The 144,179-nt window shown below is 39.5% G+C and overlaps 1 protein-coding gene across 1 annotated transcript; it reads left to right on the plus strand.

Annotated features, from left to right (window-relative positions):
* Positions 1–48,662: 48,662 nt before the first annotated feature.
* On the plus strand, positions 48,663–80,708 carry CPO (carboxypeptidase O). Its single transcript, XM_003253993.2, has 9 exons — positions 48,663–48,812; positions 60,341–60,437; positions 66,178–66,279; positions 68,989–69,093; positions 70,319–70,429; positions 71,535–71,625; positions 73,080–73,282; positions 78,914–78,998; positions 79,830–80,708. Exons 1-9 carry the CDS (start codon positions 48,745–48,747, stop codon positions 80,090–80,092), a joined length of 1,125 nt encoding a protein of 374 aa, XP_003254041.1. The 5' UTR covers positions 48,663–48,744; the 3' UTR covers positions 80,093–80,708.
* Positions 80,709–144,179: the final 63,471 nt, after the last annotated feature.

A 144,179-nucleotide genomic window follows, 5' to 3' on the forward strand; every position in this document is an offset into this window, starting at 1 on the left:
ACGAAGTTCTCATACTGTGGTTTTCAGCTCATCAGGTCATTTAAGCTCTTCTCTACACTGGTTATTCTAGTTAGCCATTCGTCTAACCTTTTTTCAAGGTTTTTGACTTCCTTGCAATGGGTTAGAATATGCTCCTTTAGCTTGGAGAAGTTTGTTATTACTGACCTTCTCAAGCCTACTTCTGTCAATTCGTCAAACTCATTCTCCATTCAGTTTTGTTCCCTTGCTGGTGAGGAGTTGTGTTCCTTTGGAGGAGAAGAGGCATTCTAGTGTTTGGAATTTTCAGCCTTTCTGCTCTGGTTTCTCCCCATCTTTGTGGTTTTATCTACCTTTGGTCTTTGATGTTGGTGACCTAAGGATGGGGTTTTGGTGTGGATGTCCTTTTTGTTGATATTGATGTTATTCTTTTCTGTTTGTTAGTTTTCCTTCTAACATACAGGCCCCTCAGCTGCAGATCTGTTGGAGTTTGCTGGAGGTCCATTCCAGACCCTGGGTATCACCAGCAGATGCTGCAGAACAGCAAATATTGCTGCCTGATCCTTCCTCTGGAAGCTTCATCCCAGAGGAGCAGCCACCTATGAGGTGTCTGTCGGCCCCTACTGGGAGGTGTCTCCCAGTCAGGCTACATGGGGGTCAGGGACCCACTTGAGGAGGCAGTCCGTCTGTTATCAGAGTTCGAATGCTGTACTGGGAGAACCACTGCTCTCTTCAGAGCTGTCAGGCAAGGATGTTTAAGTCTGTAGAAGCTGTCTGCTTCCTTTTGTTCAGGTAGTCATGCCCCCAGAGGTGGAATCTAGAGAGGCAGTAGGCCTTGCTGAGCTGTGGTGGGCTCCACCCAGATAGAGCTTCCCTGCTGCTTTGTTTACACTGTGAGCATAGAACCACCTACTCAAGCCTCAGCAATGGCAGCCACCTCTCCCCCTGCCAAGCTCCAGCATCCCAGGTCGATCTCAGACTGCTGCACTAGCAGTGAGCAAGGCTCCGTGGGTGTGGTACCTGCTGAACCAGGCATGGGAGGGGATTTCCTGGTCTGCCAGTTGTGAAGACCATGGGAAAAACACAGTATTTGGGCAGGAATGTACCGCTCCTCCAGGTACAGTCACTCATGGCTTCCTTCAGCTAGGAAAGGGAAATCCCCCTACCCCTTGCACTTCCCGGGTGAGGCAACACCCTGCCCTGCTTTGGCTCACCCTCCATGGGCTGCACCCACTGTCCAACCAGTCCCAGTGAGATGAATCAGGTACCTCAGTTGGAAATGCAGAAATCATCCATCTTCTACATCGATCTCACTGGGAGCTGTAGACTGGAGCTGTTCCTATTTGGCCATCTTGGGAGGAGGGCCAGCATTACCTTTGCTATTTCTGTGAAAAATGTCATTGGTATTTTGATAGGAATTGCATTGATTCTGTAGATTGCTTTAGGTAGTATAGCCATTTTAACAATATGGATTCTTCCAGTCCATGACCATGGAATTTTTTTTTTTTTTTGGTGTCCTCTTAAATTTCTCGCATCATGTTTTACATTTTCATTGTAGAGATCTTTCACTTCTTTAGTTAAGTTTATTCCTAGTTAAGTTTATTCTTGTTTTATTTGTAGCTACTGTAAATGGGATTACTTTCTTGATTTCTTTTTTCTAATTGTTCACTGTTGGCACATAGAAATATTACTGATTTTTGAATATTGATTTTGTGTCCTGCAACTTTACTAAATTTGTTTATCCATTCTAATAGATTTTCAGGGGACTCTCTAGTTTTTTCCAAAAATAAGACCATATCATCTGAAAACAAGCAAAATTTGACTTCTTCTTTTCTAGTCTGGATGCGCTTTATCTCTTTCTCTTGTCAGATTGCTCTAGTTAGGAGTCCCAGTACAATGTCGAATAACAGTGGTAGAAGCGGGCATCCTTGTCTTGGTCCAGATCTTAGAGGAAAGGCTTTCAGTTTTTCCCCATTCAGTATGGATCTGTTGTATATGGTTTTTTATCACGTTGAGGTATGTTCCTTCTATATATAGTTTTTGGGGGGCTTTTATCATGAAGGAATGTTGAATTTTATCAAATGCTTTTTCAGCACCAGTTGAAATGATCATATGGTTTTGGCCTTTATTCTGTTGATTTGATGTATCACATTGATTTATTTGTGTATATTGAACTATCTTTGCATCCCTGAGATAAAGCCCACTTGATTATGATGAATGTTGTTTTCATGTGTCGTTGAATTGTTTGCTTCTATTTTGTTGAGAATTTTTGCATCAATATTCAACAGGGATATTGGCCTTTAGTTTTCTTTTTATTTTTCAGTGTGTCTTTGTCTGGTTTTGGAGGGTAACACTGTCCTCATAGAATAAGTTTGGTAGTGTTCCCTCCTCTATTTTTTTGGAGTAGTTTGAGTAGAACTGGTATTAGTTCTTCTTTAAATGTTTGATAAAATTCAGTAGAAAAGCCATTGACCCCTGAGCTTTTCTTTGCTGGGAGACTTTTTAGTACAGCTTCAATCTCATTACTTGTTATTGGTCTATTCAGGCTTTGGATTTTGTGATGGCTCAATCTTGATAGGTTGTATGTGTCTAGGAGTTTCTCCATTTCTTGTAGGTTTTCCAATTTATTGGCATATAGTTGCTTATATTAGCCTCTAATGGTCCTTTGAATTTCTGTGGTGTCAGTCGTAATGGCTCCTTTTTTATCTCTGATTTTATTTGAGTCTTCTCTGAAATTTTGTTTAACTTTTCAGAAAACTAACTTTTTGTTTCATTTATGTTTTGTATTTTCTATTTCAATGTCATTTATTTCTGCTCTGATTTGTATCATTTCTTTTCTTATGCTAATTTTGGGCTGGTTTGCTCTAGTTCTTTAAGCTGCATCAATAAGTTGTTTATTTGAAGTTTTTCTACTCTTTTGATCTAGGTGCTTATTGCTATAAACTTTCCTCTTAGTACTGCTTTTGCTGTACCCCATAGGTTTTGGTGTGTTGTGTTTTCATTTTCATTTATTTCAAGACATTTTTTAACTTCCTTCTTAATTTCTTCATTGACCCACTGGTCATTAGGAGTATATTGTTTAAATTCCATATGTTTGTATAGTTTCCAAAGTTCCTTTTGTTGTTGATTTCTAGTTTTATTCCCTTGTGGTCAGAGAAGATACTTACTCTGGTTTCATTTTTTCTTTTTTGAAACTTTTAAGATTTGTTTTGTGGCCTGACATATGGTCTTCTTGAGAATGAGCCATATGATAAGGAGAAGAATGTATATTTTGCAGCCATTGGATGAAATATTCTGTAAATATCTATTAGGTCCATTTGTTCTGTAGTGCACATTAAGTCTGATATTTCTTTGTTGATTTCTGTCTAGATGATATTTTCAATGCTGAAAGTGAGGTGTTAAAGTCATCAGCTATTATTGTATTGGGGTCTATGTCTTTCACTCTAATAATATTTGCTTGATATATCTAGGTACTCCAGTGTTGGGTGCACATATACTTACAATTATTACATCCTCTTGCTGAATTGACCCCTTTATCATTATATAATGACTCTGTCTCTTTTTATAGTTTTTGTCTTGAAATTTATTTTATCTGATGTAAGTATAGCTACTCCTGCTCCCTTTTGGTTTCCATTTGCATGGAATATCTTTTTCCATCCATTTATTTTCAGTTTATTTATGTCTTCATAGGTGAAGTATGTTTCCTGTAAAAAACAGATAGCTGGGGCCAGGTGCAGTGGCTCACTCATGTAATCCCAGGACTTTGGGAGGCTGAGGCAGGAAGATCACGAGGACAAGAGATCAAGACCATCCTGGCTAACACAGTGAAACCCCGTCTCTACTAAAAATACAAAAAACTTAGCCAGGCATGGTGGTGGGCGCCTGTAGTCCCAGCTATTCAGTAGGTTGAGGCAGGAGAATGGCGTGAACCCAGGAGGGTGGAGCTTGCAGTGAGCCGAGATCACGCCACTGCACTCCAGCCTGGGCGACTGAGCAAGACTCATCTCCAAAACAAACAGACAAAAAAAAACCAGATAGCTGGGTCTCGTTTTTTTATTTTTATCCATTCAGCTACTTTATGTTTTTTTTCTTGGAGAGTTTAGCTTATTTACATTAAATGTTATTGTTGATAGGTAAAGACTTCCTTGTGTCATTTTGCTACTTGTTTTCTGGTTGTTTTGTGGTCTTCTCTTCCTTCCTTCTTTCCTTTCTGTCTTCCTTTGTGTGAAGGTGGTTTTCTCTGGTGGCATATTTTAATTTCTTGTTTTTTCATTTTTTGTGTATCTGTCTTAGGTTTTTTTATTTGAGGTTACCATTAAGCTTGCAAATAACATCTTATAACCCATTATGTTAAAGTGATGACAGCACTGACTGTAAAAAAAAAAAAATAAATTAATTAACAAACAACCAAAGAGATAACTAATAATACTACATTTAATTTTATTCCCCTTTTTAACTTTTTATTGTTTTATTTATATATTATTGTGCTATGTCTTGAAAAGTTGTTGTAGTTATTTTTGATAGGTTTATCTTTTTGTCTTTTCTACAGAAGATATGAGTAGTTCACACTACAATTGCAGTGTCATAATATTCTGTGTTTGTCTGTGAGTTTTGTACCTTCAGATAATTTCTTATTGCTCCCTTTTCTTTCAGAATGAAGAACTCCCTTTAGCATTTCTCAAAGCACAGGTCTGGTGTTAATGAGCTCCCTCAGCTTTTTGTTTGCCTGGGAAAATCTTTATTTCTCTTTCATGTTTGAAGTCTATTTTTACTGGATATACTATTCTAGGATCAAAGTCTTTTCCTTCAACTCTTTAAATATGTTATGTCACTTTCTCCTGGCATGTAAGGTTTCCCTGAGAAGTCTGCTGCAAGATGTGTTGGAGCTCATTTGTATGTTATTTGTTTCTTTTCTCTTACTGCCTGCTTTTTAGATTCTTTCTTTATCCTTGACCTTTGGGAGTTTGATTATTAAATGCCTTGAGGTAGCCTTCTTTGGGTTAAATCTGCTTGATATTCTTCTATAACTCTCTTACTTGAATATTGATATGTTTCTCTAGCTTTGGAAAGTTCTTTGTTATTATCCCTTTGAATAAATTTTCTACCCTGATCTCTTCCTCTACCTACTCTATAAGGCCAATAGCTAGGCTATTTTCTAAATCTTGTAGGTGTGCTCCGTTCTTTTTTATTCTTTTTTTTTTTTTTGTCTCCTTGGACTGTATATTTTCAAATACACCATCTTCAAGCTCACTAATTTTTTCTTCTGCTTGATCAATTCTACTGTTGAAAGACTGTGCATTCTTTAGTATGTCAATCGAATTTTTCAGCTCCAAAATTTCTGCTCCATTTTTAAAAATTATTTCAATTTCTCTGTTTAATTTATCTAATAGGATTCTGAATTCCTTCTCTGTGTTATCTTGAATTTCATTGAGCTTCCTCAAGACGGCTATTTATTTTTTATTTTTAATATTTACATTCTAGGGTACATGTGCACAATGTGCAGGTTTCTTACATAGGCATACATGTGCCATGTTGGTGTGCTGCACCCATTAACTCATCATTCACATTAGGTGTATCTCCTGATGCTATCCCTCCCCCAGACCCCCACCCCATGACAGACCCCAGTGTGTGATGTTCCCCATCCTGTGTCCATGTGTTCTCATTGTTCAATTCCAACCTATGAGTGAGAACATTCAGTGTTTGGTTTTCTGTCCTTGCAATAGTATGCTCAGAATGATGATTTCCAGCTTCATCCATGTCCCTACAAAGGACATGAACCATTCATCCTTTTTTATGGCTGCATAGTATTCCATGGTGTATATGTGCCACATTTTCTTTTTTTTCTTTTTTTTTTATTGTACTTTAAGTTTTAGGGTACATGTGCACAATGTGCAGGTTTGTTACATATGTATCCATGTACCATGTTGGTGTGCTGCACTCATTAACTCATCATTTAGCATTAAGTATATCTGCTAATGCTATCCCTCCCCCATCCCCACACCCCACAACAGTCCCCAGAGTGTGATGTTCCCCTTCCTGTGTCCATGTGTTCTCATTGTTCATTTCCCACCTATGAGTGAGAACATGCGGCGTTTGGTTTTTTGGTTTTGAGGATGATGATTTCCAGTTTCATCCATGTCCCTACAAAGGACATGAACTCATCATTTTTCATGGCTGCATAGTATTCCATGGTGTATATGTGCCACATTTTCTTAATCCAGTCTATCGTTATTGGACATTTGGGTTGGTTCCAAGTCTGCTATTGTGAATAGTGCCACAATAAACATATGTGTGCATGTGTCTTTATAGCAGCATGATTTATAGTCCTTTGGGTATATACCCAGTAATGGGATGGCTGGGTCAAATGGTATTTCTAGTTCTAGATCCCTGAGGAATCACCACACTGACTTCCACAATAGTTGAACTAGTTTACAGTCCCACCAACAGTGTAAAAGTGTTCCTATTTCTCCATATCCTCCCCAGCACCTGTTGTTTCCTGACTTCTTAATGATTGCCATTCTAACTGGTGTGAGATGGTATCTCATTGTGGTTTTGATTTGCATTTCTCTGATGGCCAGTGATGATGAGCTTTTTTTCATGTGTTTTTTGGCTGCATAAATGACTTCTTTTGAGAAGTGTCTGTTCACGTCCTTTGCCCACTTTATGATGGGGTTGTTTGTTTTTTTCTTGTAAATTTGTTTGAGTTCATTGTAGATTCTGGATATTAGCCCTTTGTCAGATGAGTAGGTTGCGAAAATTTTCTCCCATTTTGTAGGTTGCCTGTTCACTCTGATGGTAGTTTCTTTTGCTGTGCAGAAGCTCTTTAATTAGATCCCATTTGTCAATTTTGGCTTTTGTTGCCATTGCTTTTGCTGTTGTAGACATGAAGTACTTCCACATGCCTATGTCCTGAATGGCAATGCCTAGGTTTTCTTCTAGGGTTTTTATGGTTTTAGGTCTAAATGTAAGTCTTTAATCCATCTTGAATTAATTTTTGTATAAGGTGTAAGGAAGGGATCCAGTTTCAGCTTTCTACATATTGGTAGCCAGTTTTTCCAGCACCATTTATTAAATAGGGAATCCTTTCCCCATTGCTTGTTTTTGTCAGGTTTGTCAAAGATCAGATAGTTGTAGATATGCGGCGTTATTTCTGAAGGCTCTGTTCTGTTCCATTGATCTATATCTCTGTTTTGGTACCAGTACCATGCTGTTTTGGTTACTGTAGCCTTGTAGTATAGTTTGAAGTCAGATAGCGTGATGCCTCCAGCATTGTTCTTTTAGGTTAGGATTGACTTGGCAATGCGGGCTCTTTTTTGGTTCCATATGAACTTTAAAGTAGTTTTTTCCAATTCTGTGAAGAAAGTCATTGGTAGCTTGATGGGGATGGCATTGAAACTATAAATTACCTTGGGCAGTATGGCCATTTTCATGATATTGTTTCTTCCTACGCATGAGCATGGAATGTTCTTCCATTTGTTTGTATCCTCTTTTATTTCATTGAGCAGTGGTTTGTAGTTCTCCTTGAAGAGGTCCTTCACATCCCTTGTAAGTTGGATTCCTAGGTATTTTATTCTGTTTGAAGCAATTGTGAATGGGAGTTCACTCATAATTTGGCTCTGTTAGTCTGTTATTGGTGTATAAGAATGCTTGTGATTTTTGTACATTGATTTTGTATCCTGAGACTTTGCTGAAGTTGCTTATCAGCTTAAGGAGATTTGGGGCTGAGACAATGGGGTTTTCTAGATATACAATCATCTCATCTGCAAACAGGGACAATTTGACTTCCTCTTTTCCTAATTGAATACCCTTTATTTCCTTCTCCTGCCTAATTGCCCTGGCCAGAACTTCCAACACTATGTTGAATAGGAGTGGTGAGAGAGGGCATCCCTGTCTTGTGCCAGTTTTCAAAGGGAATGCTTCCAGTTTTTGCCAATTCAGCATGATATTGGCTGTGGGTTTGTCATAGATAGCGCTTATTATTTTGAGATATGTCCCATCAATACCTAATTTATTGAGAGTTTTTAACATGAAGGGTTGTTGAATTTTGTCAAAAGCCTTTTCTGTATCTATTGAGATAATCATGTGGTTTTTGTCTTCGGTTCTGTTTACATGCTGGATTACATTTATTGATTTGCATATGTTGAACCAGCCTTGCATCCCAGGGATGAAGCCCACTTGATCATGGTGTATAAGCTTTTTGATGTGCTGCTGGATTTGGTTTGCCAGTATTTTATTGAGGATTTTTGCATCAATGTTCATCAAGGACATTGGTCTAAAATTCTCTTTTTTGGTTGTGTCTCTGCCTCACTTTGGTATCAGGATGACCCTGGCCTGATAAAATGAGTTAGGGAGGATTCCCTCTTTTTCTATTGATTGGAATAGTTTCGGAAGGAATGGTACCAGCTCCTCTTTGTACCTGGTAGAATTTGGCTGTGAATCCATCAGGTCCTGGACTCTTTTTAGTTGGTAAGCTATTGATTATTGCCACAATTTCAGAGCTTGTTATTGATCTATTCAGAGATTCAACTTCTTCCTGGTTTAGTCTTGGTAGGGTGTATGTGTCGAGGAATTTATCCATTTCTTATAGATTTTCTAGTTTATTTTCGTAGAGGTGTTTGTAGTATTCTCTGATGGTAGTTTGTATTTCTGTGGGATCATTGATGATATCCCCTTTATCATTTTTTATTGCATCTATTTGATTCTTCTCTCTTTTCTTCTTTATTAGTCTTGCTAGCAGTCTATCAATTTTGTTGATCTTTTAAAAAAAAAAACAGCTCCTGGATTCATTAACTTTTTGAAGGGTTTTTTGTGTCTCTATTTCCTTCAGTTCTGCTCTGATTTTAGTTATTTCTTGCCTTCTGCTAGCTTTTGAATGTGTTTGCTCTTGCTTTTCTAGTTCATTTAATTGTGATGTTTGGGTGTCAATTTTGGATCTTTCCTGCTTTCTCTTGTGGGCATTTAGTGCTATGAATTTCCCTCTACACATTGCTTTGAATGTGTCCCAGAGATTGTGGTATGTTGTGTCTTTGTTCTTGTTGGTTTCAAAGAACATCTTTATTTCCACCTTCATTTCGTTATGTACCCAGTAGTCATTCAGGAGCAGATTGTTCAGTTTCCATGTAGTTGAGCAGTTTTGAGTGAGTTTCTTAATCCTGAGTTCTAGTTTGATCGCACTGTGGTCTGAGAGACAGTTTGTTATAATTTCTGTTCTTTTACATTTGCTGAGGAGAGCTTTACTTCCAACTATGTGGTCAATTTTGGAATAGGTGTGGTGTCATGCTGAAAAGAATGTATATTCTGTTGATTTGGGGTGGAGAGTTCTGTAGATGTCTATTAGGTCTGCTTGGTGCAGAGCTGAATTCAATTCCTGGGTATCCTTGTTAACTTTCTGTCTCGTTGATCTGTCTAATGTTGACAGTGGGGTGTTAAAATCTCCCATTATTATTGTGTGGGAGTCTAAGTCTCTTTGTAGGTCACTCAGGACTTGCTTTATGAATCTGGGTGCTCCTGTATTGGGTGCATATATATTTAGGATAGTTAGCTCTTCTTGTTGAATTGATCCCTTTACCATTAGGGAATGGCCTTCTTTGTCTCTTTTGATCTTTGTTGGTTTAAAGTCTGTTTTATCAGAGACTAGGATTGCAACCTCTGCCTTTTTTGTTTTCCATTTGCTTGGTAGATCTTCCTCCATCCTTTTATTTTGAGCCTATGTGTGTCTCTGCATGTGAAATGGGTTTCCTGAATACAGCACACTGATGGGTCTTGACTCCTTATCCAATTTGCCAGTCTGTGTCTTTTAATTGGAGCATTTAGCCCATTTACATTTAAAGTTAATATTGTTATGTGTGAATTTGATCCTGTCATTATGATGTTAGCTGGTTATTCTGCTCATTAGTTGATGCAGTTTCTTCCTACTCTGGATGGTCTTTACAATTTGGCATGATTTTGCAGTGGCTGGTACCGGTCGTTCCTTTCCATGTTTAGTGCTTCCTTCAGGAGCTCTTTTAGGGCAGGCCTGGTGGTGACAACATCTCTCAGCATTTGCTTGTCTGTAAAGTATTTTATTCTCCTTCACTTATGAAGCTTAGTTTGGCTGGATATGGAATTCTGGGTTGAAAATTCTTTTCTTTAAGAATGTTGAATATTGGCCCCCACTCTCTTCTGGCTTGTAGAGTTTCTGCCAAGAAATTGCTGTTAGTCTGATGGGCTTCCCTTTGTGGGTAACCCGACCTTTCTCTCTGGCTGCTCTTCACATTTTTTCCTTCATTTCAACTTTGGTGAATCTGACAATTATGTGTCTTGGAGTTGCTCTTCTCAAGGAGTATCTTTGTGGCGTTCTCTGTATTTCCTGAATCTGAATGTTGGCCTGCCTTGCTAGATTGGGGAAGTTCTCCTGGATATTACCCTGCAGAGTGTTTTCCAACTTGGTTCCATTCTCCCCGTCACTTTCAAGTACACCAACCAGACGTAGATTGGTCTTTTCACATAGTCCCATATTTCTTGGAGGCTTTGTTCATTTCTTTTTATTCTTTTTTCTCTAGACTTCCCTTCTCGCTTCATTTGATTCATTTCATCTTCTATGGTGGATACCCTTTCTTCCAGTTGATCGCATCGGCTCCTGAGGCTTCTGCATTCTTCACGTAGTTCTCGAGCCTTGGCTTTCAGCTCCATCAGCTCCTTTAAGCACTTCTCTGTTTTGGTTATTCTAGTTATACATTCGTGTAATTATTTTTCAAAGTTTTTAACTTCTTTGCCTTTGGCTTGATTTTCCTCCTGTAGCTCAGAGTAGTTTGATCATCTGAAGCCTTCTTCTCAACTCATCAAAGTCATTCTCTGTCCACCTTTGTTCCATTGCCGGTGAGGAACTGCATTCCTTTGGAGGAGGAGAGGCGCTCTGCTTTTTAGAGTTTCCAGTTTTTCTGCTCTGTTTTTTCTCCATCTTTGTGGTTTTATCTACTTTCGGTCTTTGATGATGGTGATGTACAGATGGGTTTTTGGTGTGGATGTCCATTCTGTTTGTTAGTTTTCCTTCTAACAGACAGGACCCTCAAGCTGCAGGTCTGTTGGAGTTTGCTAGAGGTCCACTCCAGACCCTGTTTGCCTGGGTGTCAGCAGCGGTGGCTGCAGAGCAGCAGTTTTTCATAAACCACGAATGCTGCTGCCTGATCATTCCTCTGGAAGTTTTGTCTCAGAGGAGTACCCGACCATGTGAGGTGTCAGTCTGCCCCTACTGGGGGGTGCCTCCCAGTTAGGCTGCTCAGGGATCAGGGACCCACTTGAGGAGGCAGTCTGCCTGTTCTCAGATCTCCAGCAGCATGCTGGGAGAACCACTACTCTCTTCAAAGCTGTCAGACAGGGACATTTAAGTCTGCAGAGGTTACTGCTGTCTGTTTGTCTGTGTCCTGCCCCCAGAGGTGGAGCCTACAGAGGCAGGCAGGCCTCCTTGAGCTGTGGTGGGCTTCCACCCAGTTCCGGCTTCCTGGCTGCTTTGTTTACCTAATCAAGCCTGGGCAATGGCGGGCGCCCCTCCCCCAGCCTCACTGCCGCCTTGCAGTTTAATCTCAGACTGCTGTGCTAGCAATGAGCAAGACTCTGTGGGCATAGGCCCCTCTGAGCCAGATGCGGGATATAATCTCCTGGTGTGCTGTTTTTTAAGCCCATCGGAAAAGCGCAGTATGAGGGTGGGAGTGACCTGATTTTCCAGGTGCCCTCTGTCACCCCTTTCTTTGACTAGGAAAGGGAACTCCCTGACCCCTTGCACTTCCTGAGTGAGGCAATGCCTCGCCTTGCTTCGGCTTGCACATGGTGCGCTGCACCCACTGTCCTGTGCCCACTGTCTGGCACTCCCTAGGGAGATGAACCCGGTACCTCAGATGGAAATGCAGAAATCACCGGTCTTCTGTGTTGCTCACACTGGGAGCTGTAGACCAGAGCTGTTCCTATTTGGCCATCTTGGCTCCACTCCACCCACATTTTCTTAATCCAGTCTATCATTGATGGACATTTGGGTTTGTTCCAAGTCTTTGCTATTGTGAATAGTGCCACAATAAACATACATGTGCACGTGTCTTTATAGCAGCATGATTTATAATCCTTTGGGTATATACCCAGTAAGGGGATGGCTGGGTTAAATGGTATTTCTAGTTCTAGATCCTTGAGGAATTGTCACACTGTCTTCCACAATGGTTGAACTAGTTTACAGTCCCACCAACAATGTAAAAATGTTCCTATTTCTCCACATCCTCTCCAGCACCTGTTTTTTCCTGACTTTTTAATGATCGCCATTCTAACTGGTGTGAGATGGTATCTCATTATGGTTTTGATTTGCATTTCTCTGACGGCTGGTGATGATGAGCATTTTTTCATGTGTCTGTTGACTCCATAAATGTCTTCTTTTGAGAAGTGTCTGCTTATATCCTTCACCCGCTTTTTGATGGTGTTGTTTGATTTTTTCTTGTAAATTTGTTTAAGTTCTTTGTAGATTCTGGATATTAGCCCTTTGTCAGATGGGTAGATTGCAAAAATTTTCTCCCATTCTGTAGGTTGCCTAAGACAGCTATTTTGAATTCTCTGTCAGAAAGATTTCTCCAGGATTGGTCACTGATGCCTTATTTAATTTGTTTGGTGATGTCATGTTTTCCTGGATGGTCTTGATGCTTGTGGATCCTTGTCAATGTGTAGGCATTGAAGAATTAGGTATTTATTGCGGTTTTCACAATCTGGCCTTGTTTGTATACCCATCCTTCTTGGGAAGGTTTTCCAAGTATTCAAAGGGAATTGACTGCTATGATCTAAATCTTTGGTCACTGCAGCTGTATCTGCATTAGGAGATACCCCAAGCCCAGTAATACTATGACTCTTGTAGAATCATAGAGGTACCTTGGGTAAGATCTGGGAGAATTCCCTGAACTACCAGGCTGAGACTCTCGTTCTCTTCCCTTACTCTGGCGCAAAAATCAGAGTCCCTCTCTCCGTGCTGAGACGTCTGGAGCTGGGGGAGGGGGTGACACAAGCAACCCTGTGCCCACCAGCAATAGGACTATGCTGGGTCAGACACAAAGCCAGCACAGCACTGGGTCTCATCCAAGGCCCATGGCAACCACTGCCTGGTTACTACCAACTTTCACGCAAGATCCAAGTAATCCATCTCAGATGATTTATTTGGGTAGGGAGTGGGGTAAGGGTCAAGGTTATTATAGATTGAGTTATCCATGAAACAGACTTACATGCAGGAGTATTCACAGCTAAAATACTCTTGAGGGATGAAGAAAGCAGAATTGGGCAGAGGAACTGTAGTGCAACAGGGGCCTCAGTGAATCCTATGAGGAGCCTGATATTTTGTCTAGCTCTTTAGCATCATTCCAAATGATGCGAGAGAGCTGGGCTTTTGAACCTCTGCATCAACCAGTTATGGGATTTGGGCTGCCACCAGGGAGAGATTGTGATATTGGTTGGCCAGAACAATTCCTGGGGAGACAAGTACTCAGTTGTGAGCCATTAGCAGCCACCAACATGCTAGCAAAAGAGAAAATGAATCACAGGGTAGGAGGAGGGGTCAAATGAATGGGGTACGGGTGGGTTGGAGGGATGTAGGGGTGATGAACTATAGAACTCATGACAAGATTCCTTGTTTTATTTTTCTATATGGATATCTAGTTTCCCTCCCACCATTTCTTGAAAGACCTTGAATTGACTTGGTGCCTTGGTCAAAAGTCAATTGTGTGAGTCAATAACTCTAGTCTATATCATGTTTTATTAACTAACTTATTTATCAATTCTTATGGCAATATCAAACAGTCTTGATGACTATAGTTTTACAATGATTGTTGCTATTGTGTAGTGTAAATCCTCCAAATTATTGAACTTGTTCATTTCCAAAATTGTTTTTGCTCTTGTAGATCATTAGCATTTTCAGAAAATTGTTAGGATCAGCTTAAATGTCTTCAAATAACTTTGCTAAATTTGTTTGTATATTAAATCTATGGATAAATTTGGGGAGAATGAACATCTTAATATTAAATTATTCAATTAATGAATTTCATATGTATCTCCCAATGTATTTGTGTTTTCTTTAATATTTTTCAGCAATCTTTTGTAATTTTCAATGTGTAAGTCATATATCTCCCAATGTATTTGTGTTTTCTTTAATTTTTTCAGCAATGTTTGGTAATTTTCAATATGTAGGTCTTGTATGTCTTCCTTTAGTTTAACTTCGTTATTTAGTTTTAAAATGCTATTGTAAATAGCATTTTAAAATAATTTCATTTTCCAATTGCTTAGTGGTAGTATATAGAAATACAATAGATTTGCACATTGAACATATATCATACTACCTTGCAAATTCACTTGTCAGTTCTAGTCGTTTTTGGTAAATTATAATGAGTGTTTTAAATGCACAATCATGCATGCGATCCTGTAGTTTGCATATAGTGACAGTTTTACATTTTCCTCTCCAAACTTTTTGCTTCTTTCTCTTTTCTTATTTCACTAGACTAGATTGCAGTACAATGTTTAATAGACGTGATAAGAGTGTACATTTTCCCATATCATAGAGGAAATGTATCCTTCATTTTGTGATATTTAATATTGGCTATTGGTTTTCCATATATGACCTTTATCACATTGAAAAAGTGCCCTTCTATTCCTCATTTGCTGAGAATTTTTATCATGAATAGACATGGAATTTTGTCAAATACTTTTTTTGCATTTATTCAGATATTCATATTTTTAAGTTATTCTGTTATTGCCAATTGCTGGTTGATTTTTCAAATAATAAACTAACTTTATATTCTGGGAATAAAATGAACTTGATCATGCTTTTTAGGTATTTCTGTATTCAACTTACTAATTTTTTAAAAGTGTATTTAGTATAACCATTATGGAGTACAGTTTGGATGTTCCTCAAGAAACTAAAAATAGAACTACCATAGGATCCAGCAATCCCCCTGTCGGACATATGCCCAAAAGAAAACTCAGTATATCCAAGAGATATTTGCACTCCCACGTTTGTTGCAGCACTGTTCACAATAGCCAAGATTTGGAAACAACCTAAATGTCCATTAGCAGATAAGTGGATAAAGAAAATGTGGTATATATAAAATGGAGTACTATTCAGCCATAAAAAAGAATAAGATTCTGCCCTTTGCAACAACATGGATGGAACTGGAGATCATTATGTTAAGTGAAATAAGCCAGGCACAGAAAGATAAACATTCCACGTTCTCACTTGTTTGTGAGATCTACAAATCAAAACAATTGAACTCATGAACATAGAGAGTAGAAGGATGGTTATCAGAGGCTGAAAAAGATAGCTGGAGGTGAGGAGGAGGTGGGGATTGTTCATGGGTACAAAAAATAGTTAGAAATAATGAATAAGACCTACTATGTGATAGCACAACAGGGTGACTATAGTCAATAATAATTTATTTGTACATTTAAAGATAACTAAGAGAGTGTAATTGAATTGTTTGTAACACAAAGGATAAATGCTTGAGGGAATGGAGACCCCATTCTCCATGATGTGATTTTTATGCACTGCAAGCCTGTACCAAAACATCTCATGTACCCCATAAATATATACATTTACTATGTACCCTCAAAATTAAAATTTAAAAAATTGTTTATTTGAATCTACATTCATATGGGATGTTGGTCTATGCTAAGATCTCACCATTGCACTCCAGCCTGGGCAACAAGAGCGAAACCCCATCTTAAAAAAAAATTTTTTTGTTAAGTATTGTTATTGGGGTTATGCTAGCATCATAAAAAATGGGCAATTTTTATTCCTATTTTCTGAAAGAGTTTTCTTCTATTTTTGATTAAATAAACCCCCAAAATTTGAAATTTCTTCATAGGAATGTTTTGATTGCAAATTCAATTTACTAGATATTGAGTTATTTAGCCTTATATCTTTTGTGTCAGTTTTCATAAGTTGTTTTTCTTCAGAGAGCCTGTCCAATTCACCAATTGGTATTGGGAGACAATTCTCCATGGGTCTGTTGTATTTCTGTACATCTTGAGCCGAGACACCAACAGCTTTTGTTTCAGACTATCTTTTCAAGATGTTTCTATGGAGAGTACTCTAGAACGACACAAATAGTTTCTCTTTCTAGAGTCAAAGGTAGATTTGTTTGCTGTCCAGTAAAATAAAGATAATGTCTCCTTCTGGGGCAAACTTCAGGCAGGTTTGCTTACAGCTTCTTATCTAAGCCTTGAGATTTCTCAGCTCTGACACCAGCTGTGTGCACAACACTCATCTGAACTGCTTATGTCACCCTATGGAAGGGAGGATTAAAGAGGAACTGACTCAAGCATGAAGCTCATGTGGCTTGCTGCGCCATGAGTTATAAAGGCCTTAGTCTGTGACCCAGGAGTCTCATATCTTCTGCCAACATACATAAGCCTGGCAGGCTAACTTGTAAGCTTGCAAATAGAGTGAAATCATCATAGTTCTTGACAATTTAAGATCCTTCACAGTTCCTGACAATTGGCATAGGTTGATTATCATATGCTTTATTCTCTTTTAAATGTCTACAGCTCTGTAGTGAAGTTGCTGCTTTCATTTATGTTATTGTTTATTGGGGTTTTCTCTCTCTCTCTCTCTCTCTTTCTGTGTGCATGTGAGTCCACTGATCAGTCTTCCTAGAGTTTTATCAATTTTATTAGTTTTTAATTTTTTAATTATTACTATTTTTGAGATAAGAGTCTCACTCCATTGCCCAGGCTGGAGTGCAGTGGTAAGATCTTGGGTCATTGCAACCTCTGCCTCCTGGGTTCAAGTGATTCTCCTGCCTCAGTCTCCCCATAGCTGGGATTACAGACGTGTGCCACCATACCTGACTAATTTTTGTATTTTCAGTGGAGATGGGATTTCACCATGTCGGCCAGGCTGGTCTCGAACTCCTGACCTCAAATGATCTGCCCATCTGGCCTCCCAAAATGCTGAGATTACAGGCGTGAGTCACCATGCCCGGTCATCAATTTTATTTTTTTAAATGACATCTTTGACTTAACTTTCTCTATTTTTGTCTGTGTTTTATTTCATTAATTTCTGCTCTAATATTTCCTTTCTTGTATTTATCTTGGGCTTAATTTTCTCTTCTTGTTCTAGCTTAACTGGCAAACTTAGATTATTAATTTGATTATGGCATTCTTATTTTCTAATATAGGCATTTAAAGTAATAAATTGCCCTCTAAAATTGCTTTAATGCATGTCCAAATTTTGATATGTTGGATTTTCAATATCATTCAGTGGAGAATACTTTCTAATTGCCTTTTAAATTCTTATTTTACCCAGGGGTTATTTAGACATGTGTAGCTAACTTTCCAAATATTTGAAGATTTTTGAGATGTCTTATGATGAACAATTGCTAATTTAATATTATTTGGGACAGAGGACATGTGTTGTACATCTACCCTAGCAAATGCTCCTTGTGCATTTGAAAAGAATGTATTTTTGGGGTGTAAGTATTGGGTATTTTTCTAAAATATCAAATAGTAATGGGGCTAATAGCAGTTTTCACACCTTCTATATTCTTATTGATTTGGTCTATTTGTTTTATCTATTACTGAAAGATGGGTGTTAAAATTTACAACTTTGTGGATTTTTCTATTTCTTCCTTTTATTCTCTTAGCTTTTGCTCCACGTATTTGAAACTCTGTTATCAGGCATATGCGCATTTAGAGAATTGTGATGTCTTCTTGAAGACTTAAACGTTTTGTCATTAAGGTCCCTGTTTAATTCTGGTAACATTATTGATCTTGAAATCTACTTTATCTGATATTACTGTAGCCACACAGCTCTTCTTAGTATTTGCATACTTTATCCTATATATGTTTTATCTTATAGTATGTTTTAACTTTTCACCTGTCTTTATATTTAAAGTAGATTTCTTGCAAACAGCATAGAGTTGGGTCTTAAATTTTTAATCGTACCCAGTAATTTTGACTTTTAAGGGAATATTTAGTTAATTTAAAATTAATATAATTAATAGTATGGTGGGGTCTAAGTCTGCCATGTTGCTGTGGTTTCTGATTCTCCTATTTACTCTTTGGATTTTTTTGTTCCCTCTTTGATGACTTTCGTTGGGTGATTGAGTATGATTTTTTATTTAAATTTTTCTCCTCCTCTCCTCAATTGACGTTTTAGTTGTACTTTTTTGAATGTTTGCTTTAGATATTACAATATGCATCCTTAACACAGTGTACTTTCTTTTTTTCATTTTATTATTATTATACTGTAAGTTTTAGGGTACGTGTGCACAATGTGCAGGTTTGTTACATATGTATACATGTACCAGGTTGGTGTGCTGCACTCATTAACTCGTCATTTAGCATTAGGTGTATCTCCTAATGCTATCCCTCCCCCCTCCCCCAACCCCACAACAGTCCCCAGAGTGTGATGTTCCCCTTCCTGTGTCCATGTGTTCTCATTGTTCAATTCCCACCTATGAGTGAGAACAGGCAGTGTTTGGTTTTTTGTCCTTGCGATAGTTTACTGAGAATGATGATTTCCAGTTTCATCCATGTCCCTACAAAGGACATGAACTCATCATTTTTTATGGCTGCATAGTATTCCATGGTGTATATGTGCCACATTTTCTTAATCCACTTTATGGGTGTTGGACATTTAGGTTGGTTCCAAGTCTTTGCTATTGTGAATAGTGCCACAATAAACATACGTGTGCGTGTGTCTTTATAGCAGCATGATTTATAGTCCTTTGGGTATATACCCAGTAATGGGATGGCTAGGTCAAATGGTATTTCTAGTTCTAGATCCCTAAGGAATCACCACACTGACTTCCACAATAGTTGAACTAGTTTACAGTCCCACCAACAGTGTAAAAGTGTTCCTATTTCTCCATATCCTCCCCAGCACCTGTTGTTTCCTGACTTTTTAATGATGGCCATTCTAACTGGTGTGAGACGGTATCTCATTGTGGTTTTGATTTGCATTTCTCTGATGGCCAGTGATGATGAGCTTTTTTTCATATGTTTTTTGGCTGCATAAATGACTTCTTTTGAGAAGTGTCTGTTCATGTCCTTTGCCCACTTTTTGATGGGGTTGTTTTTTTCTTGTAAATTTGTTTGAGTTCATTGTAGATTCTGGATATTAGCCCTTTGTCAGATGAGTAGGTTGCTAAAATTTTCTCCCATTTTGTAGGTTGCCTGTTCACTCTGATGGTAGTTTCTTTTGCTATGCAGAAGCTCTTTAGTTTAATTAGATCCCATTTGTCAATTTTGGCTTTTGTTGCCATTGCTTTTGGTGTTTTAGACATGAAGTCCTTGCCCATGCCTATGTCCTGAATGGTAATGCCTAGATTTTCTTCTAGGGTTTTTATGGTTTTAGGTCCAACATGTAAGTCTTTAATCCATCTTGAATTAATTTTTGTATAAGGTGTAAGGAAGGGATCCAGTTTCAGCTTTCTACATATTGCTAGCCAGTTTTTCCAGCACCATTTATTAAATAGGGAATCCTTTCCCCATTGCTTGTTTTTGTCAGGTTTGTCAAAGATCAGATAGTTGTAGATATGCAGCATTATTTCTGAGGGCTCTGTTCTGTTCCATTGATCTATGTCTCTGTTGTGGTACCAGTACCATGCTGTTTTGGTTACTGTAGCCTTGTAGTATAGTTTGAAGTCAGATAGCGTGATGCCTCCAGCTTTGTTCTTTTAGGTTAGGATTGACTTGGCAATGCGGGCTCTTTTTTGGTTCCATATGAACTTTAAAGTAGTTTTTTCCAATTCTGTGAGGAAAGTCATTGGTAGCTTGATGGGGATGGCATTGAATCTATAAATTACCTTGGGCAGTATGGCCATTTTCACGATATTGTTTCTTCCAACCCATGAGCATGGAATGTTCTTCCATTTGTTTGTATCCTCTTTTATTTCATTGAGCAGTGGTTTGTAATTCTCCTTGAAGAGGTCCTTCACCTCCCTTGTAAGTTGGATTCCTGGGTATTTTATTCTCTTTGAAGCAGTTGTGAATGGGAGTTCACTCATGATTTGGCTCTCTGTCTGTTATTGGTGTAAAAGAATGCTTGTGATATTTGTACATTGATTTTCGTACATTGATTTTCTATCCTGAGACTTTGCTGAAGTTGCTTATCAGCTTAAGGAGATTTTGGGCTGAGACAATGGGGTTTTCTAGATATACAATCATGTCATCTGCAAATAGGGACAATTTGACTTCCTCTTTTCCTAATTGAATGCCCTTTATTTCCTTCTCCTGCCTAACTGCCCTGGCCAGAACTTCCAACACTATGTTGAATAGGAGTGGTGAGAGAGGGCATCCCTGTCTTGTGCCAGCTTTCAAAGGGAATACTTCCAGTTTTTGCTCATTCAGTATGATATTGGCTGTGGGTTTGTCATAGGTAGCTCTTATTATTTTGAGTTACGTCCCATGAATACCTAATTTATTGAGAGTTTTTAGCATGAAGCGTTGTTGAATTTTGTCAAAGGCCTTTTCTGCATCTATTGAGATCATCATGTGGTTTTTGTCTTTGATTCTGTTTATATGCTGGATTACATTTATTGATTTGCATATGTTGAACCAGCCTTGCATCCCAGGGATGAAGCCCACTTGATCATGGTGGATAAGCTTTTTGATGTGCTGCTGGATTCGGTTTGCCAGTATTTTATTGAGGATTTTTGCATCAATGTTCATCAAGGTTATTAGTCTAAAATTCTCTTTTTTGGTTGTGTCTCTGCCCGGCTTTGGCATCAGGATGATGCTGGCCTGATAAAATGAGTTAGGGAGGATTCCCTCTTTTTCTATTGATTGGAATAGTTTCAGAAGGAATGGTACCAGTTCCTCCTTGTAACTCTGGTAGAATTCTGCTGTTAATCCATCTGGTCCTGGACTCTTTTTGGTTGGTAAACTATTGATTGTTGCCACAATTTCAGAGCCAACACAGTCTACTTTCAACAATATTTAATTATATTACACACAGTATAAAGAACCCTACAATGATATAAAGAGGCTTTTCAGCTCCCATCTTACCCTTTGTCTTCTGGTGGTTATAAATTTTTCTTCTACATTTGCTATAAGGCCCAAAACACATTGCTACCTTTTGCTTTAGATAATCTCTCTCTCTCTCTTTCTTTCTCTATATATATATATATATATATATATATATATAGCATATTTACCATTTCAGCTACTCCTCATTCTTCCCTGCAAACCTTCAGAGGTGAATTTTTCTCACTTCTCCTGCTCTGTCCTCAGTCTTCTAAGTATTAACCCAATGAACTTAGTGAAGGACTGTGTGTAAGAGTTCCTAAATTGGTGTAGACTTGCTCTGTGATTAGAGACCCTTGGATTTCAAATTTACTATGTCAGTCTACATGTGACCATTAAAAGTTTGATTTTGCCTTGTTTTCCCATACTCCTGTCTACATCGAATTTTCCTTCTCTCAACACTCTGCCAGGAATGAACACAACCATGCATCTCTTTTCTCCTTGAAAGGGCTTGTGACTTAATTCATTTAGGTTTATTTGTATCCTCAGCTCTCTGACAGATTTAAAAAATAAAAAAAAAATCCAGAACTATGATTTCATAATTTCTTTTGAGTGTCCTTGTTGCTAAGATGAAAGAACAGTATCTTGTGACTTTCCACACCTTTAAAAAAAGTGGAAGTACCCCAACGTCTCTCTCAATTTATTTGTGGAACTCAGTCCCTCAATGAAAGTTAATATAAGCCCCATGGCTTTTCTAATCATTTTCAGTTTAATAAAAAGGTCTTATTGTCAGCTGTTCAAATGTTCGCTCCAGTGCCATCATAAATACTTTAAGTTTCATTTAACTTAACTTTCTCTCTTTTCTCAGGTCCAGCCTATTGCAGGCTGAACACCAGCACTGAGGGAGGAGGGCAACACTGGCTCCCGTCTCACCCCTCCGGTGCTTTTCTCTGTCCTCCTGTCTTTCTAATCTGCTTCCAGATCCCTCTAGGGGGGAATACTGGGAACGGGAAGAAGCAAGGAAGTAGGAAATACCTAACTGACCAACACCTATTCTGGCTGTGGTAGATTTCATTTTTTTTTAACCCACCTCCTTTTGGAGATCTTTCATGGTTTCTTAAAGACCTAGATCTCTCTCCCCCCACTGCCAGGGAATCTCTCACCTGACATTCCCTTCATGAAGATACATCCATCTCTATGACAACTGGCCTTTTATGCATCCTTAGCCGTTATGCATCTGTGCATCTGCTAGTGACTTCAGCTTCAGTTCTGCTGAGACTTTTTTCTCTCAAGTATTCCTCTTAAACAAAACCCAAGACATTTCACACTGCCCTTGCTTGGGGTCTTCATGTAGTCCCAAGGAAATACTTATACATCCTTTGTCCTAATCAACTCTGAGAGCACAGGCTCCCCTGAAGCTGCCTCTCTTTATCCTCCAAGGAACTAGCCAGATATCCCTTACCCTTTAGCTTTTCTAGGTGGATTTAATACATTATCCCCTACTTCTAGGGACCACATATGAAACTCCCTGGGCAATCATCTTGAAGCCTTTTCCTTAGTCATGAAATGCAGGTTAAGAATGTCCAGCGCCCCATCATAGGGAGATAGGATTCAAAACCTATAGAATCTACTCTCCATAATGCTTCCTAACCTCCAACTCCCACCCCATCTCTAGACTCTATAAGTGAGAAACTTAAGAGTCACAAAATCAGTTTTTCATCTTTAGAAATTATATGATGTTCCACCTTACTTTGGAATGTAACATCTTTATGTCTCAATGGAAATTGCATTAAAAAAATCCATGAACCATGTAGGTCCATCTCAAAAAATCCAGCTCTATTTGTAACCACAAAAAATTAAAAACAACCTAAAGTTCAGCAATATGGGACTAGTTAAATAACTTATGGTACAACTATGCAAGAGAATATTCTGCAGCTCCCCCCACCCCAAAAGGACGAGGATGCTCTTCATCTGTTGATATAAAATGATGCCTATAGTGTTAAGGGAAAAAAGGAAGAGTGTGGTGTGTACATACAGGATGGTATTGCTATTTTTAAAAAGGCTTTTGCTTGTGTTTAATAAGACATCTCTGATAGGATACACAGGAAACTGGTTGCATCTGAGGAGGGACATTTGGTAGCCAGGAATAGCTTTTTGTACTTTGTGAATTTTAAACCAAGTGAATATACAACTATATTTTGAAAGAAGATAATATTAAATTTAAAAATGAGTGTACAGTAAGGAAATAAAGATTATAGCTGACTTTCAAGCAAGGGGTTTGGCTGTGAAGGGCAAATGTGAGGAGATGAGCTAGTATGAGCTGTAAGACTGAGAAATGATGTTTCATTTTTTGTAGCAGGGTCATGGCTATTGCATGATTTGCATAAGCCTATTATACTGACTTGCAACATCCTTCTTCCCCCCAGGTAATCAGTTGACACCCATTCCAAGGCCTGTTCTTTTTTTTTTTTTTTTTGAGATGGAGTCTTGCTCTGTCACCCAGGTTGGAGTGCAGTGGTGCAATCTTGGCTCATTGCAACCTCCATCTCTCAACTTCAAGTGATTCTCCTGCCTCAGCCTCCCAAGTAGCTGGGATTACAAGTGCAAACCACCATGTATGGCTAATTTTTGTTTTTTTTTATTAGAGATAGGGTTTCACCATGTTGGCCAGGCGGGTCTCAAACTCCTGACCTGAAATGATCTGTCTGCCTCAGCCTCCTAAACTGCTGGGATTCATAGGATGCTGAGGATCTTCCTGAGAAACCTTGAGCTGTATCCATGATGGAGGTTTAGACACAGCTAGACATGTCTTTTAGGTGGGGTTTAGTTTGAGGCAGGTAAGCAGAGACTAGATTATTAGACAGGACAGCCTCTGAGAGAGAGAAACATGGAGTTGTGTTTGGGGTGTATTGTTCACATAGAAAATAACTGCACAGAGCCCCCTGTGGCAAGGTATCAGGCCTGTTGAGGGCATGCTTGTTGTTGGTCTTCTAATGAAGATTAAGGCAAAGTGATAGGAATCATTACCTTCCCTTCTGTCTGCAAATCCCACTTGTCCAGGCACCACAAGGGTGCAGATCAGTAGATGCTAGCACTGTTACATTGAGAACACTGGTGGCCACAGCCATCAGCAGATTCTGCATTCTAGCTTGAAAGCCTACCTCAGCTGAGGATGAGGCCGGCACTTAGGCATGTTGCTGACTCAGCTGGAATCTTCAGAGGCTGCTGAGCTGGAGGCAGCGGTGCCAGTAGCTCTCTAGTGGTGTGTGATGGAAACTTAACATGGGCGAGCTAAGGGTGGGCTGGGAGAGGCAGGTCACTAGCAAAGCAGCTCAGCAACAAATGAACACAGCTTTTTCATGAACACGTGTGAGACCTCCCTTTCCTTTGGGAACCCTAGGCATACCTGGAGGCAGGAGTGGGTGGAGGTTAGGTTAGAATTATCTGCAAGATGCTAGAGAACATTTGTAAACTGGCAATTTTTTTTTACCCGGTTACAATTCAGATTTAATCTGGGAGCTGGTGAAACCTGAAAATATTTGGGTTGTTCTATTTATCTGTAGTTTACCTTTTGTATAAGAGAGGTTTGTATATGTTTATTAGCTGGGGGTTGAATAGTTAGGAGGAAGAGCTTGAATATAAGGAAATATAAGCAAGGAAGAAAATAAACCAATTTGTCAGGGTCCTGATCTCAAGATGAATTGGGGGGTGATGGTAGAGAGATAGGGTCAAAAGCCGGGCACCTTCTCTTCTAAGTCAGGAGGGGAGGAGTTGAAGTAAAGGCAGATTTTTAAATATGCGTTGGACTTCCTCAATACAGTCAGAGGCTGTGTCATCTGCTGAGAGATGAGTAAGTTAAGAATGGGTGGGGCTCTTGAGAGCAATGAAGGTTTGACCATCCATTGGGGGAATTGAGGTGGAGTTGACGACTAGACAAAGAAAGGATTGCTGAATGGTGCCAAGGATCCCAGTGAAGTTGAAGGCCATGAATTTGAAGTGGCAAAGATTTCTGTGTCCTCCTAAGTCTTCAATTTAGAAGCCCTCCTTTGGGCTTCCAGGGCACTCTGCTCTTCCATCCTGATTATGCTTATCACACTATGGGGTAACTGTTGAACTCCACCCCACCACCCCAACCCATCAGACTATATGCTCTGCGAAGGAAGAGAACCTCCCTCTTATTTTCTGTGTATTACTCTGAGTCTAGCAATTTCTTCTACTGTTTCCAGTGCACAGTGGATGCTCAATAAATACTGGCTGAATAAGCATTAGCACTGTGGTCATCATGAGATTCTTCTATTGCTCCCAGAAGCCTGGGTAGAGAAGCAAAGGAGGCAGATGGTGTAAATGATCCAAGGTGGTTAGAAGGTTTGCAGGGTGGACATGGCACAGGGTGAAGATGTTAAGGGTGCTGGCGAGAGTCTTGCTGACACAATGCACCATGAGGGCTGGGTCGAGTAGGATTTGAGAGGTGGCACACATCCAGATGAAGGAAAGGTTTGGGGTGAGGCCACAGGAGCGGAGTGCTTATGAGAAAAATGAGGGTTGAAGCAGGGTTGGGATAGGACCTTGGCAGTCCAAATGTCTCCTGGTCTCTAAGCTCTACTTTTCAGTGAATTCCTCACAATCCAGTGGGAACCTCCCACCATCAAAGGAAAGGAGGGGAAAAGCATTTAAATAACAAATAGATTCTAGTTGAAAATAGATTTGTGAGTGAGAGAAGAAAACAGATATTAGAACTTTACTTCTAAACCACAATATTGACATTAAGTTTGTACAGATAATTTTTCTTCAAAGTAGATAAAATGAAATTTGCATAATCATGTGGTTAAACTTTGCAACTGTCATAGCTTTTGGTCACTATTATTACCCTGGTTTGCGAAGCACAGACCATTCCCAAGTCATCTTTGTGGACCCTGAACCGAGAACATGGGGTACTGCCCAGCTGGCTGGCACAAACCTGGAAACAGTCTCCAAGTCTTGAGTTCTTTATTTTACTGGTAACTAAAACCTATTTCTACTGACATGTCAGTCAGTTAAATTTACATGTCTGTTTTATGGTCTTTTTTTGAGCTACCAAAGACTTCTGCTTTCCATTTTGCAGATATTCTATTTAGATAACACCAGGCAGGGAAACAAGAGAAGATTTGCACAGATTTGAAAACTCCATAAGTTTTCAAATAAGTGGGGAACACTCACAGGTTCAGGAAGACTGCATTAAGAACTAATTTTTTCTGGGATAATTGAATTTCACATCATTCTAACAAATAGGTACTGAACATGTACTCTGTGAAAGACACTGAACAAATGGAAAATATATACTGTTCCTGCTGTCAAGCAGTTTGCAGTCAGGTAGAGAAGGATTAGAATGACATAAGTGACTACAGAAGAAAGCAGAACTGTGGAGGAGACAGAAGGACAACTGCCTTGGGTAAGAAGAAAATCTTCGAGAGGTCAAGGATCAAGTTTTTTGTGAAAGTTTATAATCACAATCTCTTCATGCCCACAAGATGCCCTGTGGATATTCCCTTGGACAAAAACTGTCATGAACAAGGATACCTTCAGAGACCCTGCTCTTAAATGCAAGGCCAATGGGAGCCAAGGTGAAGTCCAAAGAGAGGTACCAGATGGGCAAGAACAAGTCATTCTCCCAGAAACTGTGGTTTTAGATGTTTTTGTTGTTGTCAGTCTTTACAAATAAAAAAATAAATAATATACATATGAAATCAGTACTCAAAATGTCATGGTTTAAAAGATAAGCATTTATTTGGCACATGAATCCATGGGCTGGACTCACTCAGTGATCCTTCTAATCTGTGCTGGCTTCTTTAGGCCTCTGGGGTCAGTTAGGTGTTTCTGCCTCTAGAAGGTGGCCAGCTATTGGCTAGTGCAATGGGGACACTTGCTCTCATCATCTGAAACTCTAGTCCATGCTTGCTCCTATGTGGCATAAGCACAGCCTGAGGGTAAACCCCAGTGCACATATGCTTTTTCACGCCTCTGCTTGTGTCGCATTGGATACTATTCCATGAGCCAAACAAGTCACAGCGCCAATCTCAGAGTCGGTGCAAGAGAGCACCGCTACAGTGTGTGGAATCAGGGAAGGGGCAGAGTTGTACCCATTTTTGTAATCTACCACTCCTTGCTAATTGATAAAGGAGACAGATAGTAGATCACACAACAAATAGAAGGTCATCACAGTAGGTCATCACAAATTCATAGTAGGTCATAGTAGGGGACTTCCTATTATTACTAGTGATTAAAGAAATATACATTAATATGGGATTCTAGTCTTCATTTTGTAGAAGAGAAAACTGGAGGCCCAAAGCCTTGCTAAGATGATGGGTAGATGACTATGACTATCCAGCCTGCAGACCAAGCAAGATCCCCAGCCCCAAGTTCAGCAGCCAAAGGCAAGTCTCGATTCATACTCTGGCTCTACCATGTCTTAGTAGTATAACTTTGTATAACATTTCTATGACTTAATTTCACCTCTGTAAAATGAGAGCAATAGGTGGGGTGCGGTGGCTCATGCCTGTAATCCCAGCACTTTGGGAGGCCGAGGTGGTGGATCACAAGATCAGGAGATGAGACCATCCTGGCCGAGGTGGAGCCAAGATGGCCGAATAGGAACAGCTCCGGTCTACAGCTCCCAACGTGAGAGACACAGAAGACGGGTGTTTTCTGCATTTCCATCTGAGCCACTGCTGCTGACACCCAGCCAAACAGGTTCTGGAGTGGACCTCTAGCAAACTCCAACAGACCTGCAGCTGAGGGTCCTGTCTGTTAGAAGGAAAACAAACAAACAGAAAGGACACCCACACCAAAACCCATCTGTACATCACCATCATCAAAGAACAAAAGTAGAAAAAACTACAAAGATGGGGAGAAAACAGAGCAGAAAAACTGGAAACTCTAAAAAGCAGAGCGCCTCTTCTCCTCCAAAGGAACGCAGTTCCTCATCAGCAATGGAACAAAGCTGGACGGAGAATGACTTTGACGAGTTGAGAGAAGAAGGCTTCAGACGATCAAACTACTCGGAGCTACAGGAGGAAATTCAAACCAATGGCAAGGAAGTTAAAAGCTTTGAAAAAAATTAGACGAACGTTTAACTAAAATAACCAATGCAGAGAAGTGCTTAAAGGAGCTGATGGGGCTGAAAGCCAAGTTTCGAGAACTACGTGAAGACTGCAGAAGCCTCAGTAGCTGATGAGATCCACTGGAAGAAAGGGTATCAGTGATGGAAGATGAAATGAATGAAATGAAGCGAGAAGTTTAGAGAAAAAAGAATAAAAAGAAACGAACAAAGCCTCCAAGAAATATGGGACTATGTGAAAAGACCAAACCTACGTCTGATTGGTGTACCTGAAAGTGACGGGGAGAATGGAACCAAGTTGGAAAACACTCTGCAAGATATTATCCAGGAAAACTTCCCCAATCTAGCAAGGCAGGCCAACATTCAGATTCAGGAAATACAGAGAACGCCACAAAGATACTCCTCGAGAAGAGCAACTCCGAGACACGTAATTGCCAGATTCACCAAAGTTGAAATGAAGGAAAAAATGTTAAGGGCAGCCAGAGAGAAAGGTCGGGTTACCCACAAAGGGAAGCCCATCAGACTAACAGCTGATCTCTTGGCAGAAACTCTACAAGCCAGAAGAAAGTGGGGGCCAATATTCAACATTCTAAAAGAAAAGAATTTTCAACCCAGAATTTCATATCCAGCCAAACTAAGCTTCATAAGTGAAGGAGAAATAAAATACTTTACAGACAAGCAAATGCTGAGAGATGTTGTCACCACCAGGCCTGCCCTAAAAGAGCTCCTGAAGGAAGCACTAAACATGGGAAGGAACAACCGGTATCAGCCACTGCAAAAACATGCCAAATTGTAAAGACCATCGAAGGTAGGAAAAAACTGCATCAACTAATGAGCAAAATAACCAGCTAACATCATAATGACAGGATCAAATTCACACATAACAATATTAACTTTAAATGTAAATGGGCTAAATGCTCCAATTAAAAGACACAGACTGGCAAATTGGATAAGGAGTCAAGACCCATCAGCGTGCTGTATTCAGGAAACCCATCTCATGTGCAGAGACACACATCGACTCAAAATAAATGGATGGAGGAAGATCTACCAAGCAAATGGAAAACAAAAAAAGGCAGGGGTTGCAATCCTAGTCTCTGATAAAATAGACTTTAAACCAACAAAGATCAAAAGAGACAAAGAAGGCCATTCCCTAATGGTAAAGGGATCAATTCAACAAGAAGAGCTAACTATCCTAAATATATATGCACCCAATACAGGAGCATCCAGATTCATAAAGCAAGTCCTGAGTGACCTACAAAGAGACTTAGGCTCCCACACAATAATAATGGGAGATTTTAACACCCCACTGTCAACATTAGACAGATCAACGAGACAGAAAGTTAACAAGGATACCCAGGAATTGAACTCAGCTCTACACCAAGCAGACCTAATAGACATCTACAGAACTCTCCACCCCAAATCAACAAAATATACATTCTTTTCAGCATGACACCACACCTATTCCAAAATTGACCACATAGTTGGAAGTAAAGCTCTCCTCAGCAAATGTAAAAGAACAGAAATTATAACAAACTGTCTCTCAGACCACAGTGCGATCAAACTAGAACTCAGGATTAAGAACCACTCAACTACATGGAAACTGAACAACCTGCTCCTGAATGACTATTGGGTACATAATGAAATGAAGGCAGAAATAAAGATGTTCTTTGAAACCAACAAGAACAAAGACACAACATACTAGAATCTCTGGGACACATTCAAAGCAGTGTGTAGAGGGAAATTTATAGCACTAAATGCCCACAAGAGAAAGCAGGAAAGATCCAAAATTGACACCCTAACATCACAATTAAAAGAACTAGAAAAGCAAGAGCAAACACATTCAAAAGCTAGCAGAAGGCAAGAAATAACTAAAATCAGAGCAGAACTGAAGGAAATAGGACACAAAAAACCCTTCAAAAAATTAACGAATCCAGGAGCTGGTTTTTTGAAAAGAACAACAAAATTGATAGATTGCTAGCAAGACTAATAAAGAAGAAAAGAGAGAAGAATCAAATAGATGCAATAAAAAATGATAAAGGGGATATCACAACTGATCCCACAGAAATACAATCTACCATCAGAGAATACTGCAAACACCTCTATGCAAATAAACTAGAAAATCTAGAAGAAATGGATAAATTCCTCGACAAATACACCCTCCCAAGACTAAACCAGGAAGAAGTTGAATCTCTGAATAGACCAATAGCAGGCTCTGAAATTGTGGTAATAATCAATAGCTTACCAACCAAAAAGAGTCCAGGACCTGATGGATTCCCAGCCGAATTCTATCAGAGGTATAAGGAGGAACTGGTACCATTCCTTCTGAAACTATTCCAATCAATAGAAAAAGAGGGAATCCTCCCTAACACATTTTATGAGGCCAGCATCATCCTGATACCAAAGCCTGGCAGAGACACAACCAAAAAAGAGAATTTCAGACCAATATCCTTGATGAACATTGATGCAAAAATCCTCAATAAAATACTGGCAAACAGAATCCAGCAGCACATCAAAAAGCTTATCCACCATGATCAAGTGGGCTTCATCCCTGAGATGCAAGGCTGGTTCAACATATGCAAATCGATAAATGTAATCCAGCATATAAACAGAATCAAAGACGAAAACCACATGATGATCTCAATAGATGCAGAAAAGGCCTTTGACAAAATTCAACAACCTTCATGTTAAAAACTCTCAATAAATTAGGTATTGATGGGACGTATCTCAAAATAATAAGAGCTATCTATGACAAACCCACAGCCAATATCATACTGAATGGGCAAAAACTGGAAGCATTTCCTTTGAAAACTGGCACAAGACAGGGGTGCCCTCTCTCAACACTCCTATTCAACATAGTGCTGGAAGTTCTGGCCAGGGCAATCAGGCAGGAGAAGGAAATAAAGGGTATTCAATTAGAAAAAGAGGAAGTCAAACTGTCCCTGTTTGCAGATGACATGATTGTATATCTAGAAAATCCTATTGTCTCAGCCCAAAATCTCCTCAAGCTGATAAGCAACTTCAGCAAAGTCTCAGGATACAAAATCAATGTACAAAAATCATAAGCATTCTTGTACACCAATAACAGACAGAGAGCCAAATCATGAGTGAACTCCCATTCACAATTGCTGCAAAGAGAATAAAATACCTAGGAATCCAACTTACAAGGGAGGTGAAGGACCTCTTCAAGGAGAACTACAAACCACTGCTCAATGAAATAAAAGAGGATACAAACAAATGGAAGAACATTCCATGCTCATGGGTTGGAAGAATCAATATCATGAAAATGGCCATACTGCCCAAGGTAATTTATAGATTCAATGCCATCCCCATCAAGCTACCAATGACTTTCTTCACAGAATTGGAAAAAACTACTTTAAAGTTCATATGGAACCAAAAAAGAGCCCGCATCGCCAAGTCAATCCTAAGCCAAAAGAACAAAGCTGGAGGCATCACGCTACCTGACTTCAAACTATACTACAAGGCTACACTAACCAAAACAGCATGGTACTGGTACCACAACAGAGACATAGATCAATGGAACAGAACAGAGCCCTCAGAAATAATGCCGCATATCTACAACTATCTGATCTTTGACAAACCTGACAAAAACAAGCAATGGGGAAAGGATTCCCTATTTAATAAATGGTGCTGGGAAAACTGGCTACCCATATGTAGAAAGCTGAAACTGGATCCCTTCCTTACACCTTATACAAAAAGTAATTCAAGATGGATTAAAGACTTACATGTTAGACCTAAAACCATAAAAACCCTAGAAGAAAACCTAGGCAATACCATTCAGGACATAGGCATGTGGAAGGACTTCACGTCTAAAACACCAAAAGCAATGGCAACAAAAGCCAAAATTGACAAATGGGATCTAATTAAACTAAAGAGCTTCTGCACAGCAAAAGAAACTACCATCAGAGTGAACAGGCAACCTACAGAATGGGAGAAAATTTTCGCAACCTACTCATCTGACAAAGGGCTAATATCCAGAATCTACAATGAACTCAAACAAATTTACAAGAAAAAAACAACCCCATCAAAATGTGGGTGAAGGACATCAACAGACACTTCTCAAAAGAAGACATTTATGCAGCCAAAAAACACATGAAAAAATGCTCATCATCACTGGCCGTCAGAGAAATGCAAATCAAAACCACAATGAGATACCATCTCACACCAGTTAGAATGGCCATCATTAAAAAGTCAGGAAACAACAGGTGCTGGAGAGGATGTGGAGAAATAGGAACATTTTACACTGTTGGTGGGACTGTAAACTAGTTCAACCATTGTGGAAGTCAGTGTGGCAATTCCTCAGGGATCTACAACTAGAAATACCATTTGAGCCAGCCATCCCATTACTGGGTATATACCCAAAGGACTATAAATCATGCTGCTATAAAGACACATGCACACGTATGTTTATTGCGGCACTATTTACGATAGCAAAGACTTGGAACCAACGCAAATGTCCAACAACAATAGACTGGATTAAGAAAATATGGCACATATACACAATGGAATACTATGCAGCCATAAGAAATGATGAGTTCATGTCCTTTGTAGGGACATGGATGAAACTGGAAACCATCATTCTCAGTAAACTATCGCAAGGACAAAAAACCAAACACCGCATGTTCTCATTCATAGGTGGGAATTGAACAATGAGAACACATGGACACAGGAAGGGGAATATCACACTCCAGGGACTGTTGTGGGGTGGGGGTAGGGGGGAGGGACAGCATTAGGAGATATACCTAATGCTAAATGACGAGTTAATGGGTGCAGCACAACAACATGGCACATGGATACATATGTAACAAACCTGCACATTGTGCACATGTACCCTAAAATTTAAAGTATAATAATAATAAAAAATAAAATAAATATATAAATAAATAAATAAAAGACCATCCTGGCTAACACAGTGAAACCCCATCTCTACTAAAAAATACAAAAAATTAGCTGGGCATGGTGGCCAGCACCTGTAGTCACAGTTACTCGGGAGGCTGAGGCAGGAGAATGGTGTGAACCCAGGAGGCAGAGCTTGTAGTGAGCCGAGATCACGCCACTGCACTCCAGCCTAGGAGACAGAGTGAGACTCTGTCTCAAAAAAAAAAAAAAGAGAGAGAGACAGAAATAATACCTACCTCACAGATTACGAGGACTAAGTGAGATCATGTGAAAACATTCTTTGAAGGTCGTGCTACCTGTTCAGTTCATACCTCCTCTTTTTCTTTCTGATGCAATTTTGTGAAACCAGCTACAAAATAAAGCAAAATCAGAAAAGCTCAGACAAAACAAACTAGCAAATAAATAGATAAAACTATAGGGACTAAGAAGAAAATGCAATTTTTATGTTTAACTGGTGACTGTTCATTCTGTTATTAATTCACCCAGCAATTATTGAGTGCGTCTTCTGGACTTGACACTGTGCTAGGCATTGGGAATGCAGTGGTAAACAGAAAGAGGCAGATTCCTCCCCTCATGAAGCTTAGTATCTAATGTCAAAAACAGACAATAACCAAATGATCACATTAATTAGTGCTGTACAATGCACTTGGTTAATTTTAGTAGGAAACCATATAATTGAAATATGTGACCCAATTAAGAGTAGGAGGGGGCCAGGAAGGGTCTCCTTGATAAATGGATGAGTGAGTTGAGGTATGAAGGGGACAGTGATTATTTCATCCAGACCACGGTGGTGTTATAAGGGGCCAAGCCATTTGGTCTCTGTGGGGAATGACAAGGAGATTATATTAACCCTAGGCAATGGGAAGTCATAGAAGGGTATGAGCAAAATTGAGATTTGGAAAGCTTTCTCTGGGATCAGGGTGGAGAACAGATTAGAGCAGGGAAGAAGTAGATGCAGCTAAATTACCAGAAGATTACTGGAATTACAATTGGAATTCCAATAATTGGAAGATTATTGGAATTACAATTCACCGATTATTTCCATTTTTTAAAAAATAAAGTAATGGTAGACCTGTTAATTCTACTTTGTGAAGCATACATCCTAAGGAAATATACCCCAGATATTTGTACACTGATCAGAAGTGGTCAGTGACTAACATTAGACCACTAATAGTACGTTTTAGAATGAAATTATTGGCTAAATGGGTTTTAGACAGCTAAGTCATTGTAAAATCCATGTGTGTTGGTCCTTAAGAACCAACAGGGTCATATTTATTTTATCGTTACCAATTTTAAAAATCCATGTACCTAGCCAGGTTGTCCCTACCCTAGTGTCACATTGCAGGGAGAAATATTAAGTGGGCTGTGATATTTCAATATGAAGAGATCCTGCACAGCTGCAAAGTACGGCAGGAAAGTGTAGATGATGTGAAGATGTTAAGTGTTAAACAAGCTGAATACGAATTATTAGCAGCACACTGATTATTAGGAAAAACTCATGAGCAAAGTTCAGAAGAGAAACTGAAATATTTCCTCAGGCTTGGGTACTTGGTTTAAAAAGACTTCAGAGTAACACTTGAGTTTAACAGTAGTGTTGGGAGTGGAATCTACTTATTCATCACCGAAGGGGCTCAATCGCATTGCTTCCCAGAGAAAGTTGAGAGACTGTGCTCCTCGCACTGTGTAATTGTAGCTTGATCCACCAGTCACAGATTCTTAGAAATAAGTAAACACAAAGATCTTCAATTGAGACTCTCAACTTCAGCATCTTCATGATAATAACTGTACATTCCAAGTTTTTGGTACTTTATAGCACCTTTTTTTCTACAACTGTAAAGTGCCTGTGGGAAGTGATTGTATTTTAAATATCTCAGCTTAATAAAAAATGCAAGAAGTTAAAGGTAGATGTGAGAAACATTCAGATATCTGCAAAGCCATTTTTAAAATATTAGTGAAATTGGTGACTAAAAATGAAATTTCAAGTTGCTGCTGAATCTCCCAGAGTAAACCTAGACTGCATTGACATGTAATTGTTTTTCTCTTTCAGAGTGACAACTATAGCTTCCATAAGAAAGTTTTGGAGGCTCCTAAAAATGACAGATAAATGAACTAACCTAATCTGCAAAATTAAACTATAGGAAAGAGCATGGACCTTGAAAAGAAGGGTATGGTTCAAATTCCTTCCCTCAGTTGGGAAAATCCCATTACCCTTTGAAATTGCAGCTTCCTTCTAGGAAAAACAGGGATAAAAGTAACTATCTTTCAGGGTTGATAGGAAATTTAAATGAGGTATTGTATATGCAAGCATCTGAGGAACACTCAATTAGAATATTAGAGCCCCTTCCTTATCTTTCAGACTTGAATGAGTTTCTTGGTGCATTTTCTTCCTCTTTTCCAGCTTAGCCAGCTTGACGATTAAAGCAACACCTTTCCAAGTAACATTGGAAATTTGACCTCCTCATCAGAAAAATGTGTATAGACATCTCTGCAGTCGGGCTACCCCATATAAAGCTTGGATTTTGGCTTCACTGTGGCTGCAGGTATTTGAGGATGCAATTAGCTGATCTAATCTCACTCAAATTCCTAAGTGCGACTTCTTACGTGGTTTTCATCTAGCCATTCTATCTATCCCAACAAGAATCTGTTGCTAGACCTCAAAAACCCTGAGTGCTGTCAGGAAAAAATGTGCAAAGGCACCACAAGGATTATGGGGCATCTACTATGGAAAGCCTAGACCTTGTCTAGTGCATTGTTGGTGGTTATCTCTGTCTTTTCATTGCCTTTGATGTATTTTTCAACTCTCCACATTGTAGAAAATGACTGATAATTCAAATGATTCTTTTCCATAAAAATGCAAGTGAACAATCTTCGGTGGAACACAATGGACTAATTTTGTAGGTGTTTGTAAATTTATTTTAACATTTTGTATTACCTATGTATATATGTGATTCTCTGAATTCTCTTTTGAACTGATTGTAACATCTTACTGGATCTCATTAATTAATGCATTAGATAAAGTCTTTGACCCATGTTCATTTTATATGAGAGTCTTGATTTTATATTAAAAAATAATCCTTTGACAGTGGCTAATCCTGACAAGGGTGATTCTCCCAGCACAGTGCACCAGCTCTTCAGCTGATCCTGACAAGAGGGATTCTCCCAGGACAGCGCATCAGCTCTGCTAAGGGACAGACTGCCTCCTCAAGCGAGTCCCCGATTCTGTGCCTTCTGACTGGGTGAGACCTCCCAACAGGGGTCAACAGACACCTCATACAGGAGAGCTCCAGCTGGTATCAGGCCAGTGCCCCTCTGGGGCAAAGCTTCCAGAGGAAGGAGCAGGCTGCAATCTTTGCTGTTCTGCAGCCTCCACTGGTGATACCCAGGTGAACAGGGTCTGGAGTGGACCCCCGGCAAACTGCAGCAGACCTGCAGAAGAGGGCCCTGACTCTTAGAATAAAAACTGACAGAAAGCAACAACATCAACAAAAAAGACCCCCAACACAAAAACTCCATCCCAAGGTCATCAGCCTCAAAGATCAAAGGTAGATAAATCTATGAAGATGAGCAAAAACCAAAAGCAAAAACGCTGAAAATTCCAAAAGCCAGAAAGCCTCTTCTCCTCCACATGATCACAACACTTCTCCAGCAAGGGCACAGAATAGGGCTGAAGCTGAGATGGATGAACTGATAAAAGTAGGCTTCAGAAAGTGGGTAATAACAAATTTCACTGAGCTAAAGGATTGTGTTCTAACCCAATGCAAAGAAGCTAAGAACCATGATAAAAGATTACAGGAGCTGTTAACTGAAATAACCAGTTTAGAGAATGACATGATGGAGCTGAAAAACACAGAATGAGAACTTTGTGATGCAAAGACAACTATCAATAGCTGAACTGACCAAGTGAAAGAGAGAATATCAGAGCTTGAAGATTATCTTCCTGAAATAAGGCAAGCAGACAAGATTAGAGAAAAAAGAATGAAATGGAAAGAACAAAACCTCCAGGAACTATGGGACTATGTGAAAAGACCAAACCTACGACTAACTGGAGTAGCTGAAAGAGATGGGGGGAATGGAACCAAGTTGGAAAACATACTGCAGGATATCATCCAGGAGAAACTCCCCAACCTAGCAAGACAGGCCAATACTCAAATTTGGGAAATCCAGAGAACCCCAGTAAGATACTCCATGAGAAGATCTACCCCAAGACAGATAATCCTCAGATTCTCCAAGGTCAGAATGAAGGAAAAAATGTTATGGGCAGCCAGAGAGAAAGGCCAGGTCACCTACAAAGGGAAGCCCATCAGACTAACAGCTGACTTCTCAGCAGAAACCCTACAAGCCAGAAGACACTGGGGGCCAATATTCAATATTCTTGAAGAAAAGAAATTCCAACCCAGAATTTCATATCTGACCAAACTAAGCTTCATAAGCAAAGGAGAAACAAAATCTTCTCCAGATAAGCAAACGCTGAGGGATTTTGTCACCACCAGGCCTGCCTTGCAAGAGCTCCTGAAAGAAGGACTAAACATGGATAGGAAAATCACTACAAAAACACATTGAACTACACAGACTAGTGACACTATGAAGCAACTACATTAACAAGTCTGCAAAATTAACCAGTCAGCATCATGATGACAGGATCAAATTCACACATAACAATATTAACCTTAAATGTAAATGGACTAAATACTCCAATTAAAAGCACAGAATGTCAAGCTGGATACAAAGACAAGACCCATAATGGTGCTGTATTCAAGAGGCACATCTCATGTGCAAAGACGCACATAGACTCAAAATAAAGGGATGTAGGAAAATTTGCCAAGCAAACAGAAAGCAGAAAAAAGAAGGGGTTGCAATTCTAGTTTCTGACAAAATAGACTTTAAACCAATAAAGGTCAAAAAAAGACAAAGAAGGGCATTACATAACGCTAAAGGGTTCAATTCATCAAGAAGAGCTAACTATCCTAAAGATATATGTACTCAATACAGGAGTACCCAGATTCATAAAACAAGTTCTTAGAGACCTACAAAGAGACTTAGACCCCCACAAAATAATAGTGGAAGACTTTAATACCCCACTGTCAGTATTACACAGATCATCAAGACAGAAAATTAACAAAGATATTCAGGATTTGAACTCAGCTCTAGACCAAGTGGACCTAATAGATATCTACAGAACTCTTCACCCCAAAACAATATAATATACATTTTTTCAGCACCACATGGCACTTACTCTAAAATTGATCACATAATTGGAAGTAAAGCACTCCTCAGCAAATGCAAAAGAACTGAAATAATAACAAACAGTCTCACGGACCACAGTGCAATCAAATTAGAACTCAAGATTAAAACGGCCGCCCCAGAAAACACAACTACATGGAAATTGAACAGCCAGCTCCTGAGTGACTCCTGGGTAAATAATAAAATTAAAGCAGAAATTAAGAAGTTCTTTGAAACCAATGAGAACAAAGAGACAATGTATCAGAATCTCTGGGATGCAGCTAAAGCAGTGTCGAGGGAATTTTATAGCACTAAATGCCCACATCAAAAATGTAGAAAGATCTCAAATCAACACCCTAAGATCACAGCTAAAAGAACTAGAGAACCAAGAACAAACAAACCCCAGAGCTAGCAGAAGACAAGAAATAACTAAGCTCAGAGCAGAACTGAAGGAGACAGAGACACAAAAAACCCTTCAAAAAATCAACGAGTCCAGGAGCTGGTTTTTTGAAAAAAATCAGTAAAATGGACAGACCACTAGTGAGACTAATAATGAAGAAAAGAGAGAAGATTCAAATAAACACAATCAGAAATGATAAGGGGGATACCACTACTGACCCCACAGAAATATAAACAACCATCAGATAATACTATAAACACATCTATGTGAATAAACTGGAAAATCTAGAAGAAATGGATGAATTCCTGGACACATACACCCTCCCAAGACTGAATCCCTATATAGACCAATAACAAGTTCTGAAATTGAGGCAGTAATAAATAGCCTACCAACAAAAAAAAAGAGTCCAGGTCCAGATGGATTTACAGTTGAATTCTACCAGAGGTACAAAGAGGAGCTGGTACCATTTCTTCTGAAACTATTCCAAACAATTGAAAAGGAAGGACTCCTCCCTAACTCTTTTCACGAGGCCAGAATCATCCTGACACCAAAACCTGCCAGAGATACAACAACAACAAAAAAACTTCAGGCCAATATCTCTGATGAATATCGATGCAAAAATCCTCAATAAAATACTGGCAAACCAAATCCAGCAGCACATCAAAACACTTATCAATCACGATCAAGTTGGCTTCATCCCTGGGATGCAAGGCTGGTTCAACATACACAAATCAATAAACATAATTCATCACATAAACAGAACTAAAGACAAAAACCACACGATTATCTCAATACACGGAGAAAAGGCCTTTGATAAAATTCAACATCCATGTTAAAAACTCTCAGTAAACTAGATATTGAAGGAATGTATCTCAAAATAATAAGAGCCATTTATGACAAACCCACAGCCAATATCATACTGAATGGGCAAAACCTGAAAGCATTCCCTGTGAAAACTGGCACAAGACAAGGATTCCCTCTCTCACCACTCCTATTCAACATAGTGTTGGAAGCTTTGACCAGGGCAACTAGGCAAGAGAAAGAAAGAAAGTATATTCAAATAGGAAGAGAGAAAGTCAAAGTGTCTTTTTTGCAGATGGTGTAATCCTATATCTAGAAAACCCCAACATTTCAGCCCAAAAGCTTCTTAAGCTGGTAATCAACTTTAGCAAAGTCTCAGGATACAAAATTAATGTGCAGAAATCCCAAGCATTCCTATACACCAACAACAGACAAGCAGAAACCCAAATCATGAATGAACTCCCATTCACAATTGCCACAAAAAGAATAAAATATCTAGCAATAGAGCTAACAAAGGAAGTGAAGGACGTCTTCAAGGAGAACTATAAAGCACTGCTCAAGGAAATCAAAGAGGGCACAAGTAGATGGAAAAACATTTCATGCTCATGGATAGGAAGAATTAATATCATGAAAATGGCCATAGTGCCCAAAGCAATTTATTGATTCAATGCTATTCCTATTAAACTATCATTGATATTCTTCACAGAATTAGAAAAATACTGGCCGGGCATGGCAGCTCACACATGTAATCCCAGCACTTTGGGAGGCCAAGGTGGGCAGATCACGAGGTCAGGAGATCAAGACCATCCTGGCTAACATGGCGAAAACCCATCTATACTAAAAATACAAAAAATTAGCCAGGCATGGGTGGCAGGCGCCTGTAGTCCCAGCTACTCGGAGGCTGAGGCAGGAGAATGGCGTGAACCCGGGAGGTGGAGCTTGCAGTGAGCTGAGATCGCGCCACTGCACTCCAGTCTGGGTGACAGAGCGAGACTCCATCTCAAAAAAAAAGAAAAAAACCATTTTAAAATTTATATGGAACCAAAAAACAACTCACATAGCCAAGGCAATCCTAAGCAAAAAAAAAAAAAAAAAAAAAAAAAAAAAAAAAAAAAAAAAACAAAGCTGGAGGCCTCATACTACCCAACTTCAAATTATACTACAAGGCCACAGTAACCAAAACAGCATGGTACTGGTACAAAAACAGGCACATAGACAAATGGAACAGATAGAGAACTCAGAAATCAAACTGCACATCTACAACCATCTGATGTTCAACAAACCCAGCAAAAACAAGCAATGGGAATAGGATTCTCTACTTAATAAATGATGCTGGGAGAACTGGCTAGCTATACGCAGAAAATTGAAACTGGATCCCTTCCTTACACCTTATACAAAAATTAACTCAAGATGGATTAAAGACTTAAACATGAAACCCAAAAGTATAAAAACCCTAGAAGAAAATCTAGGCAATACCATTCAGAACATAGTCATGGGCAAACATTTTATGAAGAAATTGCCAAAAGCAATTTCAATGAAAACAAAAATTGACAAATGGGATCTAATTAAACTAAAGAGCTTCTGCACAGCAAATCAAACTATCATCAGAGTGAACAGACAACCTACAGAGTAGGATAAGTTTTTTGCAATCTATTCATCTGACAAAGGGCTAATATCCAGAATCTACAAGGAACTTAAGCAAATTTACAAGATAAAAACAACCCCATTAAAATGTAGGCAAAGTATATGAACAGACACTTCTCAAAAAAAGACATGCAGCCAACAAACATATGAAAAATAGCTCAACATCACTGATCATTAGAGAAATGAAAATCAAAACCACAATGAGATACCATCTCACACCAGTCAGAATGGCAATTATTAAAAGGTCAAGAAACAACAAATGCTGGCAAGGTTGCAGAGAAATAGGAATGCTTTTACACTGTTGATGGGAATGTAAATTAGTTCAACCATTGTGAAGAAGAGTAGGGCAATTCCTCAAAGATTTAGAATTAGAAATACCATTTGACCCAGCAATCCCATTACTGGGTATATACCCAAAGGAATATAAATCATTCTATCTTAAAGATACATGCACGCATAGGTTCATTGCAGCACTATTCACAATAGTAAAGACATGGAATCAACCTAAAGGTCCATCAATGATAGACTGGATAAAGAAAATGTGGTACATATACACCATGGAATACTATGCAGCCATAAAAAGGAACATGTCCTTTGCAGGGACATAGATAAAGCTGGAAACCATCATTCTAAGAAACAGGACCCACAATAAACAAATGAATACAAAGATTTTAAAATGTGAGTCACCTGGGGATCTTGTGAAAATGGAGGCTGAGAATCTACCTTTCTAACAGTGCCTGGGGTCATACTGATGTGGCTGGTCTTGAGCCCACATTTAATTTAATTTTAGATATTAGGTTTTAGATAGTGTCTTAGTCCGTTTGGGCTATGATGACAAAAATACCTTTGTCTGTTCAGGCTACTATAACAAAGTTATAAACAACAGAAATGTATGGCTTACACTTCCAGAGGCTGGGAAGTCCAAGAAAGGTGCAAGCAGATTTGGTGTTTGGTGAGGGCTTTGCTTTACAGCTGTTGCCTTCTGACAGCATCCTCACATGGACATTCTCACATGGAGAAAGGTGCAAACAAGCTCTCTTGGGCTTCTTTTATAAAAGCACAAACCCCCATCCATGAGGGCTCCACCCTTATAACCTAATCACCTCCCAGATGCCCCTCCACCACCACACAACTGCACTGGGGATTAAGTTTCCACAAATGAACTGGGGGAAGACGCAGGTATTTAGACCACAGCAAATAGCATGGTAAATGAAGATCTTTCTGTGACTCAGTCTCCTTTTCTGTAATTGGGGTTATTAATTGATCCTGCTACATAAAGGGTGTTTGTACATTAAAGTACAGTATCTTGGACATAGTAATAATTCTATACCCTTTTTTTATAACTCTATCACTTACTTAATTTTTAAAAGACTTCCCCACAGAACAGCATGGCATCCTTCTAAGGAGTTAAGAAAATTATAATAGAAGCAAGAAGGAGATAGGAAAGTTAAGGTAAAGGACATCCACCCTCCACTGACAATATTATTTCCAGGAATGGTAATAACAAATAGAAATTTTGTGAAATCTGGGAGGTCTCAGTGTATAAATGTGGAATTGGACTTCTGAATATACAGTATTTGGGTTTATTAAACCCCATAATAATTTTAGTAGCAATTACTTCTCTGAGTGTAAAATTAATCTCAATTTATAAAATATAGTAGAAATTTCATGTCTATCCTTTTATAGAAATTATTTTAGAGATATAGGGTAAACCCACAGGAATAGGAATATACAAATTGCATTAAATTATGTATATTTTATTTAAAAAGCCAGTTATGCTGGAAAATGTTATTATTTTATAAACAGAGAGCTAGGATTATGTAGATTATGTAGATTATATACGGTTGGTTTTAGAAGCTAAGATATAGCTTATTTTAAACAGATGCTGTATTTCAGAAATGCACTTCAGAAATCTGTTTTTTCAATATATATAAAGCTGAGAAACTTCACCCACCCCCCTTTTTTAGGAAAATCCTCTGATGAACTTTACATTAAGATATTTCACAGTAAAAGAAAAAAAAACAGCTTGATATTATGCTCTTTGGGGAGTTTGGTTTTTCTCTTTGGTATTGTGTGGTCTTATGTTAGAGTAATCCTGCATAGCACTGTAATCTAGTCACAGATCATTGTTATTAGTGTCAATGATAATTATACCATACATTTTGATGGCATCACAGTCTTCAGAGGGTTTTTCCATACATTACTTCAGTTGATGTGCTCCACAACCTGAGAGGAAGGCAGAACAGGTATAATTTTTTTTTTCTTTTTTTACAACAGAAGACAAGTGAGATTTGTGGAAAATTGCATGGTTGAGAAGTGGAGGAACATGATTCAGAACCCAAGGCTTCTGAATTCTAACTCATTACTCTGCACCCAGACCATCTAACGTTGCACTGAGACTGACAAGGAAGGCAATGATCTGTGATGACCTTGCTGAATATATTAAGCAGAAATGAGAAGATGTAGGACAACAACCTAGGGCAAAATGCAGATAAGGAAAGGAAACCTGTCCTAATTGGGTTGTCTTTCCTTTAAGTACCTGAGCAATGGTTGGAAGCAGAGACTCAGAATCATAGCCCTCTTGATCAAGTGTTTCAGGATGATGATTCAGGGTGATGGTTTGGAAGCATTCTCTTTGAAAACTAGTTGGTAGTCAATGCAGAATGAAATACTTTCCAGCTGAGAAAGAGATAGAAAATTATCCAGTGGCTAATTCCCAAGCTGATGGCCCTACCCTACCTCAGTTCTATCCCCACCTCATGCCCTACAGATTGCTGGGGTTTCTGGTAGAAATCCAACTCCTCTTTAAAACCTCCTCCATTTCCTCACCCTCCACCTCTACTCTTAGCACTCGAGAGCATACATTTCATCTTTGCTCCTCTTCCCTCCCCAGATGATCCAAACAGAAAATACATCAGCACGTGGGAAAGAGCAACGTTGATCATCTTCACGGAAAGGCTGAGGACCCTGCGCCTGCCACACATTAGCCAGGGTGAGCAAGCAGTGAGAGGGAAAACACTTTTTTCAAAAAGCCAACTGGTAAGGAATGTTACTAAGCTACCATGTAATTTTCTGTAGCTTTCTGGCTGTGTGTCACAAGCCTGTTAAGGCCTAGCCACATAGGATTATCCCTGTTACTTCCAAACTTCAGTTTTGTTTCTGAATTTAATTATCCACAAAGTTTCAGAAAGATCCACATAACTCAAGATCAACTACATTCATTTATTTTCATGTTTTCTGGGATCTGGCTGGTGTATTGGCTGGATCATCTGAAAAGCAGATACCAAGATGGAGTTGAAAGTAGAAGAGATTTTAGAGGCGTAATTTTTGTGAAAGATAAAGGGGAGAAAAAGCAAGGAGAGCCTTACACCCAGATCTGACACCTGTGAAAAGATAGAGGGAGGAAAGGAAGATTAGCCAGAAAGGGCCTCAGACTGTGGTACAGCTACAAGAAATTTGCTCCTAGAGGCACCTTGCATTGGTTCAATGGTGAGCACTTATGCCAGTTCTGTGCTCAGTCATTGGTTAGAGGATGTCCAGGTAGCACATAGTCCCAGCTTGAATACAGAGTCGCATTCTGAAGCTACCCATAGCCAGAAATTGACAGCGGTTTCTTTCTTGAAGGTAGAGCTGACTTGCACACTTCCACAGCTGGGCAAAGGAAAGAAGATGGTCGCAGCAAGCTAAGTCCCTACGTGTGTATGTGAGAGGCTACATCTAGTCAGTGGATTTATGCCATCTGACTAGAGCATAGATACAGATTCATCCATGCATCCATGCATCTGTGGACCCATGTATCCATCCATCCATCCACCCATCCATCCACCCATCCATCCATCCATCTGCTCATTTCTTGCTTTAGATGATGGCAGCAATCTGCTGAAGCTTCTATCAGAAGAACCTCTCCTTGGTGCTGCCTCAGAAATCGAATCTAGATTTTGCCTCTTCTGCTAGTAAGGCTGTAAGTTCTGAGTGTCAACCAGCTTATGTCTCCACCCAACCTGCCTCCAGCTCTCCTTGCGACCGTAAGTCAATGTATTATCCATCTGAGACCAAGCCCTTAACCACACCTTAATTGCTGCCAGTCTGATATACCAATTATTTGAATCCCACTGGTACTTTGCTCCACTAGGTGGATTGTAATTCATGTTACAGTCCCTTTGATTCAGAGTTCCAGGCACAAACAATGCCCACCAAGCAAATGATTAAGTTTATTGCAATGTCCTTGGGTTCAGGGTCAGTGAGAGCAACTGACAAGCGGCAGAGGTAGTGAGCTGACTTGGCTGTGTGCCTTCCAGTTCTTAAGTCATTGAAGCTGTTCACCTTCAACATGACCCTGGCTTTTGGTAATAATATTTCATAGCAGCCTCTATCCAACTAATGTGGCAACAAGCCATGCAATTTTGAGCCCAGAGAAATCATGGGCCTTTTGAGAGCACATTATTTTGGAGGATGAAGTTGGTGGAAATGTGTAGGGCTTGGCAGGTAATAAAAAGAGGTTGATTTTTTAAACAAATAATTCTAGCAATTAGAATATAATTCTCTTTGAAATCAGCTATCTCTAAGGTCCTTTCATTTCTTTCATCCCATTACTTACTCTATCAAAGAACGCAAGTTTCACCATAATTGAAACCAATTTCCCCCCTTTTTTTCCCCTGGAACAATGTTCATGTGTTGGCAGGCTTTCTCTCATGTGGCTTAAAGGACCACATGTGTTTGCAGGCATTCTATCAAGTAGTTTAAAGAGCATAAAACTTGCAGTAATATTTTTGGGAGTAAATTTTATTGTTATGGCTTTAAAACACAATCAAATAAAAATAAGAATTCCATTAGTAGTTGAATATTGTAATAATAGAGTTGAGAATAAATTTTACTGTTATAGGAACTATAAAACAGCAATAATAAAACACTATTATTGTGAATAAATTGTGTGGAGATAACTAACTAGAAAGCTATAAAACACAATGATAAGAAATAATCTAATCACCAGGAAAGATGTGATAATAATTCACCCTTGTTAGTGAGGAGCCCATGGTTCCACTTCATTGGCCCTGAGTTCCCTGGGTTACTGCTTGCATTCCATAAGGTGACAGAAAGATAATCTTTGGCCAGGGGGATTGGCAGGAGACCACATGTTACAGGGAAATTGGACGTGGGGATTGAGGAAAATCCAATTATCAGTGACAGTTAAGAAAATCCTGTGTAGTAATACCAAATGTCCTCACAACACATTTAAAAAATTATTTGCAGGTTTTTACTAACAATTTGTATGTACTATTTGACTGCATTTTTTTTTATTATACTTTAGGTTTTAGGGTACATGTGCACAATGTGCAGGTTTGTTACATATGTATCCATGTGCCATGTTGATTTCCTGCACCCATTAACTGCATTTTTATGTGTTTTTAAACTTATATTCTTTTGTTTCAGAATAACTGTATAGAACTACATATTGGTAGTGGGGGAAGCCTTTTGTAGTCTTTCTTTTTATTTAGACTACCCATACATCCCTCTGCCATGAATCCATCTCAGCCCATTCCAATTAGCAAGAATGGAAAGAAGACACCCTTAACTTCCAGGTCCCCCTGTCTTTCTGTGGAACTGACAGCACCATTAGAACCCTTGCTCCAAAATTAGTAGTACCAAGGTTCCTGCCAGTCCCCTCACTTGGGTGAGGAAGAGAGTGGCATGGGTGTTGCATTTTACCCCTCATTCTGAACAGCAAAATTCAAATTCAGGATTTTTGAATTAACTATATCCCGAGGGAAGGATGCAAAATGCTAACAATGCAGTTTTCTTTAAGGTGCCATTATCGTAGGCAAGCTATGCTGAGTTTTCTGTACTCACCGCCTCCACTTTCTCACTTCCCTTTCCTTCTTTAACCAGCTCCAGGCAGGCGTTTGTCCCCACCACGTATCTACTGAAATTGCTCTTTTCAAGGTCTCCAGGAGCCTCTATCCCACTGGTTATGATTGGTTAGTTCTTCGTCCTCGTTTGACCAGTGGGTAACTCCCGTTTTTTTTTTTGTTTTTAATGCTTTCCTCATTTGGCTTCTGGGACACAATAGTCACCCATTTTTTAACTACCTCACTGGCTGTTCTTCACAATTCCCTCGCTGGATTCTTCTCTTCTACCAAGTCCTCTAAATGTTAGGTCAGCCCAGGTCTCAGTCTTTGTCTTTCTCTGTCTATACCCACACCCTAGATGAACTCCTCTAGCCCAGTGGCTTTAAACACCATCGTGATATTGTGATACAATAGGAAATACATATTTTGTCTTTGTCCCTGGTTCCTGACACAGAGCTCCTAAAACCCTTGGAATTTCCTCAGTGATAAGATCAATAAAGGTGAAACGGCCATTTTTGTTATTCTTGACATCCCTTTTAACTATGTCGAAGTTTAAGTGAACAGGTAACTTTTGGAAAGTTTCTAAGGATGGCAGCTGGTTGCCAGGAGAATCAGCCATGTGATTAGAAAGTTGGAACTTTCAGTAATCCCCTTCCATCTCTGGGGAGGAAAGAGGACTGGAGATTTATTTAATCACCAATGACCAATGATATCATCAACCATACCCATGTAATGAAGTCTTCACAAAAACACAAGGAAACAGTTTGTTGAGCCTCTGGGTTGCTAAACATATGGAGGGACTGGGTGGATGGCATGCCTGGAGACAGCATGGAAGTGCATATCTCCTCTATTTTTTTAACTGCATTCTCTTTACTTGAAACTGTGACATTTGTTTGTATAATTGTTTATTTTTCTCTCAACTCTACTGTGAGTTCCATAAAAGAAGGGACTCTGCCTTGTTCACCCTTGTATCTTAAGTATCTAGCATAGTATCTGGTATACAGTGGGACTCATGAGATTTTTGTAGAACGAATACATGAATACAGGACAGAAGATTTAAACTGGGTCCCTAAATGCCAAGGACTCCATTTAAATACTCTACCTGCTCTGCACTAAAGTTTGCCTTGCTCAGTTAGACTATTAGCAGTGGTCTTAACGTGAGTCTTTAATTTTACTGGTCAATGAGACTCAAGCATAACTTGGCTATGTCTGAAAGCATGGTGGAGTATCTGACAGAGTCCTTTATGTAAGAGGGGTGTGGGGTAAAATCCACATGGGAAAGAACTGAAACTGTCTTCACTGCTCAGATTTGAAGAGATCTGGTTTTGTTTAAGAAGCTGGTGATGTGGTTCATCAGAAAAAGAGAAGGCATTTGACCCCAATCAAAGCCTTAGATTGAAGGAGGAAGTGGAGATTCTGAGTAATGACCAAGTTCATTTTGACCAGAGCAGAGTGTTCTTTCTGGTCTCATGAACAGGCTCATGATTCAGAAAGACAAGCCTACTATTCCCATCCAACCTGTGTGAGGGGAACAGCAGGAATGATTCCTCCTGAGTACGAGTGATGGGGGTTCCTAGAAATACTCCGAGGTGACTTTACATAGGAAGGAATTTTATTTCAGGATCTGGTGAAGTTGAGAGCTCACGTAAATTTGGTTTTAGAGAAGAAATGAAATATCAAATGGTACAGCATTTCCCCCATTGGAAAACGTGTTTGAGGACATGAGAGAGTTAATAAAGCAATTGCCCGAGTCTCTTTCTGCTGAGACATCCACTAACTGACTTATCTCATCTTGATTGTGGGAGCCACAGTCTTGATGCACTCATTCTCAAGGACACTTGATCCACTGCCAGAGAGGCCCAGAATTTTCTAACTTACTCTGTGGCAGAATGAAGCCTCTGCTTGAAACCCTTTATCTTTTGGGGATGCTGGTTCCTGGAGGGCTGGGATATGATAGGTGAGTGGAAAGTGGAAAGAGGGACTGATTATTATGATTTAGATTGTCTAAATTGAATGTTTTTTTTTTTTTAAGACCAATGCAGCTGGCTTCTCCTTCCTTACTACTCATATATACCACCATGAGACAAGAATAATAAAGACCACTGAAATTAATCACTGAATAATCATAATCCTCTAATAATCCTTGAATAAGTCAATACATATCTAGCAAACATTTCCTAACACAATGCATGAGATATACCAATAGACATGTCATGTTTTGTGATTGGAAAAAAAATTGTAATACAAATTCTATATCCCTCATTTTCATAGTATCTCAATTGGTAAATCACATTATCCTAATTATTAAGAAAAATGTTAAAATGACCAAATAATTTCACCTAGAGATAAGTACTATTAATGTTTTCAGATAGCTACCTGATTATGTATGCAGCACTATTTCTGAAATATTTCAGTTAAATTGTATTACAGAAATTTTCCTATGGCATTAGCAATTTACTTAAAACATAGTTGAAATTGCTAATAATATTCTGTCATTTAGTCAATTCCTGCTCTTTCATTTTTACAAATAATGCCATAATGAGCAACCAGCTACATAATTTTTTTTGCTTTTTGCAAATCTTTGATTATTTCTCTAAGAAGTGGAATCACTGGGTCAGTAACTGAGGAAAATGTAAGGATCTTGCTACACATTGCCCAATTACCCTCTAGAAAGATTACATCAGTCTACACTTCCAATAACAGTGTATGAAAGCACTTTTTAAGTGTTTGGCAAATTGACAAGTAAAAAATACACATTATTGACTTCCTTTGTATTTTGTTGATTTATAAGAGTAAATATTTTGTCTTGCTTATTACTAATTTTATCATTTTATAAATTGCCCATTAATGTCATTTGCCCATTTCTGTGGTCTCCTCCTATTCTTAATGAATCATAATTTCTCTAAATGCATTCTATTGAAATCTGTGTGTGTATGTGTGTGTGTATACTTTCCATATAAAGTGTGTTTTTCCCTTGTTCATACACAAATCATTATTTTGCTCATTTAGCATATCTCATGAAGTATATGTGGTTATAATTGGTATTTCCACTTTTGCTTCATGGTTAAGGAAATCTTGCAATGAACTTGCTCTCACATAACATAGAAACCCACTCCAATTTTTGTCCCACAATAATTGTGTGACCTCAGCTTGTTACTTATCTTTATAGACAGTTCAATTTCAGATACTTACGGAGTCCAGGATCTCTGTAATATCAAAAACCTGTTTGAATATTTCTTTCTCATTTTTCCATTAGTTTACTTGGTTTCATATACATAAGGCATTTATTTTCCTTTCTGAAATTCCTCATCCATAAATTGGAAATGAAGACTCTTACATATTTTACAGGAAATACAAAAAAAATTATGCTGCTTAAAAATATCAAGAGCCTTAAACATAAATCTTTTGGCCTAGTGTTCCTGCCTCTGGACATCTATACTGAGGAAATAAACTAAAGTCTGAAAGAGTTTTATGCAGCTCTGGGATACAACTTTATTTATAATATATATATTCTAATATTTGGAAACAACTTGAATGTCTATGTTAGGTTATGTAAATGCTGATATGTGATATAGGACAATGGGCTGTTATTCATACAATAGAAAAATAAGTATAAAACTTTTTAATGGCATAGGAAAATGTATCTTTTATGCTCAAGGAAAAAGGCTGTATATAAATCTAATGGGGTACTTTAAAAAATAAAATAAAAATATGTACTAAAATGGTAATTGTTATCTTTGGTTGGTGATATTTTTTCCCTTCCCTCAACTATTATTCATTTTGCAAATATCGTACAATGAATGTGACATAAAACTTTTATTTAAAAAATTAGATTCCGAGCCCAGGTTAAATTATTGAAGTGACTAGGCTCAGGCAGTGGGACTCAGATGAGACAGCTTCCATTGGACGGTTCCTCATGACTGCACTTGACTGTGCTTGTCTTTATTGGCCGTTTTTATTTAAATTATTAGTTATTGATATAAAAAATAATAGTCACTTTTATGTAACTCTCGCCAACTCAAAACATATGTTAGCTGCAATTTTTGATAATCTTTATTCACTACATGTGATAATAGTCTGGAAAATTTAAAATTAATAAAGATTACAAGCTTTGTAATATTTCTCTTGAGCATTTAGGGAGGTAATCTCCCATATGTTATACATTGCATACATCCTGAAAAAGTGTAACTCTGTATAATCATTTGGGATTTAGCAGTATCAATCAAATGGCTTGAAAATGTTCATCCTCTTTGATCTACTAATTCTTCTTTCTGGAATGTAGCTCAAGGAAACAATAGAATATAAGAACGAAGATTTACACAATAAGGTATTATCTCTAGAATTATTTACAATAGTATAAAAACAAAAAGGGACATAGCTTTAATATCCAGCATAGAAGAAAATATTTAAATAAATGATACTATGTAACATATTCTTACTGTCAAATAGCGTGCAACCATTAGAGTTTTCATTGGTTTAAGGAAATGTCTTTGGTAGAATACAGAATACAAAGAAATGAATACGAAATTATATATAGATATAATCTGCACTGCATTTAAGAAAAATAAATGCACAGATAAAAGTCTGGAAGGAAATATGCCAAAATGTCAGTAGTAGTTAACTCAGGGAGGCGGAATTATTGATAATTCTTCCTTCTCTTTTCTATTTTTCTCCCCCTTTTTTACCTCTCCATACTTTGTACGTTTTCCATGTTAGGCATATGTTAATTTTGTAAGCAGAAAAATAAAGTTTGAAAATACAGAACTATCATGAAATATTCATATAACTATTTCTTCACCAAGTATTTAAAATACAAAATTTGCCTCAATATTCATTAGGATTTTTTTGCCTCTTTATACATTCCAGTCAAAATGCTATCAGACCATCATCTTTGATCTGCAGACTTTATTAATAATGTACCCCAAAGGATCATTTTCTCTATTAAACATTTTATGAATTCCTGTTCAAAAAGAATACACAAAGTACAATAATCTTTTCATTTGATCAGTGAGATGAGACTGGTGATAATTTGGGAGATTAGCCAGCTTTTTCCTCCCTTCTCTACATGTATTATGCATCACCCAAGAAATTGCCTAGAAACAGAGAATAGCCTTTTCTAAGTATATGGTTTAAGCATTCATTTGAACAAAGTATTCGAGTTTCTGAGGTTTACGTATTGTGTTTCAGTTTCATATACAAGTGATAAGCATTTTTAATATCAGGGGCTTTCACTTAAATCCCAGACCATTCACTTTTTTTGCATATGAAATGGACCCAGTTGTTCAATGCTGGGTTTAGGAAGTAACAGACTCACACATTTTGTAGACATTGTAGCCAAGAGTAAGGCAAATGCCTGAGGGTGTTGGGTTATCTTTATTTAATTTATTCCCCTCAGTGTTATGGCATTGCCAGGGAATCCCAGCCCAACTGAAACAGGAATTCACCAGGTGCAAACCCCACTTTTTAGTGTACTCCCTTTCCTAGACCACTGAGTAGATAACTGTGATAAAGAAAAACCTAAACATTTGCTAAACTATGTGAAGGAAGGAAGAACAGCCAGCTTCCCTGTTGGGGAAGCATTGTCAATAATCTCATTTCCTGGGAGGACAGGATGGGCCAAACAGCCAGTGTGAGGAATGAGAGACAGGGAGTGGGGGGTTGGGGGGAGTTAAAAGAATATCCTCTTCATTTGCTTCATTCCCTCTCCTCTTTCCATTCTGAGAAAGGGTTAAAATGATTTTCCAGTGACTTTATAATACTTATTTTTATTCTCTTTATAGTCCCAATCAGAGGTAGAAAATTTGGACAATTTTTTAGCCCCTAAAAGTGGACTAATGAATACTTCAGCCATTTTTTCTAGGATGTAATAAAAGAATAGTTAAGCCTACGTAACAAAGTCTTCAGGAAAAAAAAAAAAACTGAGATAATGGTATTTACCTTAAGAATTATTGTTACGATCAAATGAAGATAGATAGATAGGTAGATAGATAGATGATAGATAGATAGATAGATAGATAGATGATAAACAGATAGATGGACAGACATGATATAGATATCAAGTTTTTAGAACAGTTTCTAGCATACATAATTGCTAGTAAAATATTGGTTGTTATTATTGGCTATGCTTGAGTTTGGAATTTTCCATCTCCTGATCTTAACACAGTCTGTGCACCATTTAATTGGTAGTTAATCAGGCACTAGCTTATCATACCTCATGCCTTGTTATTTAATGACTAAATTATTTTGCTTTTGATGTGTTTATGTCTTATTGTCTTAAGTAGATTTTTAATTCTGCAAGAAATAAATCTTCTTTTCAATTACTACTACCTATTACTACTTTTGCATAGAGTAGTAAGAGTATATACCCACTGGGTTGTTGAGTGACTTAAATAAGATAATAATATCAAGTGCTTTGACCAGTGCCTAGCATATAGTGCTCAGTAAGCATTAACTATTGTTAGTATAAAATATACATATTTGCTGATTAGTTTATAAAGACATGAAATGTGCTCCTGAAAATGTATGTTAAAAATGAATTTTTAAAAATCAATATCATGAAAATGGCCATACTGCCCAAGGTAATTTATAGATTCAATGCCATCCCCATCAAGCTACCAATGACTTTCTTCACAGAATTGGAAAAAACTACTTTAAAGTTCATATGGAACCAAAAAAGAGCCCGCATCGCCAAGTCAATCCTAAGCCAAAAGAACAAAGCTGGAGGCATCATGCTACCTGACTTCAAACTATACTACAAGGCTACAGTAACCAAAACAGCATGGTACTGGTACCACAACAGAGACATGGATCAATGGAACAGAACAGAGCCCTCAGAAATAATGCCGCATATCTACAACTATCTGATCTTTGACAAACCTGACAAAAACAAGAAATGGGGAAAGGATTCCCTATTTAATAAATGGTGCTGGGAAAACTGGCTAGCCATATGTAGAAAGCTGAAACCGGATCCCTTCCTTACACCTTATACAAAAATTAATTCAAGATGGATTAAAGACTTACATGTTAGACCTAAAACCATAAAAACCCTAGAAGAAAACCTAGGCAATACCATTCAGGACATAGGCGTGGGCAACGACTTCATGTCTAAAACACCAAAAGCAATGGCAACAAAAGCCAAAATTGACAAATGGGATCTAATTAAACTAAAAAGCTTCTGCACAGCAAAAGAAACTACCATCAGAGTGAACAGGCAACCTACAAAATGGGAGAAAATTTTTGCAACCTACTCATCTGACAAAGGGCTAATATCCAGAATCTACAATGAACTCAAACAAATTTACAAGAAAAAAACAAACAACCCCATCAAAAAGTGGGCGAAGGACATGAACAGACACTCTCAAAAGAAGACATTTATGCAGCCAAAAAATGCATGAAAAAATGCTCATCATCACTGGCCATCAGAGAAATGCAAATCAAAACCACAATGAGATACCATCTCACACCAGTTAGAATGGCAATCATTAAAAAGTCAGGAAACAACAGGTGCTGGAGAGGATGTGGAGAAATAGGAACACTTTTACACTGTTGGTGGGACTGTAAACTAGTTCAACCATTCTGGAATTCAGTGTGGCGATTCCTCAGGGATCTAGAACTAGAAATACCATTTGACCCAGCCATCCCATTACTGGGTATCTACCCAAAGGACTATAAATCATGCTGCTATAAAGACACATGCACACGTATGTTTATTACGGCACTATTCACAATAGCAAAGAGTTGGAACCAACCCAAATGTCCAACAACGATAGACTGGATTAAGAAAATGTGGCACATATACACCATGGAATACTATGCAGCCATAAAAAATGATGAGTTCATGTCCTTTGTAGGGACATGGATGAAACTGGAAAACATCATTCTCAGTAAACTATCGCAAGGACAAAAAACCAAACACTGCATGTTCTCACTCATAGGTGGGAATTGAACAATGAGAACTCATGGACACAGGAAGGGGAACATCACACTCCGGGGACTGTTGTGGAGTGGGGGTAGGGGGGAGGGACAGCATTAGGAGATATACCTAATGCTAAATGACGAGTTAATGGGTGCAGCACACCAACATGGCACATGGATACATATGTAACAAACCTGCACATTGTGCACATGTACCCTAAAACCTAAAGTATAATAATAAAATAAAATTAAAAAGAATGAATTTTTATGAATTTTAAATACACCAGAAAATACATGTATTTTCTTTCCAAAGTGATCATCTTTTGTAAAGCAATCAGCCTCAACATATTACTTGCACCAGTATATATTTTTATATTAGAATTTCTCACTCTGAAGCACCCTTGTTTATTAAAAAATCAAATGAATGGTAAATATTAGAAATAGATTTGTGAATAACATGAAGAAGATGATCGTTTCTCAACTATTACAATGTAAATAACATTTATTTCTTTTAATCTTCTTTTAAAATTCATATTTATTGTTTTAACCAATTATTTAGACAATCCTATCTCATGAAGACATTGAGATTGTCTTTTCATTTGGACAAGCTAATAGGGCAAACTTCATTCAACAATGTAATAAAACATTTTTAATTTTGAGGACAAAGATCTTCTGTTAAGTTTAAATTATTGTTAATATTACTAACAATTAATAATAATAAATCTAACTCTAAGTTTAAAGTAGTGGAATTGTGTGGAGAAATTGATTTCCATTTGAGTAGCTTAATGTGGTACATGATGCTAAGTGAACCAGAAAAAAAAATAAAATTAGGACTTACATAGATATGACTGGAACTTGCATTTTAATTAATTCTATCAAAACATTTTGTAGTTTGGCATTGTTTGAGGATAATACTAGTTGGATGGCTAAATTATTCTTTGTACAATTTTTATTTTTAATATTATGCAGCAAAATAGGACTTTTGCTTTGTTTTGAATTGTATTTTAACACTTACTAGGAATTGACTATATGTCAGAAATTGTGCTTATTGTTAAACACAGATTATCTTATTTAATCCTCATAAAAATCCTTTGGGAAGGTACTATTATTATTCCCATTTTACAAATAAAGAAATGAAGACTCAGAGAAAGAGAAGATACAATACTATTTTGAGCATTTTTTGAATGCTCAAGAAAATGTAGAAGAATAGGTAAAAGTCACAGAAATGTTATCTAATTAGATCTCTAACACACTTCATTGCAACTCAGTATCACTATACAAAAGTTTGTACCTCTGCAGCTCCAAAAGTTCATACTCCAATGCCATTAACATAGTAGTCATTCTGCAGATATTTGCTGGGTAAATGAATTACCGCTTAATATGCCCTGACAATAAAAATATAACCCCATGTCTTGCTTACATAGGGCATTTAAACTAGGAAACTAAGTCAGTCAACAAATATTTGTGCAGCTTAGAGATAGAATATTACCTGTATGACTTACTAGCTCTGTGACTCTTTGCAAATTACCTAATTTCTCTTGCTCTCAGTTTCCTCATTTGTAACATATGGAGAATAACAATTTACAGAGTTATAGTGAGAATAAAATTATATACTGTGCATGAATGTTTCTCTCAGGTGTGAGAAGAATATCTGGCAAAGAGGAGGCACTGCGTAGCTTTATTAAGCTGATTGTTAAAAAATAAACATAAATAGACATTTGGAATAAGCCCATATCTATTAAAAAATTGAATAGATAATTAGCCAGGCATGGTGGTGCATGCCTATAATCCCAGCTACTCGGGAGGCTGAGGCAGGAGGATTGCTTGAACCTGGGAGGCAGAGGTTGCGGTGAGCCAGATCACACTACTGCACCCCAGCCTGGGCAACAAGAGCAAAACTCTGACTCAAAATAAATAAATAAATAAATATTAAAAATTTTTTTAATTAAAAAAAAAAGAGAGTTAATAATATTCTAAAGCAGAAAGCACCAGGCCAAGATAGGTTCACTGGTGAATTCTGCCAAATATTTAAGGAAGAAATTATACCAATTCTCTGCAATCTCTTCTAGAAATAGAAGCAGAGAGAATGCTTCCTAACTCATTTTATGAGATCAGTATTATCTTAATGTCAAAATCAAAGAATTAAAAGAAAAGAAAATTACAGACCAAGATCTCTCATGAACACACATAGAAAAATCTTCAATGAAATAGTAGCAAATCAAATTCGACAATGTATAAAAAGAATTAGACACCACAACCAAGTGGAATTTGTCCCAGGTATGCAAAGCTGGTTCAACATTCAAAAATCAATTAATACTATCTGTTCTACCCACAGGCTGAAGAAGAAACATAACATGATTATATAAATAGATGTAGAAAAAGCATTTGACAAAATCTAACACCCATTTGTGATTAAAAAGGTAGTAGGGAACTTCCTCAACTTGATAAACAACATCTCCAAAAAATCTACAGTTAACATTATACTTAATGATGAGAAACTAGAAGCTTTCCTACTAAGGTCAAGGCAAGGATGTTCCCTCTCAGCACTCTTTTTCGACATTATATTGAAAGTCCTAGCTAATGTAATAAGACAAGAAAATAAAATAAAAAGTGTACAGATAGGGAAGAAAGAAATAATATGTCTTTGAAGATGACATGATTATCAATGTAGAAATCAGAAAGAATCAACAACAAGAAAGTCTCCTGGAATAAGCAATTACAGCGAAGTTGCAGGATACAAAGTTAATATTAGAAAGTCAATTGATTTCCTATGTAACATCAATGGACAAGTAAAATATGAAATTAAAAAGAAGTTACCATTTACATTAGCACCCCTCAAAATAAAATACTTAGGTATAATTCTAACAAAATTTGTACGAGATCTATATGAGGAAAACAAAAAACTCTAATGAAAGAGATCAAAGAAGAACTAAATAAATGGAAAGCCCATGTTCATAGACAGGAAGACTGAATATTGTTAAGATGTCAGTTCTTCCCAACTTGATAGCAAGTTATTTTGTGGTTATTGACAAACTGATTCTAAAGTTTTTATGGAAAAGTGAAAGAACCAAAATATTCAACTCAATATTGAAAGAGAAGAACAAAGTCAAAGGACTGACAGTATCCCACCTCAAGACTTAATATAAAGCTACAGTAATCAAGACAGGTGTTATTGGCAACAAAATTAACAAATAAAGGGAGAAAACAGGGATCCCATAAATAAACCTACATAAATATAGTCAAAAGATCTTTGACAAAGGAACAAAATCTTTTCAGCAAATAGTGCCGGAACAACTAGACATCCAAATGCAAAATAAGTGAATCTAGACACAGACCTTGCACCTTCACAAATATTAACTCAAAATGTATCATAGACCTGAATAGAAAATGCAAAACTATAAAACTCTAGAAGATAACATAAGAGAAAACCTAGACGACTTTGGGTATGGTGATGAGTTTTTAGATACAACACACATGGCACAATCCATGAAAGTAAGAATTGATAAGCTAGGTTTCATTAAAATTGGAAACTTCTACTTTGCAAAAGACAATGTTAGGAAACAAAAAGACAAGCCACAAACTGACAGAGTATATTTGCAAAACACACATCTGATAAAGGACTGTTATCCAAAATATATAAATAAATCTTAAAACTCAACAACAAGAAAAGGAATAACTTAATTAAAAAATTGGCAAATGACTTGAACAGACACCTCACCAAAGAAAATATAGAGATACCAAGTAAACATAAAAAAGATATTCCACATCATATGTCACTAGGGTATCACAAATTAAAACAAGATAATAATACTTGTTAATAAAACAAGAAGATAATACCTCACACCTATTAGAATGGCCAAAATCCAAAACACTGACAACACTAAATGCTGACAAGGATGTGGAGCAACAGGAACTTTCATTCGTTGCTGGTGAGAATTCAAAATGGTACAGCCACTTTGGAAGACACTTTGGCAATTTCTTACAAAACTAAACAAACTCTTACCATATTATCCAACTATTGCACTCTTTAGTATTTATCCAAATGAATTGAAAACATATCAACATAAAAACTTGTACAGGGATGATTATAGCAGCTTTATTCATAATTGCCATATCTTGGAAGCAACCAAGGTGTTGTTCAGTAGATGAGTAAGGGTAAATAAACTGTGGTATATCCAGACAATGGAATATTACACAGCACTAATAAAGAAATTGGCTTATTAAGCCATGACAAGACATGGAGGAAACTTAAATGCATACTCTTCCATGAGAGAAGTCAACCTGAAAAGGCTGCATACTGTATGAGTCCAACTATGTTACATTCCGAAAAGACAAAACTATGGAGAAGTAAACAGAGCAGTAGTTGCCAGGGGTTAGAGAAAGGGAGGGATAAATTGGAAGAATACAGAGGATTTCTAAGGCATTAAAACTATTTTGTGCCTGGCTCAGTGACTCACGCTTATAATCCCAGCACTTTGGGAGGCTGAGGCAGGAGGATTGCTTGAGGCTGGGAGTTTGAGACCAGCCTGAGCAACACAGTGAGATCTTGTCTCTACAAAAATAAAAAATTAGCGGAGTGTAGTGACTTGGACCTGTAATGCCAATTAATTGAGAGGCTGAGGTAGGAGGATATTCTGAGCCCAGAGCCCAAGGCTGCAGTGAGCTATAATCATACCATTGCAGTCCAGCTTGGGTGACAAAGTAAGACCTTGTTTCAAAAACAAAACAAAACAATTTAGTATTATACTATAATGGTAAATATGTGTCACCAAACATTTGTTAGAATCCATTCAATGTACGAAGAGTGAGCCCTAATATAAACAATGGACTCTGGGTGATAATGATGTGTCAAAGTAAGTTCATTGATTCTAATCAATGTACCACTGTGGTGTGGGATGTCTATAGTGGGGAAGATTTTGCATGTGTGAGAATAGCTGGTAAATGGAAACTATCCGCATTTTCTGCTTAATTTTTATGTGAACCTAAAAGTGTGATAAATAATAAAGTTTATTTTTAAAAAGATAAACCATTGCAAAAAAAACATTAGTTATCACCATTATATGGAGTACAGTGGTTAATATTGCAAGGTCTTCAGTCAGACTGTCAGGGTTTAAATCCCTAATAACACTTTCCCTGTGATTCAGTTTCTTCATCTCTGAAATGGAAATAATAAGAGTACCTATCTCAGAGTTTTAGAGAGAAGTAAATGAGATTTAAATTACTTAGAACAGTGCATGTCTCATAAGTTTCACTTCAATAAATCTTAGTTATTATTTCATATACAAATTTTAAAGTATTTTTATCTACAACATTTTATTGAATTATCCTAGCCTCCCTGCAAGGTTGGAATAATTGTTCTCACTCTACAGATGAAGAAACTTCAGCTCTGAGTGGCTCAATGGCTGTCCAAGCTCTCACAATTAGTAAGTCACAGAGCCAAAGACTCCAACACAGGCCTTTGTCCTCCAAATCCTGTGCACGCTGATTCTACTACCTTTTTCAACAACCCGCCAACCCTCAGGATATCCCAGTTTCATCACTGCTTTTCCTCCTACTTTCTTCCCTTTGCAGATCCTTAGCCCAACACAGACAAGAGATTGTGGACAAGTCAGTGAGTCCATGGAGCCTGGAGACGTATTCCTATAACATATACCATCCCATGGGAGAGGTAAGGAAGGACACATGGCAGGAGATTGGTGGTTGTCACAACCTGCTTTACGATGGGCAAAGAATGGTTCACTATTAATATCCATGCATTAGAGAGGCTGAAAATGTGGTGTTAAGATCTGCCGATACATTGAGTTCAAGGGATTCCTGAACATCTCCCTACCCGCCACCACCACTGAAGCTGTAAAAGCTGGTGATATGAAATTTTAAAAAATTAATAACAAAAAGAAAATGGACAAGAACATCCCAGTGAGCCAGTTTTGCTGCTGTGAACATGAACCAGAATTAACTCTTATTTTTGTTTGTCAAGTTCTTAGCAAGTTTAAGCTGAGCAGCATTGCTGTTTATATGGGTGTGAGGTGGAGAAGCCTTCTGATTGAATCATATTTAGCTGAAAATGTATTTATTGTAGGATTTACAGGACACATGCAGTAGTTCTTAAGAGGGGAAAACTTTTTTAAAATTTTTATAATCTATCCATTTGACAAAGTGCTAATATCCAGAATCTACAAAGAACTTAAACAAATTTACAAGAAAAAACAAACAACCCCATCAAAAGTGGGCAAAGGATATGAACAGACACTTCTCAAAAGAAGACATTTATGAAGCCAACAGACATATGCAAAAATGCTCATCATCACTGGTCATCAGAGAAATGCAAATCAAAACCACAATGAGATACCATCTCACGTCAGTTAGAATGGCGATCATTAAAAAGTCAGAAAACAACAGATGTTGGACAGGATGTGGAGAAATAGGCACACTTTTACACTGTTGGTAGGAGTGTAAATTAGTTCAACCATTGTGGAAGACGGTGTGGTGATTCCTCAAGGATCTAGAACTAGAAATACTATTTGACCCAGCAATCCCATTACTGGGCATATACCCAAAGGATTATAAATCATTCTATGATAAAGACACATGCACACATACGTTTATTGTGGCACTATTCACAATAGCAGACTTGGAACCAACCCAAATGTCCATCAATGATAGACTGGATTAAGAAAATGTGGCACATATACACCATGGAATACTATGCAGCCATAAAAAAGGATGAGTTCATGTCCTTTGCAGGGACATGGATGAAGCTGGAAGCCATCATTCTAAGCATACTATCACATGGACAGAAAACCAAAGACCGCATGTTCTCACTCATAAGTGGGAGTTGAATAGTCAGAACACATGGTCACAGGGAGGGGAACATCATACACCGGGGCCAATTGCGGGGTGGAGGTCTGGGGGAGGGATAGCATTAGGAGAAATACCTAATGCAAATGACAAGTTGATGGGTGAAGCAAACATGGCACATGTATACCTACGTAACAAACCTGCATGTTGTGCACGTGTATCCTAGAACTTAAAGTATAATTTTAAAAAAAAAGGGATGGAACCAAAAAAAAATTATCTTGCATGTACTTTTTAAGTATAAATAGACAAGACCACGTAAATTATACCTTACAATTACACCCTCTGTAATCGCTGTACAGTAAAACTGGAAAGGTCAGAATATTATTTAATGTTTTACAATTTATATGAGAATAAACTGAATTGTAGCCTCCCCCCCAAAAAAAGAAATATTTGTATTGCTATTAAGATAAGTTTGGTGGTTTCCAAAATTGGATACAGTGAAAAATTAGCTTCTGCTTATGTACGTGTGTGTTTGTATGTGACATTATGCAAATCTTTTTTGAGGTATAAATTTCTAAAAATAGAGTTGCTGGGTCAAAGAATACACACATCTACATTTTTATATAAATGCACAATTTGCCCTTCAAATGACCTTTACCAATTTATTCTCTCAGCATTTGGGAATATATTCATATTTTCCAGACTTTTTTTCAACAAGTACAAGAAAAGATTTATACTTTCTTATATAGCAGTCACCCCAAAGTACTGAAAGTTCTACAATTTTGAAAAGGTCCAGTATGGCCCATGGACACTTTATGACCTGGTATCAGAGATGTGTTCACACCTGGCTTGACCACTTGCTGGCAGTGTGACTTTCACGAAGACACTTAAACTTTTTAATCCTCAGCTTCCTCATCTGTGAAACAGAAATAGTAGTATCTATCTTGTAGCACTGTTGTGAGAGTAAATGAAATAAACACTACTACTATGTACTGAACAAACAATAAATACAGAATATTTGTTGCTGCTACTGGCTGCTATTTGTAGCTCTCTCAAGACTTAAGGCATCTGCATCTCACCTAGTCCCATCACAGATATAAACACAACTACCCATGTGGTAAGCTGTTATTCTTTTCAGTGAATAGACTGAAATGAAAATACCCTCACTTAAGTATTACTACTGTTATAATACATTTTATCTATACCTAGCCCATGCTAAAATTAATGTCAATTGAGATATAACAATTATCAAATAGGATATTTGTTATCCCTCAATTAACTTTTTTTTTTTTTTGAGATGGAGTCTTGCTCTGTTGCCCAGGCTGGAGTGCAGTGGGCCATCTCGGCTCACTGCAATCTCTACCTCCTGGGTTCAAGCAATTCTCTGCCTCAGCCTCCTGAGTAGCTGAGATTACAGGCACTCGCCACTATGCCCAGCTAATTTTTTTGTATTTTTAGTAGAGACAGGGTTTCACCATCTTGGCCAGGTTGGTCTTGAACTCCTGAGCTCTTGATCCACCCACCTTGGCCTCCCAAAGTGCTGGGATTACAGCCATAAGCCACCATACCCGGCCAATTAACTATTATTTACTATAACTTGGTTGTTGTCGGAGACATCAACTATATAGAAATTGATTGTAAGAGGTGTGAAATGCTGATGATTGTCTGAATATGTCTTATGTTTGTGAATTTTCTTATTGCATTCATTGTTATGGAACCCCAAGTTATGGACTTCCAGACCAAGGTATAAGACTCTTTGTAGCACAACATAAGACTTGTAATTAAATCAGCCACTATTCAGGTCTACTCAATTGAATCCAAACAACTAGCTTAGGACTTGATACAGAAATTTCTGTTGGCACGTGAGAACACGTGAGAAGGCCATACTCAGGTCTTCTCTAATCTTGGAACCATGGTGTATTAGTCCGTTCTCATGCTGCTATAAGGACATACCTGAGACTGGGCAATTTGTAAAGGAAAGAGGTTTAATGGACTCATAGTTCCACATGGCTGGGGAGGCCTCACAATCATGGTGGAATGTGAAGGAGGAACAAAGATATGTCTTACATGGCAGCAGGCAAGAGAGTGTGTGCAAGGGAGCTGCCATTTATAAAATCATCAGGTCTCCTGAGACTTATTCACTATCATGAGAACAGCTCAGGAAAACTTGTCTCCCACCCCATGATTCAATTACCTCCCATCAGCTTCCTCCCATGACTTATGGGGACTATGGAAACTACAATTCATGATGAGTTTTGAGAGGGGACACAACCAAACCATATATTCCACCACTGGCCCTTCCCAAATCTCATGTCATCACATTTCAAAACCAATCATGCCTTCCCAACAGTCCCCCAAAGTCTTAACTCATTTCAGCATTAACTCAAAAGTCCACAGTTGAAAGTCTCATCTGAGATGAGGTAAGCCCCTTCCACCTATGAGCCTGTAAAATCAAAAGCAAGTTAGTTACTTCCTAGATACAATGGAGGTACAGGCATTGGGTAAATATACCCATTCCAAATACAAAAAATTGGCCAAAACAAAAGGGCCACAGGCACAAGCAAGTCCGAAATCCAATAGAGCAGTAATTAAATCTTAAAGCTCCAAAATAATCTCCCTTGACTCCATGTCTCACATCCAGGTCATGCTGATGCAAGAGGTGGGCTCCTACAACCTTGGACATTCGTCCCTGTGCCTTTGCAAAGTACAGCCCCACTCCTCGCTGCTTTCATGGGCTGGCATTGAGTGTCTGCAGTTTTTCCAGGTGCACAGTGCAAGCTGTCAGTGGATCTACCATTCTGGGGTCTGGAGGATGGTGACCGTCTTCTCACAGCTCTACTAGGCAGTGCCCCAGTGGGGACTTTATGTGGAGTTCCAACCCCACATTTCCTTTCTGAACTGCCCTAGCAGTTCTTCACGAGGTTCTTCATGAGGGCTTTGCCCTTGCAGCACACTTCTGCCTGGACATCTAGGCATTTACATACATCATCTGAAATCTAGGTGGAGGTTCCCAAACCTCAGTTATTGACTTCTGTGCACCCGCAGGCTCAACACCATGTGGAAGCTGCCAAGGCTTTGGGCTTCCACCCTCTGAAGCCATGGCCTGAGCTGTACCTTGGCCCCATTTAGCCATGGCTGGAGCAGCTAGGACAGAGCACCAAGTTCCTATGCTGCACAGAACAGGGGGGCCCTGAATCCAGCCCATGAAACCAATTTTTCCTCCTAGGCCTCCAGGCCTGTGATGGGAGGGGCTGCCATGGAGGTCTCTCACATGCCCTGGAGACATTTTCCCATTGTCTTGGTGATTAACAATTGATTCCTCATTACTTATGCAAATTTCTGCAGCAGGCTTGAATTTCTCCCCAGAAAATTAGTTTTTCTTTTCTATTGCATTGTCAGGCTGCAAATTTTCCAAACCTTTATGCTCTGTCACCTCTTGAATGCTTTGCTCCTTAGAAATTTCTTCCTCCAGATACCCTAAATTATCTCTCTGAAGTTCAAAATTCCACAGATCACTAGGGCAGGGACAAAATGCCTCCAATCTCTTTGCTAAAGCACAACAAGAGTCACCTTTGCTTCAGTTCTCAGCAAGTTCCTCATCTCCATCTGAGACCACTTCAGCCTGGACTTCATTGTCCATATCACTATCAGTATTTTGGTCAAAGCCATTTAACAAGTCTAGGAAGTTCCAAACTTTTCCACATTTTCCTTTCTTCTACTGGGCCCTTCAAACTGTTCCAACCTCTGCCTTTTACCCAGTTCCAAAGTCCTGTCCACATTTTCAGGTATCCTTATAGAAGCACCCTACTCTACTAATACCAATATACTGTAGTAGTCCATTTTCACAATGCTATGAAGACATACACAAGACTGGGTAATTCATAAAGGAAAGAGATTTAATTGACTCACAGTTCAGCAGGGCTTGGGAGGCCTCAGGAAACTTACAGTCATGGTGGAAGGGGAAACAAGTCCTTCTTCACATGGCGGCAGCAAGGAGAAGTGCAGAGTGAAAGGGTTGGGGGTAGCACCTTCTAAATCCATCAGATCTTGTGAGACTTATTCACTATCATGAGAACAGCATGGGAAAAGCCCACCCCCATGATTCAATTACCTCCCACAGGATCCCTCCCATGACCTGTGGGGATTATAGAATTCAAGATGAGGTTTGGGTGGAGACCCAGCCAAACCATATCACATGGACATCAGCAAAAGATATCACTGGGATCTATAAAGGGATATCAGATAATAAGCCTCACCTGAAATTTCTGGCATGATTGTGTGCCACATGAAAGCTAAGGCTGGTGGTCAATTGAAGGATGTACTGTTATACAGTGTTTCTGAAGTGTTACTGGTGGGTTATTCAGACTGTTAATTCTTAATAACTTATTTGTAAAGTGCAATGGTAGAACCTAAGACTTGGTGACAGAATAGATTGTTAAAGAAAGGGAAAGATGGGAGGTTCAGTTTTCTGTTTCTTTTACCACACAGTTGTAGCAATCTAGAGCAAAGATAACAGAGTTCAATGTGTCAGTGAAAGAAGCAGTTATCTTAATCAGAGGCATGCAAACAATCTTCCTAATGATAGCCACAGTCCTCCCTTGCTGTTTCAGATCTATCAGTGGATGAGAGAGATCAGTGAGAAGTACAAGGAAGTGGTGACACAGCATTTCCTAGGAGTGACCTATGAGACCCACCCCATGTATTATTTGAAGGTGAGTGAGAAGGCTGAGAATTACCTTAATGGGAGAATTATCCAGTCTGAGGGTATGTGCTTACTATTCAGGGACTCTAATCAGAAATGTGGAAAAGAGGCTATGCAGAATCACTTTGCTTTTTCCATCCCAAACAGGGTTCTTAAAGTTCAAAACTCAAAGATGCTCTTGCCTTAATTATCTGGGTGAAATCAAGTTCAGGAGTGAAGAGAATTTGGGAGAACTGAGTGGAACCATGGGAGTAGGGCTGAAAAACAGCAGGGCCCAGAAGTGCACAATGTCCACTCATGCTTCAACCAGAGCTAGTTCACTTCTCATCTGTATTTTGTTATTTTGTTTATATTTTTAAATTTTAAGGTGTTCTTTTTTAAAAAAGAAAAATGTTTAAAAACCACAGATAATCTTCATTTTTAGCTTCTTCCTTTTATGATTAAGGGAACAAAGATCCAGAGAAGTGAGGTGACTTGTGAAAGGCCACAGAGCCAGATGTCAGCACAGCCGGGGGGATAACCAGGTCTCCAGCATCTCCTACCCCTTTTGCATGCAACATGACCAAAAGTATTTGGGACCAAAAAGCCATTTTTCCACAGGGCCAGGATCCCTGGGCTCCTGGTTCTGCACCAGTGATTTTCAATTCGGGCTGCACATTAAAATCACTTGGGAGCTGCCAATAATCCTTATGCCTAGGCCCCACCTAATTTGGTTAGAGATTTTGACCCAATTGTTTCAGGATGGGACCAGGCATACTTCGAACACTCTCTAGGTGATCCTAATGTGTAGCCGGAGTTGACAATCTCTGCACCAAACAAGTGGTTTTCAAAAGGCAGCACTTACATCATCATCATCATTAGCAGCAGCAGCAGCAGCATCACCACCTGAGGGCTTGTTACAAATGCACACTCTCAGGTCCCTACAAAGGTCTACTAAGTCAGAACCTTGGAGGCTGGAGCCCAACAGTCTATTTTAACAAGGCTTCTTCCAGGTGATTCTGATACACACTCAAGTTTCAGAACCAGAGTGCATTTTTACACTTGATCATAGCCAAAAGGCTGGGAAGCGATACCACAGTGCATTTCTAACAAGTTCCTAGGTGATGCTGATACCATTGGTCCAGAACCACTCTTTAAGAACCACTACTAAAGTAGTATGGCATTAAGAATCAGCATTACTTAGTTTACTGCCCTCTTACTACTTAGTGTAGGTGTGTTAATTTACAAAGTACAGCCCTAAATTTGAGAGTTAACTACAACTCTTAAAAAATTATTGGCTCTGAAATAGAATTTACTCAGGGATTATGTGAGCAACTGGTTGATATATTAAGCATGGGGCACCTGCCTACCTGATTTTCCATAGGCCATCCAAGTCTGCTAAAGCAGCCAAAAAGACATCTAAATATCCTCTGCCTAGGGCATATTAAAAAGAATAGAACATAATAAAGAGTTGCACATAATAAAGAGTTGATAAAGATAAACATGTAAGTAGCATACATGTACTCATAAAAAGGCTAATTATAAGAGGATATTGGCGGGTGCGGTGGCTCATGCCTGTAATCCCAGCACTTTGGGAGGCTGAGGCGGGTGGGTCACGAGATCAGGAGATCAAGACCATCCAAGCTAACATGGTAAAACCCCATCTCTACTAAAAATAAAAAAAATTAGCTGGGCGTGGTGGCATGTGCCTGTAGTCCCAGCTACTTGGAAGACTGAGGCAGAAGAATTGCTTGAACCTGGGAGGTGGAGGTTGCAGTGAGCCAAGATCGCACCACAGCACTCCAGCCTGGGTGACAGAGCGAGACTCTGTCTCAAAAAAAAAAAAAAGAGATCATTAAGGTAAGAGGTGGATTTGAAAAATAGATGAGGCTAAAAGGAGAAGATTCCTTGAATATGATAGATCCAGCCATGTATTTATCTCATTTTGTAAGTTTGTCATAGAGAGGAAGGGGGCCTTCATCACCTCAGCTCCCAATGGTTTTCAACAAATAGCCCTGGTCTAGGCTATTTACAAATCCAAAACAGATGTGACTGTTCCAAGCATGGGAGTGTTAACAGCCTCTTCTCCACCAAAGAGAATCCACAATTAGCAGATTAATTCCCACCCACCCACCGCTCTGAAAGAGGGGAATCTTCCTTAGAGTGAGGCTGCACTGATGTACAAGAATAGCAAATGGGGAGAAGGAAAGAAGATTGGGCTGGCAGGGAGTCAGGGAGTCTCTGAGGGGAAGGGGAATTTGTGTAATTGAATCCATTTGAAATTTCAAGAATTTTGAGTGGAGATTGGGATTCATTTTAAAGCCCTGTGATTCTTGAATATTACCTCTTGTGCACTTCACCACTCTAAGTGAACTCTAAGTGCAAAGGTTTTATAAGGTTTATCCATATTTAGCCTTTTAGCTTGTGGATTAGGGGTTATGCCTCTATCTATAGTTAGGAAGTAATTTAAGGTATACGGAAGATCATTCTTTGGGTGGGTACCATGGGGAGCCAGTGCACAGTCCTGAGAACAACCATCAAGGTAACCGGCAGGAGAACAAGAGTAGCAGAGGAAAGAATCATATTGATGGGTGTCTCATTAGCATCCTTGCCTCCCTCTTGAAAGCACAGAGTGGAGTGAAAAAGGAACCTCTAGGGGAATTAAAAATCTCATAACTTTGCACAGTGGCTTACAATAATCAGCAATTGTTTAGTAATGGAGCATGGATGTCTTCTCCAGATCAGCCAACCATCTGGTAATCCCAAAAAGATCATTTGGATGGACTGTGGAATTCATGCCAGAGAATGGATTGCTCCTGCTTTTTGCCAATGGTTCGTCAAAGAAGTAAGTGTCTTTAGCTTCCTCATACTGGTAAATCACCCCCATAAAATACCTGTCACTTCTTGGCTGCTTACAAACCACGCTTCTTTCACATGTTAGTGATGCAACTCTTTACTGTGCTAATCCTTCACCTCAAGTGAAATAAAATTAATGAGTAACTTCACTGAAAACTGGATATTCTGATCTCTTTCTAGTGCATCCAAAATAATTTTTATTGGAGGGTAAACATATCTAAATGTAGAAGAACATATGTCTATGGAGTCAGAGATGAGTTTGAATCCTGGCTGTGCCTCTTTCTAATAGTATTTGGCAGATTTTCTAGGTTTTTTTTTGTTTTTTGTTTTTTGTTTTTAGACAGAGTTTTGCTCTTGTTGCCCAGGCTGGAGTGTAATGGTGCAATCTCAGCTCACCGTAACCTCCGCCTCCTGGGTACAAGCGATTCTCCTGCCTCAGCCTATTGAATAGCTGGGATTACAGGCATGCACCACCATGCCCAGCTAATTTTGTATTTTTAGTAGAGATGGGGTTTCTCCATGTTGGTCAGGCTGGTCTGGAACCCCCGACCTCAGGTGATCCACCTGCCTTGGCCTCCCAAAGTGCTGGGATTACAGGTGTGAGCCACCATGCCCAGCCAGTTTTCTAGTTTTTCATCTGTAAAAAGAGTATGAAATAACTACTTCATGGGTCTGTAGTGTGGATTAAGAGATTTAGCATGTGGAAAATACCCAGCACAGTGAATTTTTGTGTATTACTTATAATACTCCCTTGAGGGAATAAGAAATCTTTAAAAGTAATATAGAATACTTTCTTGATCAGTTTTTTCAGAAACCCAAACACAGAGAAACTCATAAAGAGTAGTTCTCAGAGTGTTGTCCCAAGATCAACAGTATCAATACCAACTGCAAACTTACTAGAAATACAAAGTCTTGGGCTCCATTTCAAACCTAGTGAATTAGAAATGCGCAGAGACAGGGATGGCAGGAGGTGAATGGGGTAAGGGAGAGTAGAGGCCAGCAAGCTGTGTCTTAACAGGTCCCTCAGTGATTCTGATGTGTGATAAAGTTTGGGAACAACTACCGTAATAAGACACAGAGGAGGACTTGGGGACTGGAGGGTGGAGGTGTGATGTACAGTCACCTCTTATAATTAAGTTGAAATTGGTAGAAAATTAAGAGAGAAAAGATCTCTTCTCAAAATAATTCTGAACATTTCTTTCTTAAATTTCCAGATTCTACAAAACTATAAAGACAACTCGAGGATACGCAAGCTCCTTAGGAACCTGGACTTCTATGTCCTTCCAGTTCTTAACATAGATGGTTATATCTACACTTGGACAATTGTGAGTACACCATGTTTGGTCTTGGGATGAGCTCATGAACTAAAGCTCAATTCAGGTTAATTTTTCCAATGTTAGCCATTCCAGCTCTAAAAATATTTTATACCTATGTAAAGAAAGGAACCACATTTGGGATAAAAATCAGCTTAACATTTTTAATCAAACCATCTACATTAAGTTTAGGCCTGAGGAAACCTAAGGCCTTAGAGTTGAAGTCCATTACAGGTTTTTTCTTTGTTTTTTACTCTCCTCTTCCATCTTCTTAATGTTTGTGGATTGCCTGCCACCCAATTAGGATTATATTGATAAAAATTCATGTACCAACTTGCATCCATGTCAAATCAGTTCTAGAAGCATGAAGGCAATGAATAATGTATAAACACAAAACCAGCCTACATTTTTCAATGCAATCATTCACACAGGGCAAACATCACATAAAGTCTTTTTATGCAGCAGACAACTGTCTCTTTAAAATGTTCCTAAAGTCTATCACTCCTCACATAAGAGCCCCTATTTCTAGAGAGTATGCATTGCCTCCCCTTTTCCATTGCTCCACTAAGGACTTCAGGGGCCCCTTTCTCTGGAACAGCCTGTCTGGCCTGGTGTGTGAATTAAGTCCTCCCTCTGAGCTTGTCTGATGACACTTGTCTTTATTCCCATCTCCACTCATCTGTCTTCAGCTTCCAGAAATGTGCAGAGACCATCTCTGACACACCTGGAACGGCCTTTTTCCATCTGTCAAACTATTTCCCTTTCATCCTGTATCACTTGGATGTAAAAAATGACTCCAAAGCAAACGTTCCCTGAGTAAGCAGATCAGGTCCACAGGCACTGCTAATCTGCTCATGAGGAAAAGGCCAAACTACTTCCTCCAATTTGATTGTTTACATGTATGTATGCTTTTGGTTGTACAGATGTTCCTAGTACTGGGGGCTGCTAGCCCATCTGTAAGACTAAAAATTATACATACAAGCTGCCTAATGTTAAAGGGAAATTCTTCCAGATAATCCTAGGAAACATTTTTCATGTTCAAGGACCACCTATCTTCACTAACACTGTGATTTATGAAACCTTAGAACAGCAACATCCCTATGTTCCTCTGCTACAGGATCGTCTTTGGAGGAAATCCCGTTCACCCCATAATAATGGCACATGTTTTGGGACGGATCTCAATCGAAATTTCAATGCATCTTGGTGTAGTAAGTACATGCTTAGTAGATGAATTATGAACAAATAAAGCTGAGAAGAAAAGAGGTGAATTACTAAATGTATAATTTTTGAAAATAAACATCTAATATGGTACAGCTTTCTGGGCTTCCTAATGAGTTTTATTCCCTCTAACAGGATAATATTATCTACATAGTAAGAGCTATCAGCATTCAAGTACAGGACTCCAAGTGAAGCTGGCTATACAAGAGCAAAGTAGGCCTAGACCAGCGTGAATATATTTCAAATCCATCCCTTTGTTTTTAAATATATGAATTATCATAAAGAAAAGAAAAATCAGAGACTTATCCTTGCAGATTATTTCATAGCAGGGGGCAGGCAGTAAACAAAGCAAACATTTTTCTCTCCTTATGGCATTTTCATGTTTCCAAATCTCAATATGCCCAGTGAATTGGAAGCAAATAAAGAAGGAGGAATGGCTGAGAACGTTGCCATTAACCAGATGGGAAGGGTTAAAATTGAGACTTGGCAGCTGTGTGGTCTTGAAAAAATTGCTTCATCTCTCTGCTTTAGTTTTCCTTTACGTAAAATGTGGGTCACAGTAGCCCTACCTTATCAGTAGGTTGTTGCGGGGATTAAATGGGATGCTACATAGGAAGTGTTGGGCACAGTACCTAGCAGATAGGAGGTGCTCAGCTAACCATTCTTATTATTATTAATGAGGATTACAGACTACTTATGTCCTTGCTAAATAGCTCTAATGAGACTCAAGCTAGTAAGACATGAAGGAGAAACTTAAATCAAAAAGACAATGTCAGAACCTTACCCAGGAACCCAAGAACTGCTTTCCAGGCATTTGTTTCAGGGCCCACCACAGGTTTAAGTAAAAGTACACTGGCTGGGCACGGTGGCTCCCGTCTGTAATCCCAGCATTTTGGGGAGGCCGAGGCAGGCAGATCACAAGGTCAAGAGATCGAGACCATCCTGGCTAACACGGTGAAACCCCATCTCTACTAAAAATACAAAAAAAAAAAAAAAATTAGCCAGACGTGGTGGCAGGTGCCTGTAGTCCCAGCTACTCGGGAGGCTGAAGCAGGAGAATGGCATGAACCCAGGAGGTGGAGCTTGCAGTGAGCAGAGATTGCGCCACTGCACTCCAGCCTGGGCGACAGAGTGAGACTCCGTCCCCCAAAAAAAAAAGTATACTAAAATGCCATTTCATTTTGTATCGCCTTTCCCGGGCTACGGAATCATGGAGTTTGTTTCTAAATCCTAATGTTATCCCTTTCTGCTATCTGAGTTCCTTCTAGAATGGTTATTCTTCAGTGACTATCCAAGTTGACTAATTTAGCCAGGACTAACTCAGACAACCAAGGGCAAGCGCTGATTCTACTCACAGAGGCCCTGAGTATAGATGACTCCTTGCCATTGGTCATTTCCAAACTGAGATCATGCAGCCTTCTTTGTGGTTTCTTCCATATTCTAGGTATTGGTGCATCTAGAAACTGCCAAGATCAAACATTCTGTGGGACAGGGCCAGTGTCTGAACCAGAGACTAAAGCTGTTGCCAGCTTTGTAGAGAGCAAGAAGGATGATATTTTGTGCTTCCTGACCATGCACTCTTATGGGCAGTTAATTCTCACACCTTACGGCTACACCAAAAATAAATCAAGTAACCACCCAGAAATGGTGAGTCCACAGCGCCAAGGCCTCAAGTAAAACCTCAGCAAGACCTCTGCCTTCCTTTTTCTGATTTCCATTTCCACGATTATGGCTCCAGCCACCCTTTTGTTCTCTCTGCTTATCCCTATATTCTTTCTCCTGCTTTTGCACCTTGCCAGATGCCTGCTGGGAAGGCTTTGGGTTAAATGCTGCTTTACCTACATTAATTAACTACCTGTTTCATAAAGTGTCAAGTTGGGAGACATCTTAGGTATTCATCTATAATATAAATGAGATGATTATGTTAATAATCTGCAGGAATGCACTTTCATTTCTGTAAATTCTCTTGAAGCTCCGTTCAGCAATTACAGCTTTTGAACCGTGCTTTCAAGAACTTGCCAGCTGTTAGTGGAATATGGCATATCTAAAATAACATGGCTAAATAATATCTGCTCTCTTCTCTGCTAAACACAATGCTCTATTTTCTTCTAAACTCTTCCTTCAGTATTTGCCTAGGATTATTTGTAAGGGGAAGTGCCAGCGAAATGCAAGCTGGAGCAGGGAAACTGTGTTTGGTCTTATCCAGGTCCTTCTCTGAAGCTGTGTTTACCCAAGCACTGTTGGGCAGAATTACTGAGAAGGACTGGGCTCTTTGCCCTTTTGTGAACCAGAGGACAACAGACACAAGTCAAAGAGAGGGTAAATTTAGAATTGCAAATTGTAATATTTGCTTTCCTTTTATTTTTAATTTTTTTCCATTTTAATTGTGGTAAAATAAACATAAAATTTACTATCTTAACCATTGTTAAAGTATACAGTTCAGTAGTGTTAAGTATATTCACATTGTTATGCAGCCAATCACCGGAACTTCTTCATCTTGCATAATTGAAACTATGCCCATTAAACAACTTTCCATTTCTTCCTACACGAGTCCCTCACAACCATCACTCTACTGTCTGTTTCTATGACTCTCACCACTCTAGATACCTCATATAAGGGAATCAGGTGCTATTTGTCTTTTTATGACTGGCTTTCACTAAGCATATTATCCCAAGTTTCCCCATGTTGTAGGGTATATCCGAATTTTCTTCCTTTGTCAAGCCAAATAATATTCCATTGTGTGTATATACTACATTTTGTTCATCCCATCCACTTATCTGTCAATGGACACACTTGGGTTGCTTCCACCTTTTGGCTATTATGAACAATGCTGCTATGAATACGGGTGTGCATTTCTCTCTTAAGACTCTGCTTTCAATTTTTTGATTCATATCCAAAATGTAATTGCTGGATCATATGGCAATTCTATTTTTAATTTTTTGGGGAACCACCATACTGTTTATAATAGAGGCTGCTCCATTTGATATTCCCACCAACAGTACATAAAGGTTTCTCCACATTCTTGCCAACACTTGTTATTTTCTGTTTATCTTTTTTTTTAAACATGCTCCTCTTTATATGCAAATGCTGAGAAGAAGTGGGGCTAAGCTTGCTCTGTTCTTAATATCACAGAGGCCTGATGACCTATTGGTTAGGTTACACCTTTTGCACATCTCCCTCTGGAGCACGACCCAGAAGACACAAGGCCTGAACACTAAAAGAAAAACCACTATAGACCTTTGCTGGAAGGAGCCCTTCTCCCAACAGTCAAAAATATCCAACAATACTCAAGTACCTTTCTTGCAATTATTCTTTCTTTTCTTGGTCCAGGAACACTTGTACTACATGATCATTTTGTAACACATGGAAATAACTAACATCTGCCTAGGTCGTTACAATTTACAGAGAGATTTATAGCTGTTATCTCCTTTGACCCTCATGATAGTATATTACATTCACTTTGGAGTGTAGAAATTGAAACTCTGGGTTAACTTTATCTTCAGAACTCCATAAATAGAAAGTGGTGGGGCCCAGGCTAGAACTCATGTCTTTAGACTCCAGAGGCCACATTCATCATCCCACTACCTCGCACTGCCTCTCTCTGCCCAGAAAGGATATGCAACTTCTAGGAGTCATTATCAGCTAGATTCCCAGTCAACTATGCATTATATCCTTCTCATTTGTGAGCCCTGGAAGTTCTATTTCTTCAATAAAGAAATCTACAGAAGCAGATATTTCAGTCAAGAAGCCCAGAATGCTCCTTTTTCCCAGTTTCAGGAATATTTGTTGTAGATTCCTACTTCTGCTTAAAGGGATCTGTGACAAACACAAATGAATCTCCAAAGACAGGTAATTAGAGATCTTTGATGGAAAGGGGTCTTCCACCAACAGAAAAAGGAGGCTAGTATATTCCAGTATTTTTCTTGGGTACTTCATTCTCTAATTGGTTCAGGAAAACAGATACTATGTGACCATTTTGCAAAGTTTGTATTCAAAGGTTGGAGGGTCTTGTACTGCTGATTGGCTGTCTGGTTAGAGCCCTGTGCTTTGGCCAGAGGCCAGAAGGAGCAAGACAGCAGGAGGGACCTGAGGCAATGGCACCACCACTGCTGGACAGTAACTCTAAGAAGGGAATAACTGGCAACTCCATAGCACTGTATACAGAAACCAGTAAATCAAATTGAGAAAGATGGCTTCAATTCTGTATCTCTTACAGTCTCAGCTGCTGAAGAGTTCACATAAACAGTCGTCCCCAAGCCTTTTCAATAAAACGACTGTGAATATTTTACTACCACATGTCTACCTTATTGAAGCTACTGAGCAGTGTTTCTAGGTTCTTGGGGGCAAGCTTTGATAGATGAGTGCACAAAGACACAGAATCAAGCCAACTGCTCCAAGGAGATTTCCATTTCTAGTACTATTTACAAGCAGCAGAGACTAGTAATTAATCTCTATTATTTACAAAACCAAAAGTTTATAGAAATCATGGTAAATATTATACTACATGATAGACAGCTTGGCAATCACTATGTAGGAGAAACATAACTATATATAGCCTCTTTCTAAACTGCTCTGGAAATTAGAATAGCTATAAGAATTCTAATGTTTTACATGCTTACATTCTTTCCATTTGAACTCTCTTTGTATCAACCTCTGTACTCCATCCCAAGCTCTGTTGCCCCCACCCCCACTAGGCCAGGGCTTTATTCAACCATTCTGTGGGCCTGCCTGTGAATATATGCTTACAGGAAATTCTCTGGGCCCAGAGAAGGAGTTGTTAAGCAGGCCAGAGGTTTTTAGAAATGTATATTATGTACTATTGGCAAATGAGTTTTTATTATTTTTATTAGGAAGTACCTATAAGCTGAGAAAAAAGGGCAGCAGAGAAATTGGCTCTATTATAGCCTTGCAACGTAGCGTCAGAAGGAGAGAGAAGTACAATCAGGAGTTCCACCTCCAGAGACAGAAGTTGAATTCTGAAGTCTAGGGGATTTCCATTTTATCTTCTCAGAAACGTCCAAATTGCTAAGCTGAGGATCACAACTGAATGCCTCTCATATCTATCTCTTACTCCTCTCTGCTTCCCCATAGTAATTCCTCATGGAATCATTAAAATAGAACTCAAAAGTTATTTTATCAACAAAGAAAGGTAAACTGGAAAGACGGTTTCCTACCCCACAGCCAGGATTCCAGGAAAGGGAATGATATCGGATAAAATAAATGACAGCTGGCAATGAGAAAAAAAAAATTGTTGTCTAGGGCGAGCTGCAGGAAAGGAAAAAAAAGCAAGGAACCATTGGGATGGCAAGTGTAGTCTGGGTCTGATGCATATATCCCAGTGAAAGGTAAGGCCCCACAAGGACCAGTTAACATGGAGTTCCATTAAACACACACACACACACACACACACACACACACACACACAGGAGAATTAAAAATAATTAAAGGCAATTCGTATCTCTGCTAGAGACTCTTAAAGAACTTCAGAAGGGAGTGTGGTTGGTAAATCGCAACGCTTTTCCCAGGCCCCTTCTCTCAACTTCATCACATACAGCAGCTACCCTGAATCCTGCCCACCCCTCACTCTCATTTCCTTACCAGAATTTCTCTCTCCAGCAGACCATTCTTGTACCTCCTCCCAGTGTAAATGATTAAACCAGCTTTTTTAGCCTCTCCTACCCATTATCTCAATTCTGGATAACACAAACCCAGGAACTGAGACAGACTCAGAATCCCTTTTTAGGAAGTGAGAGAGAAGGTGAATGGCCAAAGATGGCATTCTTAGTAGTGAGTGGAGAGAAAGCAAGTGACTTGCAAGTATGTTTGACAGAGTGTTTTTCCTTTGATCTTAGTCATACACAGAAAGCCCCAAGTGCCTTAAGAACACTGCCCACAACCATCCAGTATGATCCCCCCAACTTCCTTATTGCCTTTTTGCCAACAGAAATGTTGTTCCTTTTGAATTTCGCTGAGCCAGTTTCCTCTCTAGACAAGCACTACTCTGCAACATCTCAGGGTTCAGCTGGACAATACAGAGCTGGGAGAAGGAGAATCTAAAACGAGACCTGTCCCTAGTCAGGCATCCAGGGAGCTGGTGCACCTGGAGTGCAGTCAGGAAGCCCTGAGGGGTAAAGCTATGGCGGATCACAGTCCAGGCAGGGAGGGAGACTGTCAGAGGAAGCAGTGGGATATTCCATCTGACAGGTAGAACACACATGTTTAGGCTGGGGAATACCTAGAGGGTCTGTCGGCAAACCTAGGCGACATGCATCAGGTCAATAAGCCCAGCCAGTAGACTTGGGCCTCAATTAGTGACTCTGATCTCTGGAAAGGGGCTTCAGAGGTGAAGTGGTGGTAGGTGTGGGGATGGGTATGACTTCCAGCTCTGAAATGCTATATATATATAATAAGATAAACGCTGTAAGGAAAAAGAAGAGGGGGGCCAGAGAGAGGAATGAAGAAAGGGCTGTGGGGATTCAAAGTGGGGAGAGATAGAATCCAGTTGGAGGGATCAGGTAAGGCCTCTTGGAGAAGTTGGCATTTGAAAAAGTTCTTCGAGGCTGGGCAGAATTCCAGCAGGCAGAGATAAGAGGTAGGGATCCCATGTGGAGGAAATATCCTGAGGAAAGATAGAGGCTGAGGAATGTAGGGTAAGGCTGAGGAATGGTAGGAAAATGTTTTTGACTATCATCTAGGAGGGATGACAAAATACGGTGTTGGGAAGGTGGGTTAGAGTCATGTTGGAGAGGATCTCAAAAACTAGGCTGAGAAGTTTTTACTTAATTCAGTGAGGAACCAGGAGCTCTTGAAGACTTTTCCATAGGATCATGATCATAGCTGTACGCTACAAAATTTCATCTGGAAGCCAGGTAGGATCACTTGAAAGAAGGATTGGTGAGAGAAATCTATTAGAAGATGCAACAGACCATTTCAGAGGTAGAGTCTGACATAGAATGATGGCACTGGAAATGCAACTTGGCAACTGTTTTAGACAGGGAATATCAGAGATGCCTGCAGAATTCTACATGTGTGTTTGGAAGAGAATGCAAGCCCAGAAATATGAAAGTCAGAGCAGCCTTATTAGTGGGAGAGATGGTGAAACTGGATTAAGTGTGCTGAATCTGAGGCACCAGCAGGCTACCTAGATGTAGACATCCGATGGGAAGTTGGAAAGGTGGCCTAAAACTCTGGAGATGAATCTGGACAAAACACCAAATGCTTGGATTGTTGGGTTTATTTTAAACACCAGATATCTGTCTCTGCATTTCCCACCTACAGATTCAAGTTGGACAGAAGGCAGCAAATGCATTGAAAGCAAAGTATGGAACCAATTATAGAGTTGGATCGAGTGCAGATATTTTATGTAAGTATCTTTTTTTGCCTCTTCAATAGTATCTAAGGCACAAAAGAAGTCAGTGGACTTTGGATGGCGAGATAGGCAGGAGAGGAACAGAAGAGTTCCTGGGATCAACAGGGAGTTGTACAAATCAAAATGACCAAGGATAAAAGGGAGTCTGTACCAATCCAGAATTATAGTCTCCAGGGATAAGGTATGAACTAAAAGAAAAAGAATTAATGTGCTGGCTCAGACCAGAACTTCCCCTGGCTTCAGTTAAAAAGAGCTGGCAAGCTAGAAGGCACAAGAGTTAACAGGAAGGACATTGTCCACTGACCTTTGGTCAGTCAATTCAGTTCCCAGAGGACCCATCAGGCTAAGAAAGCCCTGGAGAAAAAAATCTAAAGACAAGAATTTAGTTGAAAGGAGAGCGCACTGTTTCTCCCAACCCCAATCTCCACCTTCTCCACCCTCCATGAGCCCCCCTCTAAATACTTGTATAATATTTTTCTTGTGGGTCATTTTGTTTCTGTTCCTTTCTTTAAATGACTCAGTTCACTCTTGCCAGGCAATATTAGGTTGCCAAGTCAGTGACTCAGCTAAGAAATTTTAGCCAAACCTCTCTATGTGCCAGACACAGTGCCAGGTATGATGGGGGACAGAGATACTGAATAAGATGTGGTTCTTGCCCTGCAGGGGCTTACAACCAAGGAGAAAGAGAAGACAGCTATTTCTGAGACCCTGATCTAAAAGAGCTTCTTTATCTTACTAAGTGAACCTTTAGTTCCTGAAATGGCTATAGAAATCCGTTCTTTCAAAGTATGATTTCTACCTCTGCCTTCATGTTTTCACCTGTAGATGCCTCATCAGGGTCTTCAAGAGACTGGGCCCGAGACATTGGGATTCCCTTCTCATATACGTTTGAGCTGAGGGACAGTGGAACATACGGGTTTGTTCTGCCAGAAGCTCAGATCCAGCCCACCTGTGAGGAGACCATGGAGGCTGTGCTGTCGGTCCTGGATGATGTGTATGCGAAACACTGGCACTCAGACAGTGCTGGAAGGGTGACATCTGCCAATATGCTGCTGGGCCTGCTGGTGTCCTGCATGTCTCTTCTCTAAGTGCTTTTCACCCAGGCCTGCTCAACCCCAGTGGCATGAGTATGGCTGGAGGAACGGTGTGCTATGGTTGTAAAGAAACCAAATAATTTAACTAAAAATACTTCCTATTTCAATAAGGAAAAATCATGTCTGCGTTTTAATATTTGCTTTTCTGTGAGTTGAGCTTTATTCCTTTATACGAGGAATTAGTTAGGTACTGCTACAATAATGCTACAAACCAAACCTCTCTAAAACCAAGTGGTGCAAATCTACAGGTCATGATGCAGTGATCTTGGTTGAGCTCGCTTAGGCATCCATGGTCAGTTTCAGGGCAGCTGGTAGATCTCGGATGAACTCACTCTGGGGGTTGGCTACTGTAGGCTAGTATAGGATAGCCTCAGCTGCAATGAGGAACGGGGGCTGTGCTCCATGTATCTTCTCGTCCAGCACATTAGTACCATGCACTCATGGCCATGGTGAAGGAGCAAAAGCAGCAGAGCAAGTCTCAATGTGCAGGCGCTTTTCAAACCTCTGCTTGCATCCTATTTGCTAACATCCCATTTGCCAAAGGAAGTCACGTGGCTGAGCTCTGCATCAAGGGGTGGAGCAGAACAGAAGGTGGTGAGTAAAGAATTGGGGCCATCAGTGAAATGACTCTATCTGGTGTTTATATCACACCCTTGAGCTTCACTGGCTTAGCTTCATAGTCGGTAGCTCAGCTACAATTCGAGGCAACTCAACTAGATGGCTATTATCCTATTCAGCTTTAAACGTGGAGAAGCCTGTGAGTTCCAGTGGAACCCCACTGCTCTTGAAATCTAATTAAAAGTCACACAATGAGATTCTGACAGGGCCTTTTGTGTTCTACTAATTTTTGTGATTTACGATCTCAACATTCACTAAGGAAAATGAAGTAGGAATAGGTCTTCTGCCCCGGGATCTGGGGATTTTTTCTCATCTGTATTCTTCAAAAATTTTGCTTATGCTTTTGAACCAGGTTCTTGCTTTCTTAATTTTGTGTTAATGAGTTAGTAGCAGCATTCAGAGGATAAGTTATACAATCTCTCTTGATGACTGTTGCGGGTTTTATTTATTCATATAAAAAAATTTAAGGATCTACTAGGTGCATTTTGATAGGTTCTGGGGTTACAGTGGTGAATAAGATAGACATAGTCCCTGTCTATTAGAAATTTATATTCCAGCGGGTGAAATCAGGACTAGCAGCCATAAATAATTGGAATGGACACGCTGTTTCATACCAGGTGAATCCCAGGTCTAGGGTAGTACAATAAGCAATAACACAAATAAATAAACTAAATATTGCAGTTTGTGACACATACTATGAAATGACAAGTCAGTAGAGAGGAGAGGAAGGCCCACATTGTATGTGTATGGATATCTAGGCATTTAATTGTGCTATCTCATCTATTAAATTGTGAGTGCTGTTAAAGTAGCAGCCATGACTGTCATTTCCTATGTATCTCTATGTGACACCTTGAAATGGTGCTAAGCAGTTGTCAGGCTTCAAATAAATGTAGTTGTGACCAGCTGACAGGGCATCCTTGGGTGTTCAGTCACCCATTGCCAAATTTCCTTGTTGGTCACAGTCACAATACACTTCTTGGTTGTAACCCTTTTATTGCCTTTCTTTGTCGTCTTTATTTCTTCATGTTTTGCTAGTGTGTGGCTGATAAGGGTCAGAAAGGAAAATGTCAGAGGCAATAGGGTTTAATGAATCAGGGAACTGCTATTTACATAAAAATGCCAACTCCACAATTGTGGCATTGTCAGGAGGAAATGGTTTGGTTTCATCAACGGTCAGCCTAGAAGGGAAGAAAACTAGTGTGACCACCCAGTGCTATATTCAAGAAGAAAGCAGGGGAGCTGTGCTTAGAGACGCCGGTTATCAGTGTTCATCTAGCTTGGGTTTTATCTCCAAGGCTATTTTAAAAATAATTCGGACCTCTGAGTACTATGGGAGCTCTGATCTACAAAGTTTAATTCATGTCTAGAGATGGAGCTCATGGGCAAATAAAGTCAGAAGAGAATAGAGAGAAACTCAGTTAATCGATCAGCTTGCCTGAAACCTCCCACATGGATTTTTCCAGATTTCAGGATGCGATCATAGCTTCCTTGAGGGGCTTCACCTGTCTCTGGGGGAATAGGATACTGGGAAACATGACACATTTTTTACTGCTTCTGGAAGTTTTTTACTTCCTGTGAAAGAATCCTAAGAACAGGGATAGAAAGATGGTAAATGACCACACTGATCTTTCTAAGAATGTTTTCAACTTCGTGGTGGAAAATGATATTTGGCTGGGAAAACTTCACAGCTGATGCTATTAATGCAATCTTGAGAGTATCCTGTTTGTAGTTTGGTTAGGTCTGGGATTTGATTTCATCCTACTTTAAAGCTGAGAAGTTGGTTTGTTAATGCTTCATGTATGTTAGTAGAAGGCATGAAACTCCCAGTCAGAGTCAAAGGACACTATTTCCCAAAGCACCTGAAGCAGCACAAGCATCAGCATATTTACAGGGATTCCTCCTTCTCCCAAGCGCCAAGAGGATGATGCAAAGAGCCCAGATGCCACGTGCATATGCAGCGAGTTGTGCAACTGAGAGAAACACTAAGCTTTGGAATTCACTGCTTCTACAGCAAGCAATAAGCAAGCCTGATCTTATCCCAGAAGAAGACATGTCCCCGTCCCTCAAGGTTGCTTGCTTACTGCAAATAAAACTGAGAAATGGCCCAGGTAAAAGTGGTCAGGGTCTTGCATCATTGGCCCAGCCAGGAAGATGTGCAGGAGAAAAAGAATCTCTAAAGGACTGTCTCCCAGTAGGTTTTATGTGTCACGTTGAATCCTATGAAATTGCTGCTTTTGTGGGTCAACAAAGTTCAAGTATTGGTGATTTTACATGGTTCAATTTAAGATTATCTCAGTGCTAATCAAAGTACTTTTATAATGCCTCCTTTTTTATTTTTAGGAAGTTTGACTATTCTGCCTTTTCTGTTACTAGTTCTGTCTTTCCACCAAACTCTATCAGTGCTTTTTCCATAACTTTTCCTACAAAGGATCTAGATCTTCTTGACTTACGGGTGAATTTAGAGTTTAAAATGATGTAAAATAATAAATGCAGGTGATATACAAGCTTCTAGCTCTCGGGTTTTTTTTTTTTTTTTTTTTTACAGCACTGTCAAAGTGAGTTATATTTTTGTTTTCACTATGTATGACCAAGCTCCTATTTCTCTTCCTTATGCAGTTTATCAGTCTGATATGTTATTAAAAATGTATTCTTTACACCACCCCAGTATTATTCATATCTTATGTATATCATTTGAATCTGGTATAAATTTATTATGTCACTAAGAGAAGCCCACTGCCTAAGAACATAAAATTGCAGTACTAAATACAGAGTTTTTAAAAAAAAACCTATTAATAATTATTAATTTATTTTATGATGTGCAGCAATTGAAATATTTTATGTGTATTATCTTGTGTGAAGATGTTACCAGAAAGTCCCAATCCAGAACCCAAGAGAGGGTTCCTGGATCTCATGCAAGAAAGAATTTAGGGCAAGTCCATAGAGTAAAGTGAAAGCAAGTTTATTAAGAAAGTGAAGGAACAAAAGAATGGCTACTCCATAGACAGAGCAGCCCCAAAGACCACTGGTTACCCATTTCTATGGTTATTTCTTGATGATATGCTAAACAAGGGGTGGATTATTCATGCCTCCCCTTTTTAGACCATATAGGGTAACTTCCTGATGTTGCTATGGCATTTGTAAACTGTCATGGCGCTGGTGGGAGTATAGCAGTGAGGATGACCAGCGGTCACTCTCATCGCCATCTTGGTTTTGGTGGGTTTTGGCTGGCTTCTTTACTGCAACCTGTTTTATCAGCAAGGTCTTTATGACTTGTATCTTGTGCAGACGTCCTATCTCATCCTGTGACTTAGAACGCCTTAACCTTCTGGGAATGCAGCCCAGCAGGTCTCAGCCTTATTTTACTCAGACCCTATTCAAGATGGAGTTGCTCTGGTTTACACACCTCTGACAATACTCATAAGAATCTTGAGTTAGATATTTTATTTATTTGATGAAGAAACTGAGACAGAGAGGTTAAGAATATGCCCATCCATGGGCACACTGTTTGTTTGTTTGTTTTTAGAGACAGGATCTCACTCTATTGCCCCAGGCCAGAGTGCAGTAGCACAATCATAGCCCGCTGCAGCCTCAAACTCTTGGGCTCAAGTGATCCTCCATCCTTAGCCTCCTGAGTAGCTGTGACTGTAGGTGCACATCACCACATGTGGCTAATTTTTTATTTTTTTGTAGAGACAGCTATGTTGCCCAGGCTGGTCTTGAACTCCTGGCCTCAAGCAATCCTCCTACCTCAGCCTCCCAAAGTGCTGGGATTACAGGTGTGAGCCACTGCACCCGGCTGATAACACTGTTCTTAATGATTGATTAGTTTTATTGGAATAGAAATTTTCCAGTTTTAGGATGTCAGAAGTACTGTCTAATGGATACTGCCAGTGCTTTGCCAAAACTCCTTCAGGTACCTTCTCCTGCATCCCTCTCCATCTTTGATGTGTTTTTGCCTCCAATGGCTCATACTCATGTGACTTTTTCCAGTGGCTACCCTTGAGCTACTGCATGTACTTTGCCTGCAGCCACAGAGAGTTAGAAGTGTGTGACAGTGACACCTGTTAAAAGAAAATCTTTAGTCAGATTAAAGTTAACAGATTTTAAGTGAGCAAGGAATGATTCACGAATCAGGCAGACTCCTGAGCTAGAGTAGGCTCAGAGAGACTCTGGCAAAGTCGCATAGTGGAAAAAGATTTATAGACAGAAAAAGGAAAGTGACATATAGAAAACCCAAAGTGAGGTACAGAAACAGTCAAATTGGTTACAGCGTGTCATTTGCCTTATTTGAACACAGTTTGAACAGTTGGCCCCCTTTGATTGGCCAAAACTCTCTGATTGGCACAAGAGGAGGTTACAGTCTGTTTATACCTCCATTTAGGTTATAGCTCACTATGTACAGAGAAACCTTTCAGATGAACTTAAAATATGTTAAGAAAGCAGCTTTAGGCTAAACTTGATTTAATACATCCAGCACCAGAAACCCCCAGTCTCTGCTTAGAGGGTAACGGATGAGTCCAGGGGTGTGAAAGCCCAGTTCTCTTGCAGTGGGAAGTGTAATTAGTTCCAGAGATAGTGTGGGACAAGGTTAAAGTTACCCTCCAAAGAACTTGCCTTGAGGTTGCACCCTTGCTTGGCTTCCTCCCTTTCTTTGTCTGGCTTCCTCACTCCCTTACTAGTTTATTTTGGGAGTACCTCCTTAATAAATCACTTATGCATGACTACTCACATCTGGACCTGCCTCTAGGGAACCCAATGTAATTGTCAGTGTTTTGGAATTATTACCAAAACATCATAAGTTTTTAATTTCCTAAAATAACCTTTAATACAAGTATTACTATTATTCAATATTCAGAATATGCCTGGAGATTACAAATGTTGTATGAACAGAAATATTTCTATTTTGAATATTTTCTCATTCTAGAACATGAAGAGTCTTATTCCAGAGAAGACTTTTATTTCAGGATAACATATATTTTTAGTTGAACCTCTTATTGAAGGCACAGTAAAAATAAGATTAGTCTTTATGGGCTTGTAAATTTTAAAGTATTTGGTGTTATGATAAGACTTTATGAGAAAATAATAGCTACTTATTATAGTTTTCCACTCTACTGTAATCAAGACTGCATAGTCTTTTCTCAGCTACTCTGAAAAAGGACTTTTATTTCTGTCTCAGGATTTATTCATTTAAAATAATTAAAAAATAAAGCTCCAAAGAGCTTTAATGGTGAGTGTATTAAGTCTTATCCTGCCAACATGTTCCTTTCCTACACAGCTCTTATTATGTTTTTGCTGAGGATTTAAAAAAAAGAAAAACATTTTTGAAAGTCAGCTCCAAAATGATACTTCCAAGAAAAGATGAACGGTGTCCTTTTTATTTACATAGATGGTGCAAAAGCAACCACAGAGACACAAAGGAGGCAAAGAGTAATGTGTCTTCCCACTATGAGTTTGAACAACAAAAACCCAGTTGACTAGACAGAGGATCTTGAGAAGGTGAAGTGTAAAGTCAGGTTAGGATCAGGTGGTTGAAGAGCCTGAATGCCAGACCAAAGTCTAAACATTCTCCCTATAGGCTGTGGGGAGTACTAGCAGAAGTAGTAAAGGAATAAACAGGCAGAGGGAGTAAAGAGTAAAGATCACTCTGGAAGGATGATCTAAGGTGAAATAATTAGAGGGAAGAAGTCACGAAAAACAGTTCAGAAAATATTATACTGGGCACGTAACCACCCAATGGGTTCATTTTGCCCCCTGCCTAGATAGAGCTCATTTACCAAGATGGGAATTACAATAGAGAAAGAGCTTAATATATGTAGAGCTGGCTAAATGGGAAATGGGAGTTTTATTATCACTCAAAGCAGCCACCCTGAAAATTGGGAGGCTGGAGTTTTTCAAAGATAGTTTGGGAGGCAGGAGGCTAGGACAGGGGGAATGCTGATCGGTTGGGCATGCAGTCATAGGGGTATGGAAAATGGCCCCCACGTGCGGAGTCTACTTCTGGGTGGGAGCCACAGAGGAGTCACTAGTCCAGGTGAGGCATCATCAGAAATGCAAAAGCCTGAAAAGACATCTCAAAGGGCCAATCTTAAGTTCTACAATAGAGGTGTTATTTACAGAAGTAATTGGGGAAGTTGAAAATCTTACGACCTTCAAAATAATGGCTGGTAATCCAACCAGGCCTACGTCTTAGCATAAATCAGGCCCCTCATCCTCCTAATATGATGGCCTTCCATTAGTTTTACAAAGGTGGTTTAGTTTGGGGAAGGGCTATTATCATTTAAACTATAAACTAAATTTTTCCCGAAGTTAGCTTGGCCTATGCCCAGGAATGACCAAGGGCATTTTGGAAGTTAAAGGCAAGATGGAGCTGGTTAGGTGAAATCCCTTTCACTGTCGTAATTTTCTCACTATTATGATTTTTGCAAAGGTGGTTTCATACACACATGAATTGAATAACAACAAAGTTGAGTTGGTGGCCACAGAAATTTCCATTCTTTCCCCACAAAGGGACGGAAATCAGAGAGGTTATTCAGAAGGATTCAAGTATTATAAGATCATGAGAACTTGTCTTCAATCATCTTTGTTTCATCCCTGCCTGAGAAAGTATAATAATGCTGAAAATTGACTTACAGACCTACGGAAGCCAGAAGGGAAGCAGAATGGAAAAACGAGGAGCCATGTGTTTTCAGATAAGAAATAGGAAATGCAGAATTGTCACACTGAGGTGTCAGTTGAAATTCAGGGTTAGTTTTCAATCTTATAGTCAGGTGTTGAGTCACATGCAACCTTCATTTCAATCTCATATTTCAAACCTCATTCAATATGGAAACTTGAAAAAGCTTTTAAAAAATTAAAAACTATCATCTCCATCAGTTTCCTCTTACACATACGCTAATTCACCCTATGACATTTACTTTATAATTAGGTTTGCAAGTCTATCACTTTAAAGGTTGACTACTTTCTCAAAGGCTGTTGCTTCAAAGATTTGTTGTGCAGGAGAATTCTTATTTCAAATAAAAATTTACCTTGAAGCATAAAATATAAGTCAGATAAAAACAGAACTGCTCTGTCTGATTTGGGAAGGCTAGGTAATGGGTCTAAAGATACTCCCTGTTCCCCAATTTCCCTGCAAACCTGAAGCACTTACTACTCAAATTGTGGTCCATGGGCCAATAGCATTAGTTTTAGATGAAAGCTTGCTCAAAATTCAAATTTTTCAACATCAGAACTTGCGTTTAACAAAATCCCTAGGTAATTTGATGCTCTTGAAAGTTTAGGTAGCACAGCTTTAGAGTACAGACATCACCTGGAAAGCTTGTTAAAACCCAGATTCTTGTCCACATCAATAGATCAGTAGTAGAGCATGAGAGTCTGCATGTTTAACAAGCTCCCAGGTGATGCTAATATTGTTGGTCCTCAGACTACTGCACATCAAGTGGCAAGAAGCTAGAGTAGTGATTCTCCAATGTTAGTGGGCATCAAAATCATCTGGAAGGCTTGTTAAAACCTGAGCTGGTGGGTTCCATCTCCCCATCAGAGTTTCTGATTCAGTAGTGGGACAGAAGGCGGGAATGTGGAGAATCTTCATATCTAACAAGTTCCCAAGCAATGCTGATGCTGTTTCTGTGGGGAAAGCACTAGAGCATTTGGCTCATAATTAGGAAAAGTTGCCACTAGGTAAGCAGAGGTATCTTGATTTAGTTTTTGAGTAAAAAGAAGTAAAATACAAAAGAAAGACAAAAGTTTCTGCCCTTAAGGATCTTAGGGTCTAGTTCAAAATACAGAAAAGTAAACAAACACCTCAAAAAATGATAAGTACTAAAATGAAGACCACATGCAAGCATCTAACGGAGAAGAGCCATTAACTCAGCCTCTGTGGGGTGGGCGTGGGAGCGGGCTAGGGAAGGGTTCATTAGTTTTCTTAGAATGTGAGAAAAACTTGGAAGTAGTCTGATTGCTTAAATGATCTGCACTCTGTGCAAGACACAATCTTTAATTTGAGATCCTGATAATAGCCATGGATATACCAGTTAATTATGCATTTGTAATTAAAAATAATCTCAACATCTTTTATGAGGCAGGATGGGGTAGTTGGGGAGGAGTGTTGAGAATCAGGGGTTTGCAGCAGAAGCAGTGGAGAAGGTGCTAAACCTGAACATGCCCTCCTCAGAGTGGGGAAGAAGAGGTTGGAATTAAATCATAGTCAAGAAATAACCGGCCGGGCGCAGTGGCTCACACCTGTAATCCCAGCACTTTGGGAGGCCAAGGCAGGCAGATCACGAGGTCAGGAGATCGAGACCATCCTGGCTAACACGGTGAAACCTCGTCGCTACTAAAAACACAAAAAATAAGCCGGGTATGGTGGTGGGCACCTATAGTCCCAGCTACACAGGAGGCTGAGGAAGGAGAATGGCGTGAACCTGGGAGGCAGAGCTTGCAGTGAGCCAAGATTGTGACACTGCACTCCAGCCTGGGCGACAGAGCCAGACTCTGTCTCAAAAAAAAAGAAAAAGACAAGAAATAACCTGGTTGTCTCTGGCTCTTCTCAGAAAGTCAAGCATCTGATGTTAGCTCCTGTTCCCAAATTTATTGGTTCATATAACTAAAAGATCTGAAGGGAGTTCAAGAATAAAAGAATCCAGGGATTCCAGAGATGTTATCAGAGTTTAATGAGTTTCCATATTCTAATTTTGCATCAGATCTTTTTCTGTTGGTTTTATTGAAGCAGGCTCTTTCCACGTGGGAGCAAAATGCAACCCCTGCTCTTATTGTCCTTCCACCCATCCCCTGCAGCTCTAGTCCTGGATCCTATCCTCTCCACAACCCTGGAAAAAAAGTATTTACCTTTTGTAGTGGTTCCAATATAATTCCCAAAGAGGGACTGAATGGGCCTCCATGAGTCAAGAAGTTGGAATATGCTGTTGTCCCAGCCCAGGTCACATGTTCACTCATAGACCAGCTTACCAAACCACATAGGTTGAGATAGGAAATAAAATCAGGCCACTTATGTTGGAAGAAGAGTGAGTAGACACTGGTCAGTTAAAAAGCAACAATTGGCTGGGTGTTGTGGCTCATGCCTGTAATCCCAACACTTTGGGAGGACGAGGTGGGTGGATCACCTGAGGTCAGGAGTTCAAGACCAGACTGGCTAACATGGTAAAATCCTGTTTCTACTAAAAATACAAAAAACTAGCTGGGCTTGGTGGCAAGTGCCTGTAATCCCAGCTACTTGGGAGGCTGAGGCAGGAGAATCGCTTGAACCTGGGAGGCAGAGGTTGCAGTGAACCGAGATTGCACCATTGCACTCCAGCCTGGGCAACAAGAGCGAACCTCCATCTCAAGAAAAAAAAAAAAAAAAAAAAAAAAAGCAACAGCTTCCCCCATCCCAGAAAAAGCACAGGGCCTTTCTACAAGTCTCAGAGTTCACGCTAGCAGATTCTAAGTGTCATACTCTCAAAAAGAAGGTAAAATCATTCATTTCTCAACTATGTGCTGGGCATACATTCAAAATTAGGTTCAGGATTCCCCAGAGCAAAACCAAGGTGTATTCTACTCACAGTGTCTACTCAATTGTAGCAACCATGTCTCTGTGCCCTTACACAAAATCTTCAGGAATCCATTTTCATGAACCATTCCCAGGATTCGGGTAAGTGAGAGACACTGTAGGGAAGTGTTAACAGCAAAAACTCTGAAACCGTATTGCCCAGGTAAAGCTCCGCCCACTCACTTCATGGCTGTGTATCTGGGGCAAGTCACAGAACGTGTTTGTGTCTCAACTGCCTCATTAATAAAATGCGGATAACAGGACCTACCCTACACTGCTGTTGGAGAGATTAAGTAGGTTAATGTTTGTAAAGTGCTTTGAATGATGATTTTCCACGACAGAGTGACTTGTCCACCCTAGACCACCTACTCCAATCACAATGTAAGTGCTTAGTAAATATTAGGAGTTAAGACTATTAATACTAATGATACTGTCAGAAAATGTGGTGTCTGATGCTCCTGCCACAAGGAAGGCTATGTTCCCACACCACTTTCATTAGGGTTTTTCTCTAGGGGTAAATACAGAGAGGGTGTCCAAACAGGTGCTGTGGCAGAACCCTGATTCAGCTTTGTTTTCCTGGAGCCTGGGCTGAAGCAAGGTGTTATCTGAGCTTTTCAGATGTGTGTCTCTGAAGGTCCAGGATTTTCAAACGGTGAACATTTAAATCTACTTTCAGTGTGAGGCCAGGGAACAGAAGAGAAGTGGAAATATCCTTGGCCATTTCTTGTAGGTGCCCAACCAAGGGATCTGCTTATTGCAAATATTCCTATGGCCCCTCCTTTCTCCCTGAATTAACCAGGAGGCCCAAAACTTGAACCCAGGCTTGCAAAGAAAGCTAGCTACAAGAGGCATTTTTAATTAAGTGCTGTTAAGATCACTTTGGCAGTGGTGATGGGGTTTCACAGACATTATTAAATAATAGAAAAAATGTGTATACATTTTTCTGGAAGAAGCATACAGACATTTTCACATTTTAAAAATATTTTTCAAAGAGTCTGTAACCCCCCTTTCAAAAGATAAGAACTGCTGACTCAGAGGGATACTAGTTGAATTTAAGCAATTCAGGTAATTAATTGAAATCAATCAATTCAGTTAATATGTTCTTATTTGCCTGATAATCATATTTTTGTTACTTTAAAGGAAAGCTTTTGATAGAGAAATCTGTTATCCCATTCTTTTTCATGATGATGAGGCTGATATCTCCCCAAATGTATTTTTGCTTTTCTAGCCAAAACCTGACAGCTAGCCTCCTCTAGTCAGCAGGGTGTGCTTCGAAGACACAGTTGTGTGTGCTGGTCTTCATTTGCTGTGAGTCTAAATGGAAACCTGTAGGTGCTTTTCTGTGTTTTTGGTGTTTTCTGATAATATCTCATTAGATGTCTCAATATGCTGGTAAGGTGGAATCTCAAACAATCACCACATAGCAATAGGGCCGAAGAACTCGGGCTTCCTCCACTCCAACACTCTGCCTGTGCATGTGACTTCTGCTCCAAGTCCTTGGTCCAGTCCTTAACCCATTTATGCCTGAGGTTGCAATTTTTTGAATTTTTGCGATCAGACCTTGGCAATGACCTTGAGCAGTGGGATATAAATAACTTCCACATGCTTAGCGTTCCAATAATGGAACGCTAGGCATAATGGTGTAAATAATGTTGGCACTTCTTCCAGAGATCCCGAGGGCAGGGTCCTACTGGTGCCAGGCACTCATTTACAGTAAGCAGCATCTGTTACCAGCCTCAGGAGCAGAAGGTGAGATTAATGATCACAGATCTCTGCACCAGTGGCTTCCCCAACCTAGTTACTTGTTTGTAATTAAGATGACAATGCAGCCAGGCGCGGTGGCTCATGCCTGTAATCCCAGCTCTTTGGGAGGCTGAGGCGGGCAGATCACTTGAGGTCAGGAATTGGAGACCGGCCTTGCCAACATGGTGAAACCTCGTCTCTACCAAAAATATAAAAAATGAGCCAGGTGTGGTGGCGCATGCCTGTAATCTCAGCTACTCGGGAGGCTGAAGCAGTAGAATCGCTTGAACCCAGGAGGTGGAGGTTGTAATGAGCCGAGATCATGCCACTGCACTCCATTCTGGGTGACAGAGAAAGGCTCTGTCTCCAAAAAATAGAAAAAAAAAAAAAAAAAAAAAAGACAATGCATCACATTTTCACTTCCTTCAGGAATTAGTACATTCCAATTTGAAGAGGCAGGAGAAGATGGCTAGGTGTGCCCAGATCTTGGATCCTAAAGACGGAAGGCCATGAACAAGTGCTTGTTTTCTGGTTGGTGGCACTGGAGGAAGGATGATAGCAGGCGCCGCACACAGAGGGTTTTCCAGGAGGTGGCAGTGCGCCCTAAGGCTGGATCTTGGCTGTGCCTGCCTTGTGTTATCAACCAAAGAATATTGTAATTGAGACATAACATTATAATGCATTCCAGACCACACAGCTACTCGAGTGTCACCTCAAAATGCTTCTTACTAGTTTCAAAGTCACTGTAACCAGGGTAGGGAGCTGGAAGTGAGGTAGAGGGTGGGGAGAAATGGGAGGGAGCTCTTAGAGACAAATCCGGCAGCGACAATTATCATTGCTGTGAGTGGAGTTTCAATGCCATTAGACCAGGAGATACCCTGATGCATATTTACAACTGCTCCCAGGTTCACCTCTGAAGACCAATAAAAGAAACTGAAGGACTCATATTGTCTGCATTTTAATTCCCAGATTTACAAGAAATATTTCATTATTCTAATTCACAGGGAAATAAAGCGTCTTCCCTTTTTAAATGAAAGGTCTCCTTGTTCAGGGTGAAGAGCAAAGCAAATCAGTCTCTCCCCTGAGAGGTAAGGTTGGCCCCAGATACCAGGCAATGAGGGGAATGGCCACGTGTGGATGATGGTGATGGGAGGAGGGAGGAGAAAAAAGAACACTGGCTGTTGACGAGATCGTGCGTATGAAACACACATAAGAGATGTATTCACATGGAGTCCATCACAGGTGGGGCAGATTGACTCTGTAATTCCCAATGCCTGACAATGACATCTCGGGACAGACTAAGCGATGGAGGAACAAGAGGGAGGCTAGGCAGGTGTCTTTCCCCTGCAGTAGGCTGTTGGCTGGGGTGCTGGTTTACGCAGGCATGTTTACAGAAATGAAAGAGCTGGATAAGATCAGAGCAAGGAGTGCTACAATGACTCCTTAGTATTGTCATATCGTTTACTAGACACATTTCTCGCCTGGGAGCCTGACTTCCTGTTTACACAGTTCTTATTTGTATTTTTTTTGTTTATAGCTCCTTGGACTTAGCCAGAGACCTCCATATGGATGAGAGAAGAGTAAAGTCAGCCAGGTGGATTGCTTGGGCAATCTGTGCAAATGAAAATGATACTTAAAGAACAAAAAGCCCAGCCTTTAAATGCCTTTGAACTCATCCAGAGTCTGTATGTGGTTTCCCTTTAATTTAGAAAACTAGTTGCTTTCTGATTTCCTCAACCCTCTTCCACTGGAACTTTGTTCCATATTCTCCACAAATCCTTTCTTCTGCGAAACTCTCTTTATTCAGCTCTCTTACCTAATTCTAAGAGTGACCCATGTTGAGAATGCACAAAGTAGTGTTTTCATGCCTTGCTGATAGCACTCAAAATATGCCTGCCTTTCCCATGGCCAAGTGATGTTTTTAAAGCTAAAAAACAAAGCAGACAAACAAAACATTTACCACCAAAAAATTGGTTTTCAGTGCTGGGGTGATGTTCTTCCTATGGCCCTCTGCTAACAGGCCAGGCCTTCCTAGCAGCGACCAGACTGCTTTCTGGACAAGTAGGGAGAAGTGCCTATTTTGCAGAGAGTGGGAAACCATTCACCAAGTGCAGAACTGGGTTATTTAATGGGGTGGTGGCAGCTCAAGAAAGCTCATCAATAATCAAGTGAGGGGGGCAGAAAGGGGAAGGCTGGAGAATTATTGAAGCAGGTGGGCTTTCAGCATGGGGACTCAGCAGAAGGCAGGAGTGGAATGTAGACTCCTCTGGGCAGTGCAAGACACAGAATGTTCAGATTCCCACAGAAGAGTAATGTGCAAGAGGTGAGATGCAGTACATTCCCTAGAGGCAATGAAATCATCAAGAAAACCTATAAACATTATGGTGAGGCAGCAAGGTCCTATAAACAAAATAAGTAGACATTGGATAGATCACAGAGAAAATGCATGTTAACTCTTTGCAACCTGTACAATAACAGGAATCCCAAATAGAACACACAGCTAGAACTCTAAGACATGCAGCAACAGTTCTAATGAGATACCAACTACCCACTCTAGTGAGAGGAATGCATGGTCTACCCTCAGCTCATTATGATGTTTATGATCCCTGCATTCAATTGTTTTCCAAAGATTACTTTTCATTTGAGTCCCAATCTAAGGAATCAAGCATTTGCCTGATGCCGAAATATCTAAATCCGAGTATTTCCTACAGTCTGGCAGGCATGTTATATCATTAGCCATATTTAAACTCAGAAATATCAGCCATGAAGATAGTAAAGGTGGTACCAGGATGATACAAATTATTCATGGAAAATGGTGTCACTGTTGTGCAGAAAGGGCGTAGCCCTAAAAAGCACCTCATTCAAAGTAAGTGCAGGAGATAATGTTTCTATTCTTCATCACAGAGAGAAGTATACGGTGAGGTTTACAAGGGAAACCTGTATCACAAAGCTCCAGAACGTGCAGCAAGCCTGCAGCTTTTAAATGTTTAGAAACATTTCAGAAAAATGTCATTTAAGAAATATTAAGAAAGAGTTAAATTTCACAGGCCAGTGCAGGAAGATTGGTGGGAAAGATATTGAGACATCTTTTACATGATCATATTACTGACCTAGGTTTCTTTGTGGCTCCTGTTGGTGGAAACATTTGCACTGAGTCAGCTGCCAGATCCGCAAAACGCATTTTCTTCTGTTGTTTTTTAAGCTTAAAAGCATAAGACTAGGACCATATCTAAAATCATTTGGTCCAAACTTTAATATTTAGCATGGAACTCTTTGCAAAAAAACAAGCAAGAAAACAAAAACGTACCTTGATAAATCTTTATACACTTAGAGTTATTTGGCTGTAGGCAAGAGAAATTAATGAGCTAACTTAAGCATAAGGAAATTAACTTGAAAGATACTAATGCTTGCACCTGATAGAAGGGAGGATGTAAGCGTGAGGCTTTGAATATACAGGTAATTCTCTCTGTGATGAAGAGAAAGAACATTGTCTCACACACTTACTGACTTTGAATGAGGTGCTTTTTAGGGTTGCGCCCTTTCTGCACAACAGTGACAGCATTTTCCATGAATAATTTGTATCATCCTAGCACCATCTCCTCAATCTTCATGGCTGATATTTATGAGTTTAAATACGGCTAATGATACAATATTCCTGCCAGATAGTCAATAGCAACTATCTGGATTCAGATATTTGACCATCAGGCAAATGCTTGATTCCTTAGATTGGGGCTCAAACATAAAGCCATATTTTGAAAAATAATTTAATACTGCACAACCAAAGTGGCAATGAATGAACTTTCACCTTTTCTTTTGCCATTGTAGTTGCTGGTGTGAGGGTCAAACTCTAAGGGGAGAGAGTCTGATTAAGCTGGGGTCACATGTTTTGCTGTACCTAGGTGGTGAGAGCTTCTCATAGAAACCAATAGCCTGTGTGGCTGGTAGTCAGGACATCTTGAGGCTTTATACAATATGAAGGGTGTAATTCTTCACATGGAAATTTGGGAGCTGTTAGAAGAGAGGAATGGGTGCTGAGAAACAAAAATTCATCAAAAAAAACCACACTCACACAAACATGCACCCCACACACCAAATAAAAGAGATGAACAAAGCTGAGGACAGAAAAGAAAAGGAGCCTGGACCCCACCCCTTACCCATTATAAAAGTGTCTGGGACATTCCACGACACAGAACAGACACCACTAACGTGACTTGTCTTCTGAAGATTTGGTATCATGAGATCTAATTTATTATTCCCCACATTTTCAGGGCATGCATTCCACACTATCTTTCCACCAATATTTCCTTCAAAACTTCTTAATGATCATAGTGATAATTTAAATATCAACTCAATATTGACTGTTATCAAAATGTGATTGTGGAAATCACTAGTGTAGTCTCAAATCCATATGACTTTCTACTTCTGGTCTCATGGTATGATTGTACTTCTTCAACTTCTTTGAAGTTAGGTGTGACCAGGTGTTGTCCAAAGAAATGTGAGTGGAAGGGTTGTGCATCACTTCCAGGCAGAAGTGTTAAGAGCCACTGCATAGTCTGTAATGCTTTCTGTCTGCAGCTGCTGTGATCAGGTAAGCACACGGTGAGATACAGCCTGCGTCAGCCAGGCTCCCTGACTATGGTGGGAAGACTCCCCTGCTGATCCCTGCAGAAGGTACTGTGTTAAGCCACTGAGATTTAGGGATTGTTTATTACTGCAGTTTAGCAGATCCTTACTGATATATCTATTTTCTTTTACTCTGACCTCATAGAAGGAGAATATATTGTTTGTTCTTCCAAAAAAAATACTTAGAATTATGGGTATGCTGTACCCATACAGAGATCATGGACTTTACTGGGCAGAAACTGAGACTCAGTAAACTAGTAAAATTAGTATACTAATCCTTAATATTTGTCTTCTCCAACCTCTTTCTGATATGGTTTGGCTGTGGGTCCCCACCCAAATCTCATCTTGAATTGTAGCTCCCATAATTCCCACGTGTGGTGGGAGGGACCTAGTGGGAGGTAATTTAATCATGGAGGCGGGTCTTTCCCATGCTGTTCTGAGGATAGTGAATATGTCTCACGAGATGTGATGCTTGTATAAAGGGCAGTTCCCCTGCACACACTCTCTTTCCTGCCACCATGTAAGACGTGAGTTTGCCCCTCCTCACCTTCTACCACGATTGTGAGGCCTCCCCAGCCACACAGAACTATGAGTCATTAAGCCTCTTTCCTTTATAAATTACCCAGTCTCGCGTATGTCTTTATTAGCAGCATGAGAACAGACTAATACACCTTCTAAGGCAGGAATTCACTTAGCTATATCCCTACTTTGAAACTACACAGACATGGGTTTGAATTCAGGCTGTGCCACTTACAAGTAATGAGATACTAAGCAAGTGATGTAACCCCTCTAGACCTCAGGTCCCTCATTTGTAAAATAAGAGCAGTATTTTTTTCTGCCTTGCCAGGTTATTGTGAGGATTTGAGATATAAAGCACGTATCATGGAAACTGGCATATAGCAAGCTAGTATGTTGGTTGTTAACCTTCTGTCTCTTCTTGGACACTTCCAGAGGCAGCATAGACTCATCACTTGGTAACAAACCAGTTTCACCACACAGAACATCTCTAATTGCTAGCAAACTCTTTCTTATTCAGCATAAATCTGCCTTAGCTTCTATTAGACATTTGGGGTGCTTCTTTTACCTTCTTGAACAGCACAGACCAGTCTTAGTCTTTCCTCCACATGACAACTTATCATATATCTGAACACAGCTATCGTGTTCCTTCTAGAGGTCTTCTCTCTCAGAAAAACATTCTCAGTTTCAGTTTTCATAAAATTGAATTTCTAGACAACTCATCTAACCTGGGGACTGTGTTTTAAAATCTCTCTGTAGTATCTAGTAATTAATAGGTGCTAAATAAATATGCATTCCTCTACTCTTGAGTTCAGATTTCTGAGGCCTTTAATATGAAGCCTAGGGCTGGACACACCTTTGATCTAACAAGCACAGAGCACAGAAGGAGCCACCTTCTCCCACATTGCCTGCTCCCTACTCTGATCTGATCTGGACACTGTACTTGTAAACGCAGCCTGAGATGGCAAATCTTTTATTTAAAGCCAAGTCATGCCACAACCAGCTCATGGTCAACTAAAATTCTTAGATTTTTAAAAACTAATCATTGTCAAGTCAGGGCTCTTCCATGTTGTCATTATCAAGTCAATTGTTAACCTAATTAAAGAGTCTTTATCCCATTTTATATAATATTATTGTTTTGGGCACTAGGAAAGTCTACCAAACTTTCAGTGTCCTTTTTCTGTCATCTAACATATTAGCTATTTCTCCCAGTTTGAAGTGTCCCCTGAATCTAATCAGTATGCTTCCCTCATCATTAATAATTGTTTTGACTAGGGCAAAGATAGAAATCACTTTCAGGGTGGTAGAATTCATAAAGTGACATTCCGTTAGAGGATGTTACTTTCCCTAGTATAGTGGACACCCATAATGTTATCTGCCAATGGCCTTTCTTGGAAACCCATCTCTTCTCTTTCATGTGGCCACAAGAGTAGGCTTCTAGGGGTATGTTTGTACAATGCTATATCCACCCCAAACCTTTGCTCCTGGCTGCTGTACCAAACTTCTGTTTACCTCAGTGAGGAAGGCACCAGGTTCAAGAGGCCAAAGAAGAGACCTAGAACCAGCAAACAAGACATAGGGTTTTATTAGAGGCTTACATATAGAGGAGAGAGTCCAGTGGCAGTGGTTGAGCTGGACAAGATACCTGCCTTACCTATAGCCCAGTGGTTCCGGACAAGATATCCATATGGCCCAGTGGGCAACCACTTGCAAACAACATGCAGTTTATATACCATTTTCACTTAACACCTTCCCCTAAACGACCTCCACCTGGCAACCTTGATTTACCCCACAACTCAGGGCCTCAATCTCCATAAAGCTTGTGTTCCAGGGGATGGGTCTGGGGCTCTGATGTTTCTCAAAGACAAGGAACAATCTCCATGTTGCCCAGTCTCAAGTTCCCTAGCTTGGAGCACACCTTCAGATGCATCTGCTATCCAGGGTCATTCTAAGGGTGTGCTTAAGCCACTGCCCTCAGGTACGTTTACCCTACACTGGCTAAGATTGATTGGTCTAGGGCTAACTTGACACAGGACCAATAAAAATTCCTTCTACTGGAACCAAAAATTGGGACAATGGAGTCCAGTCCAATCTCCCAAGTGGAAGAGAGTGAAATATTCAGAGCTTTATCATGGCTGTGCTTTCCTCCACAGGGCCTGGCAGGCACAGAAGAAAACAGTGAAGCAGGTGCAGAGGTGACAGAAAGGAGGAGAATGTGGGTGGCCTTCTACTGCAGCTGACCTGCAGCCCATAGGTCCTCTGTGGTGACCTAATTTTTTTTTTTTTTTGACAGAGTCTTACTCTGTTGCCCAGGCTAGAGTGCAGTGGCATGATCTTGGCTCACTGTAACCTCCACCTCCTGGGTTCAAGCGATTCTTGTGCCTCAGCCTCCCGAGTAACTGGGATTACAGGCGTGCACCACCACACCCAGCTAATTTTTGTATTTTTAGTAGAGATGGGGTTTTATTATGTTGGCCAGGCTGGTCTTGAACTCCCAACCTCAAGTGATCCACCTGCCTCTGCCTCCCAAAGTGCTGGGATTATAGGTATGAGCCATCGTGCCCAGCCTGCACCCTTATTCTTGAAACACATCATCTTTTTGCATTCAGTCACTTCAGAGGGCTGTTACTGGGAAACCACTGAGTCCTAATTAATTGAAGCACCTTCTTCTGATTCTTATAACCCATTACTCGTCAAGCCCACCTTGAACCAAGGCTCTGACTTCTATCATTTATTTGTTAGCTTTTGTTTCGGTTTTTCTTTCTCTATCCCAAGTAGCCTCTGTTTAAAGCCAGGTTCTCTAGAACCAGAGCCTGAAGTAGAGATTCAGGTGATCTGATTTATGGAGGGAGTGCTCTTCAGGAAATGGCTGTATGGGAGTGAGAAGACCAAAAGGAAGGGAAAGGGCTGAGCCAGGAGGTGGTTTCAGGTGAAGTCTAGAGGGCTTGAGGCCCAGGAAGATCAGAAGACAAATGCACCACAGATCGGCCCCAGCTCGAGGAGAGAGGGCTGGATTTTTGTGCCTTGTCTGTCAGCAACTGACTGGGAGACAGGGAGGGAAGTGGGCAAGGCAGTGTGGTCAGTTACTAGCAACTCACCAGCAGCCCTCTAGCGGCAGAGGAAGGGCCCTGCAGCCTGATGAAAGGGATGAGGGTGGGGTGCCAGTCCTGCCTACCACAACTTTCTTCATTCTACCTATTCCATCATCTTCCTTCTTCCAGCAGGCCACTTCAGGGACAGGTCCTCTCAGACTGCTCAGGACAAAAAGCACCTGATGAATCCCAGTGGTCCTTTTTTACCCTTTGTTGTTATATATATTTTTTATTATTTTGTAAAATATGTTGAAATTAGTATCAAGAGTAGAAGCCGTTATACGAAGCCCATTAGGGCAGGGGTGGGTGGTGGTGCCCGTCATGATTCTGCATATTGCAGTGAATACCTGGGATTTTATTGCCTATGTCCATTCCCCCTTCTTTCATGATGACAGCACCCCAGATTTCCTTTGGGAAAAAGCCCCACTCCCAGTAGGAGTGATCTGACTTTGTTCCAGGGGTGAGTTCTGATTGACGCAAGCTGATCTGCAAAGTCCATCTACCCCTTCCCAGGCCTCGCAATTACCTTTGAGATGAGAACACAATCTAATTTGAACCAATAAAATGCAGGGAGACTTTGAATTTCCAGGGGGAAAATGCTTCCTAGCTCTTGGTAAAGACTAAGGAAAGATGCTTTCTCATCTTTTGATCGGCGTGGGGAAAGGATGTGATGTTTGGAGACATACAACCATTTCTGGAACCTCAGCCTGGGACCAACCTGAAGAAAAGATCTGACACCCAAAGTGGATGAAAGCCTCTCAAATCCATGGCGCCCCTGAGAATATGGTGAATCTCTGCCTCAAACCATACCTAAAGCCAAATACCTTGAAGCCGTCACTATGTGAACCAACAAATTCCATTATTTGCTTAAGCTAGTTTCAAATGGGTTTTTGTTTTTTGAAACATAAACTATCCTAAGTGATAGACTGCAGCAAGTGGGAGGAGGAATAGATTACAGTCGGGGAATGTCACCACCCACTTGTTTTTGGCAAACTTTCATGTGTAAACTCTCCTCTTAAGTCTCATAATTTGTTCAGATTTAAAAGGCGGAACAGACGATTCAGCATCCCCGATAACCCTTCATAAAGCATCCTGGCCTGAATGCTGAGTGCCTAGCCTTCCACTGCAGGCATCTGATTTTAGGATCTGGTTTCTGGTATACTAAGCCATTGAAATAACATCAGCTTCATTTGGAAGACCTCCAATTGTTAGCAGAGCTTTGCAGAAACATCTCCTGAAATGAGAAGAAAATGACCTCTCCCGTGGGGGTCTCTTTGAAAGTTTATTAATAAAACATTTGATTGAAACTGTGCATTAATGTCCTTCTGCAACCACTTTGGAAATCATAAAAGTGCTCCAGATAGCTTAGGATTTACATGTATCATTTCATACTGTGCCCTATGCTGTCCTAGAACTGATTCCAGGCGTGGGCTAGGTACAAGAGTCCACGGAGGGCTGCACAGGGGACACGGCAAGTCATGATCTGGTCCATTTTTCTTCCTCTCCACAGCCCTTCTAGAGCTCTCTCCTATGAGGGCTGCGGAATTTGCCTCATGCCTGGAGGTTGTGGTGCCCCTAGATGATTTTTAAATATAATAGTCCCAGTTATTATCATAGTTAGATATCTCTTTGTTTCTTTTCTCCATTTACGGTGCCTAATGCCATCTTTGACCAGATGGAGAATGCAATTAAAATAAATATAATGTAATATAAAAATAAAACAGAACATATTGCTTTTGCAGGGCAATCTGGGCCCAAGATTTTCTGCAGTGGAAATTACTGGCTAAATAAACCTATCTCCTCATTGACACAAAGCTGCGAAGAGAGATTGGTTACAACAACAAGAGAAAGAAATGTGATTATTTCCTAAATTGAAGCAAAAGAAGTTTTGTCCAAATGGAAAATTATTGAAGCAGAAAGTTGAGGTTTTTTAAAAATTTCTTTTTACATAAACACCATCAGCAAATTCAATAACATCACAGTGCAGGTGCTACAGGGGATGACAAGATGAGTAGGGGGAGTCATCTTCCAGAAGAAGATTCTAGTTTAATTGAGGAGAATACATGTACATGGAGGGAAAAACAGAAATACACAGTGGGTGAACTTAAGTAAAGAGATTGTTGTAGCTCTGTTCTGGCCGAGGCCCTGCTTCCTTGTATGGCTGCGTAAGGAACTCATCCTTCCCAATTAGACATTTCTAATACAGAGTGACTAAATAATAACCTTGACCACTAAATCAACATAGACCCTGTCTCATTAAAGAGATCTTTGATATAAGTCACAGACTCCAATGCGTGAAAGTGAGAATTTGTTGGAAGGACCCAAGTGTATCACACAGAACTCAACAACCCTTCATCTCTAGGAAAGAAGAAATCAGAGCCTGGAGAATCAGTAGGGACCAAGGGAGCTATTGCAAATCTTTCGGTGGCACTAGGGCTCCTTGCCTCTACTTCCCTCCATGTGCCTACTTTATTTGTCTCTCTTTTCACAACTTTTGCACAAGGTGAGACATCTCTATCACAGCCCTAGCATCACACTGCTTCCTGGCATCAAAACCCCCAAGTAACTGATGACCATACTGGGTCCAGACTCCTAGCAGAGAGTCTAATTGGCCCAGATTGGGGCAGGTGTCCATCTCTGCTCCAATCAGCTATGACCAGTAAAGTAACTGTTGATCAGTACAGAAATAGCTACAAGAGTCCACCCATTTGGGTAGGTGAACAGTTCCCAGAACAGGGGCTGGGAAGACATACCAAAAGGTCTTCTACTACAAATTTGGTTCTAATTCATTATATTCATTCTTGGCAATGTATTAAATTCTTTCACTTATGATCATTTCTGTGGGTTGCAAGCCATAAGAGATATCCTTATTCTTAAGTAGAATTTATGTTTGATCCATAAGTCCCATGTCTAAAACTTAAGATCATGGCTGACATAAAGTCTATACCCTTAGAATAAAGTCCTATCTATAATCTTCATTCTTTTCAATTGTTCCCTTTAGAACCATACACATACTAACTTAGCATATCAAAATTAGTATAGGCAAAGTTTTACCCAAAGGATTTCTAATTCTAGATAAACAGAGAGGTTGGGAAAGATTAAAGAGCTATATTCTATCTATTGTATGCCAATTGGAATATCTGAAAAATCAAAAAAGAAAGCAAACAAATAATTATCCCAGAGAGAAGTCTGATCAGAAGGCATACTACAGTCATGGTTAGGTATTTCTGTTGATATCTTGATTATGCTTAACCAATTACAGATCTTTTATTTTTGTTACTCTTCGATATTTTGATTATCAATGCAGAGAACAAATCGTAACATTTCTTGAACATTTGCTACATGCAAATCATTTTATTTAATGTAAGGATAACCACTTAATTCTTATATTAGTCCCATGAGGCAGATATTTATGTTATTATTTTGCAGATAAGAACATTAAAGCCCAGGAAATTTGAGTGGCTGCTCATAGTCACACAGCTAGTGAGCCTGTATTTGTCCATGGATACAATAACCCAGTTCTGTCCACCACTCAAAATTTGCCTCCCCACACTGATGTCTCCCTTAAATGTGTATATATACAATATGTATGATGTATGATTGCATATCCACAGAAAAAATAACAAAATGCATAGAAGTTCTAGGTCTTACCTCTGAAATCAGTAACTCTACAACCTTAGGAAAATCAGTTCACCTTTGCAAACCCATTTTCTTTACTTCACTATACATAAAAGAGCTTCCAGCAGCAGGTGTCATGTCAAAGTACTGAAACGAAATGTTATACAGACCAGACAGTGGGTCCTCCTCAGGATCCCCACAATGTTAATTTCTCTGCTTCCTATTACTAATCATCGGATTAGTACGAGAGGTAACCAATAAAATAAAATGGCATCCTCTGTTTCCCTTGACTTCTAATTCCTAAAGACAGCTTGGAGATGTCTATGAAAGTTTGGGTGGTAATAGAAGGGAAAAAGTTAGCTCTATTTTTAATAACTTGGTATTTTGGCTCGTGATTGAATCATCACTTTTCTCCCACTGCCGGTTCCTCCTTTCTGTATGCATTGCTCTTCCCTTCTTCTGCAGCCAGAAGGTGGAGTGGGGTCATCTTCTGAGCAGACCTTAAGTTCTTCCCAGCCAAATCACCCTAGTGCTATGTACGGAGCACTATATTGGAGAGTTGCAAGACCTGGGCTGGACTGGAAGTCTCGACTCTGCCATCACCAACTTGGGTAGCTGGGGAATCAGATCTTATCTTTGGCCTTCAATCTACCTATCTGTAAAATGAGAGAGCTAGAGAAAAATATCTTCCTAGGCCCCTTCCAGCTTTAATGTTTTATCACCTTGCTTGAGAAGAGACAACATTCATCGAAGTTTACCTGGTCTCTGCAGCCAATCCTTTCCAGGGCTTTTTGGCCCTGAGAACACTAATGGGGTTTTCTTTCAAGCCCTAGTTCTTCCTGCTTTCTGAGCCTAACAGATGTGAGGTCAATATACAGAGAAGGGCACAGCGGATGATATTCACTTCCCATGTCATTTGCACATTTCATTGTGACATTTTGTGGTTCATTCTGCATGTTTTGCTGATGCCTACTCTAAAAAGGCATGTACTTTAAGAGGTTCCTTTTCATAAAGAATACTTGAGTGAGCAGGGCCTCCAGGCTGCACAACTCCAGGTATGAAAGATACCTCTGGATTGTGCAACCTGAGGGCCTATCATAGTGGTGGGGGTACTGGGGAAGAGGGAGTGGTGCAGTCTGTAGCAGACTTTGGCACTGCTGCTCAGGACTGTTACACTCAGAGTGTCAGAGGGCACAAACTGGTTAGCACTCGGGTCAGGTATTTTTAATTCAGATATTTGAAATTCCAGCTTCACTATTTATTTGCCATTTGATCTCGGGCAAGATATTTAACTTCTCTGCACTTCCCTTTCTGATCTGTAAAAAGAGAATAACGTTCATTCCTACTTCACAGGATTGTTGTTGAAGATAAAAAAAAAAAACTCTTTCATATAAAATGCTTAGCAGAGTGCCTAATAATAAAACATGTTAATTATTATCATTATCCCTTCAAACACACATGCAAACATACAGAATAAATTTTTTAAAAACAAAGTTTTTATTATAAGACACCAAGACCAATTTCCCTATTGCATAAGCAATAAGCAAAACACATATGGTTTTTCATTTCTTTGAGTTTTCAAGTAAAACTATGGGTATACAATTTAGAGCTGAGCCAAACTGAATTTCCAGGAAAGCAATACCCGAGAAAGTTTTAAAGAAGAGCAAGATTTGTTGGCTGAAAAGCATAAACACATCTCAACCTCAGAATCAGAATGGCAGCAGACAGCATGGCTGGCCTCTGACCACTTACTAATGAAATGCCACCTCCATGAAGACCAGGGTACACTGGTCAAATTTAACTCCATTCCATAGCTCTACTCCGTGTTCCTTTATTTCATTTCCTTACTGAGATAGTACATCCCCAGAAAGAGCTTAGGAAAACTGAGTGCTTTCATGCAATAAAGCTATCATGGGAAACATGGCAGTGATGGAATATATCATTTTGGACATTGCGAGCATTCTTCCAGCTATGGTTTGAATGTGTGTCTCCTCTAAGACTCATGTTGAAATTTGATCCCAAGTGTTGGAGGTGGGGCCTAATGGGAGGTGTTTGAATCATGGGGGTGGATTCCTCATGAATATTTGTTCCTTGAGAACTGGTTATTTAAAAAGAGTCTGATACCTCTCTGTCTGTCTCTCTCTGTCTTGCTTCCTCTCCCATAACGTCATTTCTGCACACATAGGCTCCCCTCACCTTCTGCCATGAGTGGAAGTAGCCTGAAGTCCTCACCAGATACAGCAGATACAGATGCCAGTACCATGCTGCTTCTACAGTCTGCAGAACTGTGAGCCAAATAAACCTCTTTCTTTTTTTTTTTTTTTTTTTTTTTTTTTGAGATGGAGTCTCACTCTGTCACCCAGGCTGGAGTGCAGTGACACGATATTGGCTTACTGCAAGCTCCGCCTCCTGGGCTCACGCCATTCTCTTGCCTCAGCCTCCTGAGTAGCTGGGACTATAGGCACCCGCCACCACGCCCAGCTAATTTTTTTTTGCATTTTTAGTAGAGACGGGGTTTCACTGTGTTAGCCAGGATGGTCTCGATCTCCCGACCTCGTGATCTACCCGCCTCAGCCTCCCAAAGTGCTGGGATTACAGGCGTGAGCCACTGCACCTGGCCTAAACCTCTTTCTTTATAAATTACCCAGCCTCAAGTTTTCCTTTATGGCAACACAAAATGGACTAAGACACCATGTATGTGTAAAATTTTCTGCCCATATGCTGAGGTCACACATACAAATAGCTACAGGGTTCAGACAGGCAACATAATTGAGTAAAATGAACTGGCATGGGACTGTGGGCAGACCAGAAAATACACACCCTGTCTAAAGAAGGAAACTGCTATACTGCTTCAGACTACTATTTCCATGCTCATTGAGTGCCATCTTATCTTTTCATTTTACAAAAAAAGTAAAAACTCTGAATTTTTATGTGAAACTTCTCAAATTTTTAATTGATGGCAACTTGTGCAAAAAATTTAAAATACCATTGGGGTCTGTCTTATCCCCACAGTCTTAGCCACATTGGAACACCCAGCAATAATCAGAGCTCAGAATCTTCAGATGATTGGAGGGGATGAGGGTGGTAGTGAGACAGACTTCAGTTCCTAATGCATTGTTTTTTCAAACCTATTGTGGTTCGTCATAACATCTTAAAGGTACAAATGATTTTCATACTTCTGCTTCCAATCATTAAGGAATAACTAGTAATGAATCTTCCTTCCCACCACAAACAAGTATAAATATGGTCAAAATATATGAGGCATCTGTTTTCAAGCATTGAACAACAGGTAGTGAAAGATTATGATTCCTGAGAGAAGGGAAACAAACAAGGTTTCCATAGCTTTCTGCTGGGGAAGCACTTCCCTTCCACAATGTAGAAAACTGGGGCCCAAGTGGAGCGGCAATCTTGCTAAGTTGAAAAAGCAGAAAATAAGATTCCAGGCTACAGAAGTAACTGGAATTTGCAGGGCAGGGTACCAGAAAAGAGAGACCTCCAAAAGCAGATGTCTCAGAAGTCTGTGTGAGGATTCACTATAGGTCTGTGGCTGAAGAATGCACTGAGACTTTTTCAGGGCAAGACCCAACAAGGTCTAGTAGAGAACAGCTGCTGTGGGGCTGAGAGCTGAATGGAGAAATAGGAAGTTGTGCAGTACTGAGAAACACTGGAGTCCTAGCACATCCAGAGTGAAGAGAATGAAGAGAAAGTAATGAAAGTTATGGCAAAAAAAAAAAAAAGAGAACATAATGAAAGTAATGCCGTTGAAAGTAATGGCAAAAACCACAATTCCTTTTGCACCAACCTAATAGAAAAAGAACCACAGCACAAGATTAAGGTCAAAATCACCATAGAATTGCCCTAAAAATAATTAAACCTAAAAACTTATATAGTTATTTAACTGCTTCCCAGAACAAAACTAAACATTCTTTAAAAGAAGATGAAACAATTCAGATTCCTACAACATATCATCCACAAGATCCATTATACAACACAAAATTAATAGATATTGGAAGAGGCAGAAAAGTGTGACCCATAATAAAGAATAAAAGCAATAATATGCCTAGCCAAGACAGAAAAGAACATGAAAAAAAGCTATTGTAAATTAGTTCAAAGGCTTAAAGGAAAAGATTGTCACTGTAATTGAACAGATAGGAAATCTCAACCCAGGAATGAAAACTATAAAAAAAAGAATACAATTCTGCAACTGAGAAGTGCTATATCTAAAATGAAAAAGTCACTGGATAGACTTAACAGCACGTTGGAGACTACAGAAGAAAGAGCGAATGAACACGAAGCCAGATCAAGAGAAATCATCGAATCTGAAAAGCAGAGGAGAAAGATGAACACAGATTTATTAATTTGTAGGGCAATATTACATGGTCTAACATATAATAACATATGTGTAAGTGGAGATCCAAAAAAGAAGAGAGAGAATTGGGCAGAAAAATAAATGAAGATATACATGAATAATTTTTGGCAAAAGTTTACTCAATTTGGAGAAAAATATCAATATATACATCTAAGAAACTTGACAAACTCAAGAATAATGGTAAATTTTACGTGTAAACTTAACAGGGCTAAGGGATGCTCAGATAGCCGGTAAAACATTATTTCTGGGTGTGTTTGTGAGAATGTTTTGGAAGAGCTTAGCATTTGAATCAATAAACTGAGTAAAGAAGATCATTGTTACCAATGAGGATAGACATCATCCAATTGAGGGCCTTAATGGAACAAAAAAGGTGGAAGAAGGGAGGATTTGTTTTCTTTTTCAGCTGAAATGTTCATTTGCTCCTGCCCTTCGACATCACCTCTCCTGGATATCATGTCTCTGGGCTTGGACTGGGAATTACACCATCTGGCCTCTGGTTCTTAGGTCTCAGATTTGGACTGAATTACACCACCAGCCTTCCTGGTTCTCTAGCTTGCAGATGGCAGATCATAAGACTTCTGAGCCTCTATAGTTGTGTGAGCCAATTTTCATAATAAATATATCTATATATCTATGTCTATCTATCTATATCTATCTATCTCTATCTCTACATCTATATCTGTCTCTTGTTGATTCTGTTTCTCTGTAGAACTCTGACTAATATATCAAGCAAAACTTTTTTTAAAAAAATCACATAGATAGATCATAGCAAACTACTGAAACCAAATATATAAAAAAAAATGTAAAGGAACCAGAGGAAAAGAGAAGACATCTTACATCCAAGAGAATAATAAAGTGGAATAAAATGGCTGATTTATCCCTGGAAACAATTGAGGTAAAAAGACAATGTAATGACACCTTTAAAGTGCTAAAAAACAGTAAGAACAACTCTCCACCAGAAGTATATATGCAGTGAAAATGTTCTTTAAAAATTAGGGTGAAATAAAACATTTTCAGGTAGATGAAAGTTGAGAGAACTCCAGCACGTGGGTGCTACAAGAAATGCTAAAGGTAGCTTTTCAATTTGAATAAAATAATATCAATTAGAAATTTGGATCTTTAGGAAGAAAGGAAGAGAATCTAAAATGGTAAATATAGGATTAAATGTAAAATATGTATTTTTTCTCTATTTATTTTGCTGAATAACAATTCACTTTTTAAAAGAAAAATAATAAAATTGTATTTTTTATTACTTAGATACATTATCTATACACACACATATGACAACAATATACGGCAATAAAAGTAATTAAATAAAATTTTATTATTGTAACATTCATACATTCTGTGTGAACTGGTAGAAAATCAACTCTAAGTGCATTATGATGAATTAAAAATGCATGTTTTAATGCCCAGAAAAGTGGTTCTCAAAGTGTGGCTCACAGACCAAGTGTCAGCATCACCTGAGAACTTGTTCAAAATGAAAATTATTGGCCTCTACTTGGACTTACCAAATTAGGAACTCTGGTTAAAGGTCCCATCAATTTTTGTTTTAATAAGCTACCCAGATGGTTAGGGAAACACTAGACCTTAGAGTCACAAAAAAGCAACAGAAAAATGTATAAAAGACATCTTTCTAAGGCAATAGAGAGTAATAAAGATGTCTATAGGAGTAAATACTTCTCAGCTCATTTTATGATGCCAACAGATCCCTGACACAAAAACCTGTCACAGAACATTAATTACAAGTACAGAGAATTGTAGACTAATATCTCTAATGAATATAGTTACAAACCTTCTTAATAAAATGTGAGCAAATTAAATTCTGTGGAACCTAAAATGAATAATACATCATGGCCAAGTAAGGTTTAGTGCAGGTTTATAAGGCAGGTTTAATATTTTTAAGAATCAATCAACATAATTCACCACATTAACAGGAAAATAGAGAATAACTATATGCTCGTCTTAATAGAGGCAGTAAAATATTTGACACAATTTGAACACTCATTCATGATAAAAGCTTTCAGTAAACTAAAAACATAAGTGAAATTTTTTCAACCTGATAAATGGCATCTACAAAAGGGCCAAAGCTACTATCATACTCAGAGAGGTGAATCGCTGGACCTTTTCTCTAACATTGGAAGCAATGGCAACAAAAGCCAAAATTGACAAATGGGATCTAATTAAACCAAAGAGCTTCTGCTCAGCAAAAGAAACTACCATCAGAGTGAACAGGCAACCTACAAAATGGGAGAAAATTTTTGAAACCTACTCATCTGACAAAGGGCTAATATCCAGAATCTACAATGAACTCAAACATATTTACAAGAAAAAAACAAACAACCCCATCAAAAAGTGGGTGAAGGACATGAACAGACACTTTTCAAAAGAAGACATTTATGCAGCCAAAAAACACATGAAAAAATGCTCATCATCACTGGCCATCAGAGAAATGCAAATCAAAACCACAGTGAGATACCATCTCACACCAGTTAGAATGGCCATCATTAAAAAATCAGGAAACAACAGGTGCTGGAGAGGATGTGGAGAAATAGGAACACTTTTACACTGTTGGTGGGACTGTAAACTAGTTCAACCATTGTGGAAGTCAATGTGGCAATTCCTCAGGGATCTAGAACTAGAAATACCATTTGACCCAGCCATCCCATTACTGGGTATCTACCCAAAGGACTATAAATCATGCTGCTATAAAGACACATGCACACGTATGTTTATTGTGGCACTATTCACAATAGCAAAGAGTTGGAACCAACCCAAATGTCCAACAACGATAGACTGGATTAAGAAAATGTGGCACATATACACCATGGAATACTATGCAGCCATAAAAAAGGATGAGTTCAAATTAAACTAGAAGTCTTAAGGCAAGAAAAAGAAATAAAGGGCATAGTGACTAGAAAGAAAGAAAAGCAAAACTACATATATTCACATATTCACATGATGATGTATAATATTCTAGATATATTTCCATATACTAGCAACAACTAAAAGTAAAAATTTTTAAATAAATATTTTAAATTGCATTTAAAAATGTAATAATAAATCTAATTAAAGATCTGCAAGACTTCTTCCTATAAGAAAATTAATAAAACCTTTTGAAAATGAAGAAATACACCATGTTCATGGATTGGAAAGATCTCTGTTGTTAAGATGTCAATTCTCCCCAAACAAATTTAAAGATTCTACACAATATCAATTAAAATCTCAACTGATTTCTCTTTTTTTAATTATTTGAAAAATGTTTTAAAACTTAAAATAGCCAAAATAATTTTGGAAAAGTTGGAATAGGTGTATTGTTTTCCAAACTCACTATGAAGGTATAATAATCAACAGTACGGAATTGGTATCAGGATAGACAAATAGGTCACTAGAGCAGAGCAGAATTTAGAAATAGACACATATAAAATCAACTGATTTTCAGCAAAGGCACCAAGGCAATTCAACAGGGAAAGAAAATCTTTTCAACAAATGGTGCCGGCTATATATAGCAAAGAAAAATAAACTGTGACCCTTACCTCTCACCCTCCGCAAAATTAAGTTAAAATGGCCTGTAGACCTAAACAAAAGGGCCTAAATTACATGGTTTTCTAGAAGAAAATAGAAGAGAAACACTGAATCCAGGTGTTGGCAAAAATTTAGACAAGACTCAAAAGCACTGATCATAAAAGAAAATAATTGGCAATATGGTAGCCATCAAAATTCAAATTTTTCTCCTCAAAAAACACAAGTAAGTGAAAAGGCAAGTCTGGGAAAATATAATCACATTAATTGTATCTGAAAAATTATCATCCATAATTTATAAACAACAACAACAACAAAATTTCTATAAATCCACAAGTCAAAGATAACCAAATTTAAAAATAGGTGAAAAACATGAGCAGATAATTCACAAAAGCAGATATATAAATAGCCAATACACATGTGGAAAAGTGCTCAAAATCATTAGTCATTAGGGAAAGGCATAAGGAAATTTCCAGTATAATGGAAATATTCTATATCTTGATTGGAGTATTATTTACCTCGGTGTATATTTTCACAAAATTCACTGAAATTTATGGTTAAGATTTACATCTGTGTGTATATTTTACCTTAATTTAAAGGAGCATACACAGCTTGTATTTTTTTCTAGCTGATCTGTTGCTATTATACTATTTGTACTTGAGAGTAGATTTCATTCTAAATTGCTCATTTTTGTTTTGTCATTCATTCATTCATCCCTTTTAAGTTTTAGAGAAAACCAACCTGTCATCAATTTCAATATGAATAGGGAAGCATGGGAGGGTGAAATGCCGTGGCCAGTTCAGTTTAGTTTATTATAGCACGAATACAGTGAAGAAATGACCAGGATATCAACCAAGGAGTTGACATTGGTAATGGAGAAGAGGAAAAGTGCGACAAAGTTTGATGGTATATACAATAGGACTGATTAGCTATGGTGGGCAGAGTAGGGCAGTACAGTAGAGGGAGAAAAGTAGAAGTACTTCTAGGTTCCTGTCTTGAGTAACTAAAAATGAATGTCAGTACCCATTAAATAAGGAAAAAAAAAATACAACAGGAAATAAGTTAGAACAGGAAAGGCGAACGGGTAATGGGCTGATAAAAGACGATGAGTTCAGTTGTGTACAGAATGAGTTCAAGTGCCTAAGGGAAACCCAAAAGAAGAGGTCAAATAGGCAGCTGGTCATAATATCCAGATCCACTAAATCCTCATTAGGTTGCTACAAAAGTAATTGCAGTTTTCGCCATTAAAAGTAATACTTTCTGCTTTGCAGTAGAAACTTGGGTTTGTCCCTGCATATCGTTTTTCAGTCTCATGTATAAAAATGAATTTAATCCTTCTGACTCCTTTCACCAAAATATTCCAAGGCCAATGACAAATGTTTGACTTGGTTTGCATTTTGAAAATAATCATCTCCAAAGTTTAGATCAGGCTCTATTATGAGCTATCATGGTAGGAGTACAAAGCATCTGAGTTTTGGAATCAGGCTGACCTTGATTCCAATCCTTGTTCTGCCATTTAGAGGCCAGTTGATCTTGGATAAGTTAATTTATGCATCCTGGCCTCAATTTCTTCTTCAGCAAAAGGGGATTAGGAATCCTATCTTGCAGCAGTGTTCTGAGATACTGTGTGGGAAAGAACCTAGCATACAATAAATGCTTAATACATATCCATGTATTTGTAGCCTTCCTTTCCAAGGATGAAGGGTTGATGTTTTACAAGCAAAACAGTATTAGGTGAAATTGTAAAGTATGAAAAAATGCTAGACCATTTTCTTCCCCATGCCTCTTCAAAGTCCAAGACTTTCTTTCCTCTTTTCATCATCAAAAATCAGCTCTCAGGAGAGGATGTGACATCAGTCCTTTGCCTCTCATGGTTAAGTTTACATCATCCCCTCCTTCATGTGCCTGGGGGGACTTCACATTCCAGGCCTTCTATGCAACAATAGAAAGAATGGCTTTGTTTCTGGTTAGGCTCAGTGTACTGGTTAGAAGGAGGCTGTGCCTGGCAGGGTCCCTTCCTGGAACTCCTGAAATCCTCCCTATGAAAGTAGCTAATACCCTCTCTTCTGTGCCTCCAAGCTAGTAGCTTAAAGCAAAAGAAAACACTATTTCACTATATCTAGTATATACTTGTCCCCAGTTAGCCATCTGAAGCTTCTCTCTCTACCCTCCCCATCATCTACCCACCTCCCTGGCTGTGTGGTTTTATTTTGGATTTCAATTATTTTGTTATTAGTAGTAGTAATTCTCCATAAGAGACAAATAGGGGCAAGGGGAGTATTTGTCTATTATTTATTGCTGTTTAGGCTAAATGTCTGCAGGTTAATTAAATAGAGAAGTGTCCCCCCCCCGCCCCCCCGGGAATGTAGTAGGTCCCTAGTGGTCCAATAAGGTAATAAAACCATGGTGAAACTGAAAGCATTATTGCATGCTGCTTTATTCTCATCAGCAAAGACTTCCAAATACAAATGTAGTCAATTATTGGGTGATTCAGAACAGGAATTTTTGGAATTTAATTATGAAAGTGGTCTGTGTGGGCACTGCAGTCACTGATGGGCAAATGACTGGAAACTGTCCAAGGGCCTGTGACCTGATGTCTTGACTAAGCACATTCACCCAGAAAGGGATGGTTGAACAAAGAATTCTGCTCTGGCTTTATCAAAGAAAGTGTCTACCACTACAACAACCTCTCTTCTGTGTGTGTGTGTGTGTGTGTGTGTGTGTGTGTGTGTGTGTGTGTGTACCACCTCATTTTCTTTGTTCCTTCAGCCTCCCTCCATTAATTTGCTAAGTCCTCCTAAGGATCTTAAATTCCTCCAAACAATAGGACAGATATCTTCAGCATCTGAGCAACAATGAAATCAATAAAGACTTTGGAGGGGAGCAAGAAGAATGGTGTGTGGTAATGGCAATTATTCACTGAAAGCAATCTAACCCATTTTTAATTTAATTTGGAGTGCCATTATTTCAGGATTCCAAATGCTAAGGTCATTTTAATCATGCAGATCTCATGTCTTATTGAGCTGTGGCAGAGAATTACTCTTTTTTGTGACCCTGACTTAGCAAGGACATGCTGGGCAAACAGCCAAGGTGCAATACGCTCAATAATAATAATAATCTATACCTAAAGTTAGAGTGATGGTTATTAGCCATTGTCTATTCTGATAGGAGGAGTGTCACCTTTTCAGACCCTCTAGCTGTTTGACTTAGCACTTTCTTCAGTGAATGAAAACCATCATCAAATCAACTATCTTTCTTTCATGGGAGGAAAGAAGGCATAACACACATACTATAGAGAAAAGTTATAAAGTAACAAAATTTTTTATATATAAAAGAGAAGTAGGTATAGGGGGAGGGGTTTGGGGAGGAAAAGGAAAATAATCTGACCTTGGAAAGAAGGAGAAAAAAACCTCTTTCCTGGGGGGTTTTCTTAGAGTGTAGGAAGAACCAGAGATTTATTTTGAACCCATTTCCTCTTCACAAAAAGAAAAAGAACTTGGAGATCTACTTCCTGTAAAAGAGCAAACAGATACTCAGTCCCAGGTCATTTTAGTCTGTAAGCAAGGTTTGTATTCTCTTTTCTAATAGCTGTTGTTTATTGAATTCAAATTGTATACAGGAAAGTTCGCCAGTCCTTTGCATACATTAATATTATTTAATTTTCACTGCAAAACCTGCAATATATATTTTCCTCAGTTTATACATGAGAAAAGTGAAGCTTTAAGAGGAAATATGTGATTTGTCCACAACTAGCAAGAGACAGAGCTGGAATTTTTCATTTAGAATTCCAAGCCTCCCACTTTTTATTCTGCGTCACCAGGATTTTTTCAACTTGCAGAGGTATTTTGTTGTTGCTGCTGTTTGTTTTAATGAAGAATTCAAATATGGCCTTCCCAAATATTTTTTTCTTGATTTAAATAGGTTTCAAAGCTCTCAAAAAAGTACTGAAATATCTGATCATGTATTATCTCCTTTTCAGAGTTTGATTTTAAAGGAACAATTAGTTAAAATAGGCCTAAAAAGTTGGTGGGCACTGGATTTGGAAGCTAAGATTGGCACCCATGGTCTTAGCAATTAGCTCTCATGAGAAAGTAGATACTGAACCAGAGGACACTTGATATATCCTATCCTGGGCCAGCTTGTGCTAGAAGATTCTATGAATGGGTTGAAACCAGTTTGCTCTGTGATGTTGAAAGCCACTTATCTTCCCTGGGCCTCACTAGACAGTGATATTAGTAGAAATTTTGATCACTATCTCATTCTGCAAAAAGCTGCCAGGACTAACAAAATAATACTAGCAAAATACTATTTGGTATAAAGATATAAGTGAATTATTGTGGTTTTTTTTTCTTAAACACAACTCCAAAACATTAATCCCTCTAATTCACCTTCTAGGGAATAAAGTCACAAGCTAGTCAATAATTCAAATTCCCCAGTAAAATGAGAAAGTATTATTGACCCTGAAGAGCACAAAGGTTAATTTATTTGCAAAAATCACCTCCTGCCACCTGCTGCGGGTGGAACAAAAATATGTCAAGACTCATGAGAAAGCAATCACCTTCTCCCTACACCTCGACGTTTCTGTTTGTTTTGTGTGTGTGTTGGTTGGGGACCTAGGTCTCAGGAAGACATGTTGGAGAGATGTTTGGGTATGCTTGCTACATATCTAAAAATGTGTATGTTCTAACTTTGTCCATGAAGCCATAGGGATCAAGGGGAATATTGGCAAATGTGGATGACAGCCAAGCACATTTTGCCGGCCAGGCAGATTTTTCGCAAGCCCCTTTATTTATTTATTTTTTAATGATTTGCAAGCCGGTAAATTGAATTACTCAGCGTTGATTATAAAATAGGTTAGTAGGGAAGCCCAGAAGGTCAACTTGTTCACCATTACAACTACTATCTTTTCTCTCTACCTGATACTGTTCTTCAGAGAAATCACTCCTATTTTTTTTTTTTTTTTAATTTTTTTTGAGACAGAGTCTCACTCTGTCAGCCAGGCTGGAGTGCAGTGGCACGATCTTGGCTCACTGCAACCTCTGCCTCCTGGGCTCAAGTGATTCTCCTGCCTCAGCCTCCTGAGTAGCTGGGATTATAAGCATGTGCCACCACGCCCGGCTAATTTTTGTATTTTTAGTAGAGACGGGGTTTCACCATGTTGGCCAGGCTGGTCTCAAACTCTTGACCTCAGGTAATCTGCCCACCTCGGCCTCCCAAAGTGCTGGGATTACAGGCGTGAGCCACCATGCCTGGCCATCACTCCTATGTGTAATCTAATCTACAAAAGCTATGCATTTCTTCAAATTAGTCCCAATAATTCGAATAAGAGAACACTAATTTTAAGTCATGACTTGTTGACATTTGACTTTTAAACTTAGTCATGAGCTCATTAAGAGGCTTTTTGATTTAAAATACCCTTGCTTTGGCCAGGTGCAGTAGCTCATGCCTGTAATCCCAGCACTTTGGGAGGCCAAGGCTACTGGATCACTTAAGGTCAGGAATTTGAGACCAGCCTAGCCAATATGATGAAAGCTCGTCTCTACTAAAAATACAAAAATTAGCTGGGTGTCATGGCAGGCACCTGTAATCCCAACTACTCAGGAGGTTGAGGCAAAAGAATTCCTCAAACCTGGGAGGCAGAGATTGCAGTGAGCTGAGATCGCACCACTGCCCTCCAGCCTAGGCAACAGAATGAGACTCTGTCTCAAAAATAAATAAAAATAAGTAAAATAAAATACTCATGCTTTAAAATGCATTTGGGAATGATGTATAGTGGATAATTGTTCTTTTACTATTATTATACAGAATCCATCCTCCCTTCTTTCAGTAACAGAAACCTAATTCCCTTTAGGGGACATGTATCTTCCACAAGGTGTGTAGTCTGAGTAGGATTATAAATGAAGGCTCCTCCCCAACCCCTTGATAAGTGGTGGAAGTGTAACACCCAACAGGCTCTCCTTGCCCCCTGCCTAGGCAGAGCCAATTTATCAAGACAGGGGAATTTAAGTAGAGAACTGCAACTCATACAGAGCCAGCTGTAGGGGAGACCAGAGTTTTATTATTGCTCAAATTAATCTCCCCCAAAACTCGGGGATCAGGGTTTTAAGGATAATTTGGTGCATAAGGGGTTGGAAAATGGGGAGTACGGATTAATTGGGTCAGAGATGAAATTATAGGGAGTGGAAGCTGTCTTTTGCACTGAGTCATTTCCTGGGTAGGGGTCACAAGACCAGATGAGCTAGTTTATTGTTCTGCATGGTACCAGCTGAACCATGGAGTACAGGATCTGCAAAATATCTCAAGCACTGATCTTAGATTTTACTATAGTGATGTTATCCCCAGGAGCAATCTGGGGAGGTTCAGAATTTTGCAGCCTCCAGCTGCATGACTCCTAAACCATATTTTCTAATCTTGTAGCTAACTTGTTAGTCCTGTAAAGGCAGTCTAGTCCCCAGGCAGGAAGGGGCTTTGTTTTGGGAAAGGGCTGTTATTGTCTTTGTTTCAAAGTTAAACTATAAACTAATTTCCTCCCAAAGTTAGTTCAGCCTATGCCCAGGAATGAACAAGGACAACTTGGAGGTTAGAAGCAAGGTGGAGTCAGTTATGTCAGATGTCTTTCACTGTCATAATTTTCTCAGTTATAATTTTTGCAAAGGGAGTTTTATAAACCTCACTGTGTCAAAGGAGCCTCCGTCCTATATATGTTGAGAGTGGCACTTGCCCATCTTAGCACCAGAGCCTGGTAAGATAGTTAGGTAAATCTTGAAACTGGGAATTCTTTTTTTTTTTTTTTGAGACAAAGTTTTGCTCTTGTTGCCCAGGCAGGAGTGCAATGGCGCGATTTCGGCTCACCACAAACTCTGCCTCCTGGGTTCAAGCGATTCTCCCGCCTCAGCCTCCCAGGTAGCTGTGATTACAGGCATGCGCCACCACGCCCGGCTAATTTTTTGTATTTTTAGTAGAGGCGGGGTTTCTCCCTGTTGGTCATTCTGGTCTCGAACTCCCCATCTCAGGTGATTCACTAGCCTCAGCTTCCCAAAGTGCTGGGAGTACAGGCTTGAGCCACCACACCTGGCCAAAACTGGGAATTCTAAAACAATTTGCTTCCTTTATTTTCCTCAGTCAGTCCTATTCCTCAGTTTTCGCTTTAATTCTGTGAGTCCTCCTAAATCATACTTCTCTCCGTCCTTTATAAATTCTCATTTCATGTAAGTTAACCATAATCCATTCCTTTTGCTTGCAAACAAGTATGCTGCTACACTGTCTTTCTGAAAATACTACAATTAGCTGGAAGCAATGATGTGAAAATCAAAGCCTAACTGGACCAGGGATGTAGATGACTTGTCTTAAACAGCTCAGGCTTTGATCTTATTTCTCCTTTGTATTGTTTTAAAAGTATCTGCAGGAGGAAAAAGGAATATTATAATGAAATCTCCCAACTAACTACCAAGTCTCTTGAAGAAGAAGTCAAAACTTAAGCTTCTCTAGTATTTGCCTTTTTGAATTCTGTACCCTGAATGGAAAGTCTTGGTATCCAAGCCAATTCTGATACAAAAAATAAACAATATAAATCAGTTAACTGAAAAATAAGACTAGGTCAGATTTCCATCTGACTTTTTTTTTTTTTGGAGACTGAGTCTCACCTGCTCTGTCGCGCCCAGGCAGGAATGCAGTGGCGCAATCTTGGCTCACTGCAACCTCCGCCTCCTGGGTTCAAGCAGGATTCTCCTGTAGTCCCTGAGTAGCCGGGACTATAGGCGCCCACCACCATGCCCAGCTAATTTTCGTATTTTTAGTACAGACGGGGTTTCACCATGTTGGCCAGGCTAGTCTTGAACTCCTGACCTCAGGTGATCCACCCACCTCAGCCTCCCAAAAAGCTGGGATCACAGGTGTGAGACACTGAACCCAGCCTCCATCTGACATTTTTTATCAGCATCCCTTCAAAAGGCAACATTGGGAAATCGTGAATTAAATAAATTTTGAATTCTGTTTCAGATCATGCCAATTCCTTAGCTTTTCAGATTCCAAAATCTGCTTTCAAATTAGGTATTTCATTAGCTTTAATGTATCTTCTAACCTGATGCAGACTCTGAGTTGCATTTTGTAATTTGGGTTCATTCATAATTTACTCTTCAGGAAATTATTATATGAGTATAACAGATGGAGATGATCGTCCTCCCTCTTCTGTTCTGAGCATTGAAGTAATAACAGCAAGTTAGCACAAGTTCCTTTGGCTGCTCACATGAGCTACTTAAGTAACATTATGGTTGAAACCACATGAAGGTAAAGACAAGAAAGAGAATTAATATTTATTGAACACATACTCTTTGCCAAGCATTATGTAGGAATTTATTATTACCATTTTTAAGAGAAGAAAACTGAGGTTTGAAGATGCTAAATAATCTTTTTTGTTTAATATACACTTATTGGAGATTTACCATGTGTCAGGAACTGTGCTAGGCCCTGGAGATACAAAGGTGACTGCTGTAGTAGTAAATGGCAGATCCGTGAATCAAACCTAGGTCCATCTGTCCCTGAAGCCTAGGCCATAACTGATATATCTCCTACGGCACATCTCCTAGGTCAGGATCTCCTCTCCTGATATGAAAGTGAGACGAAGAGCCAGAATAGAGCCTGTTTCTCCAATGTTTTGGCATCAAGACTATAGCTTCTTGAAATTTTTATAATTAGAACCACTTCTAAATATAGTGAAGAAATTTCATAATTCTCAATCTTACGATTCTAGTTTTCCCAAGGTTCCTTTAAACTTGAGAACAAGTATTATTACTCTCAATTTACACACGGGGAAGAAAAACACTTAATGAGATTAAATTACTTAATAAGGGTCCTGGAATTAAAGTAAGAAATGGTCATCTGGGCTTGACAGTCTGGGCAAGATAGTGAGTTAACACAGATTATCGGCTACCCCCACTCTACTACAACTTAACCTTGGAGATGCTACAGGAGAGGTCAGAAGGTGGAAGGAATACAGAGCCTTAATAATTTACTGTTAACTGCAAGTAGCCCTTGGGGAGACCAAAAGTAGTAAGAAGAACAGCCTTGGAAGGAAGAAGGTCTGAAACCAAAGAAAAGGGAAGAACTCAAGGATGGCTTTCTTTCTTTCACATTATCTTGGGGGAATATTTCTGTCCATCTACTGCTGCCTCAAGGCAGGCCAGTGCCAGTCTGAGGTGGCCTTACCTAAGGGCAATAATGGAGCTCAGTAGATTATTGGGACTGGGAAACAAAACATCCAAAGTTAGATACATGTTATAGTTCAAAATCTCAGGAACCCAATGGGTAGATTAAATAGCAAGTGAATGAACATAGCTAAAGTAAAAATTAGTAAGCTAGAACATTATATACAAGGGGTCCCCGAACAGGAACTAGAAAGGGTAAGAGTTGGAAGAAAAAAGGTAAAAATTAAGTAATATAGAAGATAGAAATAGAAGTAACAGACTCCATCAATTATGAGTCGAAAAAGGAGAGAAATCAGTTTCCAGATGAAGAGAAGAAAGTATTTTTAAATGTAACGGTGATGAATTTCCCATAATTGAATCAAAAATATATATCCTTTGTACCCTTTGTTCTGTGCTACTGCCGTATGTGTTCCACAGAAAACAGTCAACTAAGAAAGAAAAAGATGTGTGATTCAGGAAACAGGGATTCCATCATGGGAGAGAGGCCAAGGAAATTCTTTAGTTAATGGAGGGAAGAGATCCTAGAATGATTGTCATGCGGCAGACCTAGGGAGCAACCAGTCCATGTTAGAGGAAAAGGTCAGAGGCTCTGAGAGAAATGCTTTCAAGACAATAAAGTCTTAGAATATTTGATATTTAAATGTATTGTGAAGAGACATGCTGGTGACAGAAACTTTAGGGATAAATTGGTATTTGGTGTCTACAAAACTAAGCAAGTAGAAAAGCAAAAAAAATTATGAATGCCAACAAAAACAAAAAATTATACAAGAAAGAAAATATATGCTGATAATATATTAAATGCTTGCTTTTGAATAATTTCTATTATATATACATTGAGCTCAAAAACAGAAAAATGGAAAGCCAATGGCATGCATTTCTTAGGGCTGCTCTAACAAAGTACCACACATCAGGTGGCTCAAGAAGAGAAATTTATTGTCTCACAGTTCTGGAGGCTAGAAGTCCAAAAACAAGGCGTTGGCAGGATTGGTTCTTTCTGAAGACTGTGAGGAAGGATCTGTTCCAGGTCTGTCTCTCTGCTTGTAGATGACCATCTTTATGTTCACATGGTGTTCTCTCTCTCTTCAAGTCTAAATTTCCCCTTTTTATAAGAACACCAGTCATACTGGATTAGGGTCCTCACTTTATCTCAATTATCTCTGTAAATATCTTACCTCCAAATAAGGTAACATTCTGAGGTACTGAGGGTTAAGAAGGTAACATGAATTTTGGAGAGACATAATTCAACCCATTACACTGCCCAATTCATTTTGTGAGGCCAGTATATCCTTAATATCAAAATTGAATAATAATTTAATTGAGAAGAGATGTCATCAAGATGGCTGGCTAGAAGCACTCAGCACTCACCTCCTCCAGGAAGAACAATTAGAACAACAAACAGGCAATCACATGTTCAATAGAGTGTCTGGGGGAGAACACTGGAATTCAGCAAAAAAGTGATGAAGACCCTGTGAGGCACAGAGACTCAGGATGGCAGCATAGAGAGGAAAGCAAAGCACCAGCTCAGATTGACTCAGAGCCAAGAGAGACTCACACTGTGAGGGAAAAGGTAAGTGGAAGATCCCTGCCATCCACATTTCCACCACAGTTACCTGTGTCAGGCCTCTGAGCCCAAGCTAAGCCATCATATGCCCTGTGACCTGCACGTACACATCCAGATGGCCGGTTCCTGCCTTCACTGATGACATTCCACCACAAAAGAAGTGAAAATGGCCTGTTCCTGCCTTAACTGATGACATTGTCTTGTGAAATTCCTTCTCCTGGCTCATCCTGGCTCAAAAGCTCCCCTACTGAGCACCCTGTGACACTCACTCTGCCTGCCAGAGAACAACCCCCCTTTGACTGTAATTTTCCTTTATCTACCCAAATCTTATAAAACGGCCCCACCCCTATCTCCCTTCACTGACTCTCTTTTTGGACTCAGCCCGCCTGCACCCGGGTGAAATAAACAGCCATGTTGCTCACACAAAGCCTGTTTGGTGGTCTCTTCACACAGACGCACATGAAATTTGGTGCCATGACTTGGATAGGGGGACCTCCCTTGGAAGATCAATCCCCTGTCCTCCTGCTCTTTGCTCCATGAAAAAGATCCACCTAAGACCTCAGGTCCTCAGACCCACCAGCCCAAGCAACATTTCACCAATTTTAAATCAGGTAAGCAGCCTCTTCTCTCTTCTCCAACTTCTCTCACTATCCCTCAACCACTTTCTCCTTTCTACTGTTCAATCTCTCCCTTCTCTTAATTTCAATTCCTTTCATTTTCTGGTAGAGACAAAGGAGACACATTTTATCCATGGGCCCAAAACTCTGGCGCCGGTCTCGGACTGGGAAGGCAGCCTTCCCTGGGGTTTAATCATTGCAGGGACGCCTCTCCAATTATTCACCCATGTTTCAGAGGTGTCAGAACACACAGGGATGCCTGCCTTGGTCCTTCACTCTCAGCGGCAAGTCCCGCTTTTCTGGGGGAGAGGCAAGTACCCCAACCGCTTCTCTCTGTGTCTCTACTCCTTCTCTGCTTTTCTGGGGGAGAAGCAAGAACCCCTCAACCACTTCTCCTTCATCCTTAGTGGCAAGTCCCGCTTTTCTGGGGAAGGGACAAGTACCCCAACCTCGTATCTCTGCGCCCCATCCCTTATTTCCACACTGCGACCTCTTATATCTCTGTGCCCCGATCCCTTTTTTCCGCACCCCAACCTTTTATATCTCTGCACCCTGATCCCTTATTTCCACCCCCCCGACCTCGTATCTCTGTGCCCCAACCCCTTTCCCACTTTTCTGGAGGGTAAGAACCCCCGAACCGCTTCCCTCTGTGTCTCTACTCTCCCTTTTCTTTAAACTTGCCTCCTTCACTATAGGCAACCTTGCACCCTCCATTCCTCCTTCTTCTCCCTTAGCCTGTGTTCTTAAGAACATAAAACCTCTTCAACTCTCTCCTGACCTAAAACCTAAATGCCTTACTTTCTTCTGCAATGCCGCTTGACCCCAATACAAACTCGACAGTTGTTCTAAATGGCCAGAAAACAGCACTTTCAATTTCTCCATCCTACAAGACCTAAATAATTTTTGTTGAAAAATAGGCAAATGGTCTGAGGTGACTGATGTCAGGCACTCTTTTACACATCAGTCTCTCCCCAGTCTCTGTTCCCAATGCAACTAGTCCCAAATCTTCCTCCTTTCCCTCCCACCTGTCCCCTCAGTCCCAACCCCAAGCGTCGCTGAGTCTTTCTAATCTTCCTTTTCTACAGACCCATCTGACCTCTCCCCTCCTCGCCAGGCCGAGCTAGGTCCCAGTTCTTCCTCAGCCTCCACTCCTCCACCCTATAACCTTTTTATCACCTCCCCTCCTCACACCCCGTCTGGTTTACAGTTTCATTCCATGAGTAGCCCTCCCCCACCTGCCCAGCAATTTCCTCTTAAAAAGGTGGCTGAAGCTAAAGATATAGTCAAGCTTAATGCTCCTTTTTCTTTATCAGACCTCTCCCAAATCAGTGAGCATTTAGGCTCTTTCATCAAATATGAAAAACCCAGCCCAGTTCATGACTCGTTCGGCAGCAACCCTGAGACGCTTTACAGCCCTAGACCCTAAAAGGTCAAAAGGCCATCTTATTCTCAATATACATTTTATTACCCAATCTGCTCCCAACATTAAATAAAACTCCAAAAATTAAATTCCGGCCCTCAAACCCCACAACAGGACTTAATTACCCTCACCTTCAAGGTGTACAATAATAGAGCAGAGGCAGCCGAGTAGCAACATATTTCTGAGTTGCAATTCTTTGCCTCCACTGTGAGACAAACCCCAGCCACATCTCCAGCACACAAGAACTCCAAACGCCTGAACCACAGCTGCCAGGGGTTCCTCCAGAACCTCCTCCCCCAGGAGCTTGCTACAAGTGCCGGAAATCTGGCCACTGGGCAGAGGAATGCCCGCAGCCCAGGATTCCTCCTAAGCCATGTCCCATCTGTGTGGGACCCCACTGGAAATCAGACTGTTCAACTTACCTGGCAGCCACTCCCAGAACCCCCAGAACTCTGGCCCAAGGCTCTCTGACTGACTCCTTCTCAGATCTTCTCGGCTTAGCAGCTGAAGACCGACACTGCCCGATCACCTCGGAAGCCTACAGGAGCATCACAGACACTCTAACTCTCACAGTGGAGGGTAAGTCCGTCCCCTTCTTAATCAATACGGAGGCTACTCACTCCACATTACCTTATTTTCAAGGGCCTGTTTCCCTTGCTTCCGTAACTGTTGTGCGTGTTGATGGCCAGGCTTCTAAACCTCTTAAAACTCCCCAACTCTGGTGTCAACTTAGACAATACTCTTTTAAGTACTCCTTTTTAGTTATCCCCACCTGCCTAGTTCCCTTGTTAGGCCGAGATACTTTAACTAAATTATCTGCTTGCCTGACTATTCCTGGGCTACAGCTGCACCTCATTGCCACCTTTTCCCCCAGTTCAAAGCCTCCTTCACATCCTCCCCTTGTATCTCCCCACCTTAACCCACAAGTATAAGACACCCCTACTCCCTCCTTAGCGATTGATCATGCACCCCTTACCATCCCATTAAAAGCTAATCACTCTTACCCCGCTCAATGCCAATATCCCATCCCACAGCATGCTTTGAGAGGATTAAAGCATGTTATCACTAGCCTGTTACAGCATGGCCTTTTAAAGCCTATAAACTCTCCTTACCATTCCTCCATTTTACCTGTCCTGAAACCAGACAAGGCTTACAGGTTAATTCAGGATCTGTGGCTTATCAACCAAATTGTTTTGCCTATCCACCCTGTAGTGCCCAACCCGTACACTCTTTTGTCCTCAATACCTTCCTCCACAACTCACTATTCCACTCTTGATCTTAAAGATGCTTTTTTCACTATTCCCCTGCACCCCTCGTCCCAGCCTCTCTTTGCTTTCACCTGGACTGACCCTAACACCCATCAGTCCCAGCAGCTTACCTGGGCTGTGCTGCCGCAAAGTTTCAGGGACAGCCCTCATTACTTCAGCCAAGCTCTTTCTCATTATTTACTTTCTTTCCACCCCTCTGCTTCTCACCTTATTCAATATACTGATGACCTTCTTCTTTGTAGCCCCTCCTTTGAATCTTCTCAGCAAGACACACTTCTGCTCCTTCAGCATTTATTCTCCAAAGGATATCAGGTATCCCCCTCCAAAGCTCAAATTTCTTCTCCATCCGTTACCTACCTCGGCATAATTCTTCATAAAAACACATGTGCTCTCCCTGCCGATCGTGTCGGACTAATCTCTCAAACCCCAACCCCTTCTACAAAACAACAACTCCTTTCCTTCCTGGGCATGGTTCCTAGCCTTTGGATACCTGGTTTTGCCATCCTAACAAGACCATAATATAAACTCACAAAAGGAAACCTAGCTGACCCCATAGATCCTAAATCCTTTCCCCACTCCTCTTTCTGTTCCTTGAAGACAGCTTTAGAGACTGCCCCCTCTCTAGCTCTCCCTGACTCATCCCAACCCTTTTCATTACACACAGCTGAAGTGCAGGGCTGTGCACTCGGAATTCTTAAACAAGGGCCAGGATCGCATCCTGTAGCCTTTTTGTCCAAATAACTTGACCTTACTGTTTTAAGCTGGCCATTGTGTCTCCGTGCAGTGGCTGCTGCCACCCTAATACTTTTAGAGGCCCTCAAAATCACAAACTATGCTCAACTCACTCTCTACAGCTCTCATAATTTCCAAAATCTATTTTCTTCCTCACACCTGATGCATATACTTTCTGCTCCCCCAGCTCCTTCAGCTGTACTCACTCTTTGTTAAGTCTCCCACAATTACCATTGTTCCTGGCCCAGACTTCAATCCAGCCTCCCAAATTATTCCAGATACCACACCTGACCCTCATGACTGCATCTCTCTGATCCATCTGACGTTCACCCCATTTCCCCACATTTCCTTCTTCCCTGTTTCTCACCCTGATCACACTTGGTTTATTGGTGGCAGTTCCACCAGGCCTAATCGCCACACACCAGCAAAGGCAGGCTATGCTATAGTACAAGCCACTAGCCCGCCTCTTAGAACCTCTCATTTCCTTTCCATCCTGGAAATCTATCCTCAAGGAAATAACTTCTCAGTGTTCCATCTGCTATTCTACTACTTCTCAAGGATTATTCAGGCCCCCTCCCTTCCCTACACATCAAGCTTGAGGATTTGCCCCCACCCAGGACTGGCAAATTAGCTTTACTCAACATGCCCCAAGCCAGATAACTAAAATACCTCTTAGTCTAGGTAGACACTTTCACTGGATAGGTAGAGGCCTTTCCTACAGGGTCTGAGAAAGCCACCGCAGTCATTTCTTCCCTTCTGTCAGACATAATTCCTCAGTTTAGCCTTCCCACCTCTATACAGTCTGATAACGGAACAGCCTTTATTAGGCAAATCAGCCAAGCATTTTTTCAGGCTCTTAGTATTCAGTGACAGACTAATGGTCTTTTAAAAACACACCTCACCAAGCTCAGCCACCAACTTAAAAAGGACTGGACAATACTTTTACCACTTTCACTTCTCAGAATTCAGGCCTGTCCTTGGAATGCTACAAGGTACAGCCCATTTAAGCTCCTGTATAGACCCTCCTTTTTATTAGGCCCCAGTCTCATTCCAGACACGAGACCAACTTAGACTGTGCCCCCAAAAACTTGTCATCCCTACTATCTTCTGTCTAGTCATACTCCTATTCACTGTTCTCAACTACTCATACATGCCCTGCTCTTGTTTACACTGCCAGTTTACACTGTTTCTCCAAGCCATCGCAGCTGATATCTCCTGGTGCTATCCCCAAACTGCCACTCTTAACTCTCAAAGTAAATAAATAATCTTTACTGGCAAGGCTATGCTGAACCTCCTTAAGCACTCTCTAATTAGATGTCCTAGGTCCTCCCAATTCTTACTCCCTTAATACCTGTTTTTCTCCTTCTCTTATTCCGTTTAGTTTTTCAATTCATACAAAACTGTATCCAGGCCATCACCAGTAATTCTAAATGACAAATGTTTCTTCTAACAACCCCACAATATCACCCCTTACCACAAAATCTTCCTTCAGCTTAATCTCTCCCACTCTAGGTTCCCACACTGCCCCAATCCCGCTCGAAGCAGCCCTGAGAGACATCGCCCATTATCTCTCCGTACCACCCCCAAAAATTTTCACCGTGCCACCACTTTACCACTATTTTGTTTTATTTTTCTTATTAATATAAGAAGACAGGAATGTCAGGCTTCTGAGCCCAAGCTAAGCCATCATATGCCCTGTGACCTGCACATACACATCCAGATGGCTGGTTCCTGCCTTCACTGATGACATTCCACCACAAAAGAAGTGAAAATGGCCTGTTCCTGCCTTAACTGATGACATTGTCTTGTGAAATTCCTTCTCCTGGCTCATCCTGGCTCAAAAGCTCCCCTACTGAGCACCCTGTGACCCCCACTCTGCCCGCCAGAGAACAACGCCCCTTTGACTGTAATTTTCCTTTATCTACCCAAATCTTATAAAATGGCCCCACCCCTATCTCCCTTCACTGACTTTCTTTTCGGACTCAGCCTGCATGCACCCAGGTGAAATAAACAGCCATGTTGCTCACACAAAGCCTGTTTGGTGGTCTCTTCACACGGACGCACATGAAAACCTGCAATCCAAGCTAAAGGAGAGACCCACAGCCCTTGCAGTCCTTGAGACTTGTATGGAAAGCTGTCTTGGGTTCCCACAATTGCATTATTCCAAAAGGGGATTTTATAATAGGTTCTCCTCAAAATGGCAGCACATTATCATTTTAAGAGTGAAGCCAACATAAGAGTGCATCATGTCCTAGGGTCCAATAGGTCCTGTATCTCCACATCCCACTACATTCATCCAAAGGGCTACTATGTCACAATGCTAGCTCGATCCAGCAGTGCAGCCATGACTCTGGCACTTCCCACATTGCATACTACATACAATACTACAGTGAGGATGCTGCCTCTAGGACAGAGGAAGCCAATGCATGTGCTCCCCGGAACTCAAGTGCTGCTTACCTGGGGCCTGATACCACCACTGCCTGTGACCCTGTGCCCCAGTTGTGGAGCTAGTGCTCCCCCCAGGGACCCAATGACTAGCAAGAACAGGGCCTGCTGCCACTGCTGGCAGTCCTGCCTCCTCCAAAGCAGACCTCTCATAGGTCTTCATGTGCCCCCTAAGGACTTGAGGACTGGCCTGTCTGGGACCTACTGCTGCTGCTAACAATCTTATCCCCTTCAGCAGCAGAACCACTGAGCATCCACATGTGTCCTCCAGGGGCCTGAGGAGTGGCCCTCTCCAGTGGCAGAGCTGCTGTGCACCTGAGTGTGGCCCCCTGGGGCCAAAGGACCAACCCATTTGGCATCCCCTTCTCCAGCAAAGCCATGCCACAGCCTCTACCACAGCCTAGGCCACTGAGGTACTCACAGACATGCTGACATTGATTAAAACCAAAGAAATCCTGTGGAGACTACACTACTGTGCCATCCACAACCAAAGGCAAAGTACACTATCCAACCAACACTACAGGATACAATACACGCACAGGAAAAAGTCTTTTTCTTTGAAAGCTACTCCATAAAATTGGAAGAAGTGGCTGTTCCACAGGATGTGCAGATATCAATGTAGAGAGATAAGAAATATGACAAAGCAAGGAAACATGACACCTTCAAAGTAAAACAATAATTCTCCCGTAACAGTCCCCAAAGACAAGAAAATCTCCAAAATGTCTGAAAAAAATTTTACAATAAAAATATTAAGAAAACTCAGTGAAATGTGAGAGAACACAGAAAGGAAATTCAATGAAATCAGAAAAATAATTCATCATCTGAATTAGAAATTCAACAAAAAGACAGGAGATAGATATCATAAAATAGAACCAAATAGAAACCTTGGAACTGAAGAATTTAATGAGTGAAATAAAAAATAAAATGAAAAGCTTTAATAATAGACTACATCAAGCAGAAGAATGAATTTCTGTACTTGAAAACAGGTCTTTTGAAATACCTGGTCGGACAAAAAAAAAAAAGAAAGAAGGAATAAAAAAGAATAAAGAAAGTAAGAGTCTACAGGACACGTGGAACATCACTGAGTTTCAAAAGGAGAGAAAGATGGGAAATAGCACAGAAAACCTGTTTAATGAACTAATAGCTGAAAATTTCCAAGCCTTGGGATATGGACATCCAGATACAAAAAGCTCAAAGATCCCCAAATAAATTCAACTCAAAAAAGTCCTTTCAGAGGCACATTATAATCAAACTGTCAAAGGTCAAAGATAAAGAGACATTTCTACAAACAGCAAGAGAAAAAGCGTCAAGTCACATAGAAGGGAAACTTCATCATACTAACAGCAGATTTCCCTGATAGTCCAGAAGAGAATGAGTTTTATATATTCAAAATGCTGAAAGAAAAATATGGCTAGTCAAGAATTCTATGCCCAGCAAACCTATCCTTCAGAGATGAAGGACAAATAAAATCTTTCCAATACAAGCAAAAAGTGAAAGAATTAATCACCACTAGACTGGCCCTACGAGTAATGCTTGAGGAAGTTCTACATCTGGACATGAAAGGATGACATCTACCATCATGAAAACATGTGAAAGTATAAATCCCACAGGTAGAAGAGATATACAAATGGGAAATAGAGAGGAATCAAGTGTTGTTACTAAAGAAAACTACCAAAATGAAAAGATAAACAAGAGAGGAAGAAAGGGACAAAGGCTAGAAAACAATAAATTGACAAGAATTAAGTCCCCACTTATCAATAACAACTTGAATGTAAATGATTTAAATTCCCAGATTAAAAGATACAGACTGGCTACTGGATTTTTTTTTTAAAAAGACCCAACTATTTGCTGCCTAAAAGAGATTCACCTCACCTGTAAAGAACACACACAAACTGAAAGTGAAGGGATGGAAAAGATAGTACACACAGGTGGAAACTAAAAGTGAGCAAAAGTAGCCATACTTTTATCAGATAAAATAGACTTGAAATTATAAAACCCCCAAAGAGACCGAGAAAATCATTACATAATGATAAAAGAATCAACTCAGGAAGAGGATATAACAATTATAAATATATATGCACCCAACACCAGCACACACAGATACATAAAATAAATATTATTAGAGCTAAAGGGAGAGATAGACCTTAAAAAAATAGGTTGGAATTTCAACTCTCAGCATTTCACTGTCAACATTGGACAGATCGTCTACACAGAAAATCAACAAAGAAACTTTGGACTTAAATAGCACTATAGTCCAAGTGGACCTGACAGGCTTTTACAGAATATTTTATACAATAGTTTCAGAATGCACATTCTTCTCATGGTACATGAAACACTAAGATAGACCATATGTTAGGCCATAAAATCGGTCTCAACAAATTTTTAGAAATTGAAATCATATCAAGCATCTTTTCAGGTCACAATGGAATGAAACCAGAAGTGAATAACAGAAGAAACTTTGGAAACTGTACCACCAGATGTAAATTAAACAACCTACTCCTGAACAGCCAATGAAGAAATTAAAGGTCAATGAAGAATTAAAGATACTACAAAATTTATTGAAACAAGTGAAAATAGAAATACAACATACCAAAACCTATGAAATACAGCAAAAGCAGTACTGAGAGGGAAGTTTATAAAAATAAATGTTTACATCAAAAAAGTAAGACAATTTCAAATTAACAACCTAATGATGCACCTCAAGGAATTAAAAAAGCAAGAGCAAATAGAACCCAAAATTAGTATGAGGAAAGAAATAGTAGAGATCAGAAAAGAACTAAATGAAATAGAGAATGAAAAAGTAATACAAAAGATCAACAAAATGACAATTTTTTTCAGATAAAATCAACAAACCATTAGCTAGACTAAGACGTAAAAAAGAAATCCCAGATAAATAAACTCAGAAGCAAAAAAGGAGACATTAAAACTGATACCACAGAAATACAAAGGATCATTACAGACTTTTATAAACAACTATACACCAACAAATTGGAAAACCAGAGGAAATTGATCAATTACTAGACATATAAAACCTATCAAGATTGAACCTGGAAGAAATAGAAAACCTGAACAGACGAACAATGGATAACAAGATTGAATCAGTAATAAAAAGCCTCTCAACATACTTACAAAAAAAGCAGGACCGGCTGGCTTCACTGTTGAATTCTACCAAACTTACCAAAACAACAACAATGACAAAAGCAAACAACAACAAAAACACTAATATAAATTCGTCTCAAATTATTCCAAAAAATCGAAGAGAAGCAAATTCTTTGAAACTCATCTTACAATGCTAGTACTACCCTGATATCAAGCAAGACAAGGACACAACAACGATAAAAAAAAAACTGCAGACCAATATCCCAGATGAACATAGATGCAAAAATTCTTAACATAATACTACCAAACCAAATCCTACAGTACATCAAAAATATACAACATGATCAAGTGTTGTTTATCCCAGGAATGCAAGAATTGTTCAACATACGTACATCATCAATAAACATGATATATCAAATTAATATTAATAGAATGAAGGACAAAAGCCATATGATTACCTCAATAGATGCAGAAAAAGCATTTGATAAAATTCAATATCTCTTCCTGATAAAAACTCTCAATAAATTAGTTATAAAAATAGTGTGCCTCAACACAATAAAGGCAATATATGACAAATCCACAGCTAACACCATACTGAATGGAGAAAAGCTGAAAGCTTCGCCTTTAGGAATTGGAACAAGGGCTGGGTATGGTGGCTTATGCCTGTAATCCTAGCACTTTGGGAGGTCATGGTGGGAGAATCACTTGATCTCAGGAGTTTGAGACCAGCCTGAGCAACACAGTGAGACGTTGTCTCTACAAAAAATTTAAAAAATTATCAGGGCATGGTGGCACATACCTGTAGTCCCAGCTGCTCAGGTGGATGAGGCAGGAGGATTGCTCGAGCCCAGGAGGTCAAGGCTGCAATGAACCATGCTCATGCCACTGCGCTCCAGCCTAGGTGACAGAACAAGACCCTGTCTCAAAAAAAAAAAAAAAACAACAAAAAGCAAAAAAAAAAAAAAAAAAAAAAAAAGAAAAAACTTACAATAAGACAAGGATGCCCACTTTCACCACTCTTATTCAACATGGTACCAGAAGTCCTAGCCTGAGCAATCAGGCAAGAGAAAATAATAACCAATTTGGAAAATAGGGAGTCAAATTATCCTTTTCTGCAGATAAAATGATATAGTGAAACCTAAAGGCTCCACCAAAAACCCCTTAGAACTGATATATGAATTCAATAAAATTTCAGGATACAGAATCAACATACAAAAATCACTATCATTTCTAAGCACCAATAACAAGCTAGCTAAGAAAAAATATCAAGAAAATGACTCCATTTACAATAGCTACAAAAAAACCCATATAGGAATACATTTAACCAAGCAGGTGAAAGATTTCTACAATGAAAACTACAAAACACTGATGAAAGAAATGGAAAGGAACACACAAAAAAACAGAAAGAAAAAAAACCTAATGTTCATGATTGAAAGATCTAATATTGGGCTGGGCATGGTGGCTCATGCCTGTAATCCCAGCAGTTTGGAAAGCCAAGGCAGGTGGTTCATCTGAGGTTCGGAGTTCAAGACCAGCCTGACCAACATGGAGAAACCCCATCTCTACTAAAATTGCAACATTAGCCAGGCGCATGCCTGTAATCCCAGCTACTCGGGAGCCTGAGGCAGGAGAATCACTTGAACCCAGGAGGCGGAGGTTGCGGTGACCCGAGATCATGCCATTGCACTCCAGCCTGGGCAACAAGAGTGAAAGTCCATCTCAAAAAAAACAGAATTAATATTGTTAAAATGACCATACTACCAAAAGCAATCTACAGATTAAATGCAATCCTTGTCAAAATACCAATGGCATTCTTTACCAAAATGAAAAAAAAATCCCAAAATGTCTACAAAAGATCCCAAGTAGATAATTCTAAACAAAAAGAACAAACTTGGAGGTATCACACCACCTGACTTCAAAATATATTACAAACCTACTGTAATTAAAACAAGATGGTGCTGGTATAAAAATAGACACATGGACCAACGGAACAGAATAGAACACAAAGAAATAAATTCATTTATTTTATAGACAACTGATTTTCAACAAAGGTTCCAGGAATATATATTGGGAAAATATAAGCCTCTTCAATAAACGGTGCTGGAAAAACTGGATATCCATATGGAGAAGAAAGAAACTAGGCTCATGTATCTCACCATATACAAAAATCAACTCAAACTAGATTTAAAAGATTTAAGTGTAAGATCCCAAACTAGAAAACTACTAGGAAAAAAAACAGGGGAAATGCTTCAGGACATTGGTCTGGGAAAATATTTTATACCCCAACAGCACAGGCAGCAAAAGCAAAAATAGGGGAATCTATCAAATATCTAAAATAGTATTATATCAAACTAAAAACTTTGCACAACAAAGGAAACAACCAATGTAGTAAAGGGACAATCTGTAGAATGGAAGAAAATATTTGCAAACTATACATACAAGTGATTAATATCTAGAATATACAAGGAACTCAACTCAACAGGAAAAAAAAATGACAACAACAACAGCAATGAATAATCTAACTTTCAAGTGGACAAAGGATCTGAATAGGCATTTCTTTAAAAAAGACATACAGGCCTGGAGTGGTGGCTCACGCCTGTAATACCAGCACTTTGAGAGGCCAAGGCAGGTGGATCATGAGGGCAAGAGATGGAGACCATCCTAGCCAACATGGTGAAATCCTGTCTCTACTAAAAATACAGAAATTAGCAGGGTGTTGTGGCAGGCACCTGTAGTCCCAGCTACTTGGGAGGCTGAGGCAAGAGCATCACTTGAACCCGGGAGGTGGAAGTTGCAGTGAGCCGAGAGCGCACCGCTGCACTCCAGCCTGGCAACAGAGTGACACTCTGTCTTAAAAAATAAAAAGACATACAAATGGCCAAGTATATGAAAAAATACTCAAAATTACTAATCATTAGAGAAATGCAAATTAAAACCCCAATGAGATATCACCTCATCCCAGTTGGAATGGCTATTATCAAAAAGACAAAAATAAAATAAAATAAAATAAAAAGCAAATGCTGGCAAGGACACAGAGAAAAATGATCTCTTATGCACTATTGGTGGGAATGTAAATTATTACAGTCATTATGGAAAACAGTATGGAGGTCCCTTAAAAAAATAAAAATAGAACTATCATATGATCCAGCAATCCCACTACTGAGTATTTGTTCAAAGGAAAGAAAATAAGTATATTGAAAAGGTATCTGCATTCTCATGTTTATTGCAGCACTAGTCACAATAGCCAAGATACGGAATCAACCTAAATGCCCATTAACTAATGAATGGATAAAGAAAATGTGGTATATATACACAACGGAATACTACTGAACCATAAAAATGAAATCCTATCATTTATGACAACACGGATGAGCCTGAAGGACATAATTTTCAGTGAAGTAAGTCAGACAAAGAAAGAAAAATATTGTGTGTTCTCACTCATGTGTGGAATCCAAAAAAGTTGGGCTCATAGAAGTGGAGAGTGAAATAGTGGTTATTAGGGGATAGGCAGTGTAAAGGGGAGACGGAGATAGGAAGAGGTTGTTTAATGAATACAAAATTGCAGCTAGATAAGAGGAAAGTGTTCTAGTGTTCTAAAGCACTACAGGATGACTAGTTAACAATAATTTATGGTATATTTTCAAATAGCTAGAAGAGAGGATTTTGAATGTTCCCAACACAAAAAATGGTAAATATTTAAAGTGATAAATATGCTATTGTCCCTGATCATATCATTACACATTGTATAAGTGTATTGAAATATCTCTCTCTACCCCATTAATATGTACAGTTATTATGTGTTTATTTAAAATAAAAATGGATTTAATAGAATAAGTACTGATTTATTACAGTATAATGAAGACATTTATAGGTCAGTTTCATGAATGAACATAGATGTAATAATTACCTGGTCATCCCAGATGCAAAACATTGTTTGATAAAGTTCAGTACTTACATTTATAATTTAGAAAATTTTAGAAACTTGAAAAAATATCTAAATGTGACTGGTGAAGCAATTAAGTTAAAATTACAAAATGTAAGGTAGTATTTTTGTGACAGGGCAGGAAATGACTTCTTAAAACTTGAAAAGCATAAATCATCAGGCCAAAAAAAGAACTAATTTACACTGAAATTAAGAATTTTACTTCAATAAAGGGCATCACACATTAATAGATATCTACCAAGATGAAGAAGATATTTGAGGCATCTAAACTAACAAGGGATTTTTTTTAATATACCAAGATCTAAAAATGGATAAGGAAAATATAACTCCAATAGATAAAATGGGCAAGGCAATTTTACAAAAGAGGAAATCTAGAAAGTTAACAAGCATGTATCAGGATTTTTAAACTCATTGGTAATCAGTGAAATACAAATTGAAACAATTAGATTGACCAAAAAAATACACAGTTGGATAATACCAAGTATCAGAGAGGATGTGGGGATATAGGAACACTGGGACTTTCAGGCACTGCTGAAGCAAAGGCAGGCTATAGGGCAGTTTTTCACTAACTAGGCATGTGTCCTGTAAGTTAGCAATTCCACTCTGGATATGTATCCTGGAAATCATCTTTGGGGTCTGTAAAGTGACATGTATGACCATGTTCATTGCAACATGGATTAAGGGAGCAGGGATTTATAGGTAACTTGGGTATTTATCACTGTGGGAGTAGATAGGAAAAACGTGATGGAGACACAATATGGAGTATTATGTAGCAGTTGGAAGCAAAGAATTACAAAACATTACATTGCACCCCGTTAATATACATAATTATTATGTCAATTAGAAATGAATCAATACACATATGCTTGGTGAAAAAAGTTGGAAACAGAAGATATATATTATTATTTACAAAAATTAAAAAGTTATGCACACACAAAAATACATATATTTCAAGACAATTTTGAATTAAAAGGATACACATAAAGCACATTAACCTATGGTAGTGTTATGACAATAAAATGAGATATGCGAATAGAAGAAAAAAGGCAGAAGGAATGAAGGATGAAAGATGCATTAGTTAGCTATTGTGACAGTAATACTGCATAATAGTTACTAGAATTTCAGTGGTTCACAAAATAAACATTTATTTCACACCATCTGAAGGTCAGTTTGGAGTTGGCTTATCTAGGCTAGGAACTTGGTTACAAGCTAAAGGTTGGGTCCAGGAATGTTCCATATGTTTCTCACCATTCTTAGATTAGTGACTACCAAGTTATGTTTTTCTTGTGATGAAGAGCAGGTGCTCAATTAGGCAAGCCTAACCATGCTAATGCAATGGGACCAATATCCTGTTAACCAAAGCAAGTTATTCAGCCAAGCCCAAAGTCCAGTGTCAGGAAAAATGTTCCACCCACCAGGAGGAATATTCCTCCTGGCTATGGCAATGGTATAGATATATAATAATAATACAGATAGGCTAAATATTTGGAATAGTAATTCCATCTACCATAATGGTGCCTAAGTAGATATGTAGGTATGTAGGTAGGTAGGTTAGATAGATTTATGGTATTATATGTGTGCATATAAATATATTCATACTTTCATAAAATAAGAAATAAAGAGGAGACTTGCATGGACAAATAACAATAAGGCATAAACTGAGGAATATGATAAATAAATTCTGTACACTGAAGGCCCAAAAAACCAAACCAAAACACTAAACCACACTAGGAACAGAAGGGAATGGTAAGTGAATAGGAAGTTCAGGCTGAGTATCAGAGGTGGCATTGCAAATGATTTCAATTAGTTATTGCCATACTCATTATAGGAAGGAAGAGCACAAAGAAAATATATTACTCTCTTATTTGGAACTTGTAAGTGTGTTGGGTTTGTTGTTGTTGTTGTTCTTTGATAAAGATAAGTTATCCCATACTGTTAAATAGAGCTATAATCTGCTTCCGTTGTAAGCAATGCTGCAATATGGTCAAGAATATCTAAAGCTTTGGAGTTCTAATATAAAGTGAGATGAGGCCCACTTTGGCTCTATTCTGAGCTGCTTAATGTACCAAAGTCAGCTCTTTGCTGTTTGTTGTACATTTAGCATACTAGAAGGAAAATCACACATGGATTTTACATAGGGGCCATTAATGGAAATCAGCTAATAGAAAAAAAAATGGTGAAATGACCACACTTAAACTTAAAACTTCCATTTATCCATAGAAAAATCAGCAAATTATTGGAAAGAGATCTTTGCAAAGCAATGTGGAATTGATATCTAGAACATACAAGAAACTTTGCAAACAAGCAAGAAAAGGACAGGAAACAAAAAATTTTTAAAAATGGGCAAAGCACATGAACAGGCAATTGACAGATAGGAAAATTGAAATAGCTATTGTGTGTATGAATGATATACATCCTCATTAGTAATCAGACATACAAATTTTGGGTTTTTTTTTTTTAACAAAATTAGATACGATTTTGCACTCATTAGATTGGCAAAAATTAGAAAGTGCTGGCAAGAATATCCAGAAGTTTTGTCCTTAGTGGTGGTGAATTATAAATTGGTAGAAACATTCTGTATCACAACCTGAGAGGTACTTAGTGAAATAAAGTATGGGTGTAATAGAACTCAAAAATTCCCTTCCTGGATACATACTCTAGAGACTCTCTTGCTCAGATCCACAAGGAAACATGCTCATATAAGATTATTGCAGCATTGTTTATGGTACCATAAAGTTGGAAGCAATCTGAGTATCCACTAGAGAATCTGAGTAACCCATAGATATCCCCTAAGGAAATGAATAAGTAAAGTGCATTACATGCAGGAGTCAGAAATGGTGTATGCATGTATTGGAAAAATCTGCAGGATTCAGAAGCAATGAACTAGATTTATATAGAGGAAGTATATAGAGATCTCAAACATACTATGTTAGATAAAAATGAGAAAGAAAATGAGATTCATAGCACATTACCATCTACAGAACTTTAAAAAATATATAAATGACACTATACGTATTTGTAGGTAAACACCAATATACTAAATAAACATATGGAAGGTGGTTTAGAAGGATCTGTAAAACACACTTGAGAAGGTGCTGATGAAAGTGTTGCAGTGGATGATTGGAGATGGACACGAAAGGGGTAACAAACCAAAATAAAATAGGGCTTTGCAGGGATGATAGCGTTCAGTGAATTGTCTCAACTCCATATACCTATGCTAATAGATAAACAGCAATTGAGTCTCTCAAACAATTCTATTTCTTTAAAAAGTGCAGTGATCAGAAACTATGTTTTCAAGTTTCTGATGAAGTCCAGCATCAGAAAACACATGAAAATTGAAGAAAACAAGGCCATTTGTAGATTCTTTTAGTCAATCATTCATTTGCACATAGCGGTGGGATGGTGCTCATCTAGAGAGATTTTCTATTGGTTTTGATACAAGTTTGCTGCAGATGAGTGAGTGAACAATGGCATTTGTTTAAGTTAAATTGTTTTCTCTTTGTTCACATGCAGTGACCATCATTTAAGGACTAAACATTTATCAAATAACTCCACATTTCTGACCAAATAGCTGATTGCTGGGAAATGAACAGTCTGAAAGCATTCCTACAGGAGTCAGCCAGCTCCAAATCTCTCTCTCTCTCTCTCTCTCTCTCTCTCTCTTTTTTTTTTTAACAAATAGAGACATCAAGAAGGACTTGAACCATAAGCAAGCAGAAAGTCAGACTGAGCGTCAAAGGTGGCACCTCAAATAATTTTAATGAGCCGTCTTCCTACTCATTACAGGAAACATTAATGTAATGGGAATGCATTTCTCTCTTATTTGGAACCTGTAAATATGCAATTTATTAATAAAGATAAGTGGAAACCATGCTGCAAAATAGTGCTGCGATGTGATTCTTTTCCTAGCAGAGCTCCAACATGGGCAAGAGTGTCTAATGCTCTGGAGTTCTAATATAAAGTGAGACACAACCAGGCACAGTGGCTCCCACCTATAGTCCCAGCACTTTGGGAGGCTGAGGTGAGCAGATGGCTTGAGGCCAGGAATTCAAGACCAGCCTGGGCAACATAGCAAGGCCTTGTTTCTACAAAAAAAATAATTTTTAAAAAATTGGTTAGGCAAGGTGGCCTGTACCTGGAGTTCCAGCTACTCAGGAGGCAGAGGTGGGAGGATCACCTGAGCCCAGGAATTTGAGGCTGCAGTGAGCCTCCAGCCTGGGTGACAGAGCCAGACTCTGCCTCAACAAAATAAAAATAAAATTTAAAAAATAAAGTGAGATGCGAACCTTTTACATCTGGCTCTACTCTATTCTGGGTTGCTTAATGTACTAGTGCCAGCTCTGTGCCACTAGACATATATTTAGCATATTGGAAGGAAAACCAAAAACAAGGATTTTTACATAGGAGCTAATCTGATAATTATATGGGTATCCAAAAGTCAGACAGTAAGGGATAGTAAAAACAATATAATTAAACAACTTGAATGAGGCAGGGAGACTAGGGGAATCTATCTCTGAGACTAGATGCTGCATACATTTTATCAAAGAAGAAATTCTAAAGAGAAATTTCATGCAGATGCACATTCACTCCCAGACGATTGATGGGAGCTAATGATCCCAAACATCCCCCTTGACCTAGTGTTCCATTTTCAGGGAGAACTCAAATTGTGATTCTAACAAAAAACAGAACAGTTAGAAGAAGAAGAAGATCAGGGAGGATTTAACTTTTGGCAACATTCCAGGTCAATTCTTCCAATTCCTGAGGCTTGGGAGCGGAGATCAGCCATAAGAAATTTGGGATCCCTAAGAATGATAAGCTACAAACTCCAATTATTTTCGGTTAAATGTTTTGCTGTCAATGTAGCATTTCCTTTTGCCAGAGACTTCCAGGACATTTTTGAAGCCACACAAATGTTGCCTCCAAAGAGAGAGGCATCATTACCTCCAGGTCCCAGATGGTGAGGTTGAGGGGTTAAATGAATAGCCCCAGGCCACACACTTCGTTTCCAGGAATCAGATGCCAATATGGGATTATCTCTCCAAGTTTCTGATTCTTTGTACAGCAAATAAACCTTTCTAGAGTAAGACATATCATATGACATCTGCTGTTTATACAATATGAGAAACTCTCCTGAGCAGTGTACAGCTCTTGGGAAGTAACATCTACCCTTAGAAGTACCCGGCACATATTCATCTATGACACCTCTTCATAACATGGGGTATACATTATGTTTCTGCAGTAGCAAGTAGGAGAGGCTTGTTAAAAGCACTGGCATTGAATGAGCACTGGACCTTCCAAGTCATTAGCAAGATTGAGACGTGCAGTAAGCAAACACAGTGGCTCTTAAAAAGTACCTTGTGTCATTTAAAGAGCCAAATAAACTACTTACTATCCTGAGAAGGCAGTATCATGTGGACAGGAAGAATACAGACCTTTGAATTAGACTTGGTTTGATTCTTGTACTCCACCACTTACTATCTGAGTGAACTTGAGCCTCCTTTTCCTTGTCTGTAAAAGTGAGGAGGGGGTACTAGTTGAATAAGGCTTTTGTATATTATGGGTTGAATTTTGCCCCCTGGCACCAAAGTCCTCACCCCAGTACCTCAGAATGTGACCTTAGTTGTAAATGAGATCTTTGCAAATACAGTCACATGAAGATGAGGTCATTGGGATGGGCCCTGATCCAATATGACTGGAGTCCTTATAAAAAGAGGAAATTTGGACACAGACACACACAGGAAGAAGATGGTGTGAAGAGACAGAGAGAATACCACGTGAAGACAGAGGATTGAAATAATGACTCTATAAGCCAAAGAAGTCCAGGACTGCTGGCAAACCATGAGAATGTAGGAAGGGGAATGGGAGGACCCTTCCTCTGGAGTTTCCAGAGATTGCACAGCCCTGCCATCATCTTCATTCCAGACTTCCAGTTTCCAGAATTGTACAATTGTACAACAATCAATTACCACACCATTTATGGTACTTTGTTACAGACAGTAGCCTTAGAAAGGAATATATTTTAAATAATAAAAGCAATTCCTTATGTAAAGCATATTGTAGAACCTCAATCAATCCAAGTTCTCTTTCAAAGAAAAAGATTCGTACACTGGTATGCAGACAAATACGCCTCACTTTCTCCCTTGAGCTCCACTATGATCTGACCGCATGGCAGATGAATCTTTGAGTCTGCTTAAATTCTACAGAGTAGTGCCAGAAATTATCTGGTTTCCTGAGGGATCTCTGGGTTAGGACTGAGCCAAAATTCCTAGATCTGAATTAGAACAGAAGAAACTCCTGAATGGAACACAAACTGCCATTTATTGAGAAGAGCTGAGATGCTTTCCTCCAAGGGACACTGTGACACAGTGTCAGGCCTAGCCTAGATTTTCCCTGCATACCTCCTTCCCGGTAGCTGGGGCCTGTCAGCACTCACCTGCAGGCTTGTCCCTGGCCAAGGTTCTGGGACTCTATAACCCTCTAAGGAGTATCTGCTTTGAGAGGCCGTTTGACACAGTGGCTGAGAGTGGACCCTGGAGTTCAACTGCCTGTGTTTGATCCCAACTCTGCTATTTGCTGTGTGTCTTTGGGCAAGTTTCTCTCTAAGCCTCAGTTACCTTCTCTGAAAAATGGGCATATTGATAATCATACCCAGCTCATAAGCTTGTGACGAGGATTCGTTGACTTAACCTACTAAAGCTTAAGGATTGCTGTCAAGTTCCTAGGGTGCCTATTATTGTTTCTGCTGTTGCCATTAAGATCAGGTCCCTGCCTGTCCTCCAGTCCTGACTTTCTAACTCAAAGTCTGAAGCTTTGTCTTAACGGCTTGCTAGAGAACCAGGGCCTGAATCAGACTCTCTCCGCATCCTTCCACCATAGTCAAGGGAGGGAGTGTGGTGTCTATGACCCTCCTGTCTCCCTAAGACATCCCTGATGCTATTCACCTGCCAGGATGTCTGAATGCTTTGAACTGTCTACCCCTGTGCTCACCCCCTCATGGTATCATCTTATGACACTCTGTGTTAACTCCTCCAATGGCAGGAAGTGATTGGGCTGTCACCTGCTGCCTGCCAGCTGGAATGGACTTGCTTCACATCTCAGCAGCTGGACGGTGCCTAAAACACCTGCCCAGACAAGCAGGCTGCAATGCCTCCTATGTACTCTAGCTTCCTGCAGTTAAAGGAGCCATGTCTAACCATGAGACTGGATGTTTCCACACCCCACCAAAATGGAGTTTGCCTGTTTTGACCACAAAGCTGCCAAAACATTACAAATAGTGGGGACTAGATGGACACTTGACAATCTCTAGTTAATAATGGCAAACCTATCACTCAATGGTATTGTATTTAATTTACTAAACCATAAGATTAAGCAGAATGGGAAATTCAACATTTGGAAGACTTTATAATATAAAATTTCATTTTGCAACATTCATTCTCTCTAACTGCCTAAATGAGTGGTATTAATATTTAGAAAAAACATCAATAGCAAAATATAAAGTCAAAAAAGTTTAGGTCCCTCCTTTCCCTATGATGACTTTAACTATAAGGTATTACTTAAGTTCTACAAAATAAACAGCTGGAAGGGCAATTGAGCTACAGGAACGCCTAGGGAGCAAGGCTTGTTATAAATGAAGGTTTGTCAAGTACTAATTATGTTCCTAACTATGCTAAATGCTTCATACACATAGTATAACTGAATCCTCATAATAAACTTGTAAATTAGTTACTAGTCTTTTTTTCTTACAAATAAAGAAACTGAGGCACAACAGAGGTTAAATAACTTGACCGAGATTCAAAATCTACTGTGAGATTTTAACCTAGACCAAAGTCCAAACCCCGCACACTAAGACATAAAACTCTTCTACACTCTTTCTTCCTTTTTCAGTTGATTTTGGCTCCTACAGCATGACAGTGTCCAACTAAGCATGCTCCTTCTAAACGCATTCAGTGACATTTGCTTGTGAGAGCCACAGCCAGCAAACACTACCCTTACTGTCTCCAGCACAATGCAAAGTCACTGTGGCCCACAGCGAGTTGCTTTTCAATTTCATTAACTAACCTTGGTAGAGGCTGGGATGGGGCAAACACTAGAACTGGGTTCCCCCAGCCAGCAGCCAGCTTGGATGGGGCAGAATGTGATTGGAACTTG

Source organism: Nomascus leucogenys, chromosome 22a (assembly GCF_006542625.1).
Source record: "Nomascus leucogenys isolate Asia chromosome 22a, Asia_NLE_v1, whole genome shotgun sequence".
Taxonomy (NCBI): domain Eukaryota; kingdom Metazoa; phylum Chordata; class Mammalia; order Primates; family Hylobatidae; genus Nomascus; species Nomascus leucogenys.

Bases quoted from the DNA above. Each gene is read 5' to 3' on its own strand.
- CPO (XM_003253993.2), top strand. From the start codon at position 48,745: ATGAAGCCTCTGCTTGAAACCCTTTATCTTTTGGGGATGCTGGTTCCT. The intron at 66,280-68,988 runs GTGAGTGAGAAG...TGTCTTCTCCAG, and splicing joins ACCCCATGTATTATTTGAAG to ATCAGCCAACCATCTGGTAA. The intron at 69,094-70,318 runs GTAAGTGTCTTT...TTAAATTTCCAG, and splicing joins GCCAATGGTTCGTCAAAGAA to ATTCTACAAAACTATAAAGA.